The sequence below is a fragment of the Pelophylax lessonae genome (genome assembly GCF_965119305.1).
Source record: "Pelophylax lessonae genome assembly, chromosome: 10".
NCBI lineage: Eukaryota > Metazoa > Chordata > Amphibia > Anura > Ranidae > Pelophylax > Pelophylax lessonae.
Window position 1 is genome coordinate 217,688,906 of NC_138777.1, and position 118,307 is coordinate 217,807,212.

General features: G+C 43.7%; 2 protein-coding genes across 2 annotated transcripts in view; one reads left to right on the forward strand and one right to left on the reverse strand.

Moving 5' to 3' along the window:
• Positions 1–33,192: 33,192 nt before the first annotated feature.
• Positions 33,193–93,833, forward strand: MYLK3 (myosin light chain kinase 3; the record flags this gene model as incomplete). The annotated part of the gene is made up of 13 exons (XM_082269947.1): positions 33,193–33,693; positions 44,925–45,015; positions 47,259–47,625; positions 52,366–52,742; positions 55,670–55,775; positions 63,993–64,086; positions 66,844–66,953; positions 70,237–70,378; positions 75,558–75,628; positions 78,136–78,264; positions 83,452–83,604; positions 87,973–88,105; positions 93,284–93,833. The coding sequence occupies 13 exons, from the start codon at positions 33,193–33,195 to the stop codon at positions 93,353–93,355; spliced, it is 2,346 nt and encodes a 781-aa protein (XP_082126073.1). The 3' UTR covers positions 93,356–93,833.
• A 16,401-nt stretch (positions 93,834–110,234) lies between these two features.
• The window catches only part of ORC6 (origin recognition complex subunit 6), an 18,487-nt gene continuing 10,414 nt past the window's right edge, over positions 110,235–118,307 (reverse strand). The window contains exons 5-7 of the mRNA XM_082270672.1: positions 118,100–118,212; positions 113,536–113,610; positions 110,235–110,463 (exon numbers count right to left, since the gene is read on the reverse strand). Of these exons, the coding sequence (XP_082126798.1) occupies positions 110,336–110,463; positions 113,536–113,610; positions 118,100–118,212 (316 nt within the window). The 3' untranslated portion in view covers positions 110,235–110,335. The remainder of the gene's footprint in view (positions 110,464–113,535; positions 113,611–118,099; positions 118,213–118,307) is intronic.

The following is a 118,307-nucleotide window of genomic DNA, read 5'->3' on the forward strand; positions in this document are numbered from 1 at the left end:
GGGCGGCACTTATGGGAGGCACTGAAGAGCACTGGTAGGTGGCACTGATGGGCACTAATAGGTGGAACTGATAGGTGGCACTCATGGGCACTAATAGGTGACACAGGCACTGATGGGCAATGATAGGCGCTGGTAAGTGACACTTATGGACAGCACTGATGATGGGGCACTGATAGGTGGCACTGGTAGGTGGCGCTGGTGGACACTGATAGGTGACACTGGTAGGTGACCCTGGGGCACAGATGATCCTCTCCTCTTCGGGACCGATGTCCCTCTGACAGCAGCAGGGATGGGCTTTTTTTTTCTAATTGCCGGCTGCTGTTTACATCACGTGATCAGCAGTCATTGGCTGATAGCTGATCATGTGGTAAGGTGCTGGGACCGACCCCTTACTCTAAACCGCGATCAGCCGAGTCTCATGGACTCACTGATCACATAGCGAGCCGCATGCGCTCCGCTGGCAGCTCATGCACGGGAGGACATACATGGATTAAAGGTCCGCGCAGTAGTCGCCTTTTGGCTATAGCGCGGACGTGAAGAGGTTAAAGAGGAGTTCTCTACTATCCCAATACATTTTATTATGGAGACGTTCTCTTCTGTTCCAATACATTTTATTCTAGAGGACTTCTCTCTGCTATCCAAACATATTATAAAGGAGTTCTCTTCTATCTCAATATATTATAAAGGAGTTCTCTTCTATCCAAATATACAGTGGTAGTTGGTAACCAGGTTTTGAGCACATCTCAGGAGAAAATTTGGTACACTCTTCTTTACAGAGCTTCTCTAAATCCTTAAAGCGGAGTTCCGGCCACAGAATCATTTTTTTTTATCAATACTTCCCAAACTGTCACCCCCCCCCCCCCTTCATACATCAACTAATCCGTTTTTTTACAGTATAGTAATCGATTGGCAATTATAAAATCTTACTTTATAACAGTTCCGGCCACAGAATCATTTTTTTTATCAATACTTCCCAAACTGTCACCCCCCCCCCCTTTCATACATGAACTAATCCGTTTTTTTACAGTATAGTAATCGATTGGCAATTATAAAATCTTATTTTATAACATGTGTCCTGAGCACCGCCATCTTTGTCCGGGTTCCCCTGAAGCCGCTGTGTGTAAATGGATGCCCTGCTTCCTGGTTCGAGATGGAGGGGGGCTGGTGAATGCAGCGCTAAATCTTGCGCATGCCCAGTACTATGCGATCAGCATAGTATAGGGATGCCTATCATCGCGTTATTTCTCGTTTGCAAATAACGTGATGAGAGGAGCGGCCGGCCACCTACGTCACTGCCCATTGCATCCTGGGAGTGATGAGTAAGAGCTCCCAGGACGCATTGCGGGACAGGAAGTGACGGCGCGGGCCGCGGCCGCAGAGGGAGGAAGTGGAAGGAAAGGTGAGTATATTTTCTTCAATAATAAGGTAAGTAAAAAAAAAAAAATCATAACTACCCATTTGTTTTTCAGGTAACAAATAGGAAGCGGATGACCCCAAAACCGATTAGGTCGATTTTGTGGCCGGAACTCCGCTTTAAGGTTTCTTGGCTGTTGCTTGGCAACTCGAAATTTAAACTCCCTCCAAAATTTTCTAGGATTAAGGTCTGGAGACTGACTAGGCCACTCCATGACCTTCATGTACTTCTTCTTGAGCCACTCCTTTGTTGCCTAGGCGGTATATTTTGGGTTATTGTCATGCTGGAAGAAGCATCTACGACCCATCTTTAGTGTTCTGACTAAAGATGGGAAGAAGGTTCTCATCTAAGATTTTACAATACATGGCCTCCTTCATTGGCCCCTCAATGCGCAAAGTCGCCCTGTACTTTTAGCAGAGAAACAGCCCCAAAGCATAATGTTTGCACCTCAATGCTTGACTGTAGGGATGGTGTTCTTAGGGTCATAGTCAGCATTTTTCTTCCTCCAAACACGGCGAGTCAAGTTAATGCCAAAGAGCTCAATTTTGGTCTCATCTGACCACAGAACTTTCTCCCAATCCTTCTCTGAATCATTTAGATGTTCATTGGCATTGACTGTACATGTGCCTTTTTGAGGGGAAAGACTCGCCATGTTTGGAGGAAGAAAAATGCTGACTATGACCCTAAGAACACCATCCCTACAGTCAAGCATGGAGGTGGAAACATTATGTTTGGGGCTGTTTCTCTGCTAAAGGTACAGGCCGACTTTACCGCATTGAGGGGCCAATGGACGGGGCCATGTATTGTAAAATCTTGGATGAGAACCTTCTTCCCTCAGCAAGAACACTGAAGATGGGTCGTAGATGGGTCTTCCAGCATGACAATAACCCAAAACATACCGCCAAGGCAACAAAGGAGTGGCTCCAGAAGATGAACATTAAGATCATGGAGTGGCCTAGTCAGTCTCCAGACCTTAATCCTATGGAAAATGTATGGAGGGAGCTGAAACTTTGAGTTGCCAAGATACAGCCAAGAAACCTTTAGGAATTAGAGAAGATCTGTAAAGAAGAGTGGAGCAAAATCCCTCCTGAGAGGTGTGCAAACCTGGTAACCAACTATCTACAAAAAACGTCTCACCTTGCCAACAAAGGTTTCTCCACCAACTACGAAGTCACTGAACTGCAACTTAATTTATAGCATTTGTTTTATATGTTATTTCTGGATTTTTGGTTGATATTCTGTCTTTATCATTTAAAATGCACCTATGATCAAAATTATAGCCCCTAATTTCTCTGTAAGTAGGCAAACTAGCAAAATCTGCAGGGGATCAAATAATTAATTTCCCCACTGTAGGTTCTCTCTCCAGAATGTTCTGAAAATCTGAAAGGATAAACTTTTTTTTTTTTTTTGGGAAAGGCGCCATTGGTTTAGCCCTCAGTCAGCCTCGCCTTGTCCAGTGATGTCTTTAGCAGCCGTATCTCCGGAAGCTATATTCCACTCGGTGGCGATAAGGCCATGAAGGGTTTGGATGCTTGGAGTGAAGCCTGATAAACACATTCCTCCATTATCTCCCAAACACAATACTTACAAGATCCAAACAGGGCTGGGAGTTTTTTTTTTTTTTTTTTTTCTTTTCTTGCCTGAAGTCGGGCAGAAGGGATTTGGCTAGATGGTAGGCTGTCACAGTGAGAAAATGGGAACGTTATATCAAGAGTCGCCTCTCCACCGATCGATTCGCCTGGCGACGGGAGGATTTAGCGTTTCGGATTACATCAAGAAATTTGCGGTAATGATCTCCATGTTTGAATTTTTTGGGTCTGCCTTTACAGATGGGCGGACAAAAATCTAGGATCCGCAAACCTTGGAGATCAGCTGACATGACACGACGGTTGGGTTTGGGTCTCAGTAGGATAAAGTTTATTTTTTTTAGACGTCAAGTAAGGTCTAGCTGGTCGAGCAGCCATGTTCAATCAGAGAAACATTTGCAGCCTCCCCTGCCCCCTCCCCCAATCTCCAAACTTTTTTTTGGTGCTTATTTTAGCAACTGACCAACAAATTCCAACCAAGCCTGTTGACTATTGTCTTGGTGTGCCCAATGGAACAAATATATGTTACAATAATGTAAATCTGTGATTGGCTTCAGTCTGTGGGCACTTTAAGAGGCAGCAAGTGCTTCTAAATCGCTGGGGAACATTAAACTGAGGAGCCCCTGAAATTTATAGCTGCATCAGCTGCTTGGCCCTTGGAATTTGTCCAACCTTGTTTATGGAATTTTTGATGTTATTTATTTATTATATATATATATATATATATATATATATATTTGTAAGGTTATTGGTACATTTAAAATGTGTTTTTCAATTTTTTTAAAGGTTGTTAGAAATGATTAGGGGAAAGATGGGAATGGGATGGATATAAGGACAAAATATTGGCTAAATCAGGGCATTGGGATATGTATTTTATTATTTTATAACAATATATATATATATATATATATATATATATATATATATATATATATATATATATTTATATTTGTAAGGTTATTGGTACATTTAAAATGTGTTTTTATAATTTTTTTAAAGGTTGTTAGGAATCATTAGTATATAATGTAAAATATAGGCATATTGGGTGTATAACACAAAGTATGGGTTTATTGGGCCGCTTTACATAACATGTGGGTATATTGGCCTGTATGATGTAAAATATGGGTATACTGGGCCATATAACATGAAATATGGGCATGTTGGGTGGTATATTGTAAAATGTGGGAGCATTGGGCTGTATAACATAAAATATGGGTGTATAGTGCTAAAAAAATTAAATGATGTGTATATTTGACTGTATAACACAAAATGTTGTGTTGGGCTGTAAAATATAACCTATTGGCTGTATAAATAAAATATGGGCATATTGGTCTGTATAAGACAAAGAATGGGTGTATTGGGCTGCTTTACATAACATATGGGTATATTGTGCAGTATGATGTAAAATATGGGTATACTGGGCCATATAACATAACAAATTGACTTTTTGGGCTGTGTAATACAAAATATGGTTGTATTGGACCATATAATGTAAAATATTGGCTGTATAATGTAAAATATGGTTGTATACGGCTAAATAATGTAAAATATAGGCATTTTAGGCTGTATAATACAAAGTATGGGTATACTGGGCCGCATTACGTAACATATGGGTATATTGGGCCGTATGATGTAAAATATGGGCATACTGGGCCATATAACATAAAATATGGCCATGTTGGGTGGTATATTGTAAAGCATGGGAGCATTGGGCTGTAGAACGTAAAATATGGGTATATTTGACTGCATAATATGGGTATATTGGGCCATATGATGTAAAAGATGGGTATACTGGGCCATTTAACATAAAATATGGGGATGTTGGGTGGTATATTGTACAATGTGGGAGCATTGGGCTGTATAAAGTAAAATATGGGTATATAGGGCCATATAATTTAAATTATTTGTGTATTTGACTGTATAACGCAAAATATTGTTGTGTTGGGCCGTAAAATATAACATATTGGCTGTATAATGTAAAATATGGGCATATTGGGCTGTATGAGACAAAGTATGGGTGTATTGGGCCGCATTACATAACATATGGGTATATTGGGCCGTATGATGTAAAATATGGGCATACTGGGCCATATAACATAAAATATGGCCATGTTGGGTGGTATATTGTAAAGCATGGGAGCATTGGGCTGTAGAACGTAAAATATGGGTATATTTGACTGTATAATGTAAAATGTGAGTGTATAGGGCCATATAATGTAAAATATGGGACCGTATAACATAAATTATGGGCTTATTTTGCTGTATAATGCAAAATATGGTTGTATTGGGCCATAAAATGTAAAATATTGGCTGTATAATGTAAAATATGGGTGTATAGACCCATATAATGTAAAAGTTGGGCATAGTGGTGGGCTGTATAACACAAACTATGGGTTTAATGGGCCGTATAATGTAAATATGGGTATACTGGACAGTATAATACAAAATATGGGTGTATTGGACTGTATAACATAAAATATGAGTGTATTAGGCCCTATAACATCAAATACAGTCGCATTTTGGCCCCCAAGAGCCATAGGTGTTGCATATACCTGCTGTACAAATAAATACAGGCTATGGCTGTACGTCAGCTATACGCACCCCCTGAACACAGACAGCCTGCGTCCAGAGGCGTATGTCTGTACCCATACAAAATGTATGCTCAGAGCTGCGTTCTACCATGTACAGCCATAATCTGTAAATGATTATTGAAGGGGAATGACAGAACCTCTTTCTAGTTGCTGGCAACCATTTTCTAGTGCTTGACCTGTGTCATGCCATTTTCTTAAATACAGCTTTTGACTTGTAATGACTTATTTTAGTTAAGGTTACTTTAAGTCTTTAGTTACACGAACAATGAACTAAGTAAATCACCCTATGTGTTTTTTTCAGTGTCTTGACACTTCAAGATAAAGATACATTCCATTTCCTTTGTACCTAACACATTTACTTCCTCTTTAGGCTACTTTGCGTTATAGGGTCTAGACAAGGCGTATTTTGCAATTTCTAACGAACATTCTGTATTAACCCATTGTTCGACTTTTGTGAGACTCGACTCTTCCTGAGAGCACTAATTCCCCCCTCCCAACTGTATTTCCTGTTCAATTCTGTGTATAATAGTTACCCCGCTTTGCTGAATAAAGTTAAAAATGTTTTAGACTGAACACTGGTTGCATGTGTTTTCTTTAATAGGATAAAACATTCTCCAGAGCTCTGCTTTATTTTACATAGAACAGACTAGATTTACATAATAAGTCAGGGACTTATGAGATACATATACAGTTAAGGTATCTAGGGTGAAATATAAAGAGAAATCACCTTCAATTCCTACCGGTTGCTATATGTAACACCTGTGACTTCAGTGTGCCAAAATTTGGCTGTAATTTTCATTATACGGCCCAATACACCCCTGTGCATGAGCCCAACATGAACGTTGCTTAATAAGGAAAAACTGCTGTGAAAGAAAGAAAAAATGTGTGAAAAAGTTGTAAAATAGAACTTGTTGTTGTTTTTGGTGATGACATCACATTTGTAGGAGCGGTGCGGCGTTTTGGGTGAATAGGTATTTATAGTGTTTGGTGTCGCTGTACCTCTTGCTTTGCTTGGTTGCGCCCCACCGAAACGCAACATCAGAGAATAAAATGTGTTTCTTGATTTGTCGCCACTCCCTGCATGAACCCCGCAGAGCAATACTTTGTATCAATCCTGTTTTGGAGTGCACCTAGAACATGTGCGGGGAAACCCCCTTCGGCTAATTTATACAGATTATGAGATATTCCACATTCGTATGTAGATTGTTGCAGTTTGCTGACTACAGGAAGGTGAAATGGAACGTCTAGTGGCTAGCTATACACAATATTACCAAAAGTATTGGGACGCCTGCCTTTACACGCACATGAATTTTAATGGCATCCCAGTCTTAGTCTGTAGGGTTCAATATTGAGTTGGCCCACCCTTTGCAGCTATAACAGCTTCAACTCTTCTGGGAAGGCTGTCCACAAGGTTTAGGAGTGTGTCTATGGGAATGTTTGACCATTCTACCAGAAGCGCATTTGTGAGGTTAGGCAGTGATGTTGGACAAGAAGGCCTGGCTCGCAGTCTCCGCTCGAATTTATCCCAAAGGGGTTCTATCGGGTTGAAGTCGGGTTGACTGTGCAGGCTAATCAAGTTCCTCCATTCTAAACCCGCTCATCCATGTCTTTATGGACCTTGCTTTGTGCACTGGTCCAAATCATTTGGTGGAGGGGGGATTATGATGTGGGGTTGTTTTTCAGGGTTTGGGCTTGGCCCCTTAGTTCCCCTGCATTCTATACAATACATACTCCTGACCCCTGCTTTCTGTACATTACATACTCCTGACCCCTGCTTTCTGTACATTACATACTCCTGACCCCTGCATTCTGTACATTACATAGTCCTGACCCCTGCTTTCTGAACATTACATACTCCTGACCCCTGCTTTCTTTACATTACATACTCCTGACCTCTGATTTCTGTACATTACGTACTCCTGACCCCTGCATTCTATACATTACGTACTCCTGACCCCTGCTTTCTGTACATTACATACTCCTGACCCCTGCTTTCTGTACATTACATACTCCTGACCCCTGCATTCTGTACATTACATACTCCTTAACACAAACACGAATGGAGTACTGCTCCAGGATAGACTCACCTCCTTTAATATTCAGCTGCCTCTGAGAATGGATTGGGTGCCGGCACTGGTTGCAACAGGAACACATAGAAAAAATAGAACTGGATGGCAGCACTCCGATGCAAACACCTTTATTCAAAATGATAAAACGATGAATACAGATAACGGACGGTGGTAGAACAACAGGGTACAGCTAACGCATTTTGCACCTCAACTGGTGCTTATTCATACCGTTCGCTGTATGATTCATCGTTTTATCATTTTGAATAAAGGTGCTTGCATCGGAATGCTGCCATCCAGTTCCCTTTCTTCTATACCTTACCTACTCCTGATCTAATTTGCTTAAAAAGGTATTAAAATCTGTGACACCACTTGTACCTACAGGTTATAAAAAGGCTCACCTGTAGGTACTGTAAATATCTCCTACACTTGCACTGTTCAGGAGATATTCAGAGTGCATGCAGCCAATGACATCACCAGCACATGTGCTCTGAAGGTCCAGGTTACAGTGCTAGACCTTCAGAGCCTGTGCCGTAACCAATGCGTGCGAGTGACGTCATCGCGCCCCTGTCCACTCATGTAGTTGGAGACTGCGAACCCGAAAGGAAGACAAGGGAAGATGTCAGCCGTCCCAGAGGTGACATTGCGGCGCTGGAGGGCTTTGTTCTAAGGTGAGTCTATCATAATGTGCTAGTATGCGATGCATACTAGCACATTATGACATTGCCTTACAGGTCATTTTATTTTTTTACTGTGGCAGGCTGGCTTAGCCATGCAAATTTCTATACCTGTGTAGCCATTTTTTTTTTATTGGGAATGTTATATAGCAGAATGTAAAAAATATTGTTTTTTTTTTATAATTGTCGCTCTTTTTTTGTTTATAGCGCAAAAAATAAAAATAGCACAGATGATCAAATACCATCAGAAGAAAGCGCTATTAACGGGAAAACAAGGATATCAATTTCATTTGGGTACAGCAACGCACAACGGCGCTATTGTCCGTTAAAATAATGCAGTGCCGAATCTCAAAAAATGGCCTGGTCATTAAAGTGAAAAATCTTCCAGTCCAGAAGTGGTTAACCGCTTGCCCTCCGGAAAACTACCCCCCCCCCCTTCATGACCAGGCTATTCATTGCGATACGGCACTGCGTTACTTTATCGGACAATTGCACGGTCGTGCGACGCTGTACCCGAATCGCAAAAAATGGCCTGGTCATTAAGGGGGGTAAATCCTTCTGGTCCAGAAGTGGTTAAACCACCTGCGGTTTACTACCGCTTTAAGAAAACCGTATAGAGTGATGCATCGTACCAGAGATACTGAAAAATAGATTTTGGCTTTGCAAACGCTATACGGGTGCGAAAAATATCAGCCGGATCCGAGTAATTTTCCTGTCGACACAATACACAATCTCACCTTTGTTAGTTGGCAATTAGCTTTATAACAAAAAAAAAAGGAAACATTGAATGGAAATGACTCTTATTAGGGCGGGTGGCATTCAGACAACATGCAGGACAAATTAGCGCACTTTGCTGTAAAGTAGAATGGGGGAGGGGGAGGGGGGGGGTCATTCGATTCAATTCAATGTTTTCCAAAAGCCATTCAGAGCTGTCATTACCGAAACATCAAAGTCCAGTAGAACTAGGACCTGTGCGTTCCTAGAATGGCATTGCTTGTATTGTCCGCCATTCTGGCCATTGTGTTTATAAAGAGATTCTTCTGATTGGGAAAGTAATGGACGCCCTATAATTACAGAACAAGATCAACAGAGAACCGAGAGAGTGTAAGAGACGACTTATGAACTTCTAGTAATTAGCGGACTGCTGAGCAATTATCTCTATCTTAGATGTTACAGACTTCAAAGAAGACACATACAAGAACCTTTTGATTGAAGTCAGTAAAAAAGAAAAAAAAAATAGACCGATCGTTAAACCTGAACTCCAAGCAAACATCTAAATACGAGGTTGAAGTATAAATAATGGGTCTGCGGTATCTGCCAAATGAGTTGTATTTCTATCAGGGGAGGACTGGACCAGGGGGCAATTGCACCCAGGGCTGCTCTAATGGCCCATAAAAAGGCTGCACCGTTTCTGCCAAAGACATGCCTAGGTGAAGAGAAATAAAAAGTCCCCACCGCTGACCTACTGAGTGCGGGATGAAGACAAGGACAGAGTGCAGGCCTCCCCCCCCAGGCCGATTCTATGCCCCCCCTGTAGAATCCCCCCACCCCGGCCAGCCCCAACCGAGCTGTCCCGGCTCCCCCCAACCGTCCCCAGTGGCCAGGTCAGGAACCCAGATTCGGTCAGTGAGTAGAGAGTACCTAGAGTGGAGCTTCAGCCTGAAATGGGGGTCAGGAAGAGGGAGAGTGGGTGGGGGGCTGAGTTGCTGCACAATGGGCCTCTGGTTTGTACTTGCCCCCTGGGCTGAAAATTGGCAATCAGCCCCTGATTTCTGTCCTTTCAGTCCTTTGATTTACCCAGCCATGAACGCGTAGCCAGGTTAGTGACCGGACTCTTCTCTGCTGCAGTAATGCAATAGAGCTTGGTCACCTCCCGCCCTAGTGGGACCCTAGCCAGTGAAGAAGCAGCAGAAGACTGCTGAGCTCAGAAGACTGCTCTCTCCTCCTATGAGCATGCTCCTTTTCAGTATAGGTGCATGCAGCATATCTGATCGGACTTCTTGTGGTCCCAATATTAGTTTACCCGCAAGAGACGGATAGGCCTCATTCACACGGGTGCCCCAATCTGTACGCTCATGTGAAGGGCCGCCATCAGCCGCCCAGGATGCACTGGTGTTCCTTGCAGGAGCATGCAGATACCCTGTTGAATCAATGACAGGCAGCCAGCTGCATGGGTCTATGTGCGTCCTGATCTGTGCATCTGACCCACATGAATGTGCACTCCAGGGTAGATGGCGTAAGTACAGGGGTTGCAGGGGTCGCAATTGCGACCTGGCTCCACGATCCAGGGGGCCTGTGCGGGCCCCCCTTGTACACCTGGATAGGAGGGGCAGTGGCATGTAGAGGAACCGATCCCTCCATGCAGCCGATGAATGCCCGCTTCTCCTCCTCTCCCTCCTGCAGACATTCAGCGGCTGCAGGAAGGAAATGGAGGGCATCGTTTTCTGTACATGCCACCCTGGTGCCTCCTTATCCCTGTCCAGCTGCCCCAGGCCCCTGTGTGCTCCCCTGGCCCCCCGCCCGCTGCGCTGCCGGGTTTCCCCTTTCCGCCGACTGCAACGGGGGTTGAAGAGTGGGGAAGGAGCCAGTAAATTTGCCTCCTCCTTGTCTTAATGAATTTCTGTAATGATCACTAACTCTGATCACTCACTCTTTTTTTTTTTTTTTCATTTATAGCCTGGGCAGAGTAAACTGTGTTTACTATGCTTCAGTTTATGAACAAACAGGAAGCTCTGTACAGAACTATTCCCGTTCATTCATTCTGTACTGCTGAGGCTGCAGAGATGGAGAGTGAGGTGTCCTCACTCTTCTTTCTCTGTCTCATAGGTGAAGCTTTAGAGGTCTGTTTAGACCCCTGATATTTCACCAAAAACCTCCTAAAACGTTTTTTTTAACTAATTTAAAACAAAATTGTAAAAAAATATAAAATAAAATGGTAGAAAAAAATAGAATTAAAAAAATGACTGATACCAGTGGCTGAACTACCGGGGTAGCAAAGGTCACACTTGCGATTGGCCACTGTGGGGGGACCCCAAGATTGCAGGAAAGGGGCCCACTACAGGACGGTAATAAAAGGTCCAATGATGGGAGTAAAGGGCCCCGGGATCAGTGGGAAGGGCCCTGGCTGGGGGTCAGGGGGCCCTTCATGGTTTCTTGCATCTGGGCCCTGAAGGTTCTAGTTATGCCTCTGTGTGCAGAGGTCTATGCAGCCGGCCACCTATCATTGACTTTTCTACTGCCATTTAGAGAATGCTTTGTATTTTTTACAAATATCTGATTGGATGAGGTTGGCAGGGGGGGTGGATGATGTCACAATCTGCCCTCTTCCAATCCAAGAACGCCTTGTATTCACTGAAAAAAAAATACAAGGCATTCTCTGAATGGCAGCAGTGCCAAGCGAGCAACCCCCTGTGGTCAGTGTGCAAAGGGGAAGCTGCTGAAGCAGGGACCTGAAGATCTGAGCTATCACTGTATGTAGAGCCAAATACTACAGATTTCCTGCATCCCCAGCGATCCTCCAAATAGAAGATACGAATGAATATCCCGTGCCAAGCTGGACCAATAGAAGTTGGCAATAGTGATGCAGTTCCACTTTGATGAAAGATGCAAACTTAAATCCACTTTTGAAATGCCAGTAACATGTTAAAACCTCATTCACACCTTTTTGAAGCTCCAAAGGTGGGTCACAATCTCCATTCCAACTCACCTGAAGCCAAATGCCTGGAGCTCAAAAAAGTTCTGGAGCTTTATTTTGTATCTCGAATCAGGCAGATTAGTGCGTTTTTTGTTCCATAGAAATGCATGGAGACGCTTGATTTGAGCGTTTTTGACCGGTTAATAAATAAATAAATAAATAAATAATAAAATACATAAATATATCATTAAATAAAATAAATATAAATCTAAGACCCTAACCTCAACCCTAATATTAACCCCTAAAACGAATACTAACCCCTAATCCTAAACCCTAAATTTAGTATTAAACCCTAACCCTAATCTAAAAAAATAATTAAACTAAAATCAATAATATTAATAATAATAAATAATAAAATACACAAATAATTAAATCATAAAATAAATAGTATAAATAAGTTAAAAACCCTAACCCCAATCCTAAGTGCTGGTTCACACTCTAGCTATGTCAGACATTGCATGTGATTCGCACCTCAGTGCTGTGCAAATCACATGCGATGTCTGTGCGACGCAAATTCAGCCATACAGATTGTATGGCTGAATTTGCATCACATTCGGACCAAAGTCGTGCAGGACCCTTTTTTTTGGTCCGCACCAGAATCGGATCGCATGGGTGTTCACACCAATGCGATCCGATTCCTGTCCGAAAGGACAGTTTGCACTGCAATATGCAAACAGATCTGGGGGTGTCATTAACTTTTTATTGACACTCCCAGCAGTTCGCATATGGCAGTGTGAGTCGGGTGCGATGCGGTAACCCGCAGTGGATTTGCAGGGTTCCCACATCGCACCAGTGTGAATTGGCACTTAACCCTAATTATAACCCCTAATCCTAAACCTAATATTAAACCCTAACCTAACAAAATAATTAAACTCAAATAAATAGTAATATTAAATAAATTATAAAATACACAAATAATTAAATAATAAAATAAATAATAAAAATAAAAACCCTAACCCAAACACTTAACCCTAATATTAGCCCCTAAAGCTAATATTAACCCCTAATCCTAAACTTAATATTAAACCCTAACCTAACAAAATAATTAAAATATAATAAATATTAATAACAAATAAATAATAAAATACACAAAAATGAAATAATAAAATAAATAATAAAAATAAATAAAAAACCCGAACCCCAAACCTAATCTAAACCCCTATCACTAATTTTAACCCCTAAATCTAACATTAAAACCTAACAAAATAATTAAATTAAAATAAATAATAAAATACACAAATGAATAATAAAAATAAATAAATAACCCTAACCCTAATGTTAACCCCCAACGCTAATGTTAACCTCTAATCCTAAACCTAATATTAAACCCTAACCTAACAAAATAATTCAATTGAATTAAAATAAATAATAATATAACAAATAAATAACAAAATAAATAATAAAATAAATAATAAGAATAAACAAGAAACCACAACCCTTAACCCTAATATTAACCCCTAACACTAATATTAACCCCCTAATCTTAAACCTAATATTAAACCCTAACCTTAACACCTAATCTAACAAAATAAATAAATTAAAATAAATATTAATAATAAATAAATAATAATATGCGCAAATAATTCAATAATAAAATAAATAATAAAAATAAATAAGAAACCCTAACCCCAACCCTAAACCCTAAAATGTAACCCTAACCCCAATATTAATCCCTAACCCTAACCTTAACTTATAACCTAACAAAATAAATAAATAAAAAGTAAATAATAATACATAATTTAACCGCTAACCTTTCACCCCTAACCCCTTACTAAAAAAGTAAAAAAAATGAATAAATAAATAGCAGATGAAAAAGATGAAAAACCTAGCAACAAATTATGAAACAGGTGATATTTTTCTCTATGGGCTAATTTATAAAAGCCAAAGCTCAAAAACACTGTACACAAATGCTCAAATAAACATCCCCCCTCCCCCCCCCCAAAAAAAAAAAACACTACTGAGGTGTGAATGCAGCCTAAGAGAGTTCCATGACTGGGCTTTGATTTATTTAAAGTAATATTAACTCTCAGTTTTTAAGTAATTTCAACAGCCAATTTAATCACTTACTGACTATGCAGCTTCTTTAGCTTTTATTCCTTGCCTTTGTTTCAGTTTAGGCCGGCGCTGTGATCACTGCTCCCGACCTCCTGTGTCCAGGTATCTCCTTTCCCCTGCAGCATCCTATGGAGCCACCCTTACATGTAGGGACTGCTGTTAGTGATACAGAGCCCCATAGCCTAGGATGGCAAGACATTCTCTTGCTCCTCCATCCTCCTACCCCCTCCCTTCTCCAAGCTAAAAGACTGGCTCCAGAATGCACTGTTCACTAGTAATTCTTTCCTGAAGTTCAGGGAAGCAGCACTGAGAGAGCAGTTGCCAAATGTAAACTGCTAGTGCTGGGTACAAATTTTAATAAAACCTTTAGGCTGGGTTCACACTGGGGCGGCTTCAAAGTCGCCAACTCTGAAGCCGCCCCGTGCACCGTGACTTCAGCGGGGCTTGCGAATGACTTCTCTAATAGAAGTCAATGCAAGTCGCCCCCAAAGTAGTGCAGGAACCTTTTTCTAAGTCGGAGCGACTTAACCACTTAAGCCCCGGAAAATTTTACCCCCTTCCTGTCCAGGGCCTATTTTGCGATTCGGCACTGCGTGACTTTAACGGACAATTGCGTGGTCCTGGGCGCTGTACCTAAACGAATTTGACGTCCTTTTTTTCCCACAAACAGAGCTTTCTTTTGGTGGTATTTGATCACCTGTGCGATTTTTTGATCATGCGCTATAAACAAAAAAAGAGCGACAATTTTGCAAAAATAATATTTTTTACATTTTTTTATATGAAATTCCCCAAAAAAGAATGTAAAAATCAAAATTTTTTAACATTTTCAGCCAATTTGTTTTATGCTACATATGTTTGGTAAAAAAAAATCGCAAAAAGCGTATTTTGATTGGTTTGCGCAAAAGTTATCGCGTTTATTAACAAAGGGAAAGATTTTTGTCATTTTTGTTGTTTTTTTTAACACGTAATGGCGGCGATCTGCGATTTTTTTTTGCGGTACTGCGACATTGAGGCGGACAGATCGGACCCTTGATTGACATTTTTGACACTTTTGGGGTTACCAGTGACATTTCTACAGTAATCAGTGCTATATATATGCATTGTTACTGTAAAATTACACTGGCAGTGAAGGGGTTAACTTTTTTTTGAGAGGGAGGGGCTATGTGTGTCCCTAGGGGCGTGATTCTAACTGTGATTGGCTGTGGCTTGAGGTGTAGGAACAGTGATCAACGGTCCTACATAGTAGAACCGTATGATCACCATTCCTACACACTGGAGAATGACAGGCGGCTTGTTTACATAAGCCGCTCGCCTTTCTCCCTCTCCACCGACGATCGCCGAGTGACATCGGGTCCGCCGGTCACACGCGCGGGGAGGTCCGTGACCATGCGGGAGCGCGCCTCCGGCGGCGCGCTTGCTCGCTCCCCAGAGCCTCACAGGCTAGCGACGTAGTACTACGTCGCTCTGCCTGTGAGGGGCTGACCGCCGCAGTAAATATACTGTGAGCAGTCAGCAAGTGGTTAAGTTATTCTGATTAGAACCATTCCATTGCACCGAATGGAGCGTGACTTGTCAGGCGGCTAAGTCACCTGACAAGTTGCCCCAGTGTGAACTGGGACTAAGGCTGGCCATACACTATACAATTTTCTTGTTCAACTTTCCTTTAGATTTTCCAAAACCATGTAATATGAGGTCAAACCTAAACACTTTCAATTTGTATGCAGTCAGGCAGGCCCTTGCACTACATAGTTTAAGGTAAATCTAAAGGAAATTGAATAAGAAAATTGTATAGTGTATGGCCAGCCTTACTGGGGAATGTTTATTTTATTGTACTCAATGTGTTAAACTACAAAAACTCTGAGGGCTTAATGCTGCTTTCAACACATATGACAATTTGTCCAATATACAGATTCCTGTTTATGTATTTTATTATGTACTTTGCTGTTCCTGCAAAAAGCACTTGGGACAAGACGAGGCGAGGAGACGTCTTTTGTCTGTAACTTCCGAGCCTCATCCAGCCAGAGCCGCTGTAATCGATGTAATGATGTTCTAATTGCTAAATAATTAATATAATCTTTTTTGGCTTCAGAGTTTTAATTGAAGAGTTTTGAAAGAGAACAGAAGCATGACGGCTCAATTTCCCACCAAGAGGGGATCGGAGGAAACAGCAAACATGATATTTAAATCTGTTGTTACATTTTCTCGCCCTTTTCCCTTTCTACAATTCAGGCGAGAAAATGTAGCAAAGCAATCCCAAAGTGAGACATTGTAACATTGTAGATTGTGTATCGGGATTGGAATGCTCCATGATTAGAATCTCCAAATAACAGAGCGACCCGCCATCACAGATCCTGACTAATATTAAAGGAAACTCAAAGTTTTTGTCTTTTGTTGAAGATATTTAACCACTTCTGGACCAGGAGGATTTGCCCCCTTAATGACCAGGCCATTTTTTGCGATTCGGCACTGCGTTACTTCAATGGAAAATTGTGCGGTCGGGCGACGCTGTACCCAAATAAAATTGATGTAATTTTTTCCCACAAACAGGGCTTTCTTTTGGTGGTATTTTATCACCTGTGCGATTTTTATTTTTTGCAATAAAAACAAAAAAAGAGCGACAATTCTGAAAAAAAAAACGATATTTTCACATTCTGCTATATAACATTCCCCCCCCAAAAAATTTAAAAAATCAAAATTTTTCATCCTTTTAGGCCAATTTGATCAACAAAAGTCTGTTAACCAACTAAACCAGTTCTGGACCGGAAGGATTGGTTCCCCTAATGACCAGGCCATTTTTTGTGACTCGGCACTGCGTTACTTTACGGACAATTGCACGGTCGTGCGACACTGTACCCAAATAGAATTGATGTCCTTTTTTTTCTCCACAATTAGAGCTTTCTTTTAGTGGTAATTGATCACCTGTGCGATTTTTATTTTTTGCGCTATAAACACAAAAAGAGTGACAATTCTGAAAAATATATATATATTTTTTCACATTCTGCTATAAAACATTCCCCAAAAAAAATAATTAAAAATCAAAAATTTTCATCCTTTTAGGCCAATTTGTATTCTGATACATATTTTTGGTAAAAAATCAAAAAAGCTTATTTTGATTGGTTTGCACAAAAGTTATTGCGTCTACAAACTAGGGGAAAGATTTATGTCATTTTTATTTATTTATTTTTACTAGGCTTCAGAAAAGGGTGGGCTCAGGGCGCAGAGCACTGCGCCCTGAGCCCACCCAGTTGTGTGACAATAGCGAGTGAATATTCGATATTGCCACACTGATTCTCCTCCTGGCCAATCAGGAAGCGGGTCCTGAGACCCGTTTCCCGATTGGCCGAAAGGAGAAGCCATGCCATTGGCCGAGGAGGAGGAGGGAGGAGACTGAGGGGGAAGCCACCGCCGCTGCCTGCCCAGGGTGAGTAAGCCGGTGACGGGGGGTATGGTGTGTGGGCTGGTGTGTTCGGGGGTGGGGGGGGGTGTATGGTGAGCGGGCTGGTGTGGTCGGGGGGGGGGGGGGTTTGGGGGGCCCCCCCCCGGCCCATGCAGCACCAGTCGCCACTGCATCTGATCCAATCCACTGGATGGATGGGGAATGGATCCTCATCTGACTGTTTATAGCAGATTGGACCAGATTGGATGCTGGTGGGAGGCAGCAGACACATGTCCACTGACATCTGCTGCTGTGCTGCATAAAGAACAATGGATGGTACGTTCGGGTCTGCCTAATAAACTGACAGGCAGACCCGATTAGTCGGCTGGTGTAAAAGGGGCCTGATGGTTCACACCACATGCAGTCCAGTGCATTTTTTTTCTGCATCAAAACTGCATGGAAAGTAGGTTATATGGTTTCCAATGACATAGTTCACACCAGTGCGGTCAGTTGCAGAGTAGAATAGGTTGCATTTTTCCTGCACTGGGCTGTATTGTACTGCACCGGAATGCACTGAAATTTAACCATGCATCCACAATGCACTGGGGCCCCTAGTACAGTAAAAAAACAATAGGAAAAAAGAAGACAAAAGCATCTGGAATGCATTCAGAAATGCATCAAAAAGGCACAGGGCCCCAGTACAGTAAAAAAAAAAAAAAAAGGCAAATAGAAGAAAAAAGCATCTGGAATGCATCAAAAATGCACTGGGCCCCAGTACATAAAAACAAAATAAAAAAAAAAAAAAACAGGAAAAAAGAAGAAAAAAGCATCTGGAATACACCCAGAAATGCATCCAAAAGGCACTAGGCCCCAGTACATTACAAAAAAAAGGAAAAAAGAAGAAAAAAACATCTGGAATGCATCAAAAAGGCACTGGGCCCCAGTACATAAAAAAAAAAAAAAAAAAAAAGAAAAAAGAAAAAAGCATCTGGAATGGGAATGCATCTAGAAATGTGTCAAAAAGGCACTGGGCCCCAGTACATAAAAAAAAAAAAAAAAAAACAGGAAAAAAAGAAGAAAAAAGCACCTGGAATGCATCCAGAAATGCATTAAAAAGGCACTAGGCCCCAGTACATTACAAAAAAGAAGGAAAAAAAAAACATCTGGAATGCATCAAAAAGGCACTGGGCCCCAGTGCATAAAAAACAACAGGAAAAAAAGAAGAAAAAAGCATCTGGAATGCATCCAGAAATGCATCAAAAAGGCACTGGGCCCCAGTACATTGGATCGTGTATTTGTACTAACTTCCTTTTAATACATGTTTAGTGAGTTTTAATAAATGACATCCAAACAGCTAGAGCCGGAGCAATCGATTTAATGAAGTTCTAATTGGTAAATAATGAATATAATCTTTTCAGCTTTAAAGCCTCCAGTTGATGACTTTTGAAAAAGAATAGAAGTGTGACGGCTCCATTTCCCTCCAAGAGGGTTTGATGGAAATAACAAACACGCTATTTAAGTCGTCAATTCCTAAGAAAAGAAAAATAGGGAGAAAACATAAGAAAGCGATCCCAAAGTGAGATATTGTAACATTGAATTGTAGGTTGTGAGTTGGGAATTGCAAATCTCCATGATTAGGATTTTATAGAGTGACTCACCATCACAGATCAGACTATTATTCTAAGTTACTTTTTAAGTAAGTTTTTGTCTTTTGTTGACTATAGCCCTGAAATGATGACTAACCGAGTCTATTTTCTTTTTTTTTCTTTTATTTGAGATATTGCATTTTACGAACATCAAATCCATAAAATAATAAAAGAAGAAGAAAAAGAAAAAAAAAAAAAAACAAATACATGTATCACAGGGAAATTACAATTACAAGGTTTATATTTTCCCCACTTTCAATATACTGTATAAAGTATAACTAAAGGCAAAACTTTTTTTTAGTTTTGGATAGAGTAGAGAGGGATTAGAACCCCTATCAGTTTTTAACTGCTGTCTGTGCCCCATTATGGAGATTCCCCCTCTTAATGGAATTCCATGGGGACCCCCAGATTACCAGAGCTAGTGACCACTTTGGTAGATTTCCCCTCTATTACTTTTCTGGGGACAACACAAAATTTGTGATTTTGTCCCATTGTGGAGATTTCCCTTCACTTCCTGTGCCATAGCTAAACAGGAAGTGAGAGGAAATCCCTGCAAATTAATGGAATTCCATGGGGACCCCCAGATTACCAGAGCTAGTGACCACATTGGAAGATTTCCCCTCTATTACTGTTCTGGGGACAACCCAAAATTTGCGAGACGGATTTCCTCTCACTTCCTGTTTGGCTATTGGACAGGAAGTGAAGGGAAATCTCCACAATGGGACACAGATGGCAAAAAGAAAAAAATCTGACAGGGGTTATAACCCTCCCATAAAGGAGTCGTAAAGTCAGGAAGGTTTTATTAATGCATTCTATGCATTAGGATAAAAAGCCTTCTATGTGTAGCAACCCCCCTAATAATTACCTGTGCCCCCCCTTTCTGTCCAGCGATGTCCACGAGTCCCTCGGCCCTCCTGCTTGGCTGAGACACAGTTGCGGTGCCACTGGCTGTCAAAGTCAGTGAGCCAATCAGGAGAGAGAGGGGGCGGGGCAGGACAGCAGCTTTGTGTCTGAATGGACACACAGAGCTGCAGCTTGGCTCGGGTCACTTGTGGTGTGGAGTAGCATACCCTGAGTCCCAACAGTCCCAAGCCAGTGGGGCGAGCGCGAGTGAGTTCATGAGTGGAGTTGTCAAATTGAAACTTTGATGTCGGTAACGGCGGGGCTGATATGCAGGGGCTCCGCCCCTTTGTTCCGTCTATAGAGAAAACAGCCAGCGTTTACAGAAGAAGGTGGCAGGGGGAGGGACCCACTACTGTAGGTGCACCCACAGCTCTGTATAATTCAGGTTGATTATACAGAGCTGTGGGTGCATATGCAGTAGTTGGTCCCGCCCCCTGCCACCTTCTTCCCTGCCCACCAATGTATAAATGCAGATTGTTTTGTCTATGCAGAGGACATAGGGGCGGAGCCCCACACTTTGGCCACGCTCTTCCCGACATCAGCGCTTCAATTTGACAGCTCCATTCATGGACTCACACTCACTCTCATTGGCCGTACGCCCCGCTGGCTTGCCCACCAATCCCTGGCTGTGCTGGATAGAGGTTTATACTGCTGAATGTCCTGCTATAGGCTTCTCTCATTTATTATCTATCTGATACCGCCATTCTTCCCTCGGCTCCTGTATGCTGCTAATCAAGATTTTAGGATGTAAGTGTGCAATGTTTAATTCATTGGTGTCTTTGCAGTTTAACAAATTCCTGAACCTTGCACCCTGTACAATGCAATCCTGAACCTTGCACTCTGTACAATGCATTTCTGAACCTGCACTCTGTACAATGCATTTCTGAACCTGCACTCTGTACAATGCATTCCTGAACCTGCACTCTGTACAATGCATTTCTGAACCTGCACTCTGTACAATGCATTTCTGAACCTGCACTCTGTACAATGCATTTCTGAACCTGCACTCTGTACAATGCATTCCTGAACCCTGCACTCTGTACAATGCATTTCTGAACCTGCACTCTGTACAATGCATTCCTGAACCCTGCACTCTGTACAATGCATTCCTGAACCTGCACTCTGTACAATGCATTTCTGAACCTGCACTCTGTACAATTCATTCCTGAACTTTACACCCTGTACAATGCATTCCTGAACCTGCACTCTGTACAATGCATTTCTGAACCTGCACTCTGTACAATTCATTCCTGAACTTTACACCCTGTACAATGCATTCCTGAACCTGCACTCTGTACAATGCATTTCTGAACCTGCACTCTGTACAATTCATTCCTGAACTTTACACCCTGTACAATGCATTCCTGAACCTGCACTCTGTACAATGCATTCCTGAACCTTGCACTCTGTACAATGCATTCCTGAACCTTGCACTCTGTACAATGCATTCCTGAACCTGCACTCTGTACAATGCATTTCTGAACCTGCACTCTATACAATGCATTCCTGAACCTTGCACTCTGTACAATGCATTCCTGAACCTGCACTCTGTACAATTCATTCCTGAACTCTGCACTCTGTACAATGCATTCCTGAACCTGCATTCTGTACAATTCATTCCTGAACTCTGCACTCTGTACAATGCATTCCTGAACCTGCACTCTGTACAATGCATTCCTGAACCTGCACTCTGTACAATGCATTCCTGAACCCTGCACCCTGTACAAAACGCACTCCTGAACCTCGCACTCTGTACAACACATTTCTGGACCTTGCACCATGTATGAAATGCACCCCTGAACCTTGCACTATGTACGAAACGCACTCTTGAATCCTTCTACAATAAGCATACCGCACTCATGGGCAGGGTAAAGGGGGTGGGGTCAGGGGTGGAGCCGGGGGGCGGGGCAAAATCAGATTTCGCCTAAGGTGTCAAAAATCCTTGCACCAGAACTGCCCAAGAGAGTGATATAGTCCTAGCACAGCCTTTTTTATAAGCTCTCCCAGCAGTCTGTTCTTCTCTCCCAGCCGGCTGGAAGTTGTAGTTCAAAACAGTCCAGCTAGAAGTAAAACCCCAGCTTCCTGAACTACATGTCCAAAGATGCTTTGCTTTGCACCTAGAGCTCAGTCACTCTACATTCAGGAAGTGACAGCACAGAGTCCAGGCCAAACACTAGGAGGAAAAAGCTTCACAGCAGCAATGCTGTACAGTGTCTCCTGAATTCCAGGTTGTAATAGCAGATTATTGGCTACAAATGTAATAAAAAAGAAAAAAATGTATGAAATGTTTTTGGGCCTCAAAAAAATGAGATGGGCCACCAGTACTTCAGGATTGACTGATTTTCAGATATATACCATAGTTTGTGGTCTCTATAACTTTCCTACAAACTAAAAAATATACACTGCTTTGAGTTATTTTCATCAAAGAAATGTAATAAAATACACTTTGGCCTAAATTTATGAAAAAAGATTATTTGCCAAAAAAATGAAGAAAAACATGTTTTTTTTTTTCAAAATTTTCAGTCTTATTTTATTTATGTAGCACTGCCCCCTTGAGGACTGCTGAATTCTTCACCTTCGAGTCCCCCTGGGTTACCATTAGCAACTGCAGCATGCACAATTTAACACTTTACTCCTTGGCTCAGTCAATAAACAGTCAGGATGTAGTTGTTTTTTTTTTTTTGTTATTTTATTTAATTAGGGATGGGAGAAGGGAAGAGTGGGATACTCCAAATCGAACTATTCACAGTGGTTGAGGACTTCTTACTTGCCATGCAGCCAGGCTGCTGATTCACCCTGCCATTAGGTGGATTTTAGCCTCTGTGCAGATAACTTGATAGGATAGATTATCTTCAGGATACCCACCTAGTATCACCTTTCACTCCACAAACTGACACCCGTCCTCTGACTATCCTACACCGGGGTGGCCCCCCTCAGGTCAGGCCCCTAGACATGATCCCCTGTACTCATGATACTGTTTTTCGAGGATCTCAAGTGTCTCTACCCCTCCAGTCAGTTCTCCTGGACCTCTGGGCTCAGCTCCTTTCCTCTGGTCCCCAGGCCGACCGCCTGTGACCACATGCCACCATTACAGAGGAGGAGGCATCCGCCACCCTCCCTCAGAGACTCTGCTCACCAGCCAAAGACCCCGCAGCACATGTGCTCCTGGCTTTTATGCAGTATTCCATAATGCACCGAGACAACCAATCTCTGCCAATCACTGGGACTGTATCAAAGCCTGTGTACCCATTGGCCAGATTTCCTCCCACTGTCCCAACATGCCTCCCTATTGGACCAGTGTGGAAACACTGTCTAGACCCAATGAATCACATACTGAGCAGACCTAACTCGCAGATCCTGCTCCCTGGTAGGCAGAAAGCAATATAGATTTTGCCTGCTGCTCCTCTGATAGGCAGACAGAGCCAAAAACAATACTCCCTCACTAGCACCTACCTAGGAGCAGGGCTGCTGTTCGAAATCGCGGGGCCCCATACAGACTACCTGGCAGGTCCCCCTCAAGAAAATATTAAAGATATATTTAGCTAAAATTACAACAAAATCACTATTAGCAGACACAAATATAACATCATTCACATAATCCCTGCTAAATCTAAAAAAAAAAAAAAACTATGGTAAATAAAAAAGATGAGATGAGAATATACAGGCTGGGCAGTTGGAGCTCAGTGATCAGAGAAACAGAGGGAGAGAAACAAAGTTACAAATAAACTTCTGAGCAGAGATAACATTAGAGCCAGTGCTGGGAGGGGGGCCCACACAGGGAGGGGGATTAGTGAGGGACGACTGTCTCTTTCTCAGCAGATAAAAGCTGATAGAAGAGAGGGACAGATCAGATTCAGGTGCTGGAGGAAGATTTCTGTATTTGTTGTCCATCACTAATCCCCCTCTCTGTGTGGGCCCCCCTGTGTGCTCAAGCCCCCTACAAGAGGGCTGGTGGTCCCCCCCTATCAGCGGCCCTGCCTAGGAGGGTGCTACATTTATTTAGAAAAAAAAAAAGCTCAGTGGTGAATAAATACCACCACAAGAAATCTTTATTTGTGTGAAAAAAAATGCTAAAAATGTCCAGTGGGTACAGTGTTGCATGACCGCGCAATTGTCAATTAAAGCGTGACAGCTCTGAAAGCTGAAAATTGGCCTTGGCAGGAAGGGGGTGAAATTGGCCGGTATTGAGGTGGTAAGAGTTGAGCTTGGTTGGTGGCGAAGGACAGAATAGTCATTGATTTGGGAATTGCCATCTCCTGGAATAGTAGGGTAGGTTTTATGGGTTATAGGGAAAGGTAGGTAGTGGGGTAAAGAGGATGGGGGGCCAGGGAGAAAGAGGAAGATGGAGGTAAGATATAATACAGGATAAGAGGCGAAAGAACAAAAAAGGTGGGGGATGGGCCATTGGAATATTATTTTTTATGTTATTTTTTTTCTATAATATACAGCAATCAGCTGCGTCTATAAAGACTTTCAGTGGGTCTCTGGCACCTCGCCTTGCCAGTGGGAGTTTGTTGCATCACGGCCGAGATACAGAGGTAGAAGCCATATGGTTTCTATTGCAGGGCATCCAATAAACGTGAACACACTTATGTATTATCTCACTTTGAGCCCAGCTGGATATCACCGCGGTATCAGTCACCAATAAACATTTTTTTTTCTAACCACATAACAAATGATTACGTGTCCCTACTAAGGGTTCAGGCGTTAACCACTTCAGCCCCAGAAGGTTTTACCCCCTTTTTTGCGACACGGCACTGCGTTACTTTAACTGACAATTACGTGGGCGTGCGACGCTGTACCAAAATAAAATTGATGTCATTTTTTCCCCACAAATAGAGCTTTCTTTTGGTGGTTTTTGATCACCTCTGCGGTTTTTAGGTTTTGTGCTATAAACAAAAAAAAAGCGACAATTTTGAAAAAAACGCCATATTTTTTACTTTCTGCTATAAAACATTCCCAATATTTTTTTTTTTTTTATCAGTTTAGGCCAATTTGTATTCTGCTACATATTTTTGGTAGAAAAAAAAAAATCGGTTTTTATTTTATGCGCTATAAACACTAAAAGACCCACAATTTTGAAAAAAAAAAAAAAAAAAACTCAATGTTTTTTACTTTGTGCTATAAAACACATCACATACAAAAAAATGTAAAAAGATCTAATTTCTTCATCAATTTAGGCCAATATGTATTCTGCCACATATTTTTTGGTAAAAAAAAAATCCTAAAAGGCGTATATTGATTGGTTTGCGCAAAATTTATTGCGTCTACAAACTATGGGATATTTTTATGGCATTTATAATTTTTTTTTTTTTTTACTAGTAATGATGGCAATAAGCGATTTTTAGCGGGATTGCGACAGACAAATCAGACTCCTAACTGACACTTTTGACACTTTTTTGGGGACCAGTGACAGTGATCAGTGCTAAAAATATGAACAAAAAAACAACCGTGATTGTTTGGCCAACACCCCTAAATCGAGCAAAATTATCTACCAGAGTGAAAAGATGGGGCTTTATGTAGGCCGGTAGGAAAGGGAGGATCACAACTATGACACAATGTATTTTTCATAAAAGAAACATATTTATTTAATCAAATAATAAAAATGACATAACAAACACATAATAAAAGACAGACACATGTGTAGACATATACTCCCACTGGGAGTGCTGATACATCTGTACCAGTTGGCAGTATTGGTCTCTGTTAATGCACGGTCTAGAGGTCCCCAGCAAGCCGACACGTTTCGCAGCAAGGCTTCCTCAGGGCAAGAGAGACCACAAAGACCGATATTCTAAAAAAATGTGTATAGGAACATGTTACAACCAAGATACATTAACAATTAGTTACATCAACAAATCATATCATACATTGGAAATATGGATGTATGTATTATACCAACCCCACTGAATCAGAGACAGGGTGAAACACATGCTAAATATATGCACGGTCACTATACTAATGACACTGGCAGGGAAGGGCTTAACATCAGGGGTGATCAAAGGGTTAAATGTGTCCGTAGGGGGTGCTTGCTAACTGTGGGGGGGGGGGGTTGCTCTGACTAGGGGAAGACAGAGATCCCTGTTTCTGCATAGCAGGAAAACAAGATCTCTATATTCTCCCGTCAGAATGGCGATCTGCCTTGTTTTTATAGGCAGATCGCATTTCTGCCTCCCTTGGGAACGATCGCCGGTGGCCGCCGGACATTGGGTCTGCCAGACCCGCTGATTTGCTCCCCCTCTGTCAAATCAGCATGCGATTGCACCTCCGGCAGCGCTCGCGCCCCCAGTGGCTACTGCACGAAATTACATACAGGTACGTGATTTCGAGCAATAGAGTCATCCTATCGCAGTACATGTAAGTTAGGCAGTCGACAAGGTGACAGGAGAGAACAGATATAGAAAACAAAATTGAGTCTATAATGAAACATTTTATGCCCCATCATAACAGGGGCACCAGTACTGGGGTCCTAGGTGCAATGGTGTGGTTGAGGTTGCAGAGTGATGGTGACTTGACTTTCTCACGCTGGACACTGTACAATGAGAAGTTGGTTCTGTCTTGTGTATCAGTGTCCGATGTTGCTTTCCCATCATTAGCAGGATTCATACTTGACCTGAAAAATTACAGTTGGAATCTGAAAAATGACAGTTTGATATGTTGTACTTATTGCAGCAATGCTGATGTTCATGCAATAAAATAACAACTGCACTCCTTTTCTCCCTCAGCTGCAAATAAACTTGCAAAGTTCCCATGTAAACATTCAATTTGCATCCTAATTAGGGATCGACCGATTATCAGTTTGGCCCTGGTCACTCTGAATTGTTGGGGCACTGGTCACTCTGCATTGGATGGGGGCACTGGTCACTCTGCTGCATTGATGGGGCACTGGTCACTCTGCTGCATTGATGGGGCACTGGTCACTCTGCATTGGATGTGTGATTGAATGAGCAGAAGTCTACTTAGGACAAAACGCGTTGGGTAAATAGGCAATCTCTAGATATGGTGGACCATGCCTGCACATGGTGTGTTGTATTCACCCACAAAAGGCCCATGTACAAAGGTGACAATGAACAAGGACAGTTGGGAGACAGTTGTCACCCTATAACAGGGAATGCTTGTGAAAGGATACTGGCAATATTTCAATTATTTTAAGTGATGGCAAAAAAAAAAGGAGAAAAAGTTTACAATCTAAGTGTAGTAGGTACTGTACATTTAATAAAAACAAAAGTTTCAACTCACATGAGGCCAATTAAAATTTGCGTATCATCAATCATCATCATTGGGTATCATCAATCATCATCATTGGGTATCATCAATCATCATCATTGGGTATCATCAATCATCATCATTGCGTATCATCAATCATCATCATTGGGTATCATCAATCATCATCATTGGGTATCATCAATTATCAATCATCATCATTGCGCATCATCAATCATCATTATTGGGTATCATCAATCATCAATCATCATTATTGCGTATCATACATCACCAATTGTCCTCTTTTACTGTCAGCCCAATGGTGACATATCCATGCAGTAGTTGGTGTCACTGACCCTTCTACAAGTGGATACCACATTTTTTTTTTATTCTTCATTATGGAGATAACATTGGAGGACACCATTTCTATTGGACAGAATTACGAATTCTGGTGGGGAGATTTCATCAGTGGTACGCCAAAAAACATAAGAAGAGAGTCACCCAACCTGCCAGTACAATCACCGTTTTTGAGTGGACTTGACCTTTTAAACCTTTTGTTCAACATATCCGTTCCTTTGAGTTCATATGTGTTCTACACTCACCGGCCACTTTATTAGGTACACCTGTTCAATTGCTTGGTAACACAAATTGCTAATCAGCCAATCACATGGCAGCAACTCAATGCATTTAGGAATCTAAACGTGGTGAAGACGACTTGCTGAAGTTCGAACGGAAGAAAGGGGATTTAAGTGACTTTGAACGTGACATGGTTGCTGATGTCAGACGGGCTGGTCTGAGGATTTCAAAAACTGCTGATCTACTGGGATTTTCATGCACAACTATCTCACGGGTTCAAGTCTGAAAAAGAGAAAATATCCAGTGAGTGGCAGACGTGTGGATGAAAATGCCTTGTTGAGGTCAGAGGAGAATGGGTAGACAGATAGAAAGGCTACAGTAACTCAAATAACCACTGGTTACACCCAAGGTATGCAGAATACCATCTCTGAATGCACAACACATCGAACCTTGAAGTAAATGGGCTACAGCAGCAGAAGACCACACCAGGTGCCACTCCTGTTAGCTAAGAACAGGAAACTGAGGCTACAATTCACACAGGCTCACCAAAATTGGACAATAGAAGATTGGAAAAACGTTGCCTGGTCTGATGAGTCTCGATTTCAGCTGCGACATTCGGATGGTAGGGTCAGAATTTGGCGTAAACAACATGAAAGCATGGATCCATTCTGCCTTCTATCAACGGTTCAGACTGGTGGTGTAATGGTGGGGGATATTTTCTTGGCACACTTTGGCGCCTTAGTACCAATTGAGCATCAATTAAACCCCACGGCCTACCTGAGTATTGTTGCTGACCATGTCCATCCCTTTATGCCTAGTGTCCCCATCTTCTGATGGCTCCTTCCAGCAGGATAATGCACCATGTCACAAAGCTCCAATCATCTCACCACTGGTTTCTTCACCATGACAATGAGGTCACTGCCCTCCAATGGCCTCCACACTCACCACATCTCATCCAATAGAGCACCTTTGGGATGTGGTGAAACGGGAAATTGGCATCATGGATGGGCAGCCGACAAATCTGCAGCAACTGTGTGATGCTATCATGTCAGTATGGAGCAAAATCTCTGAGGAATGTTTCCAACACTTTGTTGAATCTATGCCACGAAGAATGAAGGCAAAAGAGGGTCTAACCCGGTACTAGCAAGGTGTACCTAATAAAGTGGCCGGTGAATTCATTCTATTTTTGGTTTTGGGTTTGGGGTTAACGGAAGTGTGTAAATGAAGGGGTCCACTTGAGTCCTGGAGCCGATTTTTTAGTTTTTTTTTTACATTTTTGTTTACGTTTTAAACCTAATAAAGTGGCCGGTAGGTGTATTTTGTAGAGAAACTGTGGATCTCACCAGTTTGTATTTTAGTACATTGCTATGAAAATAAAATTATTCCAATACGAAACTTTCTCTGGGCACAACAGAATATATTTAGACTCTTTTCTAGACCACTTAACTTCACACGTTTGCTTTTTTTTTTTTTTTAAACAATGTTGGTAATTAATTGTGTCCTTGACACCTCTGGCGTGGTGAGTGAACAGCCTGGTGTGTTGAGGCTGGAAACAGTCCCATGACTGCTATATGTTAACATTTAACCCTTCCAGATAAAGCTGAGCATGGACATGCTGTCATATTTTCTGCACTCTTATAGAAAAAAAAAAAGAAATAACTCTCCGGGTGTTTACCCTGATGTCATATTTGGTTAAAGTGGAACTATGGGCAAAATCAAAAGTGATATACAGTATCTGACAAAAGAGAGTACATCCCTCACATTTTTGTAAATATTTTATTCTATCTTTTCATGTGACAACACTGAAGAAATGTCACTTTGCTACAATGTAAAGTAGTGAGTGTACAGCTTGTATAACAGTGTAAATTTGCTGTCCCCTCAAAATAACTCAACACACAGCCATTAATGTCTAAACCGCTGGCAACAAAAGTAAGTACACCCCAAGTGAAAATGTCCAAATTGATCCCAATAAGCCATTTTCCCTCCTCGGTGTCATGTGACTCGTTAGTGTTACAAGGTCTCAGGTGTGAATGGGGAGCAGGTGTGGTAAATTTGGTGTTATCGCTCTCACTCTCTCATACTGGTCACTGGAAGTTCAACATGGCGCCTCATGGCAAAGAACTCTCTGAGGATCTGAAAAATTGAAATTGGATCTGAAACTGAGCTGCAGCACGGTGACCAAGACCATACAGTGGTTTAACACACAGCCATTAATGTCTAAACTGCAACAAAAGTGAGTACACCCCTAAGTGGAAATGTCCAAATTGGTTCCAAAGTGTCAATGTTTTGTGTGGCCACCATTATTTTCCAGCACTGCCTTAACCCTCTTGGGCATGGAGCTCCCCAGAGCTTCACAGGATACCACTGGAGTCCTCTTCCACTCCTCCATGAGGACATCACAGAGCTGGTGGATGTTAGAGACCTTGCGCTCCTCCACCTTCCATTTGAGGATGCCCCACAGATGCTCAATAGGGTTTAGGTCTGGAGACATGCTTGGCCAGTCCATCAACTTTACCCTCAGCTTCTTTAGCAAGGCAGTGGTCGTCTACGAGGTGTGTTTGGGGTTGTTATCATGTTGGAATACTGCCCTGTGGCCCAGTCTCCGAAGGGAGGGGATCATGCTCTGCTTAAGTATGTCACAGTACATGTTGGCATTCATGGTTCCCTCAATGAACTGTAGCTCCCCAGTGCCGGCAGCACTCATGCAGCCCCAGACCATGACACTCCCACCACCATGCTTGACTGTAGGCAAGACACACTTGTCTTTGTACTGCTCATCTGGTTGCTGCCACACACGCTTGACACCATCTGAACCAAATAAGTTTATCCTGGTCTCATCAGACAGTGCATCATCTTTAGAAGAGGCTTCCTTCTGGGACGACAGCCATGCAGACCAATTTGATGCAGTGTGAGGTGTATGGTCTGAGCACTGACAGGCTGACCCCCCCCCCCCCACCCCTTCAACCTCTGCAGCAATGCTGGCAGCACTCATACGTCTATTTCCCAAAGACAACCTCTGGATATGACGCTGAACACGTGCACTTAACTTCTTTGGTCGATCATGGCGAGGCCTGTTCTGAGTGGAACCTGTCTTGTTAAACCTCACACTGGGGCAACTTGTCAGGCGACTTAGCCGCCTGACAAGTCGTGCTCCATTCAGTGCAATGCAACCGTTCTATTGGAGTCGCTCCGACTTAGAAAAAGGTTCCTGCACTAATTGGGGGCGACTTTGGAGCGGCTTGCATTGACTTCTATTAGAGAAGTCGTTTGCAAGCCACGCTGAAGTCGCGCCGAACAGGGTGGCTTCAGAGTCGGTCAACTTTGAAGCCGCCCCAGTGTGAACCGAGCCTTATACAAGCTGTACACTCACTACTTTACATTGTAGCAAAGTATCATTTCTTCAGTGTTGTCACATGAAAAGATATAATAAAATATTTACAAAAATGTGAGGGGTGTACTCACTTTTGTGAGATACTGTATAGGTTCATTAAAAAAAAAATGTTTGTAATGCAACAATGTAGGTGTCGGAAATGGTTTTGACAGTCGCACACAAGAGTAAGAGGGGGAGTACCGGCACCTAATCAGGAACGTGTGCAGGCAAGGAACATGTTGATAGAAGGAGAGAGCAAAATGAGCAAAGCAATGAGCTGCTGCAGCTCTTTCACTGGGGGCAGGGAAGAAACTGGGGGTCAGGGAAGAAACGGGGGACAGGGAAGAAACTGGGGGCAGGGAAGAAACTGGGGGAGGGAAGAAATGGGGGGCCGGGAAGAAACTGGGGGGCAGGTAAGAAACGGGGAGCAGGTAAGAAACTGAGGGCAGGGAAGAAACGGGGGACAGGGAAGAAACTGGGGGCAGGGAAGAAACTGGGGCAGGGAAGAAACTGGGGGCCGGGAAGAAACTGGGGCAGGGAAGAAACTGGGGGCCGGGAAGAAACGGGGGGCCGGGAAGAAACTGGGGGCAGGGAAGAAACTGGGGCAGGGAAGAAACTGAGATGCAGGGAAAAAACTGGGGGGGCAGGGAAGAAACTGAGGGCAGGGAAGAAACGGGGGGCAGGGAAGAAACTGGGGGTAGGGAAGAAACTGGGGGGCAGGAAAGAAACTGGGAGGCAGGGAAGAAGCTGGGGGCAGGAAAGAAACTGGGGGCAGGGAAGAAACTGGGGGCAGGGAAGAAACTGGGGCAGGGAAGAAACGGGGGACAGGAAAGAAACTTGGGGCAGGGAAGAAACTGGGGGCAGGGAAGAAACTGGGGGCAGGGAAGAAACTGGGGGCAGGGAAGAAACGGGGGACAGGGAAGAAACTGGGGGCAGGGAAGAAACTGGGATGCAGGGAAAAAACTGGGGGCAGGGAAGAAACGGGGGGCCGAGAAGAAACTGGGGGGCAGGTAAGAAACGGGGAGCAGGGAAGAAACTGAGGGCAGGGAAGAAACGGGGGGCAGGGAAGAAGTAGGGGGCGCCAAGAGGAAACTGGGGGGCAGGGAGGAGACCCAATTTTATCACCTAACCTCAGTGGCAAAAAAAATTCAGCTCACCCACAGAGCTGTGTATATCCCAAGACTGGATAGACAGAAATTCTTAGACAGGCTTAGCTGTTCAGCTTGAAAGAGCTGTAGAAAAATGTGTCAGCGTTATGTAAAAAAGTCAAAGAAATAAATAAAGAAAAAAGCAAGAAAGATGAAAGAAAAGACTTTGGGGACACAGTGTGCAGCAAAACTCAAATTTTCCCAAATACTCCAAAATGCAAAGGCTGAACCAAAAGGGGAACAAACTCATTTTGTAATTTCATTAAGTGTTTTTAGAGAGGAGCAGTCCAAGTGCATTGTCAGATCGGGTTTACAAAGAGCCGGCTATGTGTTAGATTTCTATACTTGTCATTGTCAGCTATTTTTAGATGCAAGTGACAGCCAAATCGGGCCAGCCTTGTCATTCCAAATGCGCAGCGTGCCTCTTATAAATTCGTCTTTTAATAAGAACTTATTTGTGACACTTTTCTCTTCCTCTTCCCCTTGGTACAATACACAATTTAATGAGTTTCTGTCTTATTCAAGCCTGATATGCATTTGTTAGAACCTAATGTACATCGCCTCCTGTCTCGTTGCTAATGCTGTCAATTCTTGACGTGCTTATCCATCACCAGGCTCTCAGGAAAGAATTTAAAATGTCCCCTGTGACGTCAACGGGCCCCCAAAAAAAGCCTCAATGCCAAGTTTAGTCAGTTGTTTAGAGGCCTCACAATGAAAAGCCTGATAGCATGAGTTAAATCTATTTGCACACAAGAAACTCGATGCCCATTGTCTCCTACGGTTACCACCAAGAGGTTGCCGTAAAACCATAAAGCCTTGCAGATGCAGAATTAGGAGAAGGATTAGCAGGACGAAGGCAGATTAGGCGTGTGGATAGCATAACAAATATGAGCAAGCAGGAGTCAATAACCTCTTGCTTGGCCAAAATGTACGAGAGTAAGTTTGACAATAGCACGGGGCCTGGAAAATCCCCAGTGAAGCCTCCCGGATTGGCCAACAACATGGACAACAAGCTGAACCTTCTTAACGAGAAAATGGACAAGCTGTTACACTTTCAGGAAGATGTCATGGGTAAACTGGAAATGGTTTTTAACGGTATGGACCTGCTGGAAAAAGGGATGGATAAACTGTCGGCCTCTCATGGACCCAACCCAAGTCCAAAGGAGAACATTGAGTGGCCTGTGGGACAAAGTAGCTTCTCAGAATTAATACAACTTCTTAAGATGTTACAGGAAGAATCTATTATTCACCAAGAGAAACTAGATGGCCTTCAAAAGATGATGTCAACGATGGATAAGGTGGTGGCATTTGTGGGGAACACTCTCAAAAACTCTAAAATTGTGGATTTCATTCTAAAGGGTACAGTTCCTTGGAAGAAGAAGGAGGAGGTTGGTGATTATTCTCACATAGTGTTCTTATGGGTCACGTCACGTAGACGTTTGATCTCCAGAGCCAGCTTGGCTGATTAGCTAGATTAGTAGGTTAATGCCTCAGCTTTCAAATGCTTTTGGTGACTCTTTGAGGAATGCATTCTTTTAATGTATAAGTGATCTAGCCATGTTCATTAATTATAAAATAAAGAAGGAAGGTTTAATGGCTTAGAGGCAGTGGAGATTTTGTCTGTTGAGTGATTGAAGGAGGAAAGGGGTGCACTTAATTATAATTAGAGCGATCTCAATGTAGTCCACTAGAAAAGTGCTTAACCACTTTACCAGATTTTGCGTCCAGGCCACTTTTTGCGATTCGGCACTGTGCGACTTTAACTGACAATTGCACGGTCGTGCGACGCCATACCCAAACACAATTTATGTCCTTTTTTTCCCCACAAACAGAGCTTTCTTTTGGTGGTATTTGATCAACTGTGCGATTTTTACTTTTTGCGCTATAAACAAAAAAAGAGCGTACATTTTGAAAAAATAATATTTTTCACATTTTTTATATGAAATCCCCCCCCCTCAAAAAATGTAAAAATCCAAATTTTTTAAAATTTTTGGCCAATTTGTTTTCTGCTACCTATGTTTGGTAAAAAAAAAATCACAATAAGCATATTTTGATTGGTGTGCGCAAAAGTTATTGCGTTTACTAACTAAGGGAAAGATTTCTGTCATTTTTGGTGTTTTTTTTTTAACGAGTAATGGCGGCAATCTGCGATTTTTTTTGCGGGACTGCGACATTGCGGCGGACAGATCGGACCCTTGACTGACATTTTTGACACTTTTGCGGGTACCAGTGACATTACTACAGTAATCAGTGCTATAAATATGCACGGTTACTGTAATAATGACACTGGCAGGGAAGGGGTTAATTTTATTGGAGAGGGAGGGGTTAATGTATGCCTGGTGCTTACTAACGTGTGGGGGGAGGTGACTGAGTGACACAGGGACAGATTGCAGGTTCAGCTATGCTGAATCCTGCAATCTGTCACTGTTTGTCACTTAGGAGATCCGCCCGCTTTGTTTACACAAGCGGGCGGATCTCCAAACTCGATTCCCCGACGATCGGGGAAGAGCAGCGGCGATCGCCGCCACTCCTCCCCTGGCCCGACTCCTGCTGTGACTGAATACAGCGGAAGCGAGCCTCCGGCGGCGCGCGAGCGCCGCCCACAAGGGGAGGAGTCCAGCGACGTAGGTCTACGTCACTGGACGATAACGAGCCACTTTGCCGCAGTAGAGCTCGAGTGAGCGGTCGGCAAGTGGTTAAAAAAATTATCTTTATGGCAGAGTATACCCACATGGAAGAAAAATATATTTAAAATATATTTTTAAAAAAATTCATTTTTTCCCCCCAAATATATTGGAAATATATTTGAAATGCTACAATTTTGGCCATATTCAATATATTTCTAAAAATTGTTCCCTAAATATATTGGAAATATATTTTTCTTCCATATGGGTATCTAAGCAATTTTATTAGAACTGTGACACATACCAGTTTTATAATAAATTTAGCACCAGAACAAAACCAATAGATATCCAACCACCTGAAGAACAGTGGGTGCCCTTGGAGGAACCAAATGTTGAATTACAGCAGTGCTTTTCTATTAGCATTTAGTATTTCTAAAGCCAAATTTGGTTCCTCTTGTATAGAGGAGGGCGGGGTTTATTCCCATCAGGTTTTTTTTTTTTTGTTGCCTGTGTCCCACTAGGGAAATTTCCCTTTACTTAATGTCCCAGAGATACAGGAAATGAGGAATAAATCTTCCTTAGACAGTCGCCTCTGGAAAAGATGTCCCCATGGGGGATTTTCCCTCTATTCCTGTTCTTATGATGAATTTAAAAAGTTATATTTTAGACATGTGCATGACAAAAAAGTATGATTCGTTTTGATTCGTTAACCTTTAAAAAAGACCCAGATTCTTTCCTAGGTGTACATAATATAAGTGGGTACTAATATTTATAGGTAAAGTGTATCCAGGGAATATCGGATTGCCTCTCGGGGGACCAGGAAGGAATTTTTTCCCCTGCTGTAGCAAATTGGATCATGCTTTGCTGGGGTTTTTTCGCCTTCCTCTGGATCAACTGCAAGTATAGGATTGTGTATATGGGATTGTATGGTTGGGTTTTCATTACTGTTTTTTTTTTATTTTTTTATTGGTTGAGTCAGATGAACTTGTGTCTTTTTTCAACCTGACTAACTATGCAACTATGTAGTTATTTATTTTAGGTAAATTTGGTTGATTTGTTCAATTCGTATTTGGGATTCCTAATCGGAATTCGTTTGTCTTTTTCAAATTTTCAAATCGATAAATTTTGAATTGGTTGAATTGAAAACTTTTGATTCTTTTAATTTTTTTTTTATTCGAATGTGGCAAAGTGTACAAACAAAGTAAAAATCTTCATCAAATGAAAACAATGACTCGGTTCACATTGCTGTGATGAAAGACATTGCATGTGATTCGCACCACACTGCTGTGCAAATCACATGCAATGTCTTTACTATACAAGTACAGCCATACAGAATATATGGGTGAATTGCATCACATTCACACCAAACTCGTGCAGGACCATTTTTTGGGCCGCACCAGATCAATTCCTGTCCGAATTGACAGTTCGCACTGCGATATGCGAACCGATCTGGGGGTGTCATTAACTTTGTATTGACACTCCCAGCGGTTCGCATATGGCAGTGTGAACTGCCTGCGAGTCGGGTGCTATGTGGGAACCCACAGTTGATTTGCAGGGTTTCCCGCATCACACCAATGTGAACTGGGACTAAATCACCTTTGGCTTAACAAAAACAGCATTATTTTGAAATGGCACTCTAATAACACACACACAGTCTTTGAGTTCGAATTCAACTGGAATTCAATTCAAATTCGATTCAAATTTCCTAAATTCGGACGAATTTCCTTGCGTTATTCGGAGCATTCGGTCAACTTCGTTTATACTGTAATTTGGGTATTCAGATATATCCAAAAAAACAAAAAATGTGTCCGAATATTTAATCGGAACGAAACAAACCACACATGTCTATTGTATTTATTATCACATTCTGCACCATTGACAGTGCTCACCAGGGCAAACCATGAGGGTGAATCTCTCCAACCTAACACAGACAGCAACCTTTAGAAATCTGATAAGGGGTTTAACCCTTCCAAACTCTTTTCAAAACTGAAAAAAACATTTTTTTGCCTTAATTTCAATTTAGTGGTTGAACATTGTACTCCCTATGGCTTATTAGGCTTTGCTTGCACCCTGTAGATGTCTGCCAGCACAATTGTGTAGCAATGTACTTTATACAGCTTCAAAAGGCAACATGTCTAAATACAGGTGTGTATCCCAGTGGCGGCTGGTGCTCCACCATCCGGGGGGGGGGGGGGGGGGGGCAGCAGGCGGACCCCCCCAATAACTCCGGCACGCACCACCATATCCCCCCCACCGTGCCAGTTTCCTTTCCTTGCTCCACGGGACTGACAGGCAATGGTTCCCCCTCAATCTCCATGTTCCCTCTCGGCGGCCGTCTCCTCCGTCCTTCTTGGCCAATAGGATGCCTTCTCCTTTCGGCCAATCGGGAAACAGGTCTCAGGACCCGCTTCCTAAATGCCCGGGATGAGAATCAGTGTGGCAATAGCGAATATTTATTCGCTACTGTCACACAACTGGGCGGGCTCAGGGCGCAGTGCTCTGTGCCCCGAACCCATCCTTTTTTTGAAGCCTATTAGAGCCTCTGGCTCTAATCACGTGCTTAATGCTTAAAAAAAATAAATAAATCCCCCATTGGAATCCATGCATTTATGTATGGCTATTGTTAGGCCAACATCGGTATAGTATATAGCTCTGCTGTCCACAGTCTCTACAGCACAATACCTAACTACAACTGACTACAGAAATTAGAACTCCAGGGAATGGGACATGTGACAGGTCGGGTGAATGGTATGTCTGGGGCCAGAAGGCTTCTGCTCAGTGGGACTTGAATTTTTATTTATTTTTTAGCCAGAGTACTTGAGTGCAATATCAGTTACAGTGTGAATTAGGAGGAGACTCCCACTAATCATGACACTTTTATAGAGTAGTGCACAGGGTAGTGCCCATAAGGGTCATAGATGATCAAGCCCACCAATTAGGAGGGTACAACCAGCCCTCCTGTACTGGGCCTAGGCCCCTCTGGGTCTACAGTGGGTGAGCCCAGGAACCAAGATGAGTCTGATTAATAGGGGCCGCCATCCATCAGACTCGTGCTGGCAAGTCCGTTGCATTTTTCCTGGCAGGGTCTATCTGGTAGGCTGTACAAGGCCCTTTGATTTCAAATGGCAGCCCTGTGGCTGATTGTCACAAAAGATTAATATTGGGATAGGTAATAAAATAATTCCACTCCTTACGTGTCACCATGTTAAACCGCCTATCATTTTTTTCGACCAACATGCAATGTTCAACAGCGTCCCGCCCGCCGTATTAACAAATGATGGCGGCAGGGTTGCTCTGTCGTTCTGGGACAAAGTCTAATGACATCGTCCCACTCTCACCGTGGGTGCGCAAGCGCAACGATCGGCGGTGCGCTGTGTTCCTTGAACAAGATCTCGGTAAGGAGCCGATGACACGGCTCTTTACCCATGTGATCAGCTGTGTCCAATCACAGCTGATTGAATTCAAACTAGGAAATGCCGGTTATCGGCTTTCTTCTTCTCATGCTGACAGCGTGCGAGGAGAGGAGAGCCGATCAGCTGCATTTCCATAGGGGGAGATCTGCACAGATAATCAGGGCATTGATCATCAGTGCCCAGCAGTGATGCCAGTCAGTGCTGCCTTTTACTGCTCATCAGTGCTGCATATCAGTGCTGCCTATTAGTGCCCATCACATCAGTTCCTCCTCATTGGTGCCCTTCAGTGCCATCTTATCAGTGCCAATCAGTGCCACCTATCAGTACCCATCAGGGTTGCATATTAGCACTTCATCAGTGCAACCTCATTGGTGCCCTTCAGGGCCATTTTATCAGTGCCACCTATCAGTGCCCATCAGTGTTGCTTATTAGTGCCTCCTCATCAGTGCCCATCAGTGCTGTCTTATCAGTGCTGCCTATCAGTGCCCATGAGTGTCACCTATCAGTGCCGCCTCATCAGTGCACATCAGCAAAGGAGAAAAATTACTTTTTACTAAATTTTCTAACAGAAGCTAAAAAAAAATAAATAAATAAGTAAAAACCCCAAGCGGTGATTTAATACCATTAAAATAAAGCTCTATCTGTCTCAAAAATTACAAAAATGGCATATGAGTTGTATGACCGTGCAATCGTCACTCAAAGTGTGACAGTGCTTAAAGCTGAAAATCGGCCTGGGCAGGAAGGGGGTGAAAGTGCCTGCTATTGAAGTGATTAAAGGAGTTGAAAGGTCAGGAAATTTTAAAAGAGAGAGGGGGCAGGGCTGAACGGCAGCTCTGTGTCTGATTGGACACACGGAGCTGCAGCTTGGCTCAGGTACCCCCACAGCAAGCTGCTTGCTATGGGGGCACTCGATAGGGGGGAGGGGCCAGGAGCAGCAATGAGGGACCCGAGAAGAGGAGGAATGGGGCTGCTCTGTGCAAAACCAACTGCACAGAGGAGGTAAGTATAACATGTTTGTTGGTGGAACTAAATCCCCATTTTTATTTATGGATGGTCTCCATATTTGATAGTCATTTCTTTTGCATGGTTGCGCTATTCTTTTTTAATATAACTGTATTATGGGTGTATTGTATGTGTAAACGTAACCCGTGCAGTACCTGCAGGATTATGGATTGTGTTAGCTGCGGGCTCATGAATGTGTATTGGAAATCCCCTTGTAATTCGTCTCATTCTGTCAAACGGGACTTATCAGCCCATTCGACGACATGAACAGAACTACCGAATGAGACCACCCCGGCGAAGTCGTGTGGCACCCATTAGCAGTGGTTGCAACATTGTTTCCACTGTTAGTTGGGCTATGTGGGTGGCCGCCATCCGTATGTCAACTATGCAACGGCGGCCATCTTGACTCACCTATCTTTCCTGCATCTCCAGCGGTGTTTGGTCTTCGAGTGCCTGGTACTCAAATCGGCAACCGGATTATTGAACACCGCTCAAGTTCCATAGACGTCCGGTAGATTCTAACAGCCGAGCCGGTATGCATTTTGTATGGTTTACACGATAGACCATCTTTGTAATAAACGTGTATTCCGTGCACCATTCGTATAGTTCTGCAGGGATCTGAGCGGTAATTCGTGAGTTTGTGCGCTCAGGTCTCTGCCATCTAGCGAGTGGTCATTCGTGTGAAACAGACTAATTTTATTTAGGTACAGCGTCGCACGACCGCGCGATTTTCCGTTAAAGTAACGCAGTGCGGAATCTCAAAATGGGGCCTGGTCATTAAGGGGGTAAATCCTTCTCGTCCAGAGGTGGTTAATGAATGAATTTGGAATTGAACAAATTTTTCCGTCATTGACGTCTCTAGACATTTTCTTTTTTGGAAGTAGACCTGATATGATGGTATCTAAAGCTAAATGTTGTAGTGCTAGCAATATTTTTCTTTTTGATCCAACCGGTGTTCTTCTGCAATAAGTAAAATAAATGGACGGGATGATCTGTTGCGGCGTTGCTGTCTGTACTCTTTGATTCCCTAAACTGAATTTTATTCCTTAAAATCACATATCAGACAAAGCCTGTAGAATGCAGATGATTAAGTAAGTCAAGTACTTGGTAGACACAACAGGACAACACCGAAGAGGGAATTTTAAAGAATATCTTATAGACAGAATATAAAATAGCGCGTCTCACCCCTGAGCAGTTCAGTCTCTTGGTGGGAGACAAGGGATGCGTTGAGATCCATCACAGTGATTAGGTATGGAGCCGGGGGGGTGGGTATTACCAGCCTTGTGAAGTCTGGACGGCATCTGGCAGTGACTGTAAATGAAAATGCAGCTAAAAGATCATTGTCTGCGGAGTGTTTGTTCAATATTTTCTTGTTTATCTGGAGAAAGATGGATGTGTTGATTTTGCAGCACCTGCTTTCTGCGAAGGGACACAGAATTAATTTTGCAAGTAGATACTCAAATTGTCAAAGGGAAAAGGGCCAAATTTCCGAGTGACCCTGTCATCAGAAAATCGTTGGCTTGATGGGGGGGGGGGGGGGTCAATTTGGCTGCACTTACAGGTATATTCAGTGGTGGGATTCAAAAATTTTAGTAACCAGTTCCGACTTTCAATGCACAGTGACCAGAATGCCCCCTTTCAATGCACAGTGACAAGCGTGCCCCTTTTCAATGCACAGTGACCAGCGTGCCCCCTTCAAAACAGTGACCAGCGTGCCCCCTTTCAATGCAGTGACCAGCGAGCGTGCCCCCTTCAATGCAGTGACCAGCGTGCCCCCTTCAATGCAGTGACCAGTGTGCCCCCTTCAATGCAGTGACCAGCATGCCCCCTTTCAATGCACAGTGACCAGCGTGCCCCCTTTCAATGCAGAATAACCAGCGTGCCCCCTTTCAATGCAGAGACCAGCGTGCTGCGTGCCCCCTTTCAATGCAGAGACCAGTGTGCCCCCTTTCAATGCAGAGACCAGCGTGCCCCCTTCAATGCAGAGATCATCGTGCCCCCTTCAATGCAGAGATCAGCGTGTCCCCTTTCAATGCAGAGTGAACAGCGTGCCAAGCCCCCCCCCCCCCGAGACCAGTGCACTTGACTTACCAGTTGTAGCGGTGGCTTCTCTTCAGTCCCCACGTCTCCTCTCCTCTCGCCTCCTCCTCGGCCAATGGCATGGGGTTTGCCTTTCAGCCAATCAGGAAGCGGGTCTCGGAGGACGATCCATGTGACAATAGCAAATTTTCATTCGCTATTGTCACACAATGGGTGGGCTCGGGGCACACTGCTCTGCGCCCCGGGTCCTTCCTTTCCTGAAGCCTACTAGAGACAAATTGTAATAAGCGGGGACTGTCTGGGAGGCGGTGGCACGGCGGCCTGGAGGAGAAAGGGGTGACGCCGCTGGTTGCTAGATGCTAAGCGGCTCTAGCCTAGCAACCAGTGCTGTGTGTGGGCTCTGGCTGCCTCCCTGCAGAGAGAGAGCGCCGCCGCCACCACAGGCAGGGACAGAGAGAGACAGAGCCCAGAGTGGATGCAGAGTGGATACAGAGTGGATACAGATGGCCACAGTAAGGCGGTTCTGCGAACTTCCTAATGTTTACTTAAAAGTTTAGTAACCGGTTCTGTGGAACCGGTGCGAACTGGCTGAATCCCACCACTGGGTATATTACCAAAAGTATTGGGACGCCTGCCTTTACACGCACATGAACAACAACCTCTTCATGACCGCGCTATAGCAGAAAAGCGGCTACAGCTCGGGCCTGAAATTGTCAAGAGGGCGTCCATTTACGTCCTCCCGTACATGAGCAGCCAGTGCACTCCCTGCGGGGCACGTGTGGCTCACTCTGTGATCAGCGAGTCAATGAGACTCAGCTGTTCACAAATCAGAGTCCCGGCCCCTTACCACGTGATCAGCTGTCAGCCAATGACAGCTGATCACGTGATGTAAACAGAGCCTGTAATCGGCTTTTTTTCCCCCTCACGATGACAGCCGACCATCAGCTGCTGTCAGATCGACATCGGTCCTGAAGAGGGAGAGCCACTCCTGCCTCATCTGTGCCCACCAGTGCCACCTACCAGTCCCCACGAGTGCCACCTACCAGTGCAAGTCAGTTCCCCCTACCAGTGCCACCTATCAGTGCCTAGCAGTGCTGCCTATCAGTGTCACCTACCAGTGCCTATGAGTGCCACCTATCAGTGTTGCCTATCAGTGTCACCTATCAGTGCCACCTTATCAGTGCCACCCTGTCAGTGCAACCTATCAGTGCAGCCTCATTAGCGCACATCAATGAAGGAGAAAAATTACCTGTTTGCAAAATCTTTGACAAACTATGAAACCTTTTTTTTTAATTTTCAGTCTTTTTTGGTTTGTTCAGCTAAAAAAAAAAAAAAAAAACCCAGTAGTGATTAAATACCACCAAAAGAAAACTCTATTTGTGTGAAAAAAATTATAAAAATGTCACATGGGTACAGCGCTGCATGACCCCGCGATTGTTATTCAAAGTGTGACAGCGCTGAAAGCTGAAAATTGGCCTGGCCAGGAAGGAGGTTTCAGTGCCCAGTAGGCAAGTGGTTAATGGCATCCCAGTCTTAGTCCGTAGGGTTCAGTATTAAGTTGGCCCACCCTTTGCAGCTTTAACAGCTTCAACTCTTCTGGGAAGGCTGTCCACAAGGTTTAGGAGTGTGTCTATGGGAATGTTTGACCATTCTTCCAGTAGCGCATTTGTGAGGTCAAGCACTGAAGTTGGGAGAGAAGGCCTGGCTTGCAGTCTCCGCACTAATTCATCCCAATGGTGTTCTATCGGATTGAGGTCAGGACTCTGTGCAGGCCAGTCAAGTTCTTCCACCCCAAACTTGCTTATCCATGTCTTTATGGAACTTTCTTCGTGCACTGGTCCAAATCATTTGGTGGAGGGGGGATTATGGTGTGGGGTTATTCTTCAGGGGTTGGGCTTGGCCCCTTAGTTCCAGTGAAGGGAACTCTTAAGGTTTCAGCATACCAAGAGATTTTGGACAATTTCATGCTCCCAACTTTGTGGTAACAGTTTGATCAGTGGGGGGCGGGGGGGGGGGGTAAAAGACTGAGGAAATGCCATTTCCTGCCTACAGCAGACACTGAGCTGGAACTCAAGAACTGCTTTTTAAAAAAGGACCTTTTAGTAACAACACAAGTCTGCAGGTATCCTTTAAATAGATAAGACCATTGGGGCAGCCACATTGGCTTATTCTATACACATGCTGTCAAGACTGGAACTAAGGAAGAGGGGATAGGAGGGGCGGCTGCCCCTGGGGCAGCACTTTCATGAAGGGAGGAAGCACCATGTAGTAAGCAGTGCTAACCTCACCACATGCAGATCAGTGACTGGCAACCAGCAGTATGTCTACTGTTGTCACATGCCAGCCTCCCACAGCCAACATGAAAAGCAAACTAAGCATGTGCAACTACCTTCCAGCAAACAACTGGCTACACATGCGCAGAGCACACTCCATGCAAACCAATCGGATCAAGGGGGCTGAAAATGGGTGCAAGGTTGTCCCCTCATGGTATGTCTTTTGTTAGCAACAGGGGGAAGAGGATGCAGTTTTGCTTTCTCGCCCTGGGCACTGGATAAACCTGTCCTGGTACTGCATGTGGCGCTGTTTTGCAGCACAGCACATTTTCCTGCTAATCTTTCAGCATTGTCCACGGTTCATCTTCTGTTAATAGATTTTTACTGAAAGCAATATTACCTAGGTGCAGGGCTTTTTTCTCAGAGAATAGGTGTAAGAACTCCCCCCTTCTAATTCACTTTGTGTTTCCGCCCCCTACCCACCTCCGAGCACCGACCCTTGGTTCCACACCCTACCCAACTCCCTGTACGTCCCCTTTTAGAGAATATAGAGCCAGGTATAATTTTGTAGTACTAAGTAATTTGTATGGAAGTTAGTATTGAGGACAAGAAAATTAATAAAATACTTTCCTCGCAGCCAGCAGCAATAGACCTCACCCCAGCAACAACAGATCTCCCAGCAGCCAGTATCATTAGACTCTTCAACAGCCAGCAACAGTAGACCCCTCCCTAAACAGTAGATCCCTTCCAGCAACAATTGACCCTCCAGTAACTAAAGACCCCCCCCGCCATGCAAAAATAGATCCCCTCCAGCAGCAATAGATCCCCCAGCAAGCAGCATCAGTAGACCTTCCATCGCACCCCAGCACCCTTTACCATTGCATATATTAAATTGTGGAGGTGCCGGAACTGCGTTCCCCCGCATTCCCACTGAAAAAAAGCCCTGCCTTGGTGACTCATCCTGCAACTGATATTGAAACGACTTTATTTCCATTTGGAGATTTGTAACAGCAACCTACCTCATTTAAAGTCCCACTATCCCCATGCCCCCTTTTTGTCATCCTGCAACTGATTTTGCCACAGCAGTTGTTCAGCTAACTATACTGCCTGACATGCAAAGGGAGTATCTACAACTCCATATCTGAAACGCCATAATGAATGCATGGAATGGAAAAATCTCAGTACATGGTTCTGGTGAACAGGCAGGCCTGGATGTCCTCGTCTTGTAACAATCATTGTTAACCATTGCAATTTTTTTGTTTTGAAGGCCAAAGATGACACTGAAGAGAAAGAAAGCAAGGCAAAGCATGTTCTCACCAGCAGAGGATCACAGATTGATGTCCAGAGAGCTCCAGCAAGTAAGTAGAACTCTAAGTAGTGGCAATCCATTTTTCTTCTTTTTTTTGCAGTAGGCTTTTCAGGGTTTGGCCATTTAGTGAGCCAAGTCTTTGAGACCGGTTCCTGGTGAACCTATGGGACTATTTATTGAGGTAACACAAATGCTGCCTCCTTTGGTTATTGGTTAATAGATTATTATAACTGCTTTCTAGCTTGGGGTACATTTTCTGACTAAAATTTGTGAACCTACCTATGAGACCAAAAGTTTGTGCACCCCCCTCTAAATCATTTTAGGTTAGTTCAGGTCTTTCTAATAAAGGGCACTGTTAATGCTAAAGTATACAAAGATATTCTAGACAATTGTGCCCTTCCAGCCTCGTAGCAATAGTTTGGGGAAGGCCCTTTTATAGTCCCAGGACCAATTCTAGTATGCCGGCTTCATTAGGAAATGGTTTGATAAGTCCGGTATAGAGTCGGGGTGTCCAAGCTGCGGCCTGCGGGCCAGATGTGGCCCTTTGCTTGCTTTTATCTGGCCCCTGGGGCACTATTCCTTCTGCTGACACCAAAGACAGGGCACAATTCCTCCCACTGACACTAACAATGGGGTATTATTTCTGCCACTGACACCAAGTATGGGGTACTGTTCCAACCAATGACACCAGAGGCAGTGAACTAATTTACTCACTGACACCAATTACAGGGCACTATTCCTCTCACTGACACCGACGATGATTCATTATTCCTCCCATTGACACCAACAATGGGTCACTATTCCTCCCACTGACACCAACAATGGGTCACTATTCCTCCCACTGACACCAACAATGGGGTACTATTCCAACCAATGACAACAGAGACAGGAAACTAATTCTCCCTCCAACATCAATTATGGGGCATTATTTCTCTCACTGACACCAACAATGGGGTACTATTCCAACCAATGACACCAGAGATGGGGAACTAATTCACCCACTGACACCAATTATGGGGCACTATTCCTCCCACTGACACCAAGAATGGGGTACTATTCCAACCAATGACACCAGAGACAGGAAACGAATTCTCCCTCTAACATCAATTATGGGGCATTATTTCTCCCACTGACACCAACAATGGGGTACTATTCCAAACAATGACACGATTGATGGGGCACTATTCATTCTACTGACACCAATAATGTGTTTTTTTTTTTTTACTCCTCCTAACCAAACCTATGGAAAGGTTTACTCCCTCAGATGCCTGGGCATTTTTTTCCCACTGGCCACAGTCCGGCCCCCCTAATATTTGAAGGGCAGTAAACTGCCCCTTTGTTTCAAAAGTATTAGGACCCCTGGAATAGAGGAACTAGTATGCTCCACATAGATCTCAATTGAACATCTTTTGAGTTAATCAGAATACTATTTGTGAGCCAGGGCCTTTTGTACAATGTTGAAAGGAGCTAGGGGAAGGGGGTGGACAACTCAATATTAGTGTCCACAGTTCTGGAAACTTTTGGCCTTCTAGTGTACATTGAATAATAAATTCTGCTGGGTCCAATTCCATATTTCTTCAAAAGAAGAATGATATTGACTAAGGTCAGAAAACGGTTGGACTGTTTAACTTTGCCAGCAGTTGATGTTGTCTTCATTTTCAATCTCGCTATCAAAGATTCCACTTCCTACTCAACAAGGCCAACACACACATTTTGAAAACCCAACAGAGTGAAAACTCAAAAGAGTGAAAAACTCAAGAGAGAGAGAGTGACCCCCCCCCAATTTATAACTGGGGCAGGAAAGAGAACTGGGGAACTTAAAGTGAAGTGGGAACAACCCCTCACTAATACCTGTGGCTGCGGGCTGTGGAGTAATTCATCCTCAAGTTCACAAGGGATGCAGTGAAATCTTTTAAGCTGTTCTCCTAGCAGCACAGCTCACTATTCTCCCAACATAACCTAGCAGGCTTCTAAACTTGAATGTAAACACAAAGTAGGAGTTTAAAGAGGTGGATCTGAGTTGCTGAGAGAACTCCACATGCCACTCCAAAGTGCCTGCAGCTACAGGTGTAAGTAAGAAGCTCATTTACTGCTTGTTAAAAATATGTAAATACTTACATGTCCATAGCCTAGTCACAGTTACAATTTATGCACTGGGACCTTGAATCCCATAAAATTGTAAAAAAAAGCCATGACTCTACTTGCCTGCCTGCATTCACCCAAAACAAAACTACCTGTTACTAAATCAGTTAAATTTAAATGCATACATTTAGGTATTGCTTTGATTTGCAGCTCCACAGAAGAGCAGCAGCTCGGAAAGTAGAAGACTCAGCCAGAAGACAGCCCAGTGTACCAGTCATCATGCTAATGCCGACTCTACTGATGTCCAGACTCTAGATAAACCTCAACAACCTGACAGCTCTCATAATGCCAAACCATGGGCACAGAAAGTGGCAGGAGAACTACCAGGAGAGAAAAATCCCCAGACAGATCTAGATGCCCAGTATACACAACCTTCCCCCACCCCAGGAGCAGACCAGAGTTTCAAAATGGAAGAACCTAAGCAGATTGTTGAGGAACCGGGAGGAGATCCTGATCCCCTTACTCAAAAGCTAATCTCTGCAACATGTCCACCAGCTCCAGAAGACCATCTCCAAAGGTATAGAGGCCCTCGTGATTTCTTCTTGTTATAGGAGTTGATGATCTTACCAACATTGTATGCAGTATCTATTGCCAATCTAAAACTGGCCAAATGTAGACTATTGAAAAGATCAGACCTGATCAAATGACTCGTCATGCCTTTAAAAATCATATTAACTATTTTATGTATTTCATGAGATCTTCCACTGAAGGGGAACACTGGGTCCACTCTATTTACATTTCTAATTTGACGGATACCTTGAAATCCCTCAGGGTTTGCCTGTATGATTGCTCATGTACCATGCATGAGAAGACCGTTGCATGACTGCACCAAATATGTTCATCTCATAATTTATATGGGTAGACTAAAGGCACCAAAGACATGAGATGGTGGTCAGACGTGTAGGCACAATTGTCTGATGGGATTGGTCCCATACACGAACAGTTGTAGTGTTAAACCATTCATTCTTAGGCTATGGAGAGAGTGGGGGATGCGTAATACACACTGCTTATCAAGGGAAAAACAGTAGCAATGGACAAGGCTTTCCAAATTGTCCAATAGCCAGCTCCCTGATGAACCTTGATTAGTTGTAGCTACTGGTGTTTCATATATGTTACATTGTTTTGTGTACCAAAATTGGCCATTTTAGAAGATTGACTAATGGTATGTACACTTCAAGACTGTACATTTTTTGTTGTTGTTTATTATATTTTTTATTAATTTTCAATATACAAATATGCACATAACATTATCACAGTCTCCTTCACAACATTCTTGATAATACCTCCATTCATCTATCAAAAACAATCCCCTTTTGTGCCTCCTGAATCTTGCATGGTTCTCCTCCTTTTATTATATCTTTTAATTGTGCATTTTTATCTTTAATTCAATCTCCAAATAATGTTTCCTTTCCTGGCAAAAAATAATTTGTTCCAGTGTGTGGTATTAACGGTGAATTATATTCCCATTAAGCTTGTCTATAAATCAAATCCCAAATCTCAAATACATTCAATGTTAAATCACTTGTGTCTTTGGAAAATATGCAATATTTTTGTGGATCCCAAATAACTTTACTCAACGGTGCTTTACTTAATGTATTTTCAAATCGTATCCATCTTTTTTATCATGAGCTACGTGTCTAATCTAATATTCGTGTTAGCAGTACTGCATAGTAATATCTTTTAAAGTCTGGAGCAGCTAAACCTCTTTTTTTCCCTGCTCAAAATCGCATATTGTATTCTCAGCTTTTTACACTGCATGGCCAAAAAAAAAGTCGCCACCCAAAAAAAAGGTCACACACTTTGGACCGCCTTTAGCTTTGGTTACAGCACGCATTGGCTGTGGCATTGTTTAGATAAGCTTCTGCAATGTCACAAGCAGTGGCGGCTGGTGCTCCATCAGTCGGGGGGCGGCGATCGGCAGACGGACCCCCCCAATCACTTCAGCCCGCACCACCATATCCCCCCATGCCAGTTTACTTACCTTTCTCTACGGGACTGACAGGCGGCAGCTTCCCCCTCAGTCTCAATGTTCCCTCTCGGCGACCGTCTCCTCCCTCCTTCTTGGCCAATAGGATGCCTTCTCCTTTCGGCCAATCGGGAAACAGGTCTCAGGACCCGTTTCCTGATTGGCCGGAAGGAGAATCAGCGTGGCAATAGCGAATATTCATTCGCTATTGTCACACAACTGGGTGGGCTCAGGGGGCAGTGCTCTGCGCCCCGAGCCCACCCTTTTTTGAAGCCTATTAGAGCCTCTGGCTCTAATCACATGCTTCAAAGAAAAAAAAATCCCCCATTGGAATCCATGCATCCGGCACCCTGCATGTAGATTAGGGGGCAGATGCATGGATAGGGGGGGCAGTGCCCCTGTGCCCCTAATGGACAGGCCGCCACTGGTCACATTTTTTTTTTCCATCCAGTGTTGCATTCAGATCCTGTATTGATGATGGGAGAGTCAGACCACTGTGCAAAGCCTTCTCCAGCACATCCCAAAGATTCTCAATGGGGTGAAGTTCTGGACTCTGTGGTGGCCACTGGCCAATCCATGTATGACAATGATGTCTCATGCTCCCTGAACCACTCTTTCACAATTTGAGCCAGATGAATCCTGGCATTGTCATCTTGGAATATGCCCGTGCCATCAGGGAAGAAAAAATCCATTGATGGAATAACCTGGTCATTCAGTATATTCAGGTAGTCAGCTGACCTCCTTCTTTGGGCACATGCAGAAACTATCCAATAGGATACTTTAGTTAGTTAGAGTAGTTTGGTTGGTTGCTTAGTTAATTGCAGGTTGTGACTTTTTATTTGACCAGGCAGTGTATGTTGCCTAAGTATTATTGTTTTTAGTGTCCTGAAATAGGTTTGTGGCAAACCAAGGGAGTATCTAAAATTTTGAAAGATTTTTTGAGAAGAATGGTCAGACATTCCCATAGACACACTCCTAAACCTTGTGGACAGCCTTCCCAGAAGAGTTGAAGCTGTTATAGCTGCAAAGGGTGGGCCAACTCAGTATTGAACCCTACGGACTAAGACAGGGATACCATTAAAGTTCATGTGTATGTAAAGGCAGGCGTCCCAATACATTTTGGTAATATAGTGTATGTTTTTCAGGGGCGGTGTCAATTTTATTCCTAAATATTTTAGTTCTGCCCGGTGATAGCTAGTTATTGGACGGCAGTATTTGAGGCTATTAATGCTAAGCTGGGGCTCTCTCTCCTGACCTCCCCCGAATTGGCACTCTTGGGTATCCATGAGGATGACCAGCGTTCTCATCACTCCAAACTCCTGCTCTCCTATCTTCTGTACTATGCGAAAAAGGGCATACTTCTCAGGTGGTCGGCTCCGTCTACTCTGGATGTGCCGTTTTGGTTTAAGCTGGTGGATGCGGATCTACCTCTGTACAAACTTACCTACATGAATAGGAGTTGCCCTTGGAAGTACGATAAGGTCTGGGCGCCTTGGACTGCGAATTGATGTTGGTCTCTATGTCCCCCCCTCCCCCCCTTCGCTCCTTCTCATTCCCCCCCCCTCCCCTACCTCCCTCCTCCTTCCCCCCCGTCTTTTTCTTCCCCTTTTCCCCTTTCTTCCCTACTTTTCCCGTGGTTCGACGTTGTCCGGGACTGGCTGCTGTGTATTTTATGACTCTAAGTTTCGTGCTCCTTGACACTGTTTGCTTGGTTGATATATACTGCTGTTGTTTTGTGGTATTTCTCTTGACACCTGTAATATGCTGATTGTATATTCTTAATTTCTGTTTATGTACTCACGTTTTCTCTCAATAAAGCACTCCTTGTTGTTAAAAAAAAATATTTTAGTTCTGTTTTTCGCCATGTAAATGGGAATTCCCCTTTGAAGGACCTGCTCATCTTTCTTGGTTATCTTTCTTAGTCACACTAATGTTCAATTTTTAAATGTGATAACTCTCTCTAATATTTTAATACTTTCATAACATTTAGTAGCGTTATTCTAGGACTGGAGATATAAAACAGAACATCGTCTGCATTTGCCTCTTTATGTTCCTCTTCTCCAATCTTAACCCCTCTAATATCTGCATTATTCCCTATAGTTGCCAACAAGGGTTCCTGTGATAGTACAAACAGCAAGGGTGAAAGTGGGCAAGACTGTACATTCTTTTGAGATATCCCTTGTACCCGGCAGGAAAATATTCAGATTTGGCTGAAGTCAGTGGAACCAATTTAGACACAGATGTCTATAGATGACTTTTGCTAAGATCTAGAAAAAAGATTCTCTTCATGACCTCTTGTTTTCCACTGCCAATTATTATCTTGATTTGTGCATTTTTTAATTTGCAGTGGTCTTATGTATAGTGAGGCAGGAAGCCTTTTGCATGTTTTGGTCTTATTTCACCAAACTGGTTTTAGCCCTTCCAAGGAAGGCATTGGGACTTTACAACACTGCAAGCTGGACACTCCATGGAATGCTTTCTGACTAGTAGATGTGGCTCCACTCCAACAGCCATTGGCTGCTGTGGTAAACAACCGGGAGCAGACATTAATGTGGATTTGACTGACTGTTCATTCAGGCAGGCAGGGGCAGAATGGCAACTTTCGGCCCAGGGGACAAGTACAAACCAGAGGTCCATGGTGCAGCGACTCGGCCCTCCTCCCACTCTCCCTCTTCCCGTTGTCCTCCTGACCCCCATTCCAAGCTGAAGCCCTGCTCCAGATACTCTCTGCTTACCGGCTGAATCAGGGATCCGGGTTCCCGACCTGGCCAGCAGGGGGCGGTTGGGGGGAGCTCCAGTGAGACATGGAACTGGCCTCTGCTCAGACACAGTTTACAACATCCATGCTAGAGGGGGGGGGGGGGGGTTCTGCTCTCTGTCCTTGTCTTCAACCCGCACTCAGTAGGTCAGTGGGGGGGACTTTTTACTTCTCTTCACCAGGAATCCTTTAGGCATGTCTGTGGCAAAATCAGTGCAGCCTTTTATGGGGCATCAGAGTGGCCCAGGGGGCAATTGCCCCCCTGGCCCAGTCCTCCCCTGCAGGCAGGCCTAAATGTCAGCAAACAATCCCTTGTAGTGAAATTCCAGGTTTTCTTTTTACTACCATTTGAAATTAAGCAAAGCAGAGACATACCCCAAAAAGAGGGACAGCTGGCTACGAAAGAGGCACTGTCCTTCCAAAAATGGACAGTTAGTAGCATTGTGTTGAGTGTACTGTATAATAGTGATTCTTTTGAGTTTATGATTGTGTATATGATTTTTTTCATGTTTTTTTTTTTGTTTGTTTTTTAGGAAAAGCACTTGCGTCCAGACAAAGGAGATAAGCAACTCAGGAACCAGATCTGTACCAGAAAAAGAACAAAAGTCTGATGGGGTCACACCAGCACCACATAAAACACAAGACACAAGCAAGGGCAAGAAAACATCCTCTGCAACCCAAACTGAGGAGATCCAACCTGCTGTACCCCTGCCGACTCAGGAGATAGGCCACATGGACTTAAAACAAGAAAAAAATACTGACAAGGGAGTAATGGGAGCAGTAAAGCCCAACCAAACAGAACTGGTTAAAAAAGACTGTGGCCCTGTCCCAACTCCCGCTTCCTCTTCTGTCAGCAAACCACTAGCGGACGCAAAGGAAGCTCTGGAGGACTTGTCTCTGCATGTTATTGGTAAGAAGATTAATTAAATTTGTTCAGTTGACTTCAAAAGCCTAAATTGACAAATATAATGGCACTTTTCCACTGCAAGTACCGGCTCGGCTCCACTCGGCCCTGCTTGGCTCTGTTTGGTTTTCCACTGCATGGTACCGCATGGTACGGTGTTGGAATGGTTCGGTGCGGTTTGGTACGGTTTGCTTTTCCACTAAAGTAAAGTGGGTGGGATAACAATGATTCTCTGACCAATCAGTGGCTAGTAGTGACAAACAGTCAAGGCTGCATGCAAAGGATTGTGGGATATGGTACCGGTACGGCCCTCTTGGAACCACAACTGAGGTGGTACTGTTTAAGCGAGCCGTACTGTTCGGTTCCATGTAGTGGAAAAGCGCCGCCGTACCGTACCGTACCGAACCGTTCCAACACCGTACCTGTACACTGCATGGTACCCGTACATGTGGTACCATGCAGTGGAAAAGCACAAAAGCGAGCCAAACCGTTCTGTTCCATGCAGTGGAAAAGCGCCATAAGAATACTAGAATTTGCTAGAAGTTAGTCTAGTAAGGGTTTCAGCTTAATTTTTCAAGCCTCAAATATCAAAGAGCCTCTGGTCAGGTGGACCTCCATGTTTGCCTGCAAACATAGCAGCAGATTACTTTGTGGGGGAGTTATGTCTAAAATGTTCAGTGATCATTCAGCGGTTCAGAACTTTGCTGCAAGGGTGCCCATAAAAGTTACAATCTGACTGTAATATTTCTTGTTTTTATTTGTCCTTTATTGATTTTTTGGATCAGATCATCCAGAGCCAAACTTTGACATCAAGCTTGCACTACTTGCTCTGTGAGCTGATGGGCAAAAAGGGAAAGTACCCTGGTGTCTCCACAGACAGGAGAAATCTGTGGGCTTTGCCAGTGTGGTGGTGTGAGCAGGCAGGTGTTAGAGAGGTGGCCCAGGGTCTGTAGGTTGTTGGACAAAATGGGGAAATTCCTTGGTGGCCCCACAGATAGGATGATTGGGTGGGCTTTCCCAGTGTGTTGGTGTGAGCAGCCAAGAGGTGGAGAAGTGGCCCAGGGTCTGTAGGTTGATGGACAAAATGGGGAAATTCCTTGGTGGCTCCACAGACAGGAGAAATCTGTGGGCATTCCCAGTGTGTTGGTGTGAGAAGCCAAGAGGTGGAGAAGTGGCCCAGGGTCTGTAGGTTGATGGACAAAATGGGGAAATTCTGGTGGCTCCACAGATAGGATAGATGGGTGGGCTTTCCCGGTGTGTTGGTATGAGCAGCCAAGAGGTGGAGAAGTGGCCCAGGGTCTGTATGTGGATAGGTGCAGCGTGGTGCGGAGGAACTAAATACACTGAGTCCAGTTGAAATTAAGAACACTTGTATTGAGGGAAGGGTCCAAAAATACAAACAGCCCATCATAAAGGCACCCAGCTGGGAACACTCACAGTTCTGTGCAAACCTTTAGATTGGAGCAGGTTCTGATGTACCGACAGCACTTGTCTCCGAGGGTGGAATTAAGCCTGGCCAGTCCGCAGGATGGTGTGTCCCTAACCTGTATCTACTTGTCCTGAACCTTTCCCTACAGCTATTCAATCTTCCTGACAGACAGATAACTGTCCCTACGCTATCCATTTACAAGAAAGTGCACCAAAACCTGTAGTTGGGCACTTAAAAAGGCTCTGCTGACCCAAGATGACCTCCAGGGTCACCTGGAGGCAGTGTAGCCAATCTGAATGCTTCCATGGGGACCAAGGAAACCATAGAGAAACCAGGTTTCTCTTGACTTCTTCTCCAGCTGCAGAGCGCCACCTACAGTGGAAAACAGAATCTGCACCTGCCTTCATGTAAGCTGATAGATAAAATGGGGAAATACATTTGTGGCTCCACAGCAGGGGCTGACTGGCAACTTTCAGCCCAGGGGGCAAGTACAAACCAGAGGCCCATGGTGCAGCGACTTAGCCCCCTCCCACTTTCCCTCTTCCCGTCCTCCTCCTGGCCCCCATTCCAGGCTGGAGCTCTGCCACAGGTATTCTCTACTCACCCCCAGGCTGAATCTGGGTTCCCAACCTGGCCAGCAGGTTTGGGGGCAAGTACAAACCAGAGGCCCATGGTGCAGGGACTCGGCCCCCCTCCTACTGTCCCTATTCCCATCCCCCTCCTGACCCCTATTTCAGGCTGAAACCCTGCTCCAGGTACTATCTACTCACAGGCTGAATCCTGGTTCCCAACTTGGCCAGTAGGGGGCGGTTTGAGGGTGCTGGGACAGCTTGGTTGGGGCTTGCCAGGGAAGAAGAGTCTGAAGTTGGGCACGGAACCGGCCTCGGCTCAGACACAGTTTACATCAGCCATGTTGGGGGTGGGGAGGCCTGTGCTCTGTCCTTGTCTTCATCCTGCACTCAGTAATTCAGTGGCAGAGACTTTACTTCTCTTCATCTGAGGCATGTCTGTGGCAGAAGCGGTGCAGCATTTTTACAGGACATCAAAGCGGCACAGGGGGCAATTGCCCCCCTGCCCCTTGGCCGAGTCCTCCCCTGCTCCACAGATAGGAGAGATGAGTGGGCTTCCTGGTGTGGTGTTGTGTGCAGGCAGGAGGTGGAGAAGTGGCCCAGGGTCTGTAGACTGATGGACAAAATGGGGAATTACCTTGGAAGCTCCACAGATAGGAGAGATAGGTGGGTTTTGTTGGTGTGGTGGTGTTCTCTAGTTGTCCATAGAGCAGACAGGAGGTGGAGAAGTAGCCCAGGGTCTTCGAAAGTCACTCCTGTGACAGGTGATGTCACCCTATCGATACTATGCAGGGATAGGGAATCACAAGAAAGGGTGCAATACTTTACAAATGTTTTGGCAGCTAAATCACTTCTATATGGTTTATCTGTGCATATAGCTGTTGTCTTGAGTTGTCTTAATCCCATATCTTGCTGTGTGTATTGTCCTGTTGTAGATGATTGCCCACCACCCCCTGCACCTTTCAACCACAGGATAGTCAGCATTAAGCAGGCCATATTGTCATCCTGTTACACAGTCTGCCAGCATGAAGTCCTCGGGGGGTAAGTTGGACAATTCTCAACTAATTATGGTGCAGTAGAAGCATTACTAATCGAGATGAGTTATCATGCTGTATAACTGCAATATAAAATTAAAGAAAGGAGTGCATGTAGTGGGGTGTAAGTCCCCCCTTTATTATATACAAACCCACATCCAATTCCCATATGTGTGAATCCAGCTTTAGTGTCAGTGTTTTAGGTAGGATTAAAAAAAAAACGAATTGCGCACTATTCAATAAATGCTGCGCTTTGTGAATGCTAAATGACTGTCCAATCAGAATATAACAATATTAAAATAAAAGTGCATACATATAGTGAAAAAATGTCCAACATATAGTGAAATGTTGTTGGACAATATTTCACTATACAGTATGTTGGACAATTTTTCACTGTATTTATGCACTTTTTATTATTATTTTAATATAGTTATATTCTGTTTGTACGGTCATTTAGCATTTACATAGCGCAGCATTTATTGTGTATTGATTTAGTTAGCACATGAGTGGGATTGTGAACTATGTTAGCAGCTTAAATTCACCTAATTTCATAGATAGTAGCTCGCAGAATCAATATATTTTGCGATTGTCAGGAGCAGAATTTATTTTGGATTGTTCTTTGGTGGCGGTGGTAGTAGTAGTAGATTATGACAGTAGCAAGAAATATACAGTTAAATAAAAATATAATGATTTTCTTTTTTTTACTATTTTGGGCCAGTTTTCCTTTAACCACTTCAGCTCCGGAAGGTTTTACCCCCCTTAATGACCAGGCCATTTTTTGTGAAACGGCACTGCGATGCTTTAACTGACAATTGCGCAGTCGTGCAACGCTGTACCCAAATAAAATTGATGTCCTTTTTTCCCACAAATGGAGCTTTCTTTTGGTGGTATTTGATCACGTCTGCGGTTTTTAGTTTTTGCGCTATAAACAAAAAAAGAGTGACAATTTTGAAAAAAAAAAAAAAACAATGTTTTTTACTTTTTTTACTTTCTGCTATAACACATTCCCAATAAAAAATATAAAAAAATCAAATTTTTTTTTTATCAGTTTAGGCCAATTTGTATTCTGCTACACATTTTTGGTAAAAAAATCCCAAAAAGCTTATAATAATTGGTTTGCCTATACGTTTGCAAACTTTGGAATAGATTTTTGGATTTTTTATTTATATATTTATTTTTTTATTAGTAATGGTGGCGATTAGAAATTTTTATCGAGACTGCGACATTGCGGTGGACAAATCTGACACGAAGCGACACTTTTTGGGGACCAGTGACAATAATACAGTGATCAGTGCTAAATAATATGCACTATTCCTGTATAAATGACACTGGCAGGAAAGGGGTTAACACTAGGGGTGATCAAGGGGTTAAATGTGTTCCCCATATGTGCTTTCTAACTGTGTGGGGGGGGATGGATTGAACAGAGGCACATAGAGATTGGTGATGCAGCTTAGCTGAATCACTCACAACATCTTTCCCTGCCTCTCTGACAGGAGAGCCGTCTTGCATTGTTTACATTCCAGACGGCTCTCCTGTCAGTCTAGCCGAAGATCGCAGGAGGCCGGCGGCGATCACGCCCGCTCCTCTCGCGGTCTGCCTCCCGCTGTGTCTAATTGTGCCGCCGAGACCTTGTGCACGTAGATCTAAACAAAACCCAAGACTTTACAATCACTTTAACACGTACATCTGAAAAGTAAACTGTAAGTTACTGCTTGGCTCGGCCTTTCAAACTAGATCAGAAGGGCGCTTAGAGACCCAAATATAGGGCAGACAGTATGGCTTTGTGAAAAGGTTTGTCCAAACCTGATAATAAATCCAAGTATTCTCCGAGCAAAACTCCATTAATTAAACACCGCATTTTAGACTTTGGCAGCCAGATGTATAAAGCAAACGGGAATTCTTTCCCCTTAAGATATTTAATCCTGAACACAATCTGTTTAAAACTCCTACATCGTGTTTGTTTTGGCTCCTTTATAAATGTCACCCAAGAGCTTGACAAGGAAAACACAATCTTTAACTCTCGCTGAGATTATTGACTCTGTTGGCTAAAACTCACATTTTCGATGTTGATTTAAAAAAACATGCACACATTTCTAAGATTAGTGCAACAAAGTTTACTGGTCAGCCACCAGGGGGCAGCTGTGTGCTCAGTGGATGGATAGGCTGTATGTTTAGTGACATCATTGGTCTCTAGTGAATGGATAGGCTGCATTCTTAGTGATGTCATCGCTCTTTTGTGAATGGATAGGCTGTATTCTCAGTGATGTCATTGCTCTCTAGTGAGTGGCTAGGCTGCATTCATAGTGATGTCATCGCTCTCTAGCGAATGGATAGGCTGCATTTTCAGTGATGTCATCACTCTCTAGTGAGTTGATAGGCTACATTCTTAGTGATGTCACTAGTCTCCTGTGGATGGATATACTGTATGTTCAGTGACATCATTGGTCTCTAGTGAATGGATAGCCTGCATTCTCAGTGATGTCATCACTCTCTAGTGAATAGATAGGCTGCATTCCAGTGATGTCATTGGTTTGTAGTGAATGGATAGGCTGCATTCCAGTGGTGTCACCTGTCTCTAGCCACTTTTTAAATGTGATTTTTGTGCAAAGATCTGGGGTCTATAAGTCCCTAGATTTCTCCTCTACGCTGGAAAGCCTGAGATCAAAAAAAAAAGCTAAGAAAACGGCAGTATTTACATCTGCTGGTGCCGTAAGTCGTTGCTTGCGGCCTTCGATTGTCATAGTAATGGCCAGGGACTATCTGGTCCACGGTCAGCTCTATGGTAAATGGCCGCTACCGGCTGATTCATTCCTAAGCACTGGAGGGCGGTGGGGGGCATCCACTCCCGCCGCCTGTAAAAGCAATTATGCGGCTGAACAGCCGTTATGGATAGGCTGTATTCATGGTGATGTCACCTGTCTCTAGACTTGGATAGGCTGTATTCATAGTGATGTCACCTGTCTCTAGACACGGATAGGCTAAATTCATGGTGAAGTCATCTGTCTCTAGACATGGATAGGCATAGGTATTCATGGTGATGCCACCTGTCTCTAGACATGGGTAGGCTGAATTCATGGTGATGTCACCTGTCTCTAGACATGGATTTGCTGAATTCATGGTGATGTCACCTGTTTCTAGACATGGATAGGCTGTATTCATGGTGATGTCACCTGTCTCTAGACATGGATAGGCTGAATTCATGGTGATGTGACCTGTCTCTAGACATACATAGGCTGAATTCATGGTGATGTCGCCTATCTCTAGACATGGATAGGCTGTATTCATGGTGATGTCACCTGTCTCTAGACATGGATAGGCTGAATTCATGGTGATGTGACCTGTCTCTAGACATACATAGGCTGAATTCATGGTGATGTCGCCTATCTCTAGACATGGATAGGCTGAATTCATGGTTATGTCACCTGTTTCTAGACATGGATAGGCTGTATTCATGGTGATGTCACCTTTCTCTAGACATGGATATGCTGAATTCATGGTTATGTCACCTGTCTCTAGACATAAATAGGCTGAATTCATGGTGATGTCACCTGTCTCTAGACATGGATAGGCTGAATTCATGGTGATGTCACCTGTTTCTAGATATGGATAGGCATAGGTATTCATGGTGATGTCACCTGTCTCTAGACATGGGTAGGCTGAATTCATGGTGATGTCACCTGTCTCTAGACATGGATAGGCTGAATTCATGGTGATGTCACCTGTTTCTAGATATGGATAGGCATAGGTATTCATGGTGATGTCACCTGTCTCTAGACATGGGTAGGCTGAATTCATGGTGATGTCACCTGTCTCTAGACATGGATTTGCTGAATTCTTGGTGATGTCACCTGTTTCTAGACATGGGTAGGCTGAATTCATGGTGATGTCACCTGTTTCTAGACATGGGTAGGCTGAATTCATGGTGATGTCACCTGTCTCTAGACATGGATAGGCTGAATTCATGGTGATGTCACCTGTTTCTAGATATGGATAGGCATAGGTATTCATGGTGATGTCACCTGTCTCTAGACATGGGTAGGCTGAATTCATGGTGATGTCACCTGTCTCTAGACATGGATTTGCTGAATTCTTGGTGATGTCACCTGTTTCTAGACATGGGTAGGCTGAATTCATGGTGATGTCACCTGTTTCTAGACATGGGTAGGCTGAATTCATGGGGAAGTCGCCTGTCTCTAGACATGGATAGGCTGAATTCATGGTGATGTCACCTGTCTCTAGACATGGATAGGCTGAATTCATGGTGATGTCGCCTGTCTCTAGACATGGATAGCCTGAATTCATGGTGATGTCACCTGTTTCTAGACATGGATAGGCTGTATTCATGGTGATGTCACCTTTCTCTAAACATGGATATGCTGAATTCATGGTGATGTCACCTGTCTCTAGATATGGATAGGGTGCATTCATGGTGATGTCACCTGTCTTTAGACATGGATAGGCTGTATTCATGGTGAAGTCACCTGTCTTTAGACATGGAAAGGAAGCATTCATTGTGAAGTCAGCTGTCTCTAGACATTGATAGGCTGACTTCATGGTGATGCCACTTGTCTCTAGACATGGATAGGCTGAATTCATGGTGATGCCACCTGTCTCTAGACATGGATAGGCTACATTCATGGTGATGCCACTTGTCTCTAGACATGGATAGGCTGCATCCCTGGTGATGTCACCTGTCTCTAGACATGGATAGGCGGCATTCATGGTGATGTCACTGGTATATCATGTGACCATAAACTTACATACTGGTGTATACAGTATGTGAAACCTGCAAATTCAATTTTGCGATGGAGTCTCATTATACATAACAGCTACTGTAAGAATGTTGGTATGTGGCCTACATATCTGTATGGTGCGTGTGCCCATGTGGCATCTAAAAGGACTTTAACTTTCTGTAACACAGAACAACTGGGCGAAGGTCTAATCCTCTGTAAAGCGTGAGTAAGATGAGAATGATGCCTCTGGTCTTGGTGCCATGTTTACCGGCTATTTATAATCCGTGATAACAACAGCACTTCGACTAAATCCCAAAACATCCCTGAGGTCTTGCCTTATACACAGGAACGCGCCCTTTGTTCACAAGTGGATTGTGCAAATTTTTCCGTTAACTCCGCTGGTAATGTCACGACTGGAGTTAAAGTGGTTTTCCACCCATTGATCCCTAGAGCTCAGGAAGGTTTACCTCCCTTCATGACCAGGCTATTGTTTGCAATACGGCACTGCCTTACTTTAACTCACAAGGGTCGTGCAACACTGTACAGAGATAAAATGTATGTCCTTTTTTTTCCCACAAATAGAGCTTTCTTTTGTAGGTATTTGATCACCTCTGTGGTTTTTATTTTGTGCGCTACAAACAAAAAAAGACTGACAATTTGGAAAAAAAAAAAAACAATATTTTTACTTTCTGCTATAAAACATATCTAATAAAAAAAAATATGTAAAATATGTATTCTGCTGCATATTTTTGGTAAAAAAAAAAAAAAATCCCAATAAGCTTATATTGATTGGTTTGCGCAAAATTATCACGTCTACAAACTATGGGATATTTTTATGGAATTCTTATTTATTTATTTTTTACTAGTAATGGCAGCAATCAGTGACTTATAGCGGGACTGTGAAATTGCGGCACACAAATTGGACACATAGGGGTTTATTTACTAAAGGAAAATCCACTGTGCACTATCAGTGCACTTGGAAGTGCGGTCGCTGTAGATTGCACATGATTGGATGACAGAAATCAGCAGAGCTTCCCCTCAGCCCCAGAGCAAATGCACTTGTAGTGCACAGTGGATTTCCCTTTAGTAAATCAACCCCTAAGTGACACTTTTGACACTTTTTTTTTGGGGACCAGTGACACCAATACAGTGATCAGGGCTAAAAAAACTACGGGAAAGATTTATGTAATTTTTTTATTGTTTTTTTTTTTTTTTTTTTTACTAGTAATGGCGGTGATCTGCGATTTTTTGCAGGACTGCGACATTGCGGCGGACAGATCGGACACCTTACTGACATTTTTGGGAACCAGTGACATTACTACAGTAATCAGTGCTAAAAATATGCACTGTTACTGTAATAATGACATTGGCAGGGAAGGGGATAACACAGTAAGTGATCAAGGGGTTAAATGTGTACCTAGGGGCGTGTTTCTAACTGTATGGGGGCGGGGCTTGTGAAATGATCACAGAGACCTGCGATCCTGCATAGAAAGATCACAGGCTGTCAATTAGTGCTCATCAGTACCTCATCATCAGTGTCACCTATCAGTGCCGCCTATCGGTGCCACCTATCAGTGCCCATCAGTGCAGCCTCATCAGTGCCTCCTGATTAGTGCCCACCAGTGCCGCCTCATCAGTGCCCTTCTGTGCCACCTATCAGTGCCCATCAGTGCCTCCTGATTACTGCCCACCATTGCCGCCTCATCAGTGCCACCTATTAGTACCCATCAGTGCAGCCTCATCAGTGCCTCCCGATTAGTGCCCACCAGTGCCGCCTCATCAGTGCCCATCTGTGCCACCTATCAGTGCCCATCAGTGCCGCCTTATCAGTGCCTGTTAGTTCCTATAAGTGCTGCTTCATCAGTGCACATCAATGAAGGAGAAAAATTACCTGTTTGCAAAATTTTATTACAACCTCTGAAAAATGTATTTATTTTTTCAAAATTTTCGGTCCTTTTTTGTTTGTTTAGCAAAAAATATAAAACCCCAGTGGTGATTAAATACCACCAAAAGAAGGCTCTATTTCTGTAAAAAAAAATTATAAAAATTTTTTATATGGGGCCGCGCAATTGTCATGCAAAGTGTGACAGCATTGAAAGCTGGAAATTGGCCTGGGCAGGAAGGGGGGTAAAAGTGCCCAGAAGGCAAGGGTTACAATGGCATTACATTTCATCACATAATACAAGTCATTGTGTTTTGAAGGGTTCCAAACACCTTGGAATGTGTCAAGGCTGATATTGATTGCCCAAGAACAAGATGGGAGCTGTGAACATTGTTAATTCAATCCTTGGTGTCGGGAAGTCTGCATAGGTGTTAATCCTTCAATTTACTTGGCTGAATATGGGAACTGTTATGAAATATTTATCAACTGATGACATCATTGGTTGTTAGGAAGCTGGCAGGTTGCAGTGATGCATAATGAAAACCTGTGGCTTTGTGCAGCAAAAAGCAGTGTTCATTTCGTCGACGAAAATATTTTTGTCATAATTTTCTTCAGCTGCATGTTTTCAGTGACGAAAACCAAATGAAAATAAAATTAGAGTCAAGTCAATTGAAGATAACTATGACGAAAATCACTTCCAATTTTCATCAACTTACTTACTTGATCAATGCTCCTCTTGGTTTGAGTTTAGTGTTTTGGGAAAGCTCCAAAGACTCTTTGGCATTCTTCCCCCATGTTGCATGCTGCATTTAAGCCTCGTACACACGCACCGATTGTTGGCCGACCAATCGGCCGTCTTTTGTCCAGTGTTGTTGTGTTGGTTGGAATGTGCCTAGACTGCACACAAAATTTCACGACCAACAAAAACCAACTTCAGAAGTGATGTCATGTGCTGGTTTACTTTCCGTGTGTTTTTTCTTCTCTGAGCATGCCCAGTCTTGCTCATCTGATTTTTGTCTGCCGAAATCTGTACTCACTGACGGAAAATCGGCCGTTGTGTTGACGGCCAACAAAAATTTTATAGCCTGCACACCAGATTTTGTTTGGCCGAAAAGTCGCAGTCGGTTGTCGGAAGCATCATACTAACAAGCCGAAAATCGGCCGATCGGACGTTGGCCGAAAATTCACGGCCAACTATCGATGCGTGTGTACGAGGCATAAGTATGACCTTTCTAGCCGCAGTAGGAAAAAGAGTGGAGGAGGCCTTTCCCAGGTTTGAGAGATCATCCCTGGGAGCATAAAGAAAGAACAACTTCAGGTGGATAGACTCGTCAACTGTTCGTATTTCTGAAGATCCTGTGTCCAGAAGGGTAAGATCAAGGGGCAGGATCACCAAATTTGCAGCATAGTACCTTTCCTTGTCAAACATCAACCATCCAATACCGAGAGGAATATTGATATATAGGGACAGGGCATTTGAAACAGTGTGTTGGAATCTTTTCATTTTTTTCCCTGAATTTGAGGCATAGCTTTTCGATATCTCTCTAACATGAATTTGTTTCAGCTAAAAGATACTGTCATGTTCATATCTCTTTACATTTATTAACAGCGGGCGTTTTGGTCAAGTCCACAAGTGTGTAGAGATATCTACTGGACTACGACTGGCTGCCAAAATCATTAAAATTAAGGCTCCCAAGGACAGGGTATGTATGGAGGATGGTTTTCTACTGAGATTTCTTGCCAAGCTGTCCATACACTAGTAGGATTTCCTTGAAGAATATTTGTTTTCTGAATTGTCATTTGATTTTCTAATGGATAGTGGGGGCTCATCAACAATGCATTTGACTGTAGAGACAAGAACATTTGAAGGACCAGGATGGAAAATCTTTCTCAAACAAATTAAATTCTAATGCCTCGTACACACGCAACGATTATCCAACTTACCAAAGAAATGTAGCAGAATGCATTTTGGCCTCAATTTATGAAGAATGATTATTTATTTGCAAATTTGATTAACAAAATTGAAGAAAAATTTGTTTTTTTTTTTTTCAACATTTTCTTTCTTTTTTGTTTATTTAGCAAAAATAAATAAATAAATAAAATAAAAATAAATAACCCAGTGGTGATTAAGCCCCCGTTCACATAGGGGCGACGCTACTTCGCACCGCGACCTCCGAGGTCGCGGTGCGAGCAGCGCGCCGCTACCTCGGAGCGGCCGCCACGGACTTCATAACATTGAAGTCTATGGCGGTCGCCTCCGGGTCGCCCCAAAGAAGCTCCGGACCCTTTTTCTAGGTCGGAGCGACTTGTGTCGCTCCTATTAGAACGGGTCCGCAGCTTCCCTATGGGAGGCGACCTGCGGCGACCTGTGAGGCGACCAGGTCGCCTCACAGGTCGCCCCAGTGTGAACCGGCACTAAATATCACCATAAGAAAGCTCTATTTGTGTGGAAAAAAATGATAAAGATTTTATATGGGGACATTGTTGCATGACTGCGCAATTTAAAGTGTGTCGGCTCTAAAAATTGATAAAAAGCAGGCGCTGTTAGGTGATGGCTAATGTAGATATAATGGAAGATAACATACAAATGTGCCAATAGTGTGAACACAACAACACACTATTGCTATATAACCAGCAGAAATAAATAAATGTGAAACATTCACAGTCCATATACAAAGAAAACTTCTTAAGTGGAATAAATTAGTGCTCAATAAATGCTGTCACCCACACCGTGCCTTCTTATTTTGATTCATGTAATTGATTATTTCAGCACTAAAAATTGGCCAGGGCAGGAAGGGTGGAAAGGACCCGGTACTGAAGTGGTTAATTCACTCAAAACTAAAATTTCCCCCCTCATCCTGGAGCTTCCTTATTTTTATATTTTTTTTTATTATAAAATTTTATTGATTTTTCATTGAATCATACTAAGTATTCCGACAAGTTGCAAGGCAACAAAAAAAAATTATTTTGATGCCTTGCAACTTGTCGGAATACTTCAATTTTTATTCAATTAAAAATCAATAACATTTTTTATTAAAAACGAAATAAAAAATGGAGCTTCCTTATTTTAATTCACCCCCACCCAACAACCCAAACATTTTATTGATTTTTTTAATTAAATCATACAAAGTATTCCGAAAAGTTGCAAGGCAACAAAAAAAAATATTTTGATGCCTTGCAACATGTCGGAATACTTGTATGATTCAATTAAAAATCAATAACATTTTTTATTAAAAAACAAAATAAAAAATGGAGCTTCCTTATTTTAATTCACCCCCACCCAACAACCCAAACATTTTATTGATTTTTTAATTAAATCATACAAAGTATTCCGAAAAGTTGCAAGGCAACAAAAAAAAATTGTTTTGATGCCTAGCAACATGTCGGAATACTTGTATGATTCAATTAAAAATCAATAACATTTTTTATTAAAAAACAAAATAAAAAAATGGAGCTTCCTTATTTTAATTCACCCCCACCCAACAACCCAAACATTTTATTGATTTTTTAATTAAATCATACAAAGTATTCCGAAAAGTTGCAAGGCAACAAAAAAAAATAATTTTGATGCCTTGCAACTTGTCGGAATACTTCAATCTTTATTCAATTAAAAATCAATAACATTTTTTATTAAAAACTAAATAAAAAATGGAGCTTCCTTATTTTAATTCACCCCCACCCAACAACCCAAACATTTTATTGATTTTTTAATTAAATCATACAAAGTATTCCGAAAAGTTGCAAGGCAACAAAAAAAATTATTTTGATGCCTAGCAACATGTCGGAATACTTGTATGATTCAATTAAAAATCAATAACATTTTTTATTAAAAAACAAAATAAAAAATGGAGCTTCCTTATTTTAATTCACCCCCCCCCAACACCCCCCCCCCCCGGAGCCCCTATTCCAAGAAAAGAAAGATACAGATTATAATATTGCAAGCAAATCTTGAAATGAGCAACAATCTGAAATTACATGTTAAAGTTCCTATGAGAATTTAGGGGTTTGGATCCACAGGACGTATTTCTTTATACAACATCTCTGATATAGGAACCGACTTATAGATTTAAAATACAGACAGGAAATGTAATATTTATTTAGCCTTGTGCAGAGGCGAGACAACTCATTAATATGTTTTCAATATTTGAAACCGTCCTGTATGATCCCAGCCACCTCCTGAAGTGTTGGCCTTTAGCGCTGAGACGCAGCGCGGCCAATCTGTCAAGCGACTGTGGGAGGAATTTGCATATTCATGAGTCGCTCGGTGGGAGTCGCTGTCAGCGCCTCGTTAGACGACGAGATGGGAGGGCTGGAAAAGGGCACCGGAGGCCCCAAGCATTGTCAGGATGGAGATGTTGTCTAGTTTAGGCGGTATGATTAATTAGCAGAATATTTACTCGCCTTGTACATGGGAGTAGAAATGCCAATAAAATGGTAACTTGTCCCTTTTTTCCTTCTAGGACGAGTTGAAGAATGAAATTAATGTCATGAACCAGTTAAACCATGTGAACCTGATACAGTTATATGACGCCTTTGAGTGCAAAAACGACTTGACCTTGATCATGGAATAGTATGTATGATGTTGGGCGATGGGGGGGGGGGGTTGGGGGTTATGGAGTAGGGTACGTACATTTTTGTTGTCCAAGCCCTAGCTGGAAGGTCTTCCAGCACTCCAATCAGGCTGGTGCATTATATAGGAAATCCTATTGAGGATTCCCTAAGCAGTGGTTCTCAACCACTGGGTCGTGGCCACTGCCAGGTCGCAGCCTTCCTCTTGGACTTTCAACAGATGCTGATCCCCTAACCCCCTTCCACCTCCCATAGTGCTACCTAGCCTCTTATATTGGCCCACAGTGCCCCTTAACCTGCCACAGTGCCCCAAGGCCCCCTGACAGCCCTCAATTTCCCCCTCCTGGACCTCTAGCCAGCTGCTGGTTCCCTAATCTGCCACAGTGCCCCAAGGCCCCCTGACAGCCCTCAACCCACAAAATGCCCCTCAACCTACCTCCTCCTGGACCTCTAGCCAGCTGCTGGTTCCCTAACCTTCTACAGTGCCCCAAGGCCCCTTGACAGCCCTTAACCCACATAATGCCCCTCAACTTCCCTCCTCCTGGACCTCTAGCCTGCTGCTGGTTCCCTAACCTGGCACAGTGCCCCAGGGCCCCCTGACAGCCTTCAACCCACATAATGCCCCTCAATCTCCCTCCTCCTGGACCTCTAGCCTGCTGCTGGTTCCCTAACCTTCCACAGTTCCCTAGGACCCCCTGACAGCCCTCAACCTCCCTCCTCCTGGACCTGTAGCCTGCTGCTGGTTCCCTAACCTGGCACTGTGCCCCAGGGCCCCCTGACAGCCCTCAACCCACATAATGCCCCTCAATCTCCCTCCTCCTGGACATCTAGCCTGCTGCTGGTTCCCTAACCTTCCACAGTGCCCCAGGGCCCACTGACAGCCCTTAACCTCCCTCCTCCTGGACCTCTAGTCAGCTGCTGTTTCACTAACCTGCCACAGTGCCCCAAGGCCCCCTGACAGCCCCCAATCTACATAATGCCCCTCAATCTCCCTCCTCCTGGACCTCTAGCCTGCTGCTGGTTCCCTCACCTTCCACAGTGCCCCAGGGCCCACTGACAGCCCTCAACCTCCCTCCTCCTGGACCTCTAGTCAGCTGCTGTTTCACTAACCTGCCACAGTGCCCCAAGGCCCCCTGACAGCCCCCAATCTACATAATGCCCCTCATTCTCCCTCCTCCTGCACCTCTAACCAGCTGCTGTGCTGCTTCCCTAACCTTCCACAATACCCCAAGCCCCCCTGACAGCCTTCAACCCACATAATGCCCCTCAACCTCCCTCTTCCTGGACCTCTACCCAGCTGCTGGTTCCCTAACCTGCTACAGTGCCCCAAGGCCCCCTGACAGCCCTCAACCCACATAATGCCCCTCATTCTCCCTCCCCCTGGACCTCCAGCCAGCTGCTGTGCTCCTTCCACGGTGCCCCAAGGCCCCCTGACAGCCCTCAACCCACATAATGCCCCTCAACATCCCTCCTCCTGGACCTCTAGCCAGCTGCTGCTTCCCTAACCTTCCACAGTGCCTCCCAGCTTCCACATGGCCACCCAACCTCCCATACTGGCCTGCAGTGCCCCTCAACCCCCCCCCCCCAGGCCTCCTGATAACCCTCAGCCCCTACAGAGCCCCTCAGTTTCCCATAGTGCTTTCTAGCCCACTTCAGTGCCCCTAGCTTGCTGTAGAGCCTCCAGCCCCCATAGTACCCCTTCCTCCGAAGGTGTCCCATAGTGCCCCCTGCCCCCAAATCACTTTAGTGTACTCCAGTCTACCACAGTGCCCATGGAAAGCTCTCAGGCTCCTGGAGAGTTCTCCAGAGATCCCCATTGCCTACAGTTGCCCCCCAGCTTTGTCCATTCACCAGCAGGGAAGTTGAGGCGATAATTTGTAGACACGATAACCTTTGTGCAAACCAATCAAAATACACTTATTGAGATTTTTTTCTACCAAAAATATGTAGCAGAATACAAATTGGCCTAAAATGAATAAAAAATTTAGCAGAAAGTGAAAAATATTGTTTTTTTTTTTCAGAATTGTCACTTTTTTTGTTAAAAATAAAAAATCGCACAGGTGATCAAATACCACCAAAAGAAAGCTATATTCGTAGGAAAAAAGGACATCAATTTTATTTGGGTACAGCGTCGCACGACCGCGCAATTGTCACGTAAAGTAACGCAGTGCTGAGTCGCAAAAAATGGCCTGGTTATTAGGGTGAAAATCTTCCGGTCCAGAACTGGTTAAAGAGGTTGTAAACCTCCCAAAAATAATTAAAGAAATTAAAGAAAATCTGTTAGACAAAGGCACAATACATCGCATACTAGCTCATTATGAAATACTTACCTTAGAATGAAGCCCCCGCAGCGCCGCCCGTTCACCGCTGACATGGCGTCCATCTTTAACTGGTCTTCTTCCCGGGTTCACATCCTCCGGCCATCTGATTGGCCGGAGCCGCAATGACGCCGCTCCTGCCCATGCGCGCGGGAGCCACTCCTCACGGCACAGGGCTCTTAGGGAACGTCACGGGCGGCCATTACTTCAGAGCGCATGCGCCAATGATGTCACCGGCATCAAGTAAATATCCACAGGTGTCAAACTGGCGGCCCTCCATCTGTTGCAGAATTACAAGTCCCATGATGCTTTTCAGTTACATGTATTACTCCCATAGGCAGAGGCATGATGGGACTTGTAGTTCTGCAACAGCTGGAGGGCCACCAGCTTTACTTCCTCTATAAGGGGCCGGCAGGCACTGGCTTCAAGGGATAGAATGATAAATTGTTTTTTGCAGTAATTGTATTTGCTAAATTAAAAAAAAAAATTATAATATTTGCTATGTATTTATTTTTGTTTTTTTCATGAAAGCGGACTTATCCTTTCACTACTTTCCTACCAAGGTACATTTATAAACTGGCATGGTAGACATATTGTTAAATAAAGCTCATGGCTGCTGCTGCAATCTCTTTCATTATAAAAATAGCGCTGGTGATCCTGCCATAAAGGTCCTTGTCCAGACACTTCCTATTATAGGGTGACAACGCTGTTCCCTTGTCTCCCAATTGCTCTCCTGCGTTGTCACCCGGACTTGTAATAGAGATCACAAGTGGCCGTATACCACACATTACACAGGCATGATTCATTGTTGTCACCATCAGGAAACCCACCCTGAGAAATGCCATGTAGACATGAAGTAGCTGCAAAGAAGATTTAGGAGAGCAGCAGTTCCGAGATGCAAAAGATAAAAAGGTGAAAATTGTTTGACATTTTTTTACATTTTTTTGACCTTTTTTATTTTCCCAGCTTGGACGGCGGGGAATTATTTGACCGGATCACAGATGAGAACTACCATCTGACAGAACTGGACGCCATAATGTTCACCAAGCAGATCTGTGAAGGGATTTACTACTTGCACCAGCAGTATATACTCCACTTAGACCTAAAGGTGAGGGGACGACTTTCAAAGCAGAAGTTTAGCTCTTCCCAAACTTTGGTGGTTTGTGTGTTGTCACCGCTGTCTTATTCCCGTGTCATCTGTCAGAATTTTTGTTTACTTAAAACAGAAATAGACGCCAGCTGGCAATTTTATATTTGGAGCCGTATATAGAAATACACGGAATAAAATTCACACCTTCTAAATTCTGCTTTATTGACTTGACTTTTTTTTTTTTTTTTTTGGAGAGATGATTTTTTTTTTTAAACCATTTTTAATTTTGCCTTTTTTTTTTTTGGCTACTTTTTATTTTATTTTTACATTTTTTTATGCTCTTCAAAAAGCGTTACTAAACCCAGGTCCCCGCATTCACTATATCTGGTCTCCCACAGTACACAGAACATGGAAATGCAATTATTTTAGTAAATATAAACTGCTAAATACCTTTTCTCATCAGCAGTATACAGGGCCGCTGATAGGGGGGACCACCAGCCCTCTTGTAGGGGGCCCTAGCACACAGGGGGGCCCACATAGAGAGGGGGATTAGTGATGGACAACAAATACAGAAATCTTCCTCCAGCACCTGAATCTGATCTGTCCCTCTCCCTGCTATCAGCTTTTATCTGTTGAGAAAGAGACAGTCGTCCCTCACTAATCCCCCTCCCTTGTGTGCCTCCCCCCCCAGCACTTATCTCTGCTCAGGAGTTTATTTGTAACTTTGTTTCTCTCTCTCTGTCTTTCTGATCACTGAGCTCCACTGCCCAGCCTGTATATTTTTCTCATCTTCTTTTTTATTTAACATAGTTTTTTTTTTTTTTTAGATTTAGCAGGAATTATATGTTATGTTATATTTGTGTCTGATAATAGTGATTTTGTTGTAATTTTAGCTAAATATATCTTTAATATTTTCTTGGGGGGGCCCTGCCAGGTAGTCTGTATGGGGCCCCGCGATTTCTAACAGCAGCCCTGGCAGTATATAGCAGTTTTCATTCTCCTCTGACTGTCCTATGAGGCTGCAGGACCCCTGACCCTCTGTCTGGACAGTGCTGATTGGCCCTGTGCTGACCACATGCTCCCTCCCAAGAAAAAAAAACCTCTCTAGCAATACAAACCAAACTGAGCATGTGCAGAGTGCCCCCTACCATTGTACTATCCAGATGATGTGGGGGGGGGGGGGGGATCAGAGAAGACAGGATCAAACAGTCTTTTTGCACATAATGCAGAGGATTAACCCCTTAGGTCCCACAGTGAGTGTGACAAGCATGCTTTACTGCATATACACACTGATTTTACTCTTGTGGGTTTAGTAACGCTTTAAAATTGTTAAAAATTTTCTTTAAAATATATTCCTCAATAGCTTACGTACAGGGGTTGCCATTGCGTCTTGGCCCCATAATCCAGGGGGGCCCATGCAGCCCCCTTGTATGCCTGTATAGGAGGAAAGCGGGGGCGGCAGCATGCTGAGGAACTGATCCCTCCATGTAGTTGCTGAATGCCCCCTTCTCCTCCCTCCTGCAAACAATCAGCGGTGGAGGTGGGAAATGGAGGGCATCAGTTTCTCTACATGCTATCCCTGCTGCCTCCCTATCATTGCCCTGCTATCCTGGGCTCCTGTGCTGTGTCTTTCCCTGGATTCCCCCTTGCCCCCCCCCCCCAGCAGTGCTACTGGGTTTCCCCCTTCCTTCAGCCGCTGTGGAGGATCTGTCAGGAGAACAGGGAAGGAGCTGGTAAATGTGTCATTTACTTGTCCTTCCTTGTCTTAATGAAGTGATCCGTACCGATCACTTTTTAATTCATTCATAGCTGAGGAATAGTAAATGTACTATGCTTCAGTTTATGAATGAACGAGAAGCTCTGTACAAAGCCATTCCTGTTCATTCATTCTGTGCAGCTGAGGCTGGAGAGAAAGGGACTGATGAATCTGTCCTCAGTCTTTTTCTCTGTCTCAAAAGTCAGACATCAGTGGTTTAGACCAGTGGTCCCCAACTCCGGTCCTCAGGGCCCACTAACAGGCCAGATTTTAGGTATTACCTTGGGGAGATGCAGACTAGAATACTGCAATCACCGAGCAGCAAATTGTATCACCTGGGATGTATTTCACTTATCTTGCAAACCTGGCCTGTTAGTGGCCCCTGAGGACCAGGGTTGAGGACCAAGGGTTTAGACCCCTGATATTTCACCAAAGCCCACCAACAGGGCTACTAAAAAATATGTAAATAAATAAATTAAATTAAATTGTAAAAAAATAAAAAATAAAACAACTACTGACACCAGTGGTGAGACTACTAGGTCACACTTGCAACTGGGCTCTGGTGTTCCGCCACCATAGGGGGACCCCAAAATGGCAGGAAGGTGGCCTGTTGCGGGACCATAATAAAGGGTCCCACAATGGGAGTAAAGGGCCCCAGGATCAGTGGGAAGGGCCACCGGTTGGGGGCCAAGGGGGCCCATCCATAGGTGTGCGCAGCCTATTGCATTATGGTGTGCACCCCAAAGCTCAAACACACATGCCTTTCTCTGCAGCCTCAGCTGCACTGGACAGTGAATGAATAGGAAGTGCTCTGTGCTGAGTGGCTTCCTGTTCATTGACAAACTGAAGCATAGTAAACCTAGTTGTGTTCACAATGTTCATTTGGAAAAGGAAGGCACCAGTAAATTACATATTTACTAGCCCCTTTCCCCAGTTTTCATCCTGCAGCGTAGTGATTAGGGTGTGCCCAGGCACACCTGGCACACCCCCTGTGCAGGCCTATGGGCCCATCATGGTTTCTTGCATCGGGGCCCTGAAGGTTCTAGTTACGCCTCTGAACACATATATTACCGTGTAAAAGTTGCAGTACATAGCCTCTGCAGAGCAGAGCTGTGGGAGGGGCCCAGCAAACCCCACCCACTACAGGCTGCCTGCAGAAATCTACAGCAGGAGGTGGAGTCAAGACCAGTCATCCTGCAAAGGAGAGAGAGCAGAGATGTGGGAAGGGCTGATAAATTGGCCAATATTTTCGTACATTCACAAAAAATTTTTTTTTTTTACTTGACAGGTACAGTTGTGTAGGGATCTGGGGGTCTAAAAGACCCCAAACCCCTCCTCTGCACTTAAAAGCATTCAAAACGCAAAGTTTGGCTGTTTCGAATGCTGTCATTTTTTAAAATCTGGCGCTGAGTACCCGGAAGTGCTGTCATGACATCACTTCCGGGTTTTTACACGGAGACCCGATCAGAGCCAAATGCGGCTTTGATCGGGTCTTCGGCGGCGGTGGGACGGGAGACCCAGGTGAGCCGCGGAAGGCGGAGGGAGGAGGGGTGGGGGGGACTTCTCAGCCGCATCAATTGTCATTACAAGACAGCCGACCGTCGGCTATGGACGCCGGTACCGGGGTGATGTCTCTAGCTGCAGCCATCACTCCGGTACAGCACTTTCCTGAAATATCGGTAATCTCCGGGGCCGATTCCGATATATCGGGGAAAGTGCATATTAGCCCTCGATATATCCGCTTTGCCAATAATCGGTCGATCACTAGTTAGGATTATGCCAAACGACTACTTTACCTGCAAGCAGGGACACAGGACTTTGCTGTGCAGCAGGGCTGTGTAAATATCAAGACTGGATGGACAAGACAGAAATCCTATCGCAGATAAAACTGTCCCTGAATAGAGTGTATTGCATTGGTCTTTTAACCACTTGCCGACTGCCGCAAGTACATATACTGCGGCGGTCAGCCCCTCACAGGCAAAGTGATGTACCGGTACGTCACTAGCCTGTGAGGCTCTGGGGAGCGAGCGAGCGCACGCCGCCGGAGGCGCGCTCCCGCTCCCGCGCGGTCACGATCGTCCGTGACAGCGGGAGAAAGGCAGGCAGCTAATGTAAACAAGCCGCCTGTCATTCTCCCCTGTGTAGAAACACTGATCATACGGTTCTACTATGTAGGACCGTTGATCATTGTTCCTACACTTTAAGCCACAGCCAATCACAGTTAGAATCACGCCCCTAGGGACACACACAGCCCCTCCCTCTCAAATAAAGTTAACCCCTTCACTACCAGTGTCATTTTACAGTAACAGTGCATATGTATAGCACTGATTACTGCAGTAATGTCACTGGTACCCCCAAAAGTGTCAAAAATGTCAGTCAAGGGTCCGATCTGTCCGCCCCAATGTCGCAGTACCGCAAAAAAAATCGCAGATCGTCGCCATTACGCGTTAAAAAAAAAACAAAAATGACAAAAACCTTTCCCTTTGTTAGTAAACACGATAACTTTTGCGCAAACCAATCAAAATACGCTTTTTGCGATTTTTTTTTTTACCAAACATATGTAGCATAAAACAAATTGGCCGAAAATTTTAAAAAATTTAGATTTTAAAAATTTTTTTTGGGGAATTTCATATAAAAAAATGTGAAAAATATTGTTATTTTTGCAAAATTGTCGCTCTTTTTTTGTTTATAGCGCATGATCAAAAAATCGCATAGGTGATCAAATACCACCAAAAGAAAGCTCTGTTTGTGGGAAAAAAAAGGACGTCAAATTCGTTTAGGTACAGCGTCGCACGACCGCGCAATTGTCTGTTAAATTCACGCAGTGCCGAATCGCAAAATACCCCCTGGTCAGGAAGGGGGTAAAATCTTCCGGGGGTTAAGTGGTTAATTGCTTACCTGGAGCCCAGCTTTAAAGTGTAACTGAAGACAAGACTTCCTCTTTAGTTTTGTAGAGTGGATGCAGATTAGAACCCCTGTCAGATTTCTATTGTGGTCTGTGCCCCTAATTGTCATGTTTTATCATTATCATTGAGAAAGAAAATCCTAAATTTAGGTTGTCACCAGAACAGGAACAGAACAGGAATAGAGGGGATATCTTCCAATGGGAACACTAGTTCTGGTGACAGCCAGGGTTTTCCTCACTTTGGAGGGATTTCCTCCCACTTCCTGTTTTAGCTATGGGATAGGAAGTGAAGGGAAATCTCCCCAATGAGACACAGATGGCGAACAGGGGTTATAATCCTCCCTTACCCTATCCAAAATGAAAAAAAAAAAACGTTTTAGTTCTGCTTTCTCCACAAATAAAATGTTTTGTAGGCAAGAGTTTTTTTTTTTTTTTTTATAATTTAAAGAATTTTGTCTGATAAAAAAAAGTAAAGACTTGGTAAAACAACGTAACATGCATTGCTGATATTAATCAAAGCTTCTTCTTTTTTTCAGCCTGAAAATATTTTGTGCGTCAGTCGGACTGGAAACCAAATCAAAATTATTGATTTTGGACTAGCGAGAAGGTAAACAATCCCTTGCCGCAGTTATCAGAGATTTCATATAAAACACGCACAGCTCTTTTATGTGGGAATGTTGTCTAAGAAAAGAAAATACAAATATTATATGCTACACCTTGAACAGTATGGACAAGGTTCACATAATGTACAGTATATAATGATATATATATATATTTTTAAAGCTATTCCCAGTTTGTATTCTTTACTCAGAAAAGTCCCATCTGTGGTTCTCAACCTTCTCTAAACCCCCGTTTTTTTTTTTCTCCTGCTGTGATATGACTTTCTGTTAGAGGGTGGCTATGCTCATTCTCCATGGTCCCTCTGTATGTAGGAAAGTAGCTCGCTCTTGAGAAGGACTCTAGACTAGTGATCGACCGATATCGGTTTTTCGTTGCCGATACCGATACCAATATTTTGGTCAATGCATATCGGTATCGGGCGATATTGGCCGATATTTTTGCACATTTAAAAAAAAAATTTACATTTTTTTTCTTGACAGGTATTACTGTGGAGGGATCTGGGGGTCTAAAAGACCCCAAACCCCTCCTCTGCACTTAAAAGCATAAGGGCTCTTTCAGACGGCCGCTCCGCTGTTTTTGTCCGCTGCGGGACTTTTTTTTTTTTTTTTCACGGAGCAGATGACATTTGTGTCATCCGCTCCGTATGCCCGCATATCATCCCATCCGTTTGCGGATGATATGCGGACATAATGTAAGTCTATGGGCATTGCGGATGTCAGCGGAGGACACCGCTGACATCCGATTTTCCTTCCTTTCGGTTTTTTGAACGGAGGAAAAAATAGGGTTCTGTTCCGTTCCAGAAAACGGAACAGAACTGAAAGGAAGAAAATCGGATGTCAGCGGATGGTATTCCGCTGACATCCGCAATGCCATTGACTTACATTATGTCCGCAAATCATCCGCAAAAAAATAGGATGATTTGCGGACATACGGAGCGCCCGTGTGAAAGAGCCCTTAAAAACGCCAAGTTTGACTGTTTTGAATGCTGTAATTTTTTGAATCTGGCGCCGAGTACCCGGAAGTGATGTCATGACATCACTTCTGGGTTCTTGCATGGAAACCCGATCAGAGCCGAATGCGGCTTTGATCGGGTCTTCGGCGGCCGTGCAGGTTGATTGCCCAGGTCTCCGGTGGAACGGGAGACCAGGGCGAGCCGCGGAAGGCGGCTGAAGGGGCGGGGGACGTCCCCTCCCGCTCCTTGTAATGACAGCCGGGCGGCTTCTCAGCCGCATCGGTTGTCATTACAAGGCAGGCGACCGTTGGCTATGGACGCCGATACCAGGGTGATGCCTCTAGCTGCAGGCATCACTCCTGTATAGCACTTTCCCTAAATAACGGCAATATCGGTAACCTCAGGGGCCGATTCTGATATATCAGGGAAAGTGCATATCGGCCCTCGATATATCAGCTTTACCGATAATTGGTCGATCCCTACTCTAGACTATGGATTTGTACTGTAGTGTGCATAAAGCTAAAAAAATAAATAAATAAAATGAATCGGAGGTTGAAGCATTACACCAAGAATTTCGTCAATATAGAATCCCATAAAAAGCTTTGTCACAGAGCCGATGCCTTTCAGGGACCAGAAATCACCCCCTTTATCAGAGCTATAAAGATACGAAAAATATGAATAGAAAAATTATATAAATGAATACATCTAATGCATGGGTGTCCAACCTTTTGGCTTCTCTGGGCCACATTGAGTGTAGAGAAATTTTCTCGGGCCGCATATAAAATATATACTATAGTTAAGGTATATAAGTAATAAAATGCCGCTGCGCCCTTCCCGCGCCGCCGCGCCCCCCGCACTAATTTAACACAACTAGAGGATGATCAAATGAAATGGAATCAGTATACAGAGGTTTACTTCTTCTGAGAGATAATAAAGGAACACTCTAACCACCATGTGGCCGTGCCCCCAACCCCGACTTCCTTCCTCCCTCCCCAGCAAAAATAATATCGGCAGGGGGCAGTGGGCCGCATTGCCTGTGGTTCCGGGCCGCAGGTTGGACATGCCTGATCTAATGTATAATTTCATGGCCATGTATGAAATGTGTAAAATCAATATTGGTAAATCAAAAAACAAAATTATATATATATCTATATATACTGTAGATATCTATATCTACAGTATATATATATATATATATATATATATATATATATATTTTTTTTTTCATTCTATTTAATAAAATTCCTTCTATTGCTCTCAGCTTCCTACAAATCTCCAAGTTCCTTTTTTCCTGCAGTGATCCGACTTCCTGTTAGAGGGTGGCTACGTTCGCTCTCCATGGTCCCTCTGTATTCAGGAAGGTAGCCACCCTCTCTTGCTCGCTCCTGAGATGGACTATGGAATTTGTAGTGTGCATAGAGCAGAGTACTCAGTAATAAATGATTAAAATAGATTACATGGCCAGTACGTAGTGGATGTGTATTTTTGGAGGATAAGGATATGGTTTATTGTCCATTTAATATCCCGCACTGGTTTCACAGGTACAAGCCAAGAGAGAAGCTGAAGGTGAATTTTGGAACTCCAGAGTTTTTGGCTCCAGAAGTGGTAAATTATGACTTTGTGTCCTTCCCAACCGATATGTGGAGCGTGGGGGTCATTACCTACATGCTGTAAGTTACCCAATGGGTTGGATCTGGGACTTTTGCTGTGCTACTTTTGTTTATAAATCAGCAACAGAGGATTTGTTACATTGTTGTTTGTTGCAAGTTTTTTTTTCCATTATCAGTATGAGTGCCGGTTCACACTGATCCGACTTGTCAGGCGTCTTAGTCGCCTGACAAGTAGCTCCCAATGCTGTGCAATGGGACCGTTCTAATCAGAGCGACTCTAGTCGCTCCGACTTAGAAAAAGGTTCCTGCACTATTTTTTGGCAAAGTTGGAGTGACTTGTATTGACTTCTATTATGAGAAGTCCTTGCAAGCCGCGCTCAAGTCGGGCAACTTCATTAGTCGCCCGAAGTTGGGGCTACTTTGAGTCGGATTAGTGTGAACCAACTCTGATAGTAATATTTTTATACTGTTACATTCTCACCCTGAAAACCGTCAGCTTTAGGCCTCGTTCACACTTGCGTGACACCACCATGACACGTTTTTGGGGTGTTTTGTTGCGCATTTTTGAATGGGCCTCCTTCCATTCCAAAAACGTACTAAAGAAGATTGTGCTTTTTGGACATGAAACAAGTGCGATTAGCGTTGCGCTATTTTTGTGCATTTTGTTGTGGCAAAAGGGATGACTGCTACCTGCAATTGGGGTGCCATTAAGAAATAATGGAACCACAAGTGCGTTGTGCAATTTAGCACGTTTTACATGCGTTTGCAGAAACACTCATTTCTGACCATGTCATACTATGGCCAGGCATGAAAAGGGTATAGAGTAAGGATATGTTTAAAGGTTTTGATCAGGGGTTAGGGGTAAGAATAAGGGTCTCTTTACTTCTCTGTGGTGTGTTAAGGCACATTATGTCATTGAAATGCATTGTAATAAGGCAGCCTATTGAAATGAATGGACTACACCCTGATGTGCCAAAAGGGGGATGTGTGAGATCTTTTTTTTTTGTATTGTAACACAACTGTGTGATGCCTTAAGCCCCGTACACACGCACAGATCGTCGTCATACAAATGTTCGTCTTTTCTCCCCGGGATGTCGGTGTCTGTTGAAAAGTGCAAAGACAGCACAAGGACAGCACAAGAATTTTGTCCACAGACTTCAGCTGACTGCAGAAGTGATGTCATGTAATGGTTAACTTTCCCTGTGTTTTTTATTTTCTGAGCATGCCCAGTCTTGCAAATCTGCAGTCTGTCGGCTGATTTCTGTACTGACAGGCGAACAATCGTCCGTTCTGGTGTCCGCAGACAAAAATTTTCATGTTTGCAAGAAAGACTCTTGTCCGCGGATTGTGTGCAGACAGCTGTCGGAGGCACCATACTAACACGCGTACAATCGGCAGATCTTTCGTCCGCCGACGTTTGTATGACGACGATCTGTGCGTGTGTACGGGGCTTTAGTGCATTGGGGTGCGATTCAGAATAAGTGCTGGTTCACATATTTGCAATGCGGGAACCCTGCGAATCCACTGCGGTTTCCCACATCGCATTCAAATCGCAGGCAGTTCACACTGCCATATGCGAATCGCTGGGGGTGTCAATGCAAAGTTAACAAAACCCCCAGATCAGTTAGCATCTCGCAGTGCGAACTGTCAGTTCAGACATGAATCGGATCACATAGGTGTGAACCACCATGCGATCCATATCTGCTGCAGACCAAAAAAAGGGTCCTGAACGAGTTGTATCCGAATTCAATGCAAATTCAGCCATACAATCTGTAGTGCGCTGCGAATCACATGCGATGTCTGCAGGGCCGGCCCTACCATGGGTCCTGGTGGGACCATGGGACCCAGGCGGCACTTAGAGAGGGGCGGACCCCGGCCGCCTCTTCTCTTCTTCGGCTATTGTTAAAAAAAAAAAAAAAAAAGGTCCGCAGCCGGCCTGACATGCACACTGCGCCGCCGCTCGGGAAAGCCCGTAAACGTTCCCCTATTTCTGGGAATAGCCGAACATGTACGAGCTTTCCTGAATGGTGGCGGCGGTGAATGCGCGGTGACGTGTTGGCGCCGGGTGGCGCCATTTTTAAATCCTAAGGCGCCTTTATAAACAGGTAAGTGAGACTGCTCCACAGCCAAACTACCTGCCATTATGCGGGGCTGCAGGCATACTACAGAAGATGCAGTGCTGCGGGCATGGTACATACCCACAGCACTGCATCTCCTGTAGTACGCCCGCAGCCCCGCATTCTTTTGTACCATGCCCGCAGACCCGCATTCTCCTCTACCATGCCCGCAGCACTGCATTCTCTTGCACCATGCCCGCAGCCCTGCATTCTCATGCACCATACCCGCAGCCCTGCATTCTCCTGCACCATGCCCGCAGCCCCGCATTCTCCTGCACCATGCCCTCAGCCCTGCATTCTTATGCACCATGCCCGCAGCCCTGCATTCTCCTGTACCATGCCCGCAGCCCCGCATTCTCCTCTACCATGCCCGCAGCCCTGCATTCTCCTGTACCATGGCCGCAGCCCCGCATTCTCCTGTACCATGCCCGCAGCCCTGCATTTTCCTGTACCATGCCTACAGCCCAGCATTCTTCTGTATTATGCCCGCAGCACGGCATTCTCCTGTACAATGCCCGCAGCCCTGCATTCTCCTGTACCATGGCCGCAGCCCCGCATTCTCCTGCACCATGCCCGCGGCCCTGCATTTTCCTGTACCATGCCTACAGCCCAGCATTCTTCTGTATTATGCCCGCAGCACTGCATTCTCCTGTACAATGCCCGCAGCCCTGCAGGGCACTGTGGCACTATAGACAGGAGAGAGCCTGGTGCGCTCATCTGCCCAGTGTCTACTGCTCTGTCCTGCTCCTGCTGTCACTCCGTACACACTCACACTCCTCTGACTGCTTTCATAGTCCTATAGAATGTGGGGGCCTCTTGGAGGGCGTGAATTTATTTTTGGGGGGGGGCAGCATTTAATTCTCGGACCCAGGCAGCACAATGTCTTGGGCCAGCCCTGGATGTCTGTCATCACACTGATGTGAACCGGGACTGAATGGCACTGCAGCTTGGTAATGCAAAGACATTAATAGGCCCTGAGGGTTTTATTATGTGAAGGATGAAGTCTGAAGTGAACCTGTGCTTAAAACATCAGGTATATTTTTCTTCCCTCTTCCTCAGCGGTACCTATACACTCACTGACCACTTTATTAGGTACACCTGTTCAATTGCTTGATAACAAAAATTGCTAATCAGCCAATCACAATGCACTTAGGCATCTAGACGTGGTAAAGACAACTTGCTGAAGTTTAAACCGAGCATCAGAATAGGGAAGAAAGGGGATTTAAGTATCTTTGAACATGGCATGGTTGTTGATGCCAGATGGGCTGGTCTAAGCATTTCAAAAACTGCTGATCAACTGGGATTTTCACACACAACTATCTCTCGGGTTTACAGAGAATGGTCCGAAAAAGAGAAAATATCCAGTGAGCGGCAGTTGTGTGGAGGAAAATGCCTTGTTGAGGTCAGAGGAGAATGGGCAGATTGGTTCAAGAGGAAAGAAAGGCAACACTAACTCAAATAACCACTCATTACACACCAAGGTATGCAGAATACCATAATGCACAAACACATCGACCCTTGAAGCAAATGGGCTACAGCAGCGGAAGATCACACTGGGTGCCACTCCTGTCTGCTACAATTCGCACAGCCTCACCAATATTGGACAACAGAGGATTGGAAAAGTGTTGCCTGGTCTGATGAGTCTCCATTTCAGCTGCGACATTCAGATGGTAGGGTTAGAATTTTTGTTTTACTGGTTCAGGCTGGTGGTGTCACCAGATCTCAATCCAAAAGAGCACCTTTGGGATGTGGTGGAAGGGGAGATTCGCATCATGGATGTGCAGCTGACAAATCTGCAGCAACTGCGTGATGCTATCATGTCACTATGGAGCAAAACCTCTGAGGAATGTTTCCAACTCTATGCCACGAAGAATTAAGGCAGATCTGAAGACCTGGTATACCTAATAAAGTAGCCGATGAGTGTATATACAATAATACAAACACTGGGAGCAAAGAGGAATACTCGGACACGGAGGACCCTGTGGCGCATTCATTTTCCACCTATGTCAGAGCACCGGTGCTTGGCCTAGGTATATCATATGGGGGTCGGAAGGCAGTCCCTGCCCTGTGTTAGCTTCAAATCTTGACTTGGTTTTCCCAGAACTTTCTCCCTTGACCCCTTCAAAAGAAGAATGTTGGGGCAGCAAAAGGAAGGTGAGTATGTGTGGCTGGGGAGGGTGGTAGTTAAACGAATATAAAAGCAAAATGCGTGGCTAAAATGCGCGCTCACCTTCAGTATAAAGAGACAAAGCCTTTGGATGTCACCTGTCTATGACGTAACGCGTAGGAGGAGCTAGTGACGTGAAGCAATATTACACTATATGCTGTTTATTTTTTATTTATATATCTGGGGGAAAAACATCGAGAGGAGAAGTCACCCCACAGGGAGGAATTTTATCACAGTTTGTCACAAGCATTGACTTGATTGTTAGAGGTGAGAGCACCAGATTATCCAATCGATGAGTGGATGAACTTTTCACAGACTTTTTTCTTGAACTTTCCCTTTTGGACTTTCAATATTATATATATTTTTTATCTCTAGACTTACATTTTTCAATTCTTTTTTTTTTTTTTGCACTTTTTGGCATCGTTTGCACGTTTAGAAATTCACTGCAATTGGGAATTTTTTTTTTTTTAAAGGGGAAATTTTTTTTTAAATATATTTGGACTTTATATTTATTCAGCATTTGATTTTTACTTGCTTGTTATTTATATATATATATATATATATATATATATTGAAGGTTTATCATATTGTTTTTATCTATTACACTTCTTGGTTTATCATATTATTATTTTAGCTTCATCACACATCTGAATAGCGCATTACCCTTTGCTTTGATATTTCTCTTTGCAAGCTCTTGAGTACTTGTGTTGGTGAGTGCTGCAGTTTATTTATCGGTGTGGATAGTAGCCATCCCATCAGCGCACCTGTTCTCACACTTTATTGGTAGTTACATTAACCTTTTACGTTTCTCGCCAGTGGCCCTCATGATTGACGCAGAGGCTCTTGCTGTTAAGCTGGCAGTCCCAATCATTGGTTTATAATTAAGTTAAAAAACAGCTAGGAGCTCAGCTTTCCATATGTGAAATTGTTCTCCACCCGGGCATCATTTTTTTTCTTTGTTAGACTCAGCGGTCTATCTCCATTTCTGGGAGAAAGTGATGCAGAAACCATGAACTACATTGTCAATTGCAACTGGGACTTTGACTCGGAGGCATTCGATCAGGTGTCCGAAGAGGCCAAAGACTTCATCTCAGGGCTTTTGCTCAAAGAAAAGAGGTAATAAAATGTAAAAAGTTTCTTTGATGATGTTATAAAGCAGGGATGCCCTACAGCTGGAAGGAGATTCCATTACAGTAGGACTGTATGATAGTTACATAGTTACATAGTAGTTGAGGTTGAATAAAGACAATAGTCCATCCAGTTCAACCTGTGTAGGTGTGTGTGTGGACGTATTCACTTCCCATACCCCTGAATGTTTTGATCTTTGAGATGTACATCCAAGAGTCTTTTAACCACTTTACCACCGGAGGATTTTGCTGTCTTACGTCCAGGCCACTTTTTGCGATTCGGCACTGTGCGACTTTAACTGACAATTGCGCGGTCGTGCGACGCCGTACCCAAACGAAATTTACGTCCTTTTTTTCCCACAAACAGAGCTTTCTTTTGGTTGTATTTGATCACCTGTGCGATTTTTACTTTATGCGCTATAAAAAAAAAGAGCGTAAATTTTGAAAAAATAATATTTTTCACATTTTTTTTATGAAATTCCCCCCCAAAAAAATGTAAAAATCAAAATTTTTTTAAATTTTTGGCCAATTTGTTTTCTGCTACCTATGTTTGGTAAAAAAAAATCACAATAAGCGTATTTTGATTGGTTTGCGCAAAAGTTATTGCGTTTACTAACTAAGGTAAAGATTTCTGTCATTTTTGGTGTTTTTTTTTTAACGAGTAATGGCGGCGATCTGCGTTTTTTTTTTTTTGCGGGACTGCGACATTGCGGCGGACAGATTGGACCCTTCACTGACATTTTTGACACTTTTGGGGTTACCAGTGACATTACTACAGTAAACAGTGCTATAAATATGCACTGTTACTGTAAAAATGACACTGGCAGGGAAGGGGTTAATTTTATTGGAGAGGGAAGGGTTAATGTATGCCTGGTGCTTACTAACGTGTGTGGGGGGAGGTGATTGAGTGACACAGGGACAGATCGCATGTTCAGCTACGCTGAACCCTGCAATCTGTCACTGTCTGTCACTTAGGAGATCCGCCCGCTTTGTTTATACAAGCGGGCGGATCTCCAAACTCGATTCCCAGACGATCGGGGAAGAGCGGCGGTGATTACCGCCGCTCCTCCCCTGGCCCGACTCCCGCTGTGACTGAATACAGCGGGAGCGAGCCTCCGGTGGTGCGCGTGCGCCGCCCACAAGGGGAGGAGTCCAGCGACGTAGGTCTACGTCGCTGGACGGGAACGAGACACTTTGCCGCAGCAGAGATCGAGTGAGCGGTCGGCAAGTGGTTAAAAACAGCCATACTCCCCCCAGTTACTACCATTTGCGGTAGAGAGCGGTTATGATACCCTCCGGTATAGTGCAAATTTCAAATCATCAACTTCTCAGCCAAATGGCTGTATTACATAGACATCTCTGGCAGTCATGGAGTTACTTTAGAACAGCCATACTCAACCAGGGTTCCGTGAAACCTTTGGGTTCCTCCAGTGGTTGCTAGGGGGTTCCATGAGCTGTAGCTGATTGACCTCCCATCTGATGGTTCCTGCATAATCCTGGCTCTAATGCCACTTGGCAGAGACAACTGCACGACCTGATCTTTTAAGGCCCCAGAGGAGTTATTGGAACCTTTAGGGCCCCGGTGCAAGAAATCATGAAGGGTCCCCCTGGCCGGGGCCCTTCCCTCTGAGCCCAGTGGAGGAATACCAGGGCTCGGTTGCAACCACGATAGTTCCGCTACTGGTGTCAGTAGTTTGTTATTTTTGTTATTATATTTTTTTATAATATCATTTTTTATTATAAAGATAGAACTAGTCCTGAATGATTTTTTCCCCATATATGGTCACAATTAGCTCCTGTGTATGGCAGATTTACTTGTACAGATACAAGCCATTAATTGGGAAAACAACCTGTATCCTTTCTAAGTGGGGTATAATCAAATCTGTTATACGATTTGAAATTACACCCCCGATTTACTTTACAACAGCACATTTTAGGATGAAAGTTTTGAAATTTTTGGTGAGGCGAAAGAACCCTTGTAAGGTTTTTATTGTTCCACGCTACATAAATTGCTAGTGGCAGAATCTCATTTCACATACGGTATACTGCAGGGGTCTCCAAACTTTTCAAACGAAGGTCCAGTTTATTGTCCTTCAGACTTTAGGAGGGCCGGATTTTTGCCAGTGGGGGCAGAAAATGTCCAGACCCAGCATCAGTGAGAATAAATATGGCCTCAGGGCTGGTGGTCAGTAGGAGGAGTAGTGCCCTATTAGTAGGAGGAATAGTATCCCATCATTGGTATCTGTGGAGGAAATAATGCCCCCTTGTTGGTGTCAGTGGCAGGGATAGTGCATCATACCAGTTGGAGAAATGGTGCCCTGAGGGCCAGATAAAGGCAAGCAGGGGCCACATCTGGCCCCCGGGCCGCAGTTTGGAGACCCCTGGTATACTGTATACAACTATTGTAAGTCAGTTGAATCCAACCACATTTGAAATCTTACAATATACAAACCCTTAGAGCCGGTTCACACTAGCGCGACTTGTCAGCCTGACAAGTCGCGCTCCCTCGTGGTCCATTGACCGCTACAGGACCCGTCCTAATAGGAGCGACACAAGTCGCTCCGACTTAGAAAAAGGGTCCTGTACTACTTCGGGGGCGACCTCGGAGCGACTTGCATAGACTTTCATTATGTGAAGTCCTTGCAAGTCGCTCCGAAGTCGTGGTGCATGGGAATGCACAAGTCGCCCCCGAAGTAGTAAGGAGTCGTGTCGCGCTAGTGTGAACCGGCTCTGAAGGTCCCAACCCGAAATGTGTTGAATTATTTGTTTTTATTAAAACATCACTGTGAAATATTTGACCACTGGTATGGTGCACCTCTCGCATAGTTAAGGTTTTTATTGCTGTCTGTGTCATCGTTTGGGAGGTTTACTTTCTGTATTTGTCTTGGTGACTGTTATCATTGGTCCTGAAAGTGAAAGCGTTAAACTTGTTAGGGTGGCAATTGTTTAAAAAGGCATTTCCCATGGCAGTGGCGGAGCCAGAGGGCTAGCTGGGGTGGCAATTGCCACCCCAGACAAAGTCCTTGCCACCCCTGTTGCCACCCGCTGAAAACATTACACTCATTGGTAGGGCTAAACGATAGAGTGTGGGCGACAGTCACATCGCCGAACGTACGACACTCAGTGGTGGTAGAAGGTAGCAGAACAGAGCCCGACATCTGTCCCACATCTTCCGTCTGCCTGCCTGCAGCTAGTTCTCCTGACTGAGCGGTGAGCAGCCACGCCGTGACCAGGTCCCCCATATAGATCCCCCCTTACAGCAGGCCAGGGTGAGGTGAGGTCCCATATAGATCCCCCTTACAGCATGCCAGGGTGAGGTGAGGACCCCCATATAGATCCGCCCTTACAGCAGGCCAGGGTGAGGTGAGGTCCCATATAGATCCCCCTTACAGCATGCCAGGGTGAGGTGAGGACCCCCATATAGATCCGCCCTTACAGCAGGCCAGGGTGAGGTGAGGTCCCATATAGATCCCCCTTACAGCATGCCAGGGTGAGGTGAGGTCCTCCATTAAGATCCCCCCTTACAGCAGGCCAGGGTGAGGTGAGGTTCCGTCCCCCATATAGATCTCCCCCTTACAGCAGGCTAGGGTGAGGTGAGGTCCCCCATATAGATCCCCCCTTACAGTAGACCAGGGTGAGGTGAGGTCCTGTCCCCCATACAGATCTCCCCCCGTACAGTAGACCAGGGTGAGGTGAGGTCCCCGGACCTCACCTCACCCTGGCCTGCTGTAAGGGGGGATCTATATGGGGGACGGGACCTCACCTCACCCTGGCATGCTGTAAGGGCGATCTATAGGGATCTATATGGGGAAGGGACCTCACCTTACCCTGGCCTACTTTACGGGGGGAGGTCTATATGGGGGATGTGTTGCTGCTACACTGTTCATTGGTTAAGCTGACACGCAGCTCCTTCGTGTTCCAAACGGCTCCAAAACAAAACATAATGCGACAGCACATACAGGATACCTTGCAAACCCTTTGCCACCCCTGTTTTAAAAGTCTAGCTCCGCCACTGTCCCTTGGTAAGGGGCATTTCCTCTCACTTCACGTTCTGTCTACAGGAGAGTAAGTAAAGGGAAGTCTCCCCTAAGGGGACATAGGTGGCCATACAAAATCTCAAAGGGGCTTTGGCCTTCCCCTTCTCTATCCAAAACTAGATAAAAAGGTCTTGGATTTAGATATACTTTCAGGTGGAACTCTCCGTTATAGAGGGAGGAAAATGGACATAAAGGGCTTGAGTTCGACAGAAAAAAAAAAGTAAAAAAGAAAAAATAAGCAAATATTTGCAGCAAGACCATGTGACTATTGACATCGATTTTTTTTTATTGGTTGTTTTTATTTTGTTTCCTACTTTTAGCTGTAGACTGAGCGCCGGACAATGCTTAAAGCATGAGTGGCTGACGAATTTGCCCCTAAAGGCCAAGAAATACAAAGTTCGCTTGAAGTCTCAGATCATGCTTCAGAAATACATGGCCCAAAAGAAATGGAAAGTAAGTATTCCACATCTCTAATGTATTTAATTTATCTTCCTATTAAGTACAAGAACCTCATACCTCATAAACATGACCGAAAATTAGTTCCTTGGATTTAATGATCGATTTGGGTAACAGTTACACATCTATGGTCAAACCATAATCTTTGCAGCCAGCAAATGTTTTTGGATGATGGAGAAAAGTATTGTTTAAAAGGAATTTGCATGGATAACTACAGGTATTTCCTCGAGGTAAAGCTGGTGTGAAGGGTGTTTGTATAGGAATGAGGCTACTGGTTTGAATGAAATGATCATTGGATGTTTATTGAAGATCTTGGATGGTCAAACGTCCAGTGACTATTATATATGCACCATATGCCCAAACGTTTGTAGCAGGGGCGTAACTACAGGGGTTGCGATTGCAACCGGGCCCAATGCTCCAGGGGGCCCAGAATTGGATAGGAGGGGAGGCGGGGGCAGCATGTAGAGAAATCACTGTCCTCCTTTTTCCTCCTGTAGCTGCAGAAAGAAAATGGAGGAGATTGGTTCCTCTGTATGCTACCCCCACCACTCCTCCTATCCAGTTCACTTGTGTTCTGCTGTCTCTGGGCCCCTGTGTGCTCCCCTGGTCCCCCCCCCCCCCCCACTGTGATCCCTCCTCTTTCCTGCCAGCTGCTGCAGGGGATGTGTAACAATAGAGAACCAGGAAGGGGTCGGTAAATATGTAATTTACCAGCTCCTTGCTTCTCTAAATGGACAGAGTCATAGTCAGTGACATTGTAATAAAATAAAATGATAAAAAATAATACAATTAAAATACCTAAAAATAAAAACTACTGACACCAGTGGGTGAACTTCCAGGATCGCAAAGGTCACACTTGCAACCGGGCCCTGGCATTCCACCACCGTGGGGAGGCCCCAAGATAGCAGGAAGGGGGCCCACTGTAAAACTTGTGAAAGGGACCCGCTGTGGGACCGCAATAAAGGGCCCCGCAAGCGGAGTAAAGGGCCCCAGGATCAGTGGGAAGAGCCCGGGGTTTGAAGGTGAAGGGCCCCCGGCCAGGGGTCCGGGGGGGCCCTTCATGGTTTCTTGCACCGGGGCCCTGAAGGTTCTAGTTACGCCTCTGGTTTGTAGACATCTGACGATCACACCCACCTCCTGTATATTGCCAACAGTATGTGGATACTAGAGATGTGCATGACGGGAACATTTTTTTGATTCAGATTAGTTTGTTAAGTTAATAATTTAGTTTTGTTATATTTATTATGTTAGAATCATTCGTTTTTGGAATTTGTTTCATATATTCGGATTCCAATCAATTTGAATTTCGGAAAATGGCAATATTTGTTCTATTCTTTTTGAAATTAGGCAGGAAACACATCCGATATATAGTCAAGCCTTAGGCTAGAGAAATAAAGAACTGCGTCCTGCCATAAGCGTGGGACTTTGGAGGCATAGATTGAAAGTGGCAGTAAATTATCCAACGAGGACCAAATTGTAATATAAATATAAAATACATTTTATTATAAATATAGCGTGTTTAAAAACATGAAGAAACAGACATGTGCATAATCATTTCACTTTCAATACATGAATCATTGATGGTAGCAATGGATGAAATCAGTTATATTCAGGGATGTGGCAATGATTGGTGGAATTATGTGACTCAGTGCTCCTCTAATTTCTTTTTCGTGTATTTGTTCTATTCTTTTTCTATTCTATTTTTTTCTATTTCATTCTATTTTTTTCTGTTTTTATTCTATTGTTTTCTATTTTTTTATTTTCTATTCTATTTTGTTTTATTCTATTCTTTTATTTTCTATTCAATTATGTTTTATTCTAGTCTATTCTTTTATTCTGCTTATATTCTATTTCTTTCTAATCTATTCCTTTCTATAAAGCTGTCAAAATACATCACCCAATTTCACTTTTATACCTTACTGTATTTATTGCAATATGTTTCTAGTTCAGATTTGAATTAATTTTCAAATTCAAATTCATTTTCAAAGTTATATTTGGATTATTCCTTACGTTATTTTGTTTCATTATAATTTATTTTGGGCTTTGTGCAAATTCGTTACTATTGTGACTCGGAAATTGCGAACGTATCGTCATCCGTCTGTTTTAACCACTTGCCGACTGCTGCACGACTATTTACTGCGGCAGTCAGTCACTCCTCGGCAAAGCGAGGTAGACCTACGTCGCTCGCCCAGGAGCCTGTAGGGGGCGAGCGCGCGCCGCCGGAGGCGTGCTCCCGCCCCCGCTCGTTCACTGACATCCCCGTGCGTGTGACCGGCGGCTCTGATGTCCGATCTTCCACAAGAGAGGGAGAAGGACAGACAGCTGATGTAAACACAGCTGTCTGTCATTCTCCCTGATTTAAGCACAGAGGCTATGTCAGGGGTCTTCAAACTACGCCCCTCCAGTTGTTCAGGAACTACAATTCCCATCATGCCTAGTCATGTCTGTGAATGTAAGAGTTTTACAATGCCTCATGGGACGTGTAGTTCCACAACAGCTGGAGGGCCGTAGTTTGAAAATCCCTGGGCTATGTGATCCTGCTATGTAGGATCGTATGTCTCTGTGGTTACAACACAAGCCACGCCCCCTGGCACAGTTAGAATCACGCCCCTAGGGATACATTTAACCCCTTGATCACCAATAAAGTTAACCCCTTCCCTGCCAGTGTAATTTTTACAGTAACAGTGCATATTTATAGCACTGATTACTGTAGTAATGTTACTGGTACCCCCAAAAGTGTCAAAAATGTCAGTCAGGGGTACGATCTGTCCGCCGCAATGTCGCAGTCCCGCAAAACAAATCTCAGATCGCTGCCATTACTAGTAAAAAAAAAAAACAATAAAAATAACAGAAATCTTTCCCGTAGTTAGTAAACGCAATAACTTTTGCGTAAACCAATTAAAATACACTTATTGCAATTTTTTTTACCAAAAATATGTAGCAGAAAACAAATTGGCCTAAAATGTTAAAAAATTTTGATTTTTACATTTTTTTTTGAGAATTTCATATAAAAAAAATTTGAAAAATATTGTTATTTTTTCAAAATTGTTGCTCTTTTTTTGTTTATAGCGCAGAAAAAAAAAATTGCACAGGTGATCAAATACCACCAAAAGAAAGCTCTGTTTGTGGGGAAAAAAAGGACGTCAATTTAATTTGTGTACAGCGCCGCACGACCGCGCAATTGTCCGTTAAATTCACGCAGTGCCGAATCGCAAAATAGGGCCTGGTCTTTGAGCAGCCAAATCCTCCGGGGCTTAAGTGGTTAAGCGGATGTTGTTAGATCGAATGCCAGGCGGGTGTCAGCGGATACATCTCCATAGAGGAGAATGGGTGGCCCAATCAGGTCCGCCTGAAAAATGGACAGGTGGCCCTGATCGTGTGAAAGGGGCCTAAATGTACAGAATATCGGCACCTAATTTCGGCTAAATTCTACAGCAATACGGACGCGGCGGACGCTGTTTATTCTTTCCACCGAGGCGTGTGTGCTCTGGACTCGTGCGGGGTTTATCTGCCGGAAGTACTATGACTCTTCCTGCCTCTACCATATTAATTATATCAAGCCGTTCTACAACCAACCTGGGCTTCTAGATATTCCCTGTCTCTCGAGTCCGGTAGTGTGTTTGCCCAGATTGGTTATATTATCTTCTATATGGCCTAGTACAGTGATGGCGAACCTTGGCACCCCACATGTTTTTGAACTACATTTCCCATGATGCTCATTCATGATGTATTGTAGTTGAGCATCAGTGGAAATGTAGTTCCAAAACATCAGGAGTGCCAAAGTTCACCATCATTGGCCTTGTATGTTCACTCTAGTGTCTCCCATGTCCGCCGGGGAGAGGTAATTTGGTGGTTGGGCCCTTTGACTGTGATCTGCTGTGGCCTTTAGCATCAGAATATGCACAGTGTGTAAATTTACTCCTGAAGAAGTGGTTTTTACCTCGAAACATGTCGAGGAACACATGCCTGGATTTTTGAAAATCCCTGACGGGATAATTACAAGTGCAATTAGTTTTTGTTCATTTATTTGTATTGCTGTAGCACATTTGTATGTCTCTGTGTGCTATGAATTTTTAAACATTTTGAATAAAGCTATTGATTTTTTATCCCTTTTGTATTCATGACTACAGTACCCCTAAAGTCCAAATTTTATTTGTCCCCTTCCTTATTCCCCCTCTCCCCTTGGACCTCTCTGGGAGGTTAGGTCCTTGTCATTCCCTTTTCCCTAGAGAATTTATACACTCTTGATGTTGGTACTACATACCATCACATACAGTAGTGTATTTAGGTTTTGTGCTGCCCTAGGCCTGACTAAACTTGGGCAGCCCCTAATTTGAATATGACACACCCCTTCCTGTAAAGGCCACACCCTTTCCGGTTTATTACCCGCCCTGTCATCTGTAAACCACAGACCACAACCACAGTCTATGAGTGTCCATCAGTGCAGCCTCATCAGTTCCCATAAGTTCAGTCTCATCAGTGCCCATCAGTGCAGCCTCATTACTGTCCATCAGTGCGGCTTCATCAGTGCAGCATATCAGTGAAGCTTCATCAGTGGCCATCAGGGGGCAGCTTTTTTGCTGCCCCCCTGCAAAATGCCGCCCTAGGCCTGGGCCTTGTCGGCCTAGGCCAAGATACAGCACTGATCACATATCACAGGCTTCTATATGACCTAATATTGGCTATCGGCCTGAAGGGTGACCAGAAAATTGGTATCAGCCCAGAAAAAATTATATTGTTCGATCCCTACATAAATCTCCTTGTAAATACTACTTTATGGTAGATTGATCCAAGTCAACCAATGTGTGCCCATCAGTGCGGCTTCATCAGTGCAGCATATCAGTAAAGCTTCATCAGTGGCCATCAGGGGGGCAGCTTTTTTGCTGCCCCCCTGCAAAATGCCTCCCTAGGCCTGGGCCTTGTCGGCCTAGGCCAAGATACAGCACTGATCACATATCACAGGCTTCTATATGACCTAATATCGGCTATCGGCCTGAAGGGTGACCAGAAAATTGGTATCAGCCCTGAAAAAATTATATAGTTCGATCCCTACATAAATCTCCTTGTAAATACTACTTTATGTTAGACCTATCCAAGTCAACCAATGTGTCTGTTGCAGTTTTCTCATCAATAGATACTAATTACAATATTGAATGTTCCCATCTTTCCTTACAGAAACATTTCTACGTGGTCACGGCTGCCAATCGTCTCAGGAAGTTCCAGTTGCTTTCACTCAAACCCTCCTAGAACAAGACTAACTGACACTTGTGCGTGGATTGTACATAACCGCTGTCTGGCCGCCCAGTAACACCAAGGACTGCACTATGTACACAGGGGGGGGGTCACGAGATGACCGATATCCACTGCCTGGGGGCACAGTGTGAATGTGGTGGTTGTGGAAATATTATACTAAATGTAGATAGAGATGTTCACCCCCTGGCCTTCTGGATCCTCAGATTGGTACCACCATCCCTTCATACCTTGTATTGAATATCTCAACTGTAACAAACATTTTACAGGTTTAGCTAAGTGATAATTGGTTAAAATGTGTTATTATATTTTACAAGGTGCATTCTGATCTCAAGCTGTGATGTGAAGAAGGCATTGTGCATAATAGATTATGTTGAATTTTTCTATTAGGGTTACAGTTAACCCAAACACTTCCCCACTCTCTTCAAAAACTAAAAGAATAAAGTTTTGAATCTAGTCGGGCTTTAAAGTGATATTAAAGGCTGTTTTTCTTTTGAAATAATAAAGATGTCATGCTCACCTGCTTTGTGCAGTTGGTTTTGCACAGAGCAGCCCCAATCCTCCTCTTCTCAGGTCCCTCACCAGCGCTCCTGGCCTCTCCTTTCTGCAGAGTTCCCCTAGTGCAAGCAGCTTGCAATGGGGGCACCCAAGCAGGCTCTCTCCCAAGCCATGGCTCAATGCATGAATGGACACACACAGCCACGGCTTGGGAGAGAGCCGGCTTGGGTGCCCCCATTGCATGCTGCTTGCACGAGGGGAACTCTGCAGGAGGGAGAGGCCTTGGCCCCGCCCCCTCTCTACTCATTGGCTGTGATTGGCAGCAGCAGCAGGAGCCGATCGCTCTTGCTTCTGTCCCAGCAAGGGGAGCCCCCGGAGAGCTGAGGCTCTCGTGCACATCGCTGGATAGAGATGGGATTCAGGTAAGTTTTAAGGGGGGGGGGATGCTGCACAGATTCGATTTTTTGACCTTCATGCATAGAATGCATGAAGGTAAAAAAACCTTAAGCCTTTAGAACCACTTGAAATATAATTTGCTGATTATTTGTTTCTTCTCATTATTATATAGACCTATGCCCTTCTAGAAAGTGGACCTAGAATCAGATATACACTATATTACCAAAAGTTGGGACGCCTTTACTTTACACGAACATGAAATTTGATGGCATCCCAGTCTTAGTCCATAGGGTTCAATATTGAGTTGGCCCACCCTTTGCAGCTATAACAGCTTCAACTCTTCTGGGAAGTCTGTCCACAAGGTTTAGGAGTGTGTCTATGGGAATGTTTGACTATTCTTCCAGAAGTGCATTTGTGAGGTTAGGCACTGATGTTGGAGAGAAGGCCTGACACTCAGTCTCCACTCTAATTCAACCCAAAAGTGTTCTATTGGGTTGAGGTTAGGACTCTGTGTAGGCCAATCAAGTTCTTCCACCCCAAACTCACTCATCCATGTCTTTATGGACCTTGCTTTGTGCACTGGTCAAAATCATTTGGTGGAGGGGGGATTATGGTGTGGGGTTGTTTTTCAGGGGTTGGGCATGGCCCCTTAGTTCTAGTGAAGGGAACTATTTGGCCTCAGCACACAAAGACATTTTGGACAATTTCATGCTCCCAACTTTGTGGGAACAGTTTGGGGATGGCCCCTCCCTGTTCCAAGGTCCATAAAGACATGGATGAGGGAGTTTGGGGTGGAGGAACTTGACTGGCCTGCACAGAGTCCTGACCTCAACCCGATAGAACACCTTTGGGATGAATTAGATTGAGGCCTTCTAGTCCTAATCAGTGCCTGACCTCGCACATGCGCTTCTGGAAGAATGCTCAAACATTTCCATAGACACACTCCTAAACCTTGTGGACAGCCTTCCCAGAAGAGTTGAAGCTGTTATAGCTGTAAAGGGTGGGCCAACTTAATCTTGAACCCTATGGACTAAGACTGGGAAGCCATTAAAGTTCATGTGTGTGTGAAGGCAGGCATCCCAATACTTTTGGTAATATAGTGTACTTTTTCCTGATAAGTAGATGCATGCGCTTATCACAGTAATTCTCCTGAAAATGCCTTATTGGTTTTTCTCTGGAGCGCTTTCCTTGATCAGATATCAACAGAGTATCTATTTCCTAAACTGAGATGATAGTCATTTAATTCCTGAGGCCTACAGCATGTGGTTTTTCATAAGGCTCCATTCACATATAGGAGCCTCGGATCGCCGGCAGAATCGCCATGATTCTGCCCGTGATCCCGAGTCATTGAAAATCGTGGAACGTCTGTTCGATTCCCGTGACTTTCAATGGCACCCCAAACGCGGCGAAATTTTGACGTGATTGTCGCTCGACGAATCACGGTAAAATCACAGTAACAGAATCGCTGGTTGCCTGTCACCCAAAAAAAGGACAAGAAGTTTTTTTTTTTGCGCGCAATTTTACCGTGATTCGTCGGGTGAAAATCGCGATAAAAATCACGTTGCATTTGGGGTGCCATTGCAAGTCTTGGGAATTGCACAGGTGTCCCACAATTTGCAATGATTCAGGATTGCGGGCAGAATCGCGGCGATTCTGCCCGCGATCCGAGACGCCTACATGTGACTGGAGCCTAAAATGTTAGACCCAGATCAGCCCCTTACCTTGTGACTTGCTACAAATTTTTTTACAATGTTACAGTCTGACCACTGGGGAGAGGCGAAATGCCTTCTCCTGCCTGCAGCAGACTGATGACATTATCAAGGCCTAGGCAAAGTCAGTTTATTGGAGCACTGAATGGCTTGCATTTTAGTAAATTGCAATTTTTTGAATTATGGCCCACTGAGCTTTCTGGTACGGTTTGGTTCGGTACGGTACGCTATTTATGCCGTTTCCATTATGAATGGTACCCTAATTCCGAACCGTACCGTACCACTTTTTGGTACCCTTTCGTTGGGGTACCAAGCACATTAGTACCGTACCAACAGGGTGGAGCTACACTCTGCAGAACTTTGATTGGTTGACAGAGAATCCTCTATCACAGCTTTCCTGCTACACCACGCCTATCATGAAAGGGTACTATTGGCAGTGGAAACGCAATGTGTACTGTTCCGAACCGTACCACTCAGTGGAAACGAGGCATAAGACATAACTGTGCGGCACCCTGCCCCTCTCCGCACACTGGGCAACAGTGAAAGCTGCACCCAACTTATATCACAAATACAGGTACTAGCTATGAAACTGAAAGAAATGAACCCCTTCCTTATCATGGCTTCAGGACTACAAACAGACCATTGCAACTACTCCCAAGATCATTCAGAAAAATCAGGGTTATGATAGGTCTTAATTTATGAAAAGCGGTGAGGCAAACTTTCAGCATATGTTTTTGGTGGAATGTGCATTTATTATGGTGCATGCTTAAAGCGGCAGTACAATGGGTTTTAAACATGTACCTATACTGGTTTAGTGTGTTTTTTCTTGGGGGGAGAGGGTTATTGTTGTTCAAGTGAGCTATTTCTGTATTTCTATAAAGAAAAAGAAAATAAAATGCCTAATAAATGAACTTATTTATTTTTGGGTGCACTAGCTGTATAAAAGTTGGTGGAAAGCTAAATTAAATGTATTGTGTTCCTTGAATCCCTTCTCATGCTTTACTTAAGGGGAAGCTGTGAAGGGTTCTTAACCCCACCCCCTTACGTGACCCCTAATCCTTGGAGCAGCCATCTCTAGGATCCCCAAGAGCTTGACCAAAAATAGTGTCCACACCTTTGTGGTCATAGTTATAGCCCACCTGCCTATTGGCCACCACTATACTGTATGACCCCTAATCCTTATAGCAGTCACCTGCAGGATCTCCAACTCTGATGTGCGGAGGGACACCTGGGGGGCACCTGAAGTAAGGAGGGACTGTGATGGGGTACCTGATGTAAGGGGGCACTCTACTGGGCACAGCTGATGTGAAGGGGACTCTGCTGGGGACACATATGTGTTGGGGGGGGGGGGGATCTCTGGTGGAAAACACTAGATGTAAGGAGGCCTTACATCAAGAACTTGTTTGTTAACTCAGAAGATCCAGGATTGTAGAACTCCTAACACTCGATGTAGCTCAAAAGTCACTGAACAGCTCCCTCCAGCCCTTCACTGACTGAGGTAGCTCCTTGTCACTGCTTTTGCTGCTGCAACTCTTAACTCTGTACACTGACTCGTCAGGGCCCAACCACTGGTACCCCCTATACACTTCAGGGTCCTCTGACTAGGTACCCCCTTTACAGCTAGCTGACTCCTGGATCCCTGGAACCTTCTCTGGAGTGGTCCCCTCTACACTTGGCAGACCCCTAGGGGCAGTTCACAGTACTCACGACCATGGCAGGCTTTCCTGGAACTGAACCCCTCTTCCTCCACTGGTCCTCGGCCCCCTGGATCCCCTCTGCAGCTCAACTCAGCATTCTCTGGATTCCCAGGCAGCCAACCGGGACACCCGATCCTTTTGACAGGAGAGACAGCCATACTCTCCCTCCTGGGACTCTGTTTTCCGCCAAAGACGCTGCATCATGCGTTCCCTCAAAAATTATACCCACTCCCAGAATCCTCTGCGACAGAATCTGCCTTCTGGGCTAGATACAGGCCTGAGTGTGTCTCTGATTGGGTTTCCTCCACTGCCCAATTAGAACCCTCTCATGGAGCCAGTGGGGAGACTCCCCTCTCATGCAGACACACCTGGGAGACATGACAGCCAGCTGAAATCATGGCCCTGCTGTTAGGAAGCCAAGGCCCACTATACTTTTACCTAGCTCCTACCTGTAGGGTTCTACATGTTGAAAATTGAAGCAAAAATGTAGAACCATTAAAACTTGCACATGTCATCATATAGGAGAGAATTCCAACACCAACAAAGTGAATATTGAATGCGCTCACCGGAGGATATGGACCCAAGTACCATATAGCAAATGGGTCAATATAGCTTGAAATTATCCATGGATGTTTTCAAAGGATGGCGGTGACCTCTTGAAAAGGGATGGATATGACTCCCAGTAGGGTATCCATATGTGGAAGTAAGCCAAACAACACAACTTGGTGTAATACCGCTAACAATAAAATGTATTAAAAAAAAATGGGATCAAAAAATCTTACAAACATCCATGTATGTACAGCATGTAAAGATAGGAATGATGGCGGGTGACAGATAACGTGGTGCTGACGCGTTTCTTGAAAAAACTATGTGACAGATAAATTGATGGTTTGGACTGCTTCAGTTGGTAAGATGCATGTCATCAGCTCAAACACCTTTCTTCCAGACATCATTTAATTATGCTGACTTACTCTGTTGTTATACAGTGTATGTGTATTGTATCTTGTTTTAGCTTTGGTGCCGGCAGTCTGGACTTCCAGGCTGGCTTAAGTGCAATGATTTATCGTTATCTATCCATTGTGTGATGTTTTGGGTAAATATTCATGTAGTGACTGACATACTTCTCAAGTGTATAAAAGTCTGTTTCTTGTTCAATAAAGGGATTAGTTGTTTCCGGTATACAAACTTATGCCCTGTACACACTATCAGATTATCTGAAGACTTTTGTCTGCAGACTTACCAAAACCATATAATATGAGGTCAAACCTAAACACTTTCAATTTGTATGCAATCCGGCAGGCCCTTGCACTACATAGAAAAGGTAAATCTGAAGACAAAAGTCTTCAGATAATCTGATAGTGTGTACAGGGCATTAGTGTCAGGCTAGCTTTGTATGACGGCAGCTGGGATTTGATATCTATGTTCATGACTGGGAGGAAGCCGTATACTGATGGAAAACCACAAGTACAGTGTGGGTCATCGGATTCCGTTACAACTAGCATGCAACAAAAAATGGACGAAAGATCGTTCGATAATCAGATCGTGTGTACGAGGCTTAAGACTGGGATGTCATTAAAGTTTGTGTGTGTTCATTTTAGAACAGGTGCATTAAACATTTTTATAAATAAACTTCAAAGTGAAGGAATGTTTTTGCTGCATATGGAAAATTATTTGCTACCAAAAAAAAAAAAAATCCAAATTTGGATGTAATAAAAGGAAAAAATATAAAACAAGAGTTACCAACTAAACTGTTATGGATCATAAAATTAAAAAACCCACAGCTCAATATGTTTGAAGGATAAGAGCGCTCTACTAAGACGAACGATTGACATGTCACGGCCATTACCCATTATGAACATCACAGCTATCCAGTGATTTCTTTATGACTTTTTTGTAATGAGCTTTTTAGATTTGATTTTCTCAATGACTATAAAGAAGGCATTGTGACTTTGTAGCAGAGTTTAGCTATTGGATGATTTCATTTGTAAATTTAATAAAGAGATTCTGTAAAATGTTTGACCAGAGCTGTTTGTCAGGGGTAATTACACTGATGAGGACCATAAGAAAGGTCTGCCATATGAAGCGTGAAATAAGACGCTTAAAACAACTCATCATTTCTGACGCTTGCACGCTACTGGGAGGAGAACAGACGGGACATTTTACAGGCAGCACTTTCCTTGTCACTGGGTGCCTCTTGCTAAGCCGTGTTTAATGTGACATGACCACCCACCGCTTGGCAATTGCATTTCAGGAGATGCTTTCTTGCACGTAGGTTCCAAGATTAAAAAAAAAAAATAAATAAATTAGAGAGTAGATTCGTTCAGGATTTAGAATATTTCAAGTCAGAAGCTACAAATATTGCATTTGCTGCCTTTAACCGCTTTATGACCATCGCTGTAACTATACGTCAGTCGCAAGCAGGAGGCTATGGGGCAAGCGCGCACTGCCAGCGGCACGCTCCTGCTCATCAGGGGGGGAGGTCGATGCAGCGGGCAGGCGACTCCGATTGCCGCCTGACACCTGCGATCGTTCCCTGCTGAGAGAGGAGGACGGTCAAGGACGGTAAACACAACCGACCGTCCTTCTCCCTGGGATGATCACAGAGTGCCTGTGATCCTTCTATATAGGAACACACGTCTGTATGGTCATTTCAGAAGCCATTCCCCCCCCCCCCTAACAGTTAGAATCACTCCCCTAGGCTCACATTTAACCCCTTGATCACCCACAGGGTTAGCCCCTTCCCTGCCAATGGCATTATTACAGTAACAGTGCATTTACTCAATAAAAACAGTGCATATGTTTAGCACTGATTACTGTAGTAATGTCACTGGTCCCCCCAAAAGTGTCAAAAATGTCAGTCAGGGGTCCGATCTGTCCTCTGAAATGTCGCAGTCCCGCTAAAAATTTGCTGATCGCCACCATTACTAGTAAACCATTATTAGTAAAAAAAAAAAAAAAAAAAACACAATAAAAATGACAAATCTTTCCCATAGCTTTTGCACGAACCAATCAAAATGTGCCTATTGTGATTTTTTTTTTTTTTTACCAAAAATATGCAGCAGAAAACAAATTGGCCTAAAATGTTAAAAAATTTTGATTTTTACATTTTTTTTGGGAATGTTATATAGCAAAATGTGAAAAATATTTTATTTTTTTTCAGAATTGTCGCTATTTTTTTGTGTATAGCGTAATAAATAAAAATTGCACAGGTGATCAAATGCCACCAAAAGAAAGCTGTATTTATGGGGAAAAAAAGGACGTACAGCATTGTTTGGGTACAGCATTGCATGACTTGCGCAATTGTCAGTTAAATTCACGCAGTGCCAAGTTGAAGTTGTCATTAACGGGGCAAATCCTTCCAGTCTTAAAAGTGGTTGAAAAGTAGAATTATGGTACATTTTTTTTTTTTTTCCATTTTGGATAGAGCAAGGGAGGGTAATTAACCCATAAGAGTTTTTTTCACCATCTGTGTTCCATTGCAGAGGTTTCCCTTCACTTTCTGTCCCATAGCCAAACAGGAAGGGAAAGGAAATCCTTGCAAATTAAGGGAAGTTCTTGGGGACCCCCCCCCCCCCCCCAGGTGACCAGAACTAGTGTCCCCATTGGAAGATTTCCCCTCTATTACTTTTCTGGGGACAACCTAAAGTTTGGGATATTCTTTTACTTTTAATGATAAGGAGGTTGACCCTCTCTATTTGTCCTGTTTACCATTACCAGGGGCACAGGCAGAAACAAAAACCTGACAGGTGTTCTAATCCATCTCCACTCTATCCATAACTAAAAAAAAAAAAAAAAAAAAAAAAAAAATGTTGGCATAAGTTATAGTTTAAGGCTGGGTTCACGCTGTGTTCAGGGCGGCTTGCAGCAGGGGTCCGGTGCATCCTTGTTCACCATTTCAGGTCCGAATTCAGTCCAAATATTTGGCTGAATTCAGACCAGAAGACACACAGGACCCTTCTGCAAACTGCTCCGCGGCCATCCCAGAGCTGTGTGATCTGCTCCATTGAGAGCCAGTCAGTCTCCTGACGTGCAAATTGGATGAGAGCAAAGCCACATCCAATTGGCACCATTATGAACCTAGCCTAAAGCGGTAGTTTACCCTTCTTGTTCGATTTACCTCCACGTAGGGCTTATTAGAGGCTTACCTGTAGGTAAAAATCACAATCTCCTAAACGTGCACCGTCTAGGACAGGGGCCTTCAAACTACGGCCCTCCAGTTGTTCAGGAACTACAATTCCCATCATGCCTAGTCATGTCTGTGAATGTCAGAGTTTTATAATGTCTCATGGGATGTGTAGTTCTACAACAGCTGGAGGGCCGTAGTTTGAGGATCCCTGGTCTAGGAGATATTCACCCTGGAAGCAGCCGGTGACATCACCAGCGCATGCACTCTGAAGGTCCAGCACACCATGCTGGACCTTCAGAGCTTCGTGCCAGAACTCAGGGCTCCCGCATACATACACTGGGGTGACATCATCCCAGCTATAGCCACTCACAGATCCGGAGCCCGCGAACCCAGAAGAAACACCGGGAGGAAGAGGTCAGCCCACTTAGCTGGGACAGCACACTGCTAGAGGGCTTTGTTCTAAGGTAAGAATTTCATAATTTGTTAGCATGCAATGCTTTTGCCTTACAGGTGTTTGTTTTTTTTTTACTCTGCAGAAGTTTACTACCGCTTTAAAAAAAAAAAAAAAAAAAAAACCTGTCCAGGGATCTAGCTCAGTCTTTACCTGGGCTGGGTATTTAGAGGCCTTTGAGTCCCCTGTGCCACCATGTTAACTGTAACTTCCTCTGGCTTTATAGTCAGCTGCCCACTGTGTATGCGCAAGCTGTGCTGCACCTAGGCAATCCAAGAGGAAGTGGGAACGAGTACCTGTCAAAACTGGGTACCTGTCAAAACTAGGTACCCCCCCCCCCCCCTGAAAAAAAAAGAAATGTTTGGAGAGAAGAAAAACCAACCTTTTTTAGATATCCTGCTTTAGATAGAAAAGCAGTTTTTTTTTTTTTTACAAGTGTTTTTTTTGCATGTTTTCAAAGTTCGAGCAATTTTTGCTTTACCCAATGGAAAGTTTGTTGGGCTCTACGCTCGAAGTCTATCGGGGCCAAAAACACACAATAATACCAATACAAAGCTGTATTTTTCGGAGCGTTGAGTGACAGCATACTGCTCAGATGATGTGAATGGGCACAAAAGAATAACATGGCAAATCAAGTGTTGGGCATTAAAGCTCTTCTGGAAGTACACACAGATGGAAATAGGATCTTAGTCTAGTTGTGTTCATTAATACCCAACTTTGGCTTAAAGGGTGGAGGACTCAGCAGTGTTACCTCCTCTACCATACTTGCTGACATAAGCAATGAAAGAGCTGATGAAGTCTTTTTTTTTTTTTTTTTACATTCCTATATATATATATATATATATATATATATATATATATATATATATACACATACACACACACACACACACACAATATATACACATACATATACATTTTTTTCCCACAGGTTGCCACTTGAGTCCTCTTCCACTCATCCATGATGACATCACAGACTTGGTGGAGGTACGAGACCTTGCTCTCCCCCACCTTCCATTTGAGAATGCCCCACAGATGCTCAATAGGGTTTAGGTCTGGAGACATGCTTGGCCAGTTAATCGCCTTTACCAAGGCAGTGGTGACTTGGAGTTGTTTGGGGCCGTTATCAGTATGTCACAGTACATGTTGGCATTCATGGTTCCCTCAATTAACTGTAACCTCTGCATATGACGCTGAGCACGTGCACTCAATTTCTTTGGTCGACCATGGTGAGGCCTGTTCTGAGTGGAACCTGTCCTGATAAAGCACTGTATGGTCTTGGCCACCGTGCTGCAGCTCAGTTTCAGGGTCTTGGCAATCTTCTTATAGCCTAAACCAGGGGTCTTCAAAACTATGGCCCTCCAGTTGTTCAGGAACTACAATTCCCATCATGCCTAGTCATGTCTGTGAATGTCAGAGTTTTACAATGCCTCATGGGATGTGTAGTTTCGCAACAGCTGGAGGGCCGTAGTTTGAGGATCCCTGGTCTAGGCCATCTTTATGTAGAGCAACAATTATTTTGTTCAGATTCTCAGAGAGTTTTTTGCCATGAGGAGCCATGTTGAACTTCCAGTGACCAGTATGAGAGAGTGAGAGCGATAACACCAAATTTAACACACCTGCTCCCCCATTCACACCTGAGACCTTGTAACACCAACGAGTCACATGACACCGGGGAGGGAAAATGGCTAATTGGGCCCAATTTGGACATTTTCACTTAGGGGTGTACTCACTTTTGTTACCAGTTGTTTAGACATTAATGGCTGTGTGTTGAGTTATTTTGAGGGGACAGCAAATTTACACTGTTATACAAGCTGTACACTCACTACTTTACATTGTAGCAAAGTGTCATTTCTTCAGTGTTGTCACATGAAAAGATAGAATTATTATTTACAAAAATATATTAGGGGTGTACTCACTTTTGTGAGATACTGTGTATATTATATAAATTAAAAAAAAAAATAATCCTCAAATCCTCCATCTACCTACATGGCATGCATTGAGGAATCCTCTCTTCTCAACTATTGTATTCTCATAGCGCCATCAGAATACACTGATCAGCATTGTAGGCTGAATCATTCAACACTGATCGAACGAGGAAAGAGTGGTTGTACAGAAGCCAACCGATAGATCTACTTCTGTACAACCTCCCTGCACATACATGGATTGAGACGCAACTGGTCTCTGCGGGGGAAGGGGGGTCAAAGCCACTTTCTGCCCAATTGCAGCATATAAAATTCTTAAAATCCCTCCCAAATTTCCATTTTCTATGTCCAGAACTGCCTAGTTAAGGGGGCCCTGTAAACCCAAAAATGCGCTTGCTTTTTCAACGAACGCTATAAAATAATTTCTGGACCATCAGTCTTGCACGTTAGACTTTTGAATTATGCTTAACCACCTGGGTGCTGCTCTGTAGATTTAGCTTTTCTATGTAGTGCAAGGGCCTGCCTGACTGCATACAAATTGAAAGTGTTTAAGTCTGACCTCATATTATATGGTTTTGGTAAATCTAAAGGAAAAAAATCCAAAGAAAATTGTATAGTGTGTATCCAGCTTGAAGGTCAAGTCCACCTTTCTGACCAGGTTTCACTTTTTTTAAAAAAAAATTTTTAAGAAAATTAGAATATGCTTTTAAAAGAAAAAAAAAAAAATCAAGTAGTTCTACTAGCCATATAACAGAATGCATTCAGGTGGTGGGAGCCAGCTTAGATGAAGGGGACCCAAGGAGAATCGCAGCAGTATGATGATGCTCTGTAATAGGACACAGTGACACGGAATGCTGTTGTGCAGGGGCGTAACTACAGGGGTTGCAATCGCAACCGGGCCCCATGCTCCAGGGGGCCCATGCAGCTCCCCTGTACCCCTGGATAGGAGGGGGTGGGGGCAGCATGTAGAGAAATCACTGTCCTCCTTTTTCCTCCTGTAGCTGCAGGAGGAAAATGGAGGAGATTGGTTCCTCTGTATGCTGCCCCCACCACTCCTCCTCTCCACTTCACTTGTGTTCTGCTGTCTTTGGGCCCCTGTGTGCTTCCCTGGTCCCCCGCCCCTACTGTGCTGCCCCCCCCCCCCACTGTGCTCCCTCACCTCTCCTGCCAGGTGCTGCAGGGGATGTGTCACAATAGAGAACCAGGAAGGGGTCGGTAAATATGTAATTTACCAGCTCCTTCCTTTTCTGAATGGACAGAGTCATCGTCAGTGACATTGTAAAAAAAAATAAAATGATAAAAAATAATACAATTAAAATACCAAAAAATAAAAACTGTGGTCAGTGGGTGAACTTCCAGGATCGCAAAGGTCAAATCTGCGAGCGGGCCCTGGCATTCCACCACCATTGGGAGGCCCCAAGATGGCAGGAAGGGGGCCCAGTGCAGAACTTGTGAAAGGGCCCCGAAATGAGACTAAAGGGCTCCAGGATCAGTGGGAAGAGCCCCAGGCTTGAAGGGAAGGGCCCCGGCCAGGGGTCCAGGGGGCCCTTCATGGTTTCTTGCACCAGGGCCCTGAAGGTTCTAGTTACGCCTCTGCTGTTGTGGTGAAGCCGGAGGATGTGAATATGAATAGAATTCACTATTTTAGCTCACATATATGCATTTCTCCTGCCTAGAGCTCTACAGAATTTGGTCAATGCTGCAGTTGTACCACTCATTAAAATTAATTAAATATCTTTATTTTCTTTATAAACACTGAATATGTAAAAACACAAATTAAACATTAGCAACAATGATTAAAAATTGCTGTTCCTAGCAACATCTGCTTTGACCTTCATAAGAAACCCTGTGCTTTGCTCAACCTGCCCCCATAATAGCGGCTTCCCTGCCAGGGGCAAAGAGACATTATTCACCTCCAGGTATAGAACACCACCCATTGCCCTAGGATGCCACTGGAGTCTTTACCCCCCCCCCCCCCCCCCACTGTCCGGTGGTGGTAGTCCATAGGCCTGTGTAAGCTTGGACAAGTCAGCTTGAAGCTTAAGGCTCATACACACGTACCGATTGTCGGCCGCCAAACGATCGGCCGATTTTCGGCTTGTTAGTATGATGCTTCCGACAGCCGACAGCGCACTTTCGGCCGAAAAGAATCTGTCTTGCAAGCATGAAAATTTTTGTATGCCGACACCAGAGCGGCCGATTGTTCGCCAGTCAGTACAGAATTCGGCCGACAGACAGCAGATTTGCAAGACTGGGCATGCTCAGAAAAGAAAAAACACAGGGAAAGTTAACCATTACATGACATCACTTCTGCAGTCGGCGGACAAAATTCTTGTGCAGTCTTTTGCACTTTTCAACAGACACCAACAGCCTTGGACAAAAGACGGCCGATCGTTCGGCCGACGATCGGTACGTGTGTACGGGGCTTTACACAGAGTTGTCTTTCCTCATTCATGCCTAATGGTCTCATGGTGCAGGAGGAGGAAAGGTTACGTGTGTTGTAGGGTGGGAGGGTGGGCACAAGTTAAGGGATTTCAAATACATATATAAACAGGTTTAGGGAATTGATAAAATTTGTTTTAATCTGCCTTTCAAAGGGCAAGTTCATCTTTTCTCAAACAATGAAAAAGGTGGACTCCATATATCCCATAGCACCCACGATGCCCAGTGCTAGGATGTAGTGGACCATATTCCGCAATTTAAAGCTTTGGGAGTGCGCAACCATCATAATGCTCACACTGGCAAGCGCCCATTGGTCAGCGCAGCCACGTGATTGTGCTGACCAATGAGAAGCGTATTTGTGGAATCTTCTCCTGGTAAGGTGTCCCAGAAGAAAGAAGCGCTTCTCATTGGTCAGCTTGGTCGCTGCTGCTGCTTAGTGCAGCTGTCAAATAAATAGGACTATTACAGCAGGTGACGCAGGGATCACAGCAGCTGGAAGATAGGGACGTTGCGATTTTTTTTTTTTTTTGCAAAGTTGAACTTAGCCGTTGCAGTTCTACTCACTTTTAAAATAAAATTAACACGGTCCCCATTTACCTGCACTGAAAATAGTAAAATTATTATTTTTTTTTATTTATTTATTTATTTTTTAAGAAGGGCAAAATTTAGAAAACAGATTGTGGAAAGGAGTTTCATTGCCCAGAGCAGATTTAGAAATAAAAAAATTGTCTAAACTGTTCCTTGCCATGTGAAAAAAAAAAAAAGCAAAAAATATTGATTCTGTGAAGCCTTGCAACAAAAAGGTAAAAATCTGTTACAAAGTTATAAAAAAAAAAAACAAAACTGGTGTGTTGTATAGAAACTGAGAAAAATGTAACCTCTTGCCACCCATGTAACACATATGTGCGACAAATCAGTGGAAGGGTTTTAACCGCTTCCCACCCCTACATATCCATCCATGGGGGAGGGGTAGAGGGTTCTATGCTGAGAGCACCCTCACAGCACAGTGACTGAGGACAGCTCTTGGTACACAGTAATGATCAGGATTCAACAAGACATGACAACCAATCACTGTGGTCATGTGATCGGGTAGTCCTTACTACACCCCTGGGCATAGGACACGAAATAGGCAAGAGTGCGTCTTTGAGGCTGAACTACAGGAATGGTCTTTATTGCACAGTTGGTTAAGCTTGGCACAATGCACGCATGCGGCGGCGGTCGGATTGCTCATTCTGAACTGACCCCATTCAGAGAAAACCTATTCTGTTTTGAGACTAAAGCCCCGTACACACGCAACGATTGTTGGCCGACCGATCGGCCGTCTTTTGTCCAGGGCTGTCCTGTCTGTTGAAAACTGCTAAAGACTGCACACGAATTTTGTCGGCCAACACTAGCCGACTGCAGAAGTGATGTCATGTGATGGTTAACACTTCGTGTTTTTTTTCTTCTCTGAGCATGCCCAGTCTTGCTAATCTGCTTTCTATTGGCCAAATTCTGTACTGACTGGCGAACAATCGGCCGTTCTGGTGTTGGCCAACAAAAATTTTAAAGCATGCACACCAGATTCTGTTCGGCCGAAAAGTCGCAGTCGGTTGTCGGAAGAATCATACTAACAAGCCCACAATCGGCCGATCGGTCGTCGGCCGAATATTTACGGCCGACAATCACTACGTGTGTACAGGCCTTAAAGCCTCGTACACACGCAACGATTGTTGGCCGACCGATCGGCCATCTTTTGTCCAGTGTTTGTTGGTTGAAATGTGCTCTAGACTTGCACTGGACTTTTGTTGGCTGACAAAAACCAACTTCAGAAGTGATGTCATGTGCTGGTTGACTTTCCGTGTGTTTTTTTTCTTCTCTGAGCATGCCCAGTCTTGCTAATCAGATTTTTGTCTGCCAAAATCTGTACTGACTGACGAACAATCGATCGTTTTGTTGACGGCCAACAAAAATTTTATAGCATGTACACCAGATTTTGTTCGGCCGAAAAGTCGCAGTCGGTTGTTAGAAGCATCATACTAACAAGCCGAAAATCGGCCGATCGGACGTTGACTGAAAATTTACGGCCAACAATCGGTGCGTGTGTACAAGGCTTAACATCACTACCCCCTCCACCTCATCCAGAGTATCAGGTGTTCTGTGACTGGTGGCAGTGCCAAGCAAGCGACCCCTGTGGTCAGTGTGCGGTGGGGCAGCCACTTGGCACAGGACCTAAAAGACTGGGGTAATGACTGTAGTAGTGTTAACTACTACAGTTAATGGTCAGCATCCCCTTGGGTAGGAGATATGCACGCTTATATTGCACCAAGCTGAACAAACTCAAATCTGTAATTAAAAAGTTAAACTAAAGTGAAAAAAAAAAAATTTAATTAATTTTTTATTTAAAAATGAGTGGAGGGGGGAATTAAGAATACCTGGAAGAGGGAATAAAATACCTGTCAAGCTTTTATTGCTGTCTGTGCCCCCATTAGAGAGATTTCACCCCATTTGTCCTGTTTACCTCTATTATCGAAAGATAAAGTAAAAGATCCTAAAATTTTGGGTTGACATCAGAACAGGAACAGAGGAGAAATCTTCCAATTGGGGCACTAGTTCTGGTGACACCTGACTTTGGAGGGATTTACCGTCACTTCCTGTTTTGGCATGGGACAGGAAGTGAAGGGAAATCACCCCTATGGGACAGAGATGGTGCAAAAAAAAAAAAAAAAAAAAGAGCCAGAGAAAACAAGAAAAAGAAAGGAAAACAGCAAAAAGGGAGGGCTGGGGGGATTTTAATGGTACTGTACCAAAAAAAACATACAAGTTTTTTTTTTTTGGTACGGTACCATTAAAATCCCCCCAGCCCTCCTTTTTCCTGTTTTCTCTGGCTTTTTTTTTTTCTCTTTTCGCATTCTTTATTTTTTCTAGTGTGGCTACTGCAGTTTCTGTTTTTCCCCCTTTTTCCTGTTTGGACGCCACAGTCCTATATGATTATATAATTTCCCATTGGGATGTAGGTACCTTATATCTGGTTGTTCTGTATCTTTACACAATCAACCTCTTTGGGGTCATCCACCCACAAAGGGCCGGTTCACACTCATGCGGCTGTGGCGTTCGCATGTAATGTCGGAGCGCACTGCTCCTTCATTACATGCGATCGGCTGTGCGGTGCGAGTTTAGCCATACACTTTGTATGGCTGAAATTCGCACCGCACCAAACACGCACAGGACCCTTTTCTGCAGCCGCATCAGGATCGGATCGCACAGCGATATGCGATCAAACTGGGGGTGTCGTTAGATTACATTGACACCCCCAGCGTATCGCATATGGCAGTGTGAACTGCCGGGGGTGCGTTTGCGATGCGGGAACAGGCTGCGAATTCGCAGCCTTCCCGCATCGCATAAGTGTGAACCGGGGCTAATACGCACCTTGTGTTCCCCTGCTGCTCTGCCGTCCTATGTAGACCCCGTTTCAGACATTCACATTTTAAAAAGTCCCAAACTGCTCTGAAAGTTCCCTCAGTTAGCATTAGGACCACCGGAAGAGAAGGCCACTCGATTTGTTAAAAGTATTTGGGGCTCATTTAGAAACATGTCGCAAAGCATACTGTTCAAAGTGACCCAAAGCAACCAATCAGCAATTCGTTAAAAAAAATAATCTGATCAAAAGACTTCCAATTGGCTGTTATGGGTTACAGCGTCATTGCTCTTTTCTCGGTATTGAATGAACCCAAAAACGTCCGTCTGTCTGGCGTTATTCTCCACTGGCGGCTTTTGCTGCATTTAGCAGTATTTTCTTCTTCCACTCCTCATAATCTCGCTCTTTGTTCTCTGGCTCGGAGCGCGCTTGTTTACGTGGGCTCTCTTCATCCTCCTCTGAATCTGTGCAGGCAAGCAGAGGAAAGCAAGCTATGAGATACAAGGGAATGTCATCTGATTTTAAGAAATAGAACAGTCACATACAGTGGAGATATTTTGTGCTTCAAATCGCCCATTTAACACTTTTAATGCCGCTGGGATTGGGTGTAAATCTTACAAGCTGACTTTTGGCTGTCAGATGGAAGCAGCCCAGTGAGATCACCGCCATGTTTCCTGGGCTCAATGAGATAGAGAGAAATTAGATAGATAGATAGAGAGAAATTAGATAGAGAGATAGAGAGAAATTAGATAGATAGATAGAGAGAAATTAGATAGAGAGATAGAGAGAAATTAGATAGAGAGATAGAGAGATAGAGAGATATAGAGATAGAGAGATAGAGAGATAGAGAGAAATTAGATAGAGAGATAGAGAGATAGAGAGAAATTAGAGAGATAGAGAGATAGAGAGATAGAGAGAAATTAGAGAGATAGAGAGATAGAGAGATAGAGAGAAATTAGAGAGATAGAGAGATAGAGAGATAGAGAGAAATTAGAGAGATAGAGAGAAATTAGAGAGATAGAGAGATAGAGAGATAGAGAGATAGAGAGATAGAGAGATAGAGAGATAGAGAGATAGAGAGATAGAGAGATAGAGAGATAGAGAGATAGAGAGATAGAGAGATAGAGAGATAGAGAGATAGAGAGATAGAGAGATAGAGAGATAGAGAGATAGAGAGATAGAGAGATAGAGAGATAGAGAGATAGAGAGATAGAGAGATAGAGAGATAGAGAGATAGAGAGATAGAGAGATAGAGAGATAGAGAGATAGAGAGATAGAGAGATAGAGAGATAGAGAGATAGAGAGATAGAGAGATAGAGAGATAGAGAGATAGAGAGATAGAGAGATAGAGAGATAGAGAGATAGAGAGATAGAGAGATAGAGAGATAGAGAGATAGAGAGATAGAGAGATAGAGAGATAGAGAGATAGAGAGATAGAGAGATAGAGAGATAGAGAGATAGAGAGATAGAGAGATAGAGAGATAGAGAGATAGAGAGATAGAGAGATAGAGAGATAGAGAGATAGAGAGATAGAGAGATAGAGAGATAGAGAGATAGAGAGATAGAGAGATAGAGAGATAGAGAGATAGAGAGATAGAGAGATAGAGAGATAGAGAGATAGAGAGATAGAGAGATAGAGAGATAGAGAGATAGAGAGATAGAGAGATAGAGAGATATAGAGATATAGAGATATAGAGATATAGAGATATAGAGATATAGAGATATAGAGATAGAGAGATAGATAGATAGATAGATAGATAGATAGATAGATAGATAGATAGATAGATAGATAGATAGATAGATAGATAGATAGATAGATAGATAGATAGATAGATAGATAGATAGATAGATAGATAGATAGAGATAGATAGAGATAGATAGAGATAGATATAGAGATAGATATAGAGATAGATAGATATGATAGATAGATAGATAGATAGATAGATAGATAGATAGATAGATAGATAGATAGATAGATAGATAGATAGATAGATAGATAGATAGATAGATAGATAGATAGATAGAGATAGATAGAGATAGATAGAGATAGATAGAGATAGATAGAGATAGATATAGAGAGATATAGAGATAGATAAGATAGATAGATAGATAGATAGATAGATAGATAGATAGTAAGATAGATAGAGATAGATAGAGATAGATAGAGATAGATAGAGATAGATAGAGATAGATAGAGATAGATAGAGATATATAGAGATATATAGAGATATATAGAGATATATAGAGATATATAGAGATATATAGAGATATATAGAGATATATAGAGATATATAGAGATATATAGAGATTAGAGATAGAGATATAGAGATATAGAGTAGAGATAAGAGATATAGAGATATAGAGAGAGAGAGAGAGAGAGAGAGAGAGAGATAGAGATAGAGATAGAGAGAGAGATAGAGAGAGAGATTAGAGAGATAGAGAGATTAGAGAGATTAGAGAGATAGATAGAGAGAGAGAGAGATTAGAGAGATAGATAGATAGATAGATAGATAGATAGAGAGAGAGAGATTAGATAGATAGAGAGAGATTAGAGAGATAGATAGAGAGAGAGAGAGATTATATATATATATATAGTTAGCAAAGACTCTGGAGAATAAAATGTCTCTCATTGCAATATTTTATGTCACATGGTATTTGTGCAGCAGTCTTTCAAACGCAATTTTTTGGGAAAAAATACACCTTACTGAATTGTAAAAAAACACTAAACAGTAAAGTTAGCCCAATTTTTTGTATATTGTGAAAGATGATGTCATGCCGGGTAAATAGATACCCGACATGTTACGGTTTAAAAGTTGCGCACACCCGTGGAATGGTGACAAACTACAGTACTTAAAAAATCTCCATAGGCGACGCTTTAAGAAAAAAAATTAACGGTTTCCAGTTTAGAGTCAGAGGAGGTCTTTTGCTAGAATAATTACTCTCGCTCTGACAATCGCGGTGATACCTCACGTCTGATTCGAACAAAGTTTACATTAGCAACTTATAACAGAACTGCGACATTGCAGCGGACAAATCAGACACTGACACTTTTTTAGGGACCAGCAACACCAATACAGCTATCAGTGCTAAAAAAAATATGCACTGCCACTGTACTAATGACACTGGCTGGGAAGGGGTCATCAGAGGAGATCAAAGGGTTAAACGTGTTCCCTGAGAGTGCTCTCTAACTGTAGGAAGACAGATCTGTGTGCCTGCTTAGCAGGAACACAAGATCTCTAGCTTCTCCCCTGTCAGAATGGCGACCTGCCTTGTTTACATTCCCTCTCTCTCTCGAGAAAGAGGGATCGGGGCCCGCTGGACCCGATGATTGGCTCCCCCTTTGTCCAATCCGCTCCGGCAGCACGCGCACGCCCCCCTTGGGGCTATTGCACTAAATGACATACAGGTACGTGATTTTCCGCAACAGAGCCACTTTGCCGCAGTAAATGTACGTTTATGCGGTCGGCAAGTGGTTAACCACTAGACAATAAAAATATTACCCAGATCTCACCCCACCCTCAGGTGGTCAATCTTACCGTGGTTCTGTTCTATACATTCCAGAAGAGTCTTCTGCTTTTTCCGCGGCTGCTGCGTGATGGCGGTGTTTTCCTCTGAAATCGAGAAAGACACAAAACGTTAAAAAAGGGAGGGCGTTGTTGTTTCGGTTATAACATTTTGAAAATATTCTTTCTTCATAAATTTAGGCCAAAATGTATACAGTTACTTTTCTTTGGCTAAAATAACCAAAATCAGTGTATATATTATTTAGACTGTAGGAAAGTTATAGCATCTACAAACTATGAGATGGATACATATCTGAAAATCAATCAATCCTGATGTACCGACAGCTTCTCTAATTTTTTTGATGCCCGAAAATACCAGAACAGTACAACTACCCCCTAAATGACCCTTTTTTTTTGGAAAGTAGACAGTCCAAGGTATTTCGTAAGAGGCGTGGCAAGTTTTTGTGAAGTTGTAATTTTTGTCATTTTTTTTTTTGTTTGCGATTTTTCACTCATGCGATGGAAGCAAGGATTTCACTATCCAGTTTTTGATAGAGATCACATTTACATTTCAACACACCTCGCTCTAGACCAGTGTTTCTCAATGCCGGTCCTCAGGGCCCACTAACAGGCAAGGTGTCCAAGAAAACAAACACATCACAGGTGATATAATTTGCTGCTCAGTGATTGCAGTATTCTAGTCTGCATCTCCCCAAGGTAATACTTAAAATCTGTAGATGTATATTAGGAGCTGCGCCAGACATATAAATCTATCACAGTAATACAGTCCATGGACAATCTAATGGAGTAGAACTGCAGGTAGAAAGAAAGGACCCGATCCAATCACCAGTGAATAGTGAGAGAGATGAGTTACACCCTGTGCTGACACCCGTAGCCTCTTACCGGAACTTTTGACCCTCCTGTCACAGAGTGGTCAAACAGGCATAAGAGCAAACAGTGCTCGGCGTAAATGATGGTTCCTAGTCACATTCCTTAGCAGAGAGAGAGAACTTCACAATTCTCAGATGTACAATGCCTTCACAGGACCCCACAGAAGTGTCTTTCACATGCAGGCACAGAAAAAAAGACAGAGGGGCAACCAATCATGAAGTACATCGAGGCACATAAATTTATTAAAAAGTAATGCACTTACATTGTAGTGTAAGATTCTGGTACCTTTGGTACCCTTATTGCCCATTTTCCTCTTCATATTGCGTCCCACCTTTTTAGTTAGGTGGAACGCATATACCTTTAAGCCGGATGACATCATCGCTGAGCGCCGCTCTGAGCGGCTATTTCAATCGCTGGCTTTCTCTCTCACATTGTTCGTTCAATGTTACCGCATGTTCACATGCCTCGTCTTATGCTGCCGGAGCCTCCAGCTATTCTCCTTTACCTGGAACAGACCGGAACCTCGCTACTGATCCCGTATCTCGCTACCGGACCCCTCTACTTACTAACCTTACTAGTGATAAGTACCCCACAGGGGATTCCTCCATAACTAACTTACACTATCTACTTCTGCATATTAAGGACTGTTACTATCTATGCATACTAATTCTATCATCTGCACTGTTACATAGATTGCTAGCTCGAGCCTACTACCATCTATCCTTGCACTGGGTTAGTCTATCCTGTATATGTCATCTGCTGTCCTCACCACCTGTTACCATACATGATTACTAACCTATCTGCATTTCTACCTATTACCATCTACTACTCTCCTGAACAATACTATCAAGTGCTTATCATTGCTGTCACTGCTCACACCTGTCCCTTCAGCACATCACCTCCATACTGTCATTTACATCCTATCACTCCAGGAACATCTTATTGAGTGAGTGAGTGTGTGTATATATCTGTATGCTGAAGCAGACAGGCCCACAGTGATGAGTCTGGAGAGTTGGAATCTGGTATTTCAACACATCTCTACATGACTACTGAGTGGAGATTCTGCAGCTGCAAATCCAGCTTACTATAAAAACGCAGGAGCGTTACAAGTAGACATCATATAACTGCATCACTGGATAAAACCGCGGTATGTAGCGTGCTCAGATCCGATACGTCCGCCTTACGCGTATCATCAAACATCTATGACCTCTTCAGAGGCATGGTATAGCAGTGTGAGCACGCATTTAAATAAGCTGGCGCCCGGGCGCTGCTATACCATGCCTCTGAAGAGGTCATAGATGTTTGACGATACGCGTAAGGCGGACGTATCGGATCTGAGCACGCTACATACCGCGGTTTAATCCATTGATGCGGTTATATGATGTCTACTATGTAAGTGCATTACTTTTTAATAAATTTATGTGCCTCGATGTACTTCACGATTGGTTGCTTTTTTCTGAGCCTGCATGTGAAAGACACTTCTGTGGGGTCCTGTGAAGGCATTGTACATCTGTGAATTGTGAAGTTCTCTCTCCCTGCTAAGGAATGTGACTAGGAACCATCATTTACGCCGTGCGCTGTTTGCTCTTATGCCTGTTTGACCACTCTGTGACAGAAGGGTCAAAAGTTCCGGTAAGAGGCTACGGGTGTCAGCACAGGGTGTAACTCGTCTCTCTCACTATTCACTGGTGATTGGCGGATTGGATCGGGTCCTTTCTTTCTACCTGCAGTTCTACTCCATTAGATTGTCCATGGACTGTATACTGTGATAGATTGTTTAATATAGGTCTGGCGCAGCTCCTAATATACATCAACTACTTTATATGGACTGTGATCTTCCTATTGAGCTAGCAGCCTTGTGTACATATATTTTATATTGTCTTAGTATTTTTCTGTCTTAAGCGCAAATATCATTCCCTTTTTTTATTAATACTTAAAATCTGGCCTGTTAGTGTGCCCTGAGGACCGGAGTTGAGAAACACTGCTGTAGACCATGAGTGTGGAGCTTTCAGAAATTATTGGACTATGCTTTTTTCTTTGCCAAGGAGGGAAGATGCGATGCAAGACAACCTTTATATGAGTAGTAGTGTATATATACACCTCAAATTTACCCCTTTAGAGAGAGTGGGCACCGAGGACATTGGAGTCGTGGCATTCCATTTTTTGCATTATCTCCGTCACAACAGTAGCCATCAGGTTTTTTACTTATCTGCAATCTATATAGTCCTATTTTCAAACAGACGACTAGCAAATGAGTTCACATGCAGTTATAGGGATGTCATTGGGGAGCAGGGTGTATAGAAAATGTTTTTACTGTGTCTTGATGTATGTACATGTTTTAATTTGTATTTCAATTACAAATGATGACCATTTTCAAATTTTCACTTCCCTGTGTTTCTACATATAGATCATTAAAGAGTATACCGGGTATTTTCAAATACATGCGAGTGGTTAGAGCTCAGATCCACTTGGTGTTCAAATTTTGTGTTGTGTTTAACTACCTCAATACCGGGCACTTAAACCCCCTTCCTTCCCAGACCAATTTTCAGCTTTTAGCGCTGTTGCATTTTGAATGACAATTGCGCGGTCATGCAACACTGTACCTAAACCAAATTTGTGTCATTTTTTCCCCACAAATAGAGCTTTCTTTTGGTGGTATTTGATCACTGCCAGGTTTTTTCTTTTTTGGTGCATAAATAAAAGACAGAAAAGTTTGAAAAAAAAAAAAGTTTTTTTGTTTAGGTTATAAAATTTTGTGAATAGATAAGTTTTTTCCTGCACTGATGAGCAATGATGACGCTGCACTGACAGGCACTGATGAGGAGGCACTGATAGGTAGCATTGGTGGGCACTGATAGGCAGTACTGATGGGCACTATCGGCGGCACTGATGGGCACTGATGGGCAATAATGGGCACTGGTGGGCGGCACTGGTGGATGACAATAACGGGCACTGGTGGGCAGCACTGATATATGGCATTGGTGGGCAGCACTGATAGGAGGGCACCACTGGCAGGCTGTTTGCCATCCCTGGTGGCCATGGGTGGGCATCCCTGGTGGCACCCCACCCCCCCCAGGGCTGCACTGGTAATCAATGTTCTGATTACCATCACAGACCCCCCCCTGTGATCAGTGAGTACTTAGAAATACTCACTGATCACCCCAGCATCGATCCTCTTCTTCTCCTCTCCTGACAGGATCTGTCAGGGAGGAGAAGAGATCGAAGCCGTTACAACGGCTGTATTTACATTGCATGACGGCTGTGATTGGACACAGCCGTCATGTGATCAGGAGGGCCAATCACAGGGCCCTCCTGACGCATCTTGTTGCGCTGTGTCCGAGGGACACAGGCACATCGAGATCGCGCCGCTGCGCGTGCACGAGGCGGCGCGATCTCGCTCCTTCTGAAGGACGTTCCGGAATGTCCATTCAGAAGGACGAGACTCCCACCCGGCCGTATATGTACAATGGCCGGGTGGGAGGTGGTTAAAGTGTAGCAGAAGAGCTCCCCTCTTATCTATTGGTGGTTAGCCTTTATGTACCTTGTAGGATTCTACAGTGTGGTTATGTATTATCATCTGAAATTTCGGTGCACCACTAGCTGATTCCTTGGAGAATATTCCAGGTTCTGATATCAGTTTTACATTTTAACATTTTTCTTTTAGACTTTTTAAAAATTTGAAAGGAAATCATCATGGAGGACTTACGACAGATCTGTGATCCGATCTTCTCTAATTGAACGCAGAGACGCTCAAATATTCCTTTCTTCACACCTGAGGTAGCGAGTAACTTGTTCTTTTCCACTTTTAACTTCAGACACCTCATGTAGTAAAGCAAAAAAGGCAATAAATAGACTGTAACCAATTTATATAGCAAACCCCATAAAGGCTCAAATCACACTGCCATGTTCACAGC